Consider the following 121896-nt stretch of genomic DNA (forward strand, 5'->3'; position numbering starts at 1 on the left):
TTGAGCTCTAAATCATACACAATATGAGTGTAGCACATTGCACATGCTGAAAACATTGATTTATAGCTCTCCCCTGCGGTTTTCATGTAGTTTAGGTACAAATCTGTCTTTTATAAATATTTCACTCTCATCTGAATGCAATCCCCTCTCTCCGCTATATCACTTCTTCCAAAACTCTGTATGTCTTAAGATGGTAATCCTTCAAAGCATAGTTCTGAAGCTTCTGCTTCAGTTGTGTGAGCAGGGTGGGTTTGAAGCTGTTCCCTAAAAGTGGAAAAGGAAAAAAAAGGAGACGAAGATTTTGAAAATAAGAGAAAACATATTGTATTTCCACGTCGAGCAACTGGTTTTACAGAGAAGTGTTTCTGTGTTTTAGAGAGCATATGTTCCATGAAAGACGCTGCTAAACCATATCAGTCTATTTCAGTGATCAGCTTGTTGCAGCAACCTATCACTTTTGATCCAAGAACATTAACAAAACACTTGTAATTTACCAGTTTAATGGGCCAAAAAATGCACGGTCTTTCATACATAAAGAAACAACTCATTCTCCACTCTATGGCATTGTCATAACTGTTGCTTTCACTACACTAACTCTTCCATTCTGATTGCACCCTAGGGGACTCATTACTGCCCTCTGGAGGACTCCTCTTCGTAGGACCTTGAGACACATCAGGGGGATCCTTGGAGGAGACGGTTGCCATACTTTCCTCTCAAGCCACACTTAGCCCCCTCTCAGACTCAGGGGCAGATGCTGAGCAGCCACTAGCCCCAGGGAATGTAGGTGCCTAAAGATGCAGGCTCAGCTGGCTACCAAACATAACATAGAAGCACCAATCTTAGGAATAAGGACTTTTCATGAGTAAAATTATGAACAAGGCTCTACTCACAAGTAGACCATTCTTCAGGTGACACTAATGTCCTTCAGTTATGCTCTGGATGGAGCTCTGAAGACTCAGGCCTAGGTACAAAATGCTGGAATGATGTACATGCATCAGCTCCCTGTTTTGTATTCCCTGATAACCTGATTCTTCCCAGGACCTTAGATAGGGTGACCATATGAAAAGGAGGGCAGGGTTTCTGTATCTTTAACAGTTGCATAGAAAAGGGAATTTCAGCAGGTGTTATCTGTATATATGGAGAACCTGGTGAAATTCCCTCTTCATCACAACAGTTAAAGGTGCAGGAGCTATATTAGAGTGATCAGATACAAAAGAAAGCAGTGCACCTCCAGCTTTAACTGTTGTGATGAAGAGGAAATTTCACCAGGTGCTGCATGCACATAAAGGACACCTGCAGAAATTCCCTTTTCTATGCAACTGTTAAAGAGCCCTGTCCTCCTTTTCATATGGTCACCCTAATGACAGGAAACACAGAGACTTGGGCTCTGACTACCTGAAAGCCAGAGGAAAAACACTTCTGCAAAATTCAGAGCACCATTTTATGTTCTCCTCAGAGACACTCTCTGCCCCGCCTCTCCTCCTCTCACTTTAAGCAGGAGATTTTAATAAATATATGATTCTGGATCTCTCCAGGACTTTGGAATAAATTAGATTGTCATACACATCTTTGATACTTTGCATAAGGAGAATGTCCAGAACTTATCCTGGTGAGTTATTTATACAATAAATAACAATGTTCAAACAAAGAAAAATAGATCATTGGCAAAAGGTGCAGAGTTCATCCCCACTCTGAAGTGTCCACTCACTCAGCTATGGATGGTTTGGATCAATTCGGGAGACAGGTGGGGGTGGATGAGAAGAGAAAAGAAATGTACACCAAATGAAAGGCCGGCCAATCCTCCTGAAAGGGAGAAGGCACACCTACTAATAGATCACTGGGAGCGTGAATTCCCGTCCAGTTTGTACAAAAGAGAGGTTGGAAGAGGCAATGATGAATGGGAGAATGCTGTCGCGGAATTTTAGCTGGTTCTTTTGCTGTGCCCATAGGTATAAGAAAATGGCCTATCATCCTTAGCTATAGTTCATAAAGTTCATGGCTTCCTGCTCCTTTAAACCTTGTTTTTAATGCTGCAATTGCTTTTGCTTTTAGAGTTAAGTTGATGCTGAAACTATGTGGCAACATAGGCGTTGTCCACCCCAGCAGTCAGAGGGTGGAGGATGCCTGCAAGGAAAGATAACCAAGAAAATAACAGATAAAGATGTTTTGCTGTTTTGCTGTAACTGTGATATCTTCTAGTCAGAGAAGCACTCATACTCTGTACATGCCTAAATGCTTAGCTTCTTATTGGTTGTTGCATTTTCAGAACTGTATTATGATTGGTGAGAAAGTTCTGCCATGGTATCTAAGGGGAACCGACTCTATAAATATGTTGACATTTCCTGAAATTATTGGGCAGTTTCCTCAGACTGCCACCTTGCAGCGCTGCTCGTAATAAACCTTCTAAGGAGAGAGAAATTGTGTCTTGAGAGTCTTTGACCACCACTCAGCGAACCACACAAGAACCTGTGGTTTCGGGTTCCACCACAATGCCTACAGCTTTGCACCTTGGATACCTCTTCTGGAGTACTGACTGGTTCTGACTGAAACGGAATGCTGAATAGTCAAGGTTAACCAAAGACAGGGAGGGGCATACAAGCAAAACGAGTTCATCAAAGTTCTTCAGATTCTACTTCAAAGTTTGTTCTGTCTCACGTCCTACCTTCCCCCCCCCCACATTTACATGTGTGCTTATCTTTGTGCCTGTTTCCCCAAATGCATGCATCTATTATGCACATTTCAGTTCAACATATGTGTTAATCTGGTGCTAAAAGGGTTAAATTATGCTGCAAGAAGAAGGCTACTTCAAGTGAGATATGGATGATCTGATCTGGAATGGGGTGGCTTGAGTGAGAGTTTTGGAGAGATTTACAAGAAGAACCCCTAAGAAGACCCCAGACTCATATCTGAAATAGCCCCAGAAGTATATTCCAGACTCCTGAGCCATGGACATGAAGACCTTGATTCTATGCTAATCAATGTTATACCAACAACTAAGACTTTAAAGACATGCAGGACTGTCTTTGAAGAAAGGGGGAAAAAAACCCACGATGGACATTTAAAAAAGCGGCTTCTCAGAGTACGGCCAAGGCCACAGTATGTTGTGAGAGTGTGTGAGTGTGCTGGCAGAAAGCGGAGCATGCTCAGATGGTGTCCACTAGGAGGGAAAGTTGTTTTGAAATCTTGTGGTAGCACCTGCTGATAAGAAATGTCCTCACTCGAAGTTGGGCATGAGAAGTGACAATACTGAGCAAACAGGACACCTGGAATATGACCTAACATGACCTAATGAGGAACACGAGCTCAAAGAAGATGTCTTATACGCCAATCAAGATAAGACACCCATATAGCAGCCATGTTGTCTAGGACCCCATGAGTATAGCACATGAAATATTGGGAAGGGGGAGACACTTAACTTCTGATTGGTGAATGGGTGGTCTAATCACTTATTCATGCCAATTATGATTGGAAGATGGTGGTCTCATCACTCATTGACCCCCACCTTTGAGCCAGAACAAGTGTATAAAAGCACAGGTAGTGGAGCTGTAACTTTAGAATTTTTTATTTTCTCTTCAACCTCACCTCGGATTGGAACTTGACGGAGCTGGGTAGTTATGAATCTCTTTACAATTTTAGAAGTTGGGACTCAGAGTATTTTCCTGAAAGTTGGGACTTAGATTACCATTAGCCTCTGAGACTTGGATTTAGTTTCTGAAGCTGGAACTTGGAGTTATTTCCAAGTCTTAGAAGTTCTCTGACTTTTACTTTTACTCTTTAGATGCCTAGAGAACTTTAGCATAACTTTTAGATTCAGATAGTAAGCTAAGAGAAAGCATAGAGAAGGTTGACTATTATGTTTTAGTATAGTTGAAAGAGTTTAGTTTAGCTTTAAACCGCAAATAGTAAACAGAAGCGGATAATGAGGAGAAGTCATAATAATGCTAGAAGCTCAAGCTGTTATCTTATTAGCTATATTTGTAATACCTGCTTTTGCAATTGCAATTCTTGTACTCAATCTGATATTTACATTTTACTCTCTTTTCTTGTAACCACAGAGAGAGAGATTGTATACTTATATAACCACCATGCCAATTTGTTTAATTCTGCAATTTTTACAATAAATATATTCTTATTTACAATCATGTCTGTGGTGATGCTTATCAGTTGGGATTAAATGTTTGTCTATTTGGATTAGTACTGGTTACTCACTGGGGTGTTTCGGACCCATTTGATGTAGGTCTTGAGGTTAAAAAGGACCAAATTTACAATATGCATTCTTCTCCCATTGATTAATGTGCATTTGCGCACATTTTTCAAAATGTGCATTTTTTTGTGAGCATTTTTCAAATGTATGCATGCTGTCAAATGCATTTGGTTTGCCCATGAATCACGTTGCAAGCCCAGAAACACAGACTGTGTTCAAGTTTGTGTTCTGTCTGGAAGGTGAACTTGGTAAATCCAGATCGAAAACAAACTGAAACCAATTTCTCATACATCCTAACCAATGGTCTCATTTTACTCTGCCAATTATCCATCCTATATTCCTCATTTCTCTTTGTAACCAAACATATTTTACAAATGGTCTTTGGATGGTTTCTAAGGACTTCAGATGTTTCTGTTGTACACACGCCTCTATTATGTACTTGAACTCAACAGTAGTGTTTGGGAAAACATAGGCCAATGTAGCGTTAACATGCACTTAAGAAAATGAATGCTAATTGATGTGGCTAATTAACAAAGAAGCTAGGAAATGTCACTGTAAAATAGAGGCTCTTTATTTTCAGACAATTGCTAGAGTGGGTGCTGGAGAGATCAAAATAGTGAGCTAGAGAAGCGCGTAGAGTCTACAGGCTGTCAAGGATGGTGCTATTGTGATTGCACAAGAGAAACTACTTTAAAACAATCTGAAATAACAGGAGTTTTCATTGGAATTGTTTCAAGCTCATTATGGGTCAGAAGAGAATAAATTAACATAGCTTTTCTTTTAAAATAATAAGTATTTTCTTTCCACAAAACCAACCAAACATTGCATTATCATGATGTGGGGAAAACCAATTCAGACTAGGGGTAGTATTCCACTGTGGCTGGGTTCAGGTGACATGATAACCAATGGTGGGTTAAATAGTCAACGATGGGTTGTGTCAGCCATCAAGACTTTTTCACACCACAGTCTGTTATTTCGCTGAAATAACCAACACAAATAATGCTGCACAGAGTTGATTATTTGAACAACCGTTGGTCATCATGCTGTGTGTTCATCACGCACAGTTGGTTATTTTTGGCAACTACGAAGTCCCCTGGCAAGAGTGACCAAGGTGGCTGCAGCTGCCATTGTAGTCTTGTCATGTGTGGACTACTCCCTTGATAATCAACCATGCAGTTGACTATTAACACACCTTTATTGTGTTGTCCAAACGCAGTCTTAGCCTGTGTACTCATGGGTGCAACTTGAAGGAGTTTTTCTTCAATCTTATTGAGCATGTGTAAAGAAAGTAATGGCAGTAGTGTGGCTCTGGCCTTTTATATACTGCTTTCATACCACTTTCATAGTGCTATATCCTGCTTGGTGTAGATTAGGCCATTGTATCATGGGTTAAAAACTTTGGAGTATAATCAACATAAGGCTGGGTGCAGGGGTGGAAGTATAAATGTATACCACTTGCTGCACTTGTTCCATCAGTATGTAATCCCCTCCCCAAACTTGATTGCTTCTCGAGGTGCTAGACCCCAATGAGGAGGTTTGACCAATATCCTGGATCTCATGCCTGAGGTAGGATGACCATATTTTGGAAACCAAAAAGGAGGACAACATGGCCTCCCCAAGGGGGTGTGCCTACCAACATGTCCAGTCCATGGCTAATGTTTACAGGGTAATAGTAGTTTATACTCTTTCTGAATGCTTGTTTGTTGTACTAGATTTTTCTGTACTTGTCAACTGCTTCATTTGTTCAGTGGTAGCAGTATGCCGAATCTGTGAGTATGAATATGAGAAAGGTGATGGGGAAAGAGTGCTAAATGTTAGGAAGGTAAGACTATGGTCATCCAATGAAGGATTTGCAGTCAGAAAAGATATTTGAGGGAAGGGGAGACGGTATCACACAGAGTACAACAAAAGTTTCAAAATACAGCAAAAGCTACAAAAGTAGGATTGAGTGAAGTTGATACATTGAATGTCTCACTTGTTCTTTATTCCAGTGATTTTAACATTAAGATGTTATGTAGAACAGGTTTGTCTTAATTGTGTGCTGTGAAATCAGACATGTGACGAAGGCCCTTAGGGGCTGGGCACCCGCACCCACTCACACATGTTCCTTGGGTGGGTGTCGTCTGAACCCCCTCTTAATATTCAGTTTGATAACACTACTGTTGTAGCAGTATTGAAGTGCACTGACAACTGTTGGGGCCCATTGACACATACCACTTCCATAGTGCTGTACCCTGCTTTCTGTGACTACCTTTTATACACCGCTTTCATACCAGTTTCATAGTGCAATATCCTGCTTGGTGTAGATTTATCTGTACAACACCCAGGGAACTTCAGTTATTGGGTGGTCTAAAAGTGCAAATGATGATGATGGAAAAATACTGAAACAACACCTTATTAATCCAAGCTATCAAATGCCAGATAAAAAAAAGCATGTATTTTAATTAAAAATACACTCGAACTATTCAAGTTCAAAATGTACAAAATAATTACAGCCTTTAGATGTATACATACAAAAATAGTTTGGATTCTCTTGCCAAAATGAAATCTGGTAGGCTTTCCATACCCACTGCTTCTAGAAGATTTTTGGGCATATGAAAAGCCTCCAATGGAAGGGAGGTAAATAATGGCACAGCCCATGAATGATGTGGCTCAAGAATGCTCTTCTGTGCATTGAATGTCCAGCACTGATTGCCAGATATCTAACACAGAATGTCAAATGCAAAATACAGTATAGCCCCTTTCAAACATAGGATATTACATACAAATGTTAACTACCAAAAGTTGGACCTCTAAAAATAACCCCCAAACGATTAGGAATCGGAACAGGTCAGCAGAGCGCCATTCTGCAAACTCTGCTGACTTTACCTGTTTGGGAAATGAGCATTTTGGTTCATTTCAGGTTATTTTTAGAAGCACAAAAGCCCTCTTGCACAAGCAGTCTGTGTTTGGATGGGGCGGGGGAGTCTAAAAAGTTTAAAAATTACCCAAAAAACAACGGACAAACTGATATGCTTCAACCTTGGCAAGCCTAAATCCCTACTTAAAAGCTATCATGTTGCTAAGTTTCATCTCTTTATTGTAAAAAATGACAGCGTATTTTAAAAATAATAATTTTAAAACCTCAATTTCCTTTAAAAAATCCTAAAACTCAGGGGATGAATCAATGTGCTTCAAACTTAGCAGAGATGAAGCCCTAGTGAAGCCCTATCATGGCACCAATTTTCATGTCTAACCATGTTTGAAAAACGTCCAAATCAATCTGAATCGATTCAGATCATGTGATTCGCTTTGGACTGATTCTGACCTGTTTCAATTTGATTCGGATCTGTTTCAAAACCCTCCAAATTACCCCAATTTGCCTTGGATTTGGGATTTGGAAGTAGGCTGGTATATGGGTAGGACTGCTGTACTTGCTTTATGGATATGCAGGTGGTGCCATTAGTGGAGGGACTGAGATGCTGCTGAGTAAAACTCTGCTGCCTCCTCAACATGTGAGGGTGTTTTTATGATTTTTTTTTTATTGAGACCCAGACTAACCTTGCTCCCAGAAGTAAGGTGTGTGCCAATGAAGGAGTGATCATTTCCATCTATGGGACACCAGTTATGCAACACCTTCCCCAAAGAACCTCACCTGGCCCTAGGGATGTATGCATTTTGCTAAATCCATTCCTTCCATGTTTCATAGATTTCCAGGCATCTGTCATTCTGCCATCCACTCGTTGACAAAATCGGATTTTTTTAAAAATCAGAATTTTGTTCTACTTGTGCAAATTTGCATTAGCATAATGCACATTACCACTAATGCAAATTAGCACAAATACACACTTACATCTGGCCCCAAGTGAAAAAGCAGTCCACAAGTCAACCGAATCCATGTGAGTCGGAAAAAGCTGATTTGTTGCAGATACGGCAGGTCAGAGTCATAGAAATCTCAACTCATTTGAATCCACTTTATTATCTTTCAGTTGTCAGCTTTTATTCTCTTACGCATTTTCGGGAGTTCATTGTACTTGATGCATTTTTATGAGTTCTTCATTTTTGGAAGCTTTCCACTCTGTTTACTATTTTCATGGCTTTACTGCTTTATTAATCTTAAATGTTTTATTCTGTATTTATATTATGGTGGTTTTGGATTTTAATTTGCATTGTAAACCACTCTAGGATCAATGTTTATGAAGGTTGGTATACAAATGTTGTAAATAAATTATATGCCCATGATGTATGCACAGACAGGACCACCCCGCCCCAGACTAACCCAGAGCATATCATTTTATCTATTTATTTTATGCCGCTTTCCCACAAAATTGTGCCCAAAGCTGGTCATAAGATCACAAATGAATAGCAGTAAATACAATTTACAACATAACAGCAATAAATATAACGATATTAAAAATACAGTAGAAGCAATTACAAATAGCCATAGTTGGCAAATAAATACATAATATAAATATCAATGCATACAATATCCAATAAAAGAGTACAAATGAACTGATCCAATCCACAACTGTGCAATAAACAGGAGAGAGAATAAAGTATAACACAGAACTATAAGCAACTCTTCTGACCCAGATAAATAAATTCCACATGGGGTCTCCACACTTAGCCCACAAATACTGGTTTGCAGCCACACCTCTCATTGGGACAGCTTTTCTCCCTCCCATTTCTCACTTGGGGAAATGAGTTCTTTTGGATGTGTGTGTGTGTGTGTGTGTAATCACATTCCCTTACTCTGCTTCTGCGACATGCTGAAATTGCACAAGGAAGAGAGCAGCAACCACGTGGCTCCTACAGCCTCAATGCAGTTGATGGGACAACGACCTCTAGTGGGCATTTTGTAGCACAACTTTGCCTGTGCACGGCAGGAAAAGCTGACAAAAATCGATATATCCCAGAAGAGATGGGTTTTCTGAGGTTTTATTTTTAGCACTAAACCTGGGAAATGGAGCAGGAGATGTAGAGGAAGCTGATGGAGGCATCTGAATGTTTGTGAACCGCCCAGAGAGCTCCAGCTATTGGGCGGTATAGAAATGTAATTAATTAATTAATTAATGACCTCCGAACATTGTTATGTGGCCATATGGGTGACCATATGAAAAGGAGGACAGGGCTCCTGTATCTTTAACAGTTGTATTGAAAAGGGAAATTCAGCAGGTGTCATTTGTATAAATGGAGAACCTGGTGCAATTTCCTTTTCATCACAACAGTTAAAGCTGCAGGTGCCCTGCCCTCTTTTAAATCTGGTCACTCTAGTATAGCTCCTGCAGCTTTAACTGTGGTGATGAAGAGGGAAATTTACCAGGTTCTCCATGTATACAAATGACACCTGCTGAAATGCCCTTTTCAATACAACTGTTAAAGATACAGGAGCCCTGTCCTCCTTTTCATATGGTCACCCTAAGTAACAAGCATGCTATAAAATGCTCATTTAAAGATACCCCAAAACTGCCAGTCCTCTTTCAAGCCCCACATACCCAAAAAGTTTCAGTGTTACTCAATCTCTCTCCACAAAGCAACCCTTCCAGTGCTGGTTTTCAGGCAGCAGGCTTTAACAGGTTCCAAGGTGGTGGATGGGGTGAGGCAGGTGTAGGGTGACCATATGGGAAGGAGGACAGGGCTACTATATCTTTAACAGTTGCATAGAAAAGGGGGCTTCAGCAGGTGCCATTTGTATGCCTGCAGCAGCTGGTGAAATTCCCTCTTCACAACAGTGAAAGCTGCAGGAGCTATACTAGTGTGACTAGATACAAAAGAGGGCAGGCAGGGCTCCTGCAGCTTTCACTGTTGTGATGAAGAGGGGATTTTCTACAAAACTGTTAAAGATACAGTCCTCCTTTCCATATGGTCACCCAAGGCAGGTGGAAACGCTCAAACCCATGATGGCAGTCCCTCTAACATCAAGGGGTGTATGTATGGACCTCCTTCACAACCATTCTTCTTTCCTCATTCTCCGACTCCCTGCTTTCTCTTGCAATCGCCCCCTGGACCTCTGATCTCTCCATCTGCCCCAACTGTCAGTGCCATTGGCCAACCTGCCCTGACCTTCATAGGCAGGCATCTACATAAAGATAGCAGTGAACTGCCCAGAGAGCTCCGGCTATTGGGCAGTAAAGAAATGTAATAAATAAATAAATAAATAAATAAGCATTAGGACCTATGCCATACTGCAAGGCTGCAGGATTTGCAAATTGTGGGCCATGTTGGGTGGCCTGCCCATTGTGCATGACAACCCCTTGGCCTTTTCAGAACCAAAGTGGGTGACAATGACAAAATGTTGCAGTGTGGAGTCAGTGCTGGCTCCTGGGTTTGGAGGGGCCTTGGACAAGACACTCTCAAAGGGTCCCCTTCCCCAGTGAGACGAGCGTCTCACTCCCATTGTCACCAGCTACTACTGCTCCTCATCCTAACCATTGCTACCACTTGCTTGCTTGCCAGGCAGGGAGCCAGTGAGGTAGAACGAGGCAGGTGAACAAGTAGGTTGCCATGGTGAAGAGGAGCAACTCCAGGGGGCTCTTGTCAGTGGGCCCCTGATAGGTTGTGTGCCATGGCCTGTGTCCCACCGTGCTTACCTTTGAAGCTTGCTCTGTGTGGAGTGCTCTAGTCAGGGCTTCAGCCATCTAGTCATGCTCTCTTCCAAGATACTAAATTCCATTTCTGCCCCGTCCCCACCCCACCTAAATTTTCTATCCCCCGCTTAGCCACCAGTGAGCATTCTGCACCCATTGAACATGCTCTGTTCTCAACAGGCTGGTTTTCGTTCGCCCCCTTTAATTTCTATTCCTGAAGATTGTTTGTACGTCTGGAAATTCTGGGGTCCCCCTAAACCTGCTGATTCCTCTCTTGTGGCATTATGGCTCCCAAAAGGATCCACACTTGCAGAATGAGTTTGCTATTACCATATAGGGCACAGCTTGTCAAGTGAGCGCTCCTGGAATTTTAACTCCGTAGCATTTGTGTTTTATTTTTCTCCTTCATTTATTTTAAATTCCAAACAAGATTCTTACACTTGCTGGGGGGAAGGGGGAATTTAAGAAATCTCCTAGGGCTAACTCTTTATTTAATCCATCTCTGCTAATGGTGGTACGTTTACTTTGCAAGATCCCCTAGCTAAAGTGTATAGTTCAAATTGAAAAATAATGAGATCTAATCCCAGAGGGATTGCACTTTTTTGTTAGCAATTCATCTCTTATTTTCCCCACTGTTGTTATGTTTTCAACACCTAATACTCGTTCTAATCCAAAACTATTTTGAACTTAATGCAAATGTTTCAACATATGCATTTAAATGGTTTGCGTATAACACCAAGGGGGGGAAAAGGGAGGGGAGAATGGAAAAAAGAAAACAAAAGTTAAGGTTGGCATATGCACAGAAGCTATTTTTAGGAATAGGCAAAATGGAACTGCAGAAAATAAATTGACAGTTTTAAGGAAACAGATTGAAAATAAAATAAAATTAGTGGTAAGCACATAACCTCATCAGCCATGGCTCAGGCGATGGTGAATCCGGAGAAGTCATCAACAAAGAATAGTAACTACTCTACTGGCAACAACAATTATTTATTTATTTATTTATTTATTTATTTATTTATTTATTTATTTATTTTTACTGCATTTATATACCACCTCATAGCTGAAGCTCTCTGGGCGGTTTACAATGATTAAAACAGGAAGATTAAAAACAAATACACAAAATTTAAAACCATAAAAAGCATAAAAACAGATTAAATACAATGTCTATTTATTCTGGGTCAAGTAAAAACTCAACAAATGATGTTAAATGCCTGGGAGAAGAATCATAGAATAGCAGAGTTGGAAGGGGCCTACAAGGCCATCGAGTCCAACCCCCTGCTCAATGTAGGAATCCACCCTAAAGCATCCCTGACAGATGGTTGTCCAGCTGCCTCTTGAATGCCTCTAGTGTGGGAGTGTCCACAACCTCCCTAGGTAACTGATTCCATTGTGATACTGCTCTAACAGTCAGGAAGTTTTTCTGAAGAGAAAAGACTTGACCTGGTGACAAAAAGAGAATAACGTTGGTGCCAGGCGAGCCGTGTCGGGGAGATCATTCCATAATTGGGGGGCCACCACTGAAAAGGCCCTCTCCCTTGTTGCTCTAGAATACATGCAATGCATTTATACTGTTTAATCACAGTTATACCACCTTATAAGTTATAACTATGTGGTTCCTTTCTTTATCTTTTGTACAGATTGTGTTTTGGAAACCTTCTCCTTTGTGTTTTCATGCTCAGGAGAGGCAGAGTTACATTTTCCCACCCGAATCTCAGGGTCCCTCAGCTGCTATTTGCATACACCACCACCCCAAGAGGTACATAAATTGCAATTAACATCCTGTCTGGATTTGTCCTTAGGTTGTGTGGATTCAAGGTGCCCTCTTTGCCGCAGTTCCAGCCTGGATACAATCAGCTAACCCGAAAGCCTCAGCTCACTGTTCAAGCCAGAGGGCCAAACTCCATTTCAGAGAAGATCTGAGGAGCGGAGAGTGGGGGGAGGAAGCATTCCAGTGGTGAGCAGGGCTGACGGCAAAGGGGGCAGGCCCAAACCTACCCCAAATGCCAGCCTGTTTTAGCTCAGGGCTCTTCCTGCCCATAATTCAGCTGCTGTACAGGCATTTCAACCTTTCTGAATGGGGAAATTAGAGCACAAAACCTGGGAAATCAACAAACAATACATAGCTGAGGAAAAATGGGTGAGATCATGGGAAATGGGCTGGGTCTGGGCCAAGGGCCTAGAGCCACTCCCCTATGACGGAAGATTATAACCGCTGGGATTGTTTAGCTTGAAAAAAGGAGGCTGAGAGGAGACATGTTAAAAGTGTACAAAATTATGCATGGTGTAAAGAATGTGGATAGAGAGACCTTTTCCTTCCTTACTAGAACTTGGGGTTACCCTATGAAGCTAATTGGAGGGAGATTAAGGACAGATAAAAGGAAGGACTTCTTCACACAGCCCATAGTTGAGGTATGGAATTTGCTACCATATCATGTGGTTGTGGCCACCAACTTGGATGGGTTGGATAAATTCCTGGAGAAGATTGTCAATGGCTACTTATCCTGATGGCTATCTCCTACCTCCAGGATCAGAGGCAGTAAACCTACAGCAGTTGCTGGGGAACGTGGTGGGAGGGTGCTGTTGCACTCATGTCCTGTCTGAGGATTCCCAATCAACAGCTGGTTGGTCACTGTGTGAACAGAATGCTGGACTAGAAGGACACCTGGTCTGATCCAGCATGGGTCTTCTTATGTTCTTAAGGGGTGGCAGTCCCTTTCCCCAGGTCTGACCCCCCAGGTGGGCTAGGTTTGGCCCATGGGCCTGAGGTTCTGCATCCTTGTGGTAGATAAATGCTGATCAAGTAACAGTCCTGAAATCACCATTTACCATGAAGAGAGCAGAGGAGAGAAAAATCTTGGGGGCTGGGTGGGTTGGCTAAATGCACAGTAAACCAGAGTTATGTGGAAACAACTTGATTAAGCCTCTCTGGTCTTCATGGTTATAGAACATGCATTGAGGAAGGCCTCATAAGCTCCCCACACCCCCGAGCTGTGCTCTGTACTGAAACCAGCATATTGATTTAAGTTGTTTTCATAAAATCTCATTAGGCTCATTGAAGGCACTCACAACACCTTTGGGGAGTGCTTCATTACCATGTAAATAGAGATAGACCCTTTGGGCATCCAAAATTAGGAAATGCTGGAAGCAAAGCCATAGATATCTACAGAGAAAACCAGAGCAAGATTTATTGTGGTGCTCTTGGTTTTCCAATGCCGCTCTGCAGCCTTTGCATTCCACTTTGGTTTCCCAAAACTCTTTACCAACTTTACGCCTTGATGTGCCTCAGAATAAACTAGTGAGGCAGGTCTCTAATGTTTCATGCACATGGGGAAGGTTCTCAGGGGTCAATTTCCTCTGGAGGGCAGAACACTAGAGACTTATGGTGCTTTGTAAAATCTGTTCCTATACAAATACACAGGTTGAGCAGGGCTGAGCTAGGGTGACCATATGAAAAGGAGGACAGGGCTCCTGCATCTTTAACAGTTGTATTGAAAAGGAAATTTCAGCAGGTGTCATTTGTATATATGGGGAACCTGGTGAAATTTCCTCTTCATCACCACAGTTAAAGTTGCAGGTGCCCTGCCCTCTTTTAAATCTGGTCACTCTAGTATAGCTCCTGCACCTTTAACTAATGTGAAGAAGAGGGAATTTCACCAGGTTCTCCATATATACAAATGACACCTGCTGAAATTCCCTTTTCTATGCAACTGTTAAAGATACAGGAGCCCTGTCCTCCTTTTCATATGGTCACCCTAGGCTGAGCAAGTAAGTTACATGCAGGCAATGCGAATACCAAACCAGTGTCCACCCTAAACAATGGCAGTCAGGGGTAGGGAACTATGGGCAGTATCCAATGTTAGCCCTACATTGAGTAGACTGTTGAACTGAATGGGACTTAAGTTAGTCACAATTAACTTGAGTTCCATGCATTTCAATGGGTCTACTCTACATAGGCCTAATATTAGATACTACCCTTCTTCTGCCCCCCTGGTGGCCAGATGTCATTGGGAGCAGGCCCCTCTCTCCCAAACCCCATGACATTATTTGGCTCCTTCCTCCATGTAGACTTTACACCATAGAGAGAGGCATGGATCAATCAATCCTTGGCCCCTTCTGCAGAAAGAAAGGGACTCCTTTTCCCTGCTTTTCTTTAGCATTGAGCATTTGATGGAACCTGGGAGAGAAGTTGTCTGGCCAGATGGAGATCCCCTGTTGGCCACATCTGTCCTGCAAGCAGGAGGTTCCTCATCCATGCCTTAAGCCTTTAAGGCTGCAATCCTGTACCCTATGGCACCCATGAGCACCTCCAACGTAGGGTGACCACCTGAAAAGGAGGACAGGGCTCCTGTATCTTTAACAGTTGCATAGAAAACGGAATTTCAGCAGGTGTTACTTGTATGCGTGCAGCACTTGGTGAAATTCCCTCTTCATCACAAGAGTTAAAGCTGCAGGATCTATTCTAGACTGACCAGGTACAAAAGAAGGCAGGGATCCTTCAGCTTTAACTATTGTGATACAGAGGGAATTTCACCAGTTTCTGCATGCATACAAATGACGCCGGCTGAAATTCCCTTTTCTATGCAACTGTTAAAGATACAGGAGCCCTGTCCTCCTTTTCATATGGTCACCCTAAATAATGCCATTAACCTTTATTGTGATAACATCATTATTCAGCACTGGAGACATCCCCTTTTTCTTGGCTTGTGTATTTGAGGCACTGTTTCATCCTCCTGCCAACCCACCCCTGGCTCTCCACACCCCAGTACCAGGGCACATACATATGTGAAGAAACGGAGCTGCTAAAAACTTTTCTTTTTCCTAAAGCTTTTAAAACTTGATGTTGTGCAGACTTTATACTGTTAGTTTTACCCTACCCTGTGCCTGCTTACCCTACCCTGTGCCTGTTTGCCTTCTCTTCCCCTCCTTATTGTTTTACTATGATTTTATTAGATTGTAAGCCTATGCGGCAGGGTCTTGCTATTTACTGTTTTACTCTGTACAGCACTATGTACATTGATGGTGCTATATAAATAAATAAATAAATAAATAAATAAATAATAATAATAACAATTCAGCCCATCAGCCCAGCTACCTCAGTATTTTCTGGACTGACCAGCAGTAGCTCAGGTAAAAGATCTTCTCCATCACCTGCGACCTGCTGCTTTTAACTGGAGGTGCCATGCATCAAACCTAGATCCTTCTGCATGCAAAGCAGGTACTCTACCCTTTCTCCAAACATCGTTGGACTCGATGGCCTTGTAGGCCCCTTCCAACTCTGCTATTCTATGATTCTATGAAATTGCCACCTACACCAGAAGCATGCTATCTTTTGTTTTAACTTTTGTAAACTGCCCAGAGAGCTTTGGCTATGGGGCAGTATACAAATGTAACAAATAAAATAAATAAATATATTTTGTGGAGTATGTGTAGCTGCCTGAACAAGTGTGGTGGACTATGTATCTATTTTTAGCAGACAGTTGATCTTCACTACATACTGCTCTACAAAACAGCCTTTTCATTAATGGACTTTGAACCAAGTCTCAAAAGACCACGAAGAAACAACAGTCCATTTTGTTATTAATTCAGCAGCCTTTGGGCCTGTTGTTTCATGAAGTAATGTTTGGTACATAGATGTGAATCCCGTGTCAGGAGTCTTTTATCAGCAGAGTCAACCTCCATCTGGCTGAAGCCATTTCTACACCTGCCTTTTTTCCTGGGATTATTTTGGGATCATCCCTGTGCATGCAAATGACACATAGGGGATCCTGGGAGTAGGCAGGGATGATTCCTCCATTTTCCTGGGATTATCATTAGGTGCAGAAAAGGCTTGAGTCTTCTTTATGATATCACCATGCAGATAATAAATAAAAAAAGGATCTTTATGGGGGTTTGGGGTTGCACTTTCTCTAACCCCAGATAGAATAAAGCAATCAGAAATGTGTAATGACTGACAGCCTAATGGTGTTCTGTCATCATTCAGATGAATGGCAAGGTGTGGCAGCAAACATCTTGTGGGAAAATCCACCTGACCTCTCATAGATCAAGAGCCACACTTCCATAAGCATGGAGAATGCATTATTTTCTAACTTAATCTAATAAGCTTACTCAGAGAGACAGAAAAAGAGAAAAGTATGGAGAGCCAGTGTAGTGTAGTGGCTAAAGTGTTGGGCTGGGAGCTGGGAGATCTGGGTTCTAGTCCCCGCTCAGCCATGGAAACCCACTGGGAGACTTTAGGCCAGTCACAGACTCTCATTCCAATCTACCTCACAGGGTTGTTGTTGTGAAGATAAAATGGAGAGGAGGAGGAGGACTATATATGCCACCTTGGGTTCCTTGGAGGGAAAAGGGTGAGATACAAATGCAATCATCATCATCATCATCTATATGGACAGACACAATACAGCTACAAAAATAATTCACCAACAACTGGCCATCAAATTCAACCTTATCAAACAACCTACACCATACTATACATACTCACCCGAACCAATCTTGGAAAATGAAGATCATAAAATATACTGGGACAGAACAATTCATACTGACAAAACAATACCTTGGAACCGACCAGACATAACGGTCATAGACAAAAAAGAAAAACACACATACCTCATCGACATAGCAATACCAAATGACAAAAATGTTGTTGAAAAGGAAGAGGAAAATATACACCACTGGCCATGGAAGTCAAAGAACTATGGCAACAGGAAGAGGTCACAATTATTCCGTTAGTCACATCAGTCACTGGCATCACATCAAAAACTGCAGAAAACCTTCAGAAACTGGACCTACCAAAATACATCCACATCAACATCAAGAAAGCAGTCATACTTAAAATATACTCAATTGTCAGGAAATTCCTGAATCTGTAAAAGACAGCATGACTTGGCAATGACCTTTATGTCTGTCCTAAAAAACTGCCATGAGAGAGAAAGAGATTATTATTATTATTATTATTATTATTATTATTATTAATAATAATAATAATAATAATAATGTATGTTAATAACAAAGTCTCTCCTTCAAAGTATTTTGTCACTTATGCTGTAATGCTACCAATTATGTTACTGAAAAGGGATCCAATGGATCAACCAGATCATCACTTTTCCAACAGTATATTTGACCTATAACCTAGACAAGAAGTATCTTCAGCATGGAGGGGGAATGGAAAAGAATATCCTGAAGGATATTCTGACTGACTGGAACACTCCACACTGTAATACTCCATGCTGCAACATTTTGTTACAGCTCCCACTTGTAGTAAATAATACAAACTAATGACAGAATTCAGCCTGGATTCAGTATTTCAAAATAACATTAATCATATATTAGTTATAGTGGAAACTGATTCTGATGTTATTAGAGATCTTAGGCTATCAAGCGGTTATAGAAGTAGCATAAATAAATAAATAAATAAATAATTGGCATTAAAAGTGTTTCTGTTTTAAAAACTATGCGGTGGAACTGGAGCAGTGCAGCATAGATACAAATGTTGGGGGTCCTGTACATCCCTGTAGAGGAAACAAGATTGGCTCCCCCTTTGTTAGTACTTCAGTGATAGCCCTAATCCAACACTGGCGTTTTAACAATGGTACAAATTTAATGGCAAAGTCTAGGTAACTAACTACAGCCATTTCCTCCTAGTCCTATTCAAGTTAACAGTGTGATGAAATTGACTAGGCTGAGTCCAAGCAGTTTCTGGTCTAATCAATTTCACTCTGGAGGGGAACTTGAATAGAAAAGCTCTTGAATGATGTGCTGAGATTAAGTCACAGCCCTGCGCTTTCTTTTAAAAGCACCTGACATGCTGCTGATACAGCACAAGAAAAGTTGCAAAACTTCAGAGAGGCACAACAGAAGTTGATACTTGCCTTGGAGATAGTCCAGGAGAGTAAAACTGTACACATTCCAGCAGTACTAATGCTGACAGTGCTAGTTGGGAAAATCAGGTTTAACGCCCAGTCATCATGATTTGTGGCTTGAGTTCTGGTAAAAACTGGGATCTGCAGCCATTTGGGCCTCAACGTGACACAAAGATGTTTGTATCTTCTGCTACCAAACATATTTTTAAACCCTGATGCCAGTGCCAAAAGAAGAAAGTAAAACTATCTGCCGCAATGCCATTATAAAAGGAATGGCACTATGGCACACATAGTAAAAGGTAGAAAAGCAAAAAGGTACAAATTAGTGCAGGGATTGGACAGAGCACGGGAGCATTGACAAGATCACAAGACAGTATAAACTAAATATAAATAATCTTCTGGATAGGAGTGATGAAAGCAGAGTAACTGCCTGGCAGACCAAAGGTCTAGCTAGTGAAGCATCTTGTGGCCCACAGTGGCCAATCAGACACTTTCAGGAAGCTGGCAAGCAAGGCATGAAGGCAATAGGCCTTTCCTGTTTGCCACACAGCAACTCAGTGATATACTGCCTCTGAACCTGGAGGTTCCATAAAGCCATCATGGCTGCTAGTAGCCACTGATAGCTTTATTGTCCATGAATTTGTTGAATCCCCTTTCAATGCTGTCAAAGGTAGTGGCCATTGTCATATTTTGTGGCAGCAAATTCTATAGTAACTATAAGCTTTTGTACATGAAGCTTTTTTGTGTGCTTGTGATTGCTCATTCACAGTAGTTTGTGGGTTCTTTACATGATGTTGTCATCCTCCCATGCCTCTTTCATGCTTAGCAATGATTATTGCAATTTTTTTTTCCCTCACCAGGAAAATCTGGTATTATTTAGAAATAGTGGAACAAAAGTCTCATGTAATTGCACAATTCCGCTAGACCACAGCTCCATCTAGTGGTTGTACACACCCCGAAAAGACACACATTGTGTCCCATCTCTCTGCTAGGGCAAACACTTAAGAAAGTATTGTTGTACTATTTGGACACAAATTCCTGCCTTCACAGTGCCACCTCAAGCAGGTAGCTTCACCCTTCAGCCCTTGCATTTCTCTGTGTGTGATCCAGATCAGGAGCATGAAATGGGGAAAGTTGTTCTTTTCCTTGCAATAAAAGCATATATGATGCATATATCAGAGGTCACAAACTGGCACCCTGCAGATGTGTTTGACTACAACTCCCATCATCTCCAGCTGGGGATGTACAGATTTTGTTGAATCCATTCTGTCTATGTTTCAGGGATTATCAGGCATTTTTTCCATCATCTGCACAATGATGGAATGTGGTTTTTTGGTCCGACGTTATTATTATTATTTATTTATTTATTTATTTATATAGCGCCATCAATGTACATGGTGCTGTACAGAGTAAAACAATAAAATAGCAAAACCCTGCCGCATAGGCTTACATTTTAATAAAATCATAATAAAACAATAGGAAGGGGAAGAGAATGCACCAAACAGGCACAGGGTAGAGTAAAACTAACAGTATAAAAGTCAGAACAAAATCAAGTTTTAAAAGCTTTAGGAAAAAGAAAAGTTTTTAGCTGAGCTTTAAAAGCTGCGATTGAACTTGTAGTTCTCAAATGTTCTGGAAGAGCGTTCCAGGCGTAAGGGGCAGCAGAAGAAAATGGATGAAGCCGAGCAAGGGAAGTAGAGACCCTTGGGCAGGTGAGAAACACGGCATTAGAGGACTTGCACAAGCACGCATTACCAGAAGTGTGTACTGGCATTAATATACATTAGTACAAATAAGCATTAATGCTCATGCAAATTTGCACAAATCCCCCACCCCCAAAAGTTAAAAAAGGGTGTGTGTGTGTGAGAGAGAGGGGGGGGGGGAAGCCCAGAACTCCTATCAACTCTAGCTAAGGATGCACAGATTTTGTTAAATTGCACTATTTCTGTTTAACAGATTGTCAAGCATCTTTCTTTCTGTCCTCTCTTCATTGATGGAAATTAATTTTGGGGTGGGGGGATGTACAAGAATTTTGTTCCAGTTGTGCAAGTATGCATGAGCATAAGTGTAAATGAGCATTGATGCTCATGCAAATTTGCATAAATACCCCCCAAAGTTAACACAAAACAAAACAAAGAACAGCCCACAATCCACATGACTGAAAAAAAAAGCTGGCCCACAGCATCTGCAGGTTGGATTCATAGAAATCTGAACTCATTTGAATCTGTTGCATATTTCTCTGAGATTCCTGTCCCCAGCCAATATATGTCCCTGCTCCCCCAAGGCAAATGGCAGCTTCAGGGAGGCTAGATTTTCACTGAGAAAATGTCAGAGAGAGAAGGGGTTAAACTCTCTTTGACCAATTTGGATCAAAGTCCATTCTGGCTAGTTTTTGTTTTTAAAAGTCCAAAACAATAGAATTGAAGCCACACATTTTTCACCTTGTCTAATCTGGCTCTCAGACTACAATGCAAAGCGTACTTACATAAGGGTGAGCAGAACTGGAATCAATTTGGAGGATTTTATAATTGGGATTAAGTAATTGCTTTGGTTGCCTTCTTCATGGCTTTCTTCCACTTGTTCACTTCATAAACGTATCCTATTTTTTTAAAAAAAAATCTGGAGTGAGCTGAATGTTGCATTCCTATTTGAAGTATTGCTATCAAATTAGAGTTAAATGTGAAAGAGACAGAGGGGTGAAAAACAACCCTCCAGGTTCCCATCCTACACATCCTTTTGGTGACTGTGTAAATACGACACCTTCATGTTCAACAGGACACTTCAGAGATAAAAATACTTTTTTGGTTCCTTTTAGCTGTGCTGAGCAACACAGCTAAAACTGTGAGGTGGGTGGGTGGGGATTCAGTCTCTTGTTTAGTAACACCAAAGCAAGAACTGAATTTGCTTTTCAAACACACACGCCAAACAGCTATGAAGATCAGCAAGACCTGGTGTCTCTCTCCCCCTCCCCTCCCCCCGCCATATGGATACTTTGCAAGGCTCTACAGCAGCCTTTTACTGTATTGGACTACAATTCCCAGCATGCTGGCTGGCGGGGTGCTGGAAGCTGTAGTCCAACACCTCAGAAAGACACTAGGTTGGTGACAGCTGATTTATAGTGTCTCCTCCAGAAGTAGATAGTGGATATGTTGACAATGGTCTATAGATTATTATGAAGAGGTAAAGGCTATAATGGAGATTACTGGGTTTTCTCTCATAAATAGTAGGGGTGTGCGTGGACCCCCGCTCCACCCCGCGGGCTGATCTGAAAATTTCGGGTCAGCCCGCTCCGCTCCGCGCCGCCCATACTTCGCTCCTCTTCGGGCTCAATTGAAGACGCCAACAGACCCGCGGACGGAGGCAGGTAAGGGCCCCCTCCCCCTTGGTCCCTTACCGGGCTCTGCCACCGTCGCCGCATGGGCGGCGATGGCGGCAGGGCCTGGTAACCCCCCCCACCCTCCTCTCCCTTACCTGCCTCCGTCCACGGTCTGTCGGCATCTTCAATTGAGCCCGCGGTTCAACCAGGAAGTCTGGGCCGCAAGCGGGGGGGGGGGGGTTACCGGGCCCTGCCGCTGTCGCTGCATGGGCGACAGTGACAGCGGCAGGGCCCGGTAAACCCCACTTACCTTTCCGGCGGAACTCCAGATCGAGGCGAAGGATCCGCCTTCACCTCAATCCTCTTCGCCACGCTCTGCCGGCCCCCCAATCCTCTTCGCTTCCGCCTTAAGGGCAGGTGAAGCCCCCCGCTCCACTTCTAATTCGCCGGTCCGATTAGAAGTGGAGCACATCCCTAATAAATAGAGCCGGGCATGAATGGCTTCTTAAAATTCTCCATCCTATTTGTTGCTGGAGAAATTGGGAGGACAATTTCACCAATTTCTCCAAGGGGAGGAGAAATTCTCCAACAGTTTCTCACAGGTAGGGCCCATCATTAGCAGCAGTTGTAGCACAGCTTACTTCTCCTTTCATAAGGGTTTTGCAGGGTGGAGAAGGGAGGATGATCATTGGAGGGGCAAAAATGGAAAACGTGTGTGTGTGTGTGTGAGAGAGAGAGAGAGAGAGAAAGAGAGAGAGAGAGAGAGAATGCAAGAACATCTCTACATTAAGAAAAACCCCACTTCCTTTCTGGGCTTTCCTCTTCCGGAGTCTTTTTGGGTTTACGCTGGGCTCCTTTAGACAGCGACCATGTGATTTGGAATTATTATTATTATTATTATTATTATTATTATTATTATTATTATTTATTTATTTATTTATTTATTTATATAGCACCATCAATGTACATGGTGCTGTACAGATTACACAGTAAATAGCAAGACCCTGCCGCATAGGCTTACAATCTAATAAAGTTGTAGTAAACAGTAAGGAGGGAAAGAGAATGCAAACAGGCACAGGGAAGTGTAAACAGGCACCGGGTAGGGTGAGGCTAACAGTATAGAGTCAGAACAAACTCAATATTTAAAAGCTATAGGGAAAAGAAAAGTTTTTAGCTGAGTTTTAAAAGCTGTGATTGAACTTGTAGTTCTCAAATGTTCTGGAAGAGCGTTCCAGGCGTAAGGGGCAGCAGAAGAAAAAGGACGAAGCCGAGTAAGGGAAGTGGAGGTCCTTGGGCAGGCGAGAAGCATGGCATCAGAGGAGCGAAGAGCACGAGCGGGGCAATAGTGTGAGATGAGAGAGGAGAGATAGGCAGGAGCTAGACCGTGAAAAGCTTTGAAGGTCAGCAGGAGAAGTTTATATTGGATTCTGGAGTGAATTGGAAGCCAATGAAGAGATTTCAGAAGTGGAGTGACATGGTCAGAGTGGCGGGCCAAGAAGATGATCTTAGAGGCAGAGTGGTGGACAGAGACCAGCGGACTGAATTGAAAACTTCCCTTCTTGGCAATACTCTATATGTTTAATAAAACATTGCCATCTAGTGGCTGAATTATAGCACAATGCCAGCACTTCACACTGCCAATATGGCACCATTAGTTGTTATTACAGCTTATCTCCGATCTTTTTGAAAGCGGGATAAAAGGGGGAAAGCACAAGAGACATCCTGGAAGTTGACAATGTTGCGTAAAGGACCAGCAAACTTTCATGATTGACCAATCATGGGCATGCAATAAATTGCTCGTGTAGAGAAGCTCAGAGACAGAGATAATCATGAAAGAAGGCATGACTGACTTTCACCCTAAACAATACTGCAATATTTTGTTGCCCAACCACTTGTGCAGGTTATTTTGGAAATTAGTCCCACAATATACTAAGACTGAACGTTGAGGATTGCAACCACACAGTCAATCTTAGACATTTCTACTCAGCCCTCCCCCACCTCTGCTAAGGGCGGATATGGAAGTGGCTGCTCCGACCTCTCTTTCTTGTTCACCTTTTTTGGGCAGGTATGCAAAGTGCTAACTTATCCCCAAAATGGGCTCAGCACCTTGGACAGGTCCTTTAGAGATCTGACTGAAATCCAGAGTGGATTCACAGCCCTATTGACATCAGAACCACCTGCCTCCACTGGGCATGGTGGTGGGAATTTGGCCCAACTAGCCCAACCTTCCACAAGGAGAATGAGCAGGCAGGTGTGGAAGCCTGGGCCAGCCCTACCATTAGGCAGAATGACCAGTTGCCCCAAGGAGCAGGTGCTGGGAGGTGGCAGCAAGGTGTTGAAGGAGCGACCTGTGTGCCATGCAACCTGCCCTGCCCACCCCCAGGCAATTAGTTCCATTGCTGTACTGCTCTAACAGTCAGGAAGTCTTTCCTGATGTCCAGCCGGAATCTGGCTTCCTGTAACTTGAGCCCATTGTTCCATGTCCTGCACTCTGGGAGGATTGAGAAGAGATCCTGGCTCTCCTCTGTGTGACAACCTTTCAAGTATCTGAAGAGTGCTATCATATCTCCCCCACAATCGTCTCTTCTCCAGGCTAAACATGCCCAATTCTTTCAGGCTCTCCTCATAGGGCTTTGTTTCCAGACCTCTGATCAACCTCCTTGCCCTTGTCTAAACACACTCCAGCTTGTCTGCATCCTTCTTGAAGTGTGGTACCCAGAACTGGATGCAATACTCCAGATGATGCCTAACCAGTCCTAAATAAATAAATAAATAAATAAATAAATAATAATAATGCTCCCCCTGCCCTGAACCATGCCACCCACAGGGATTATGGGGTGGGAGGACACAAAAGGAAGCAGATTTGCTCATTTTTTGCTTTTCTTGGCAGGAAACATCCTAACTGTTTTGGGGTGATGTAGTGGAAAGTAGGGGTATGCACGGACCCCCCACTCCGCTTCACTTTAAGATCCGCCATTTTCGGATCGGCCCGCTCCGCCCCGCCCTAACTCCGCCTGTGCCCACTCCGCTCCGCTCGGAGCTCCGGATCCGGATCGGAGCTCCGGTCCCCCCCCATAGGGGGGGGTTACCGGGCCCTGCCGCCATCGCCGCCCATGCGGCGACGGCGGCAGAGCCCGGTAAGGAGGAGGGGGGCCTTACCTGCCTCCGTCCGTGGTCCGTCGCCGTCTTCAATTGAGCCCGTGGTTCCACCAGGAAGTCTGGGCCGCAAGTGCGGCCCAGACTTCCTGCTGGAACCACGGGCTCAATTGGAGACGCTGACGGACCGCGGACGGAGGCAGGTAAGGGAGAGGAGGGCGGGGGGGTTACCAGGCCCTGCCGCCATCGCCGCCCATGCGGCGACGGCGGCAGAGCCCGGTAAGGGACCAAGGGGGAGGGGGGCCTTACCTGCCTCCGTCCGCGGTCCGTCACCGTCTTCAATTGAGCCCGTGGTTCCACCAGGAAGTCTGGGCCGCAAGTGCGGCCCAGACTTCCTGCTGGAACCACGGGCTCAATTGGAGATGCTGATGGACCACGGACGGAGGCAGGTAAGGGAGAGGAGGGCGGGGGGCGTTACCGGGCCCTGCTGCCGTCGCCGCATGGGCGACAGCGACAGCAGCAGGGCCCGGTAAACCCCACTTACCTTTCCGGCAGAGCTCCGGATCGAGGCGAAGGATCCGCCTTCACCTCGATCCTCTTCGCCACGCTCCGCCGGCCCCCCAATCCTCTTCGCCTCCGCCTTAAGGGCAGGCGAAGCCCCCCGCTCCGCTACTGCTTCTCCGGTCCGATTAGAAGCGGAGCACATCCCTAGTGGAAAGAATTGGGCTGGGCCATCCAGAGGGAGCCAACTTCTTGGAAGAATAGTTGGCATATTTGCCTGCTTACTCACTATCTTTCATTGGACACTGTAGAACAGGGGTCCCCAAGCTTTTTGGACCTGCGTGCATTTTGGGGGATTTGAGAAACTGCTGTGGGCACTGCCACAAAATGGCTCTTGCAGAAGATGTGGCTAATTGCATAATGGCTTCCATGGGGGGGGGGCTGGCTCAACAAAAGTGAACAAAAGAAGGGGAGGGGGAGAAATAGCAAGACTACAGGTTGAGGGGGAGGGGGAAATAGGAAGGCAAAGGGATAAAGGGGTGAGAAAGAGCAAGGCTAGAGGCTAGAGAAAAAGATGGTTGCCCTAACATTTTTACAAGGTTTTGATTTTAATTTTGTTATTTTCAAGGGGACAGGGAGTGAAGAGCTTTGTGGGTGCCATGTTGGGAATATAGTGAAAAAGTGTTATCTTAAACCAAAATCAATCCGAAAAACAACAGGGTTTAAGGAAACTAATATAATAGGGTGACCATATGAAAAGGAGGACAGGGCTCCTGTATATTTATTTATTTATTTATTTATTTATTTATTTATTTATTTATTATGTTTATATACTGAAGCTCTCTGGGCGGTTTACAAAAGTTGCATAGAAAAGGGCATTTCAGCAGGTGTCATTTGTATATATGGAGAACATGGTGAAATTCCCTCTTCATCACAACAGTTAAAGTGCAGGAGCTATACTAGAGTGACCAGATTTAAAAGAGGGGCAGGGCACCTGCAGCTTTAACTGGTGAGAGGAAGAGGAAATTTCACCAGGTTCTCTATATATACAAATGACACCTGCTGAAATGCCTTTTTCAATACAACTGTTAAAGATACAGGAGCCCTGTCCTCATTTTTATGTGCTCACCCTAAATATAAGACAGTATATACTGTCATGTTGGGAAACCATGGCATAGAAGATTGGGCTAATTGAGCCCAATCCCCATCATCATGGAGGGAGAGAGCGCCCAGGTGAATAACTAAGAGGATGCTGCAGCAATACTGTGCTGCCCAGACAAAGGTGGTGAGTGAGGTGGCCAGTGGCGTCTGCTCACACTTTCCCTGCCTTCCCTGCCCTAGTGCTGTCCTGATGCAATGCAACTCCCATCATGGCTACCATGCTTGCCAGGAATGATAGGAGTTACGGTCCAACACATCTTGCAGAAAGCTGGACTCAATTCGCCCTGCCATCCTGTCCAGAGAAGGTGAGCAAGAAGGAAGAGATTGGAGGCATATGAAGAGTGCAGGGTGGGGTGGAGAACGGGTTCCAGAGGACCTCCTAGTTGTGTGTGTGTGGGGTACCCATGAGAGTCATCACACAAGTGAAAATGGCATTTCCTTACCATTTATTGGTAAGGAAAGGGAGCTTCCTCTCCCACGTGTTTGTCCCTCATTACTTCCTCTTTTGAAAGAGGAAGTAAACAACCTGGGCGCGGCCCATTCATTGGGCTGTCTTGATCCCGCTGCTTCTCCTGCACACAGCAGGGGATAGTGGTAACCTCCATCTCAAAAAATAAGTCGAACTTAGTGGGGTGTTTTTTGTGGCACGAAAATGGCTAGAATGGGCGGGAGGCGTGCAGGAGGCACACAACCTCGTGAGAGGGACCCGCGAAAATCCAAGTGGGCCCAGTAGCGAGCAGCGCGCAATGAAACGCTCATCTGACGGAGCTCCATATGTCTCCCATGCTTTCTTCTCCAGACTTTGCTGAAGAACAAGAGGAAGGATGAGGTATTGGTTAATATTGAATGTTAGTCCTACATAGAGTAGGCCCATTGAAATGAATGGGGCTTGCGTTAGTCCTGACTAACTTAGACTTTCCGTCATTTCAGTGGGTCTGTTCTACTTAGGTCTAACAGGGATGCTCCCCCACTGCTCTTGAGCGTTTACTGTTTGATCCTCTCTCCTCCCTCCCGAATAAAAGTGGCAGGGCTGCGCAGCCCTTTCCCCAACGCGCGTTTTAACGTCCTGCGGCACGGCTAAGGGGGACCAAAAGGGTCGTCATGGCTTTGAAACGCGGCGAGGTGCGTGTGGGGAGGAGACTGCTGCCTGTATGCGCCACATCAGCTCCTCCGGCTAAACGGGAGCCGGAGCCAGCTTGGAGCGTTCGGCATACTGATTCGAATTAGCATGTGCTTACGCCATCAGCCAGTGGGTGTGGCGCAGCGCGGCGCGTAAACTCTCTCTAGCAAAGCGAGGGCTGGAGAGGAGCAAACAGACAGCGATTCAAGGATCCAGGAAAAGAGGAGGAGGAGGAGGAGGAGGAAGCCGCTGCTGCTGCTACCACCACCTCCAGCTGAGACGAAAGAGCAGCAGCAGTATTATTATTTTTCTTCCTCTTTCCAGCAGCAAGCATGGCTTCATCGCAAGGCAAGACTGAGCTGAAATTCGCAGACTGGATGGCAACTTTGCCGGAAAGCATCCACAACGTGCCCGTGTCAAACCTGGCGATCCCAGGTAGGAGACTAAAAACCCTGAAACCAGGGTCTTGTTATTGGGGACGATGGTCTGTTTCCCCCTTTTCTTTAAGGATTGGGATCGTCAAGGAGAAGGGACGTTTTTCCTGTTTTGATGAGCTCTCTCGCATATCCCCTCCTCACCTCTCAGCCTTTCTTTTCATCCATGGGAAGGTGACATTGCTTGGAGATCTCTCTGGTCGCATCACCTGCTAGGTGGGGGGTTCTCCTTCTGGGGGTTGGCTTGTGTGTGTGATGGGGAAATTTGGCGAGGATGGCACGTGCCCCCTATATATGACACTATACGATTTGTGTGTCTAGATAAGTCCTTGTCTTCTTCCTCTGTCTGTATGGACAGGAGAGATTAAGTCTGACTCGAATTTGGTGGCTTTCGATCATCACCTATCCAGGGTCCTTAATATTCTCCTCCAGTCTTCTTCAGAGCACAGGAGAGAGGAAAGTTCAGGCTTGTAAAATCATTTCTCTACCTTCTTTTCCTCCCTCCCTCCTTCCATCCACCCTAAAACCGGCTGCCACCTTTTGGATCTGTTAAAAAAAAACCTACATAAGGAAGAGAATCGACGGCACCTTGACATGCATCCCATACAATGATGATCTGTGCAGTGAATCTTTCTGGCTCTGTTCACACATGCACACATTTGATTCTCCATATCTGTTTACCATATCTTGAGGACTGGCAGCCGAGAGGGCCAAATTAGACATTTGGCACCCCTAAACATTTTTGTGTTAAAATTGGACACCCGCCCCCACCCACCCTGCCGGCACGTATACCCACCTTCTCTCTGTCCGCACCTGCTTTCTATGGGATTGGGGCCATTTTGTGTTTAAACCTTCAGGCGTGTCTCAGTTTGGCCCTGAACATGTGAAGCGCTGGAAAGCATCACCTTTCAGGTGAGGGGAGGTGAAATCAAAACTCTGCCTTGGCTTGGGTGTATTCTCGTAGGATCCATTCACATGTTGCAGTGATTGAGAGATGGCTGTGCTTGGGTGAACCGGCCTCTGTAGGGAGGAATGTGTGTGTTTGTATAAGAAACAAGAGGCAGGGAACAAACCATTCCAATGGGAGAGAGCTCCATGCCACGTTGTTGTTATTTATTTATTTATATAGCACCATCAGTGTACATGGTACTGTACATGTTCTAAGAGGATTATATGGAGCAGGTAGAGGAAGTTTGCTGGAGTTGATCCTCTTGACCAGTCTTCCCTAACCTGGTGTCCTGCAGAGGCTTTGGACTTCAATTCCTATCAGCCCCAACCAGCTTGGCCAATGGTCAGGAACGTTGGGAGCTGTAGACCAAAACATCAGTTGGGGTGTTGAGGAGAAAACTTCTCCTGACACTGCATAGTTGATTGCTTTCTTCTATGAAGGAAGACACTCTCCTATCATTCAACATCCACCCAAGAACCATTGCCACAGTGTAGCTTTTTGAAAATGCCCCCCTTGACCCCTGTGCCAAGCTGATGTGATGGAGAGAAGGGTCAGGATTGAAATGGAGGAGATTTGGAGGGTCTAATGCTTTCTCAATCATGTATTTCATACGGGGAATCAGTTGTCTCAGACTTCACTTAACCTCACAGCCAGGGTGAAGAACCTGGTGCCATCCAGATTTTGTAGGACTATAACGCCCATTATCCTTGGCCATTGACCACTGTAGCTGAGCCTGATTGTAACTGGTGTCCAGCAATGCCAGGTGGGCCACAGGTTCCCAATCGTTGCCTCACAGGGTTGTTGTGAGGATAAATAGCATAAACCTCTGATGTCCTTGGCAGATGGGGTGGAATGCAGGTGTTGCCATTACTATGTTATACATATGCCCACCCCAAATAAAGCTAAAGAATAAGTGTATTTACCTTGAAAAACAAAATATTCATTTAGGGTTATTCATCCTAATGATTAAGCCCCCTCCCCCACTTTTGTTAACCAGTTTCATTATCCTTATTTCTCCTCTACCAATACTGTCCTCGTACGTGCCGTTTCTATTACCTTGTGCTATTTCTGTGAATACCTGGATGATTTTAGAATACGACTGCCTTCCGTTCTCCAGACTGGTTGGGCTACAACTCCCACACATCACAGGGATGATGGGAGTTGTAGCTGACACACCCGGAGAGCCCCTGACTGGGGAAAGTTGGCATAGGAGATAAAGCAAATGAGCATTCGGACCGGTGTTAGATTTTCCGTTTGTATTACAAATGGATCAAAGCAAGAAACGCTTTACATCTCAGTTGTCAAGATGCCCTACGTGCAAAATGTACGTGCTGCCAAACCAAAATGCCAAACGCATGATAGTCTCTGTAGTATTGGGGAAAGAAATGAGTGTGCAAAGTATCTCTGTGTGTGTGCATTTATGTTTATTTGTCTGTGAAATAAGGGACACCATTGTGCTCTGGCTGACCTGGAACAAAGGACATGACCTTAAAATGTGGGGTTTGCAGAATAAACTATGTCTGCTCATTTTGGTGATATCAATTAAGCTAGAATATGAGAAAGATCCTATGTAGACAACCAAGGGTGGTTCAAAATTCACAAGAGCTAGAGAGTTGGGATGCTTGATTTTTGTGGAAACCAAGATAATGTTAATATTTGTCTGCCTCCGAACCAGTAGTGTTCAGAGTAAGGTGTCAGCAGGAGGCAGAGAAAAGGTAAAATCAGGTGGCTTCTTGGGGGGTGGGGGGAGGGATATATTCCAATAGGCACTCTGAATAACTATCTGGTTTGAAAAGAACTTGCCTGCAATAACATTTCAGAGTGGGGTGGAAAAAGGGGAGGGAAGTCTTTTGTATCCTGCAGTACAAAAGGATGGATTCTCAGCTAATTGCTAATTGAAATCTAATACATGCTAATTGAAATCTAATGCATGCAAATAGGTTAATTGCTCTGACATAGCAAGGGGATGGCTTGCTGATTGGAGTTGTTTATCTGGCTAGTTAAATTTAAAAACAAAAACACAGTTATTGCTATCTCTCCCCCCCCCCCCCCCGCTCCCCCCAATGCTTTTTAAGTACCTACTTTAAGCCCTGAACTAATCAGTTAGGGAAGTGGGATGGGATGCCTGCAGCTAGAAAAGCTTTCATGTGCACGGAGCCATTGAAAGATGGAAGTCGCTGTCACCATGAAGGGGCCAAGTTTATGGACAGCTGAACTGCACTGGCAATAACAGAGGATGGATACCTGCAGGTGGATAGCATAGGGTGACCATATGGAAAGGAGGACAGGGCTTCTGTATTTTTAACAGTTGTATTGAAAAGGGAATTTCAGCAGGTGTCATTTGTATGCATGCAGCACCTGGTGAAACTCCCTCTTCGTCACAACAGTTAAAGCTGCAGGTGCCCTGTCCTCTTTTGTATCTGGTCAAGAGGGCAGGGCTCCTGCAGCTTTAACTGTTGTGACGAAGAGGGAATTTCACCAGGTGCTGCATGCATACAAATGACACCTGGTGAAATTCCCTTTTCAATACAACTGTTAAGGATACTGGAGCCCTTATCCTTCTTTCCATGTGGTCACCCTAGATAGCATTTCTTCTGGCTGTTGAACAGACCCAAGACATTTCATAGCTTAGTGGAAAAGCCCATGAAAAATGAGGTCCGTGTTCAATTCCCAGCATTTCCAGCTAGGGCTGAGAAAGATTCCTCCATCAAACCCAGTGGTGCAGCTAGGTAATTTAAGACCCTGGACTCAATACATATATATTATTGCTTCCGTTGTGAAGAACACAACACTCCTGTTCTCTTCACACAGACTCAGCTCCCCCATCTGGGGTGGCCAAGCAGGGTGGGTGCCCTTGACATTGGGCTGAGGCGGGTGCCAAGCTCGGCTGAGGATGGCACCAATATCACACCTGCATCAGGACCCATTAACCTTCCATGATCACAGTTGGCACTATTTATCCTATGGCTGGCTTTGACCTTCACCATTCCATGCTTTACAACTATGTCTGTATTCCTAATACATTAGAGCAACAATCTCTCTCCCTCTCCCCCCCATTAAAAACAAGAAATCCTCTGAGCACGTGCAGTTTTAAATTTTAAACTCATTGAAGTCATAGGGCCATCATGATTGCAGGAATATCGTGGGAGTTTGCTTCTGCTGCCCTGTTTACTTGGGAATGAGCGCTGTTTTGTTGTAGAAAGGGATAGTATATTTCAAAAGGGTTTTTTTTTTAATAAACAAAGAATAAAATGAGCATCTGGAACATCTGTGTACATGCCTGGCTGGCTCCCTTCAAACAATAATGTTTTTTTAAAAATAAGGAAGGAAGGATTCCTGCATTGAGCAGGGGTTTGGACTCGGTGGCCTTTTAGGCCCCTTCCAACTCTACTATTCTATGATTCTATGATGTTGCGGTGACCAGCGTCAGCCCTGCGGTGCTCATGTGTTGATGTTGCCATTCTCTGGGTGGTCATTTGGGGACTTCCTGAGCGGTGGGGTCCTGGACTTTGGTCCAGCCTTAGCTGAAGCGGCTGCCACTTAGTTTCTAGTGAGCATCATGAACCAATGGTATAAGGTTCCTAAAGAAACATCCCCAAAGAAATGTGCCATCTAACATATTATCCATCTCAAAGGCTCTCCCTTCCTTTCAGAAACAAGGGCTTTGCAGGTCAGTAGGTACACGGTTTAGAATGGCTTTGGGCGTGCAAGTGAAAGAAGTAAAATAAAATAAATCCAGCCTATCTGTATTTCTTAGAAAACTACTGGGCCTCCCTTCCTGTGTGGGGAACGCAGCTATTTATCTGGAAGGGGGTATTAGATAAGTTGAATGCAAGGCATGGATCGAGGCCTTTAAATGGTGGCTACGGCTACACTTCCTTGCAGCTCCTGGTAGCTATCTCTTTTTACTGCTCTCAGATTCCTATGTCACTCGTTGGATGAGAGAGATGGAGAAGAAGCTACATAGGCTGGGTTTCTCTGTGGAAGTTGTGGGCAACTATGAGCTCCAGAAGGCCCAATCTCTTGTTGTTCAAAGACTAATAGATCTAGATCTACAGCATTTAAGAACAGCTGCTAACAAATCTTGCTCTCCACTGCTCTACAATAATTTTAATAGCTATGGGCTCACTGCAGCTTCATATCTGTATGCTTTAACCATTCCCAAGTATAGGAGAGCATTTACCCTTGCTCGCTTTAATGTGTTGCCATCAGCATTACTAGAAGGATGATTTAGGCCATAGCTAGACCTAAGGTTTATCCCTGGATTGCCCAGGGGTCAAACCTGTTCATCTAGGTGACACACAGGGGATCCAGTGCTCAGGCAGGGGCGAACCCTGGATGATCCCAGGATAAACCTTAGGTCTAGCTGTGGCCCTAGTAAGATCCCGGTTAATGAACGGATATGTCCCTGTGGTTCTGGAGCAATAGAATCTGTTGAACATGTCATTTTGCATTGTAACATGTATGAGGAATGCAGAAAAAAGTTAATCTTTCCTTTATTAACAGCCTTTTCTGGATGTAGCCCCACAACGTTGGTATTAATCTGTTTAAGGGATATGTCCTCCCATATTACTGAAAGGGTCTCTAAGTTTCTCATGACCTCAATGCAAATTAGAAAAATAACGCTGCAATCCTTCTGAGAGAAGTAACTCACTAAGCTGTATTTTGCTTTTATGTCACTTTTTATCTATCCTTTGCATGTTTTGGTGTTGATTTTGCTGGTCTGTGTCCGTAATAAATAACAATTTGAAATAAATCCAGCCGATTGCTGACTCGTGCTTCTGCATTGTAATGAGAGAGGCACGTCCTGCACTGGAAGGACTTTCTCCTCATTTCCTGTCACGGGTCATTTTGACAACCTTTGCGTAGGATGTCCCAGCGGGCTCCACAGAGGCATCGGAGTTGGAAGAGAGGGGTTGTGCAAACGGAGAGCTTTCTCATGCGGTCTCTGTAAATGGCAATGCTTTTATGGCAGGGGGGTCCTCTTGTCAGTCTTGGGACACCAGCGCATGTCCATGATGGAGCCAGCTCTGGATGGATCCCTTTCTTCCAAAGCCTTCCCTTGGGGTAGGGGGTGCAGAGCCTCTTTCAGCTGAGGGCCGAATTCCATTTGGGAAGAGCCCTCTTGCGCGTGGGGTGTATTCCACTGCTGGGGAGCCAAAAGCAAAGGGGCAGCGTCCAAAATACCAAAAACACCAGCATATTTTAGCTTAAAACTCTTACTGCCAGTATCTAAGCTTTAGGAAAGGCATTTCAACCTTATTAAAACTGTACCGAAGTCAGGAAACCACCAAATGATCAATAGTTGGGGGGAGGGGGAGGGTGTGTGGCCTTCTAGAGAATTCCAAAGGCCACATTTGGCACCCCCAAGGCTGAGGTTTTGCACCCCTGCTTTAGGGCTTATTCCTAAACACAACTCTGCATTGACCTTGGCCATATTGATTATGCATTCCAATTCTCTTTCTTAGAAAGAGATAGCAAAAGAACCATCTTGTGGCGTTGCTGTTGTAAGGGGCTGAGGATGCCCAAGTGGTCAAGCTTTCGAAACTGCTGTCATTAACACAGGAGGGAGAGAATTGAAAACAGGCTGAGCGTATGGAAAGGAGGACAGGGCTGCTATATCTTTAACAATTGCAATGAAAGGGGGAATTTCAGCACGTGTCATTTATACGCATGCAGCACCTGGTGAAATTCCTTCTTCATCGCAACAGTTAAAGCTGCAGGAGTCATACTAGAGTGATCAAATACAAAAGAGGGCAGGGCTCCTGCAGCTTTAGTTCTTGTGACAAAGAGGGAATTTCACCAGGCGCTGCATGCATACAAATAACAGCTCTGGCTATTGGGCGGTATAGAAATGTAATAAATAAATAAATAAATAAAACAACACCTGCTGAAATTCCCTTTCCTGTACAACGGTTAAAGATACAGGAACCCTGTCCTCCTTTCCATATAGTCACCCTAACTGAAAAATGAATCAAGGTTCATCAGATTAAGACTGCAATTGTAGGCACACTTACCCGGGAGTAAGCCCCATTGAACTTAGTAGGGTTTATGTCTGAGTAAACGTGTACTGCAAGCAGATCTAAATGCCTTGTTTTGTTAAGCATGGCCAAACACACTAACGGTGTCATTCTGATATTGCAGATTGGCTTGACTTAAATCCTCTGAGTTTCAACACACCTAGACAGGAGAGTAAAACATACCCAGGGTATGTCTTAGTTGAGTAAACTTAGCAATGCTGACTCAGTTAGTGACTTAGGGCACAATCCTCTGTATGTTTAGACAGAAGGGTCTTACACTAGGGTCCCAATCCAGATGGGGACCGCTGTACCTACTCTCGAGTAAGAATGAAAAAAAGATGTGGCTGCTAGGCACAGATTTAAAATAATGCCTGCCTGACCCCTGAATTGTTTTGACTTTTTCCCAGGATGGTAATCCACCCTGTGAAGTTTGCAAATGTTTTGCCATGAATGGCCACAGATGGTGATAGTGGCTTCAGCCCTTATTTTCAAGCCTATCTCTGGAAATCAATTCCTCTTCTTAAACCCACTGGCATTTTTTTTTATCACTTGTTCTTATCTTCATTAAAGTATTATTGCATCTGCCCGGCGGCAGAATTTAAATTTGTTTTTCCAGCTGGAAGAATGTCAGTCTCACCGTTGACGTAGCCAGAATTGAATTGAGGACTTGAACTTTATCTGCATCTGCTGTTACAATGGGAGAAAATATTCACGGGATAAGTTATCTTCAGTTTCCTAATGGATTTGTCTTGACTGATTCAATATTGAAGATGTTCTAGGGGTAATAAAATACAAATGGTTCCTGATAATTCACTGTGGTTGTGTATATCGTTTGTTCTTTGTGCTTGGAATCAAATAGACATATATGGCTTGTGTTAGACTTGGGCTTCGGGGGTGGGGATATGATTAAAGAAGTGCTGAATCTTCTAATTAGCCAGTCCATCCTACAAATCCAACCAGTTTATAATTCCCATATGTGTAATGAACCTTGATTCAGATGCCCCCAAATGGTAATATGTTTGGAATCAGAAATGAGATTCATTCCTGGAGGAGAAGGCTATCAATGGCTACTAGCCTCCAGTATCTGAGGCAGTAAGCATGTGTGCACCAGTTGCTGGGGAACATGGGTGGGAGGGTGCTGTTGCACCATGGGCTCCTTCATTGGTCAACAGCTGATGGGCCACTGTGTGAACTGACTGCTGGACTAGATGGACCCTCGGTCTATCCAGCATGGCTCTTCTTATGTTCTTATTAATATGTTGACTTTCCTTGTCTGTTTCTGTGTGTTCTGTGGGGTGGGCATGACTAAGGAGTTGAAGTCTGGTGGAATCAACCATCTTTGCACGTATAAGTCAGAGGCTGCTTACCTCTTTAGTTACTCTCTGTCTGTCCAGAATCTCTTTCAGCCTGACGGGCAAATTGCATTTTGGAGAGGCTCTTGAGGCTTGCATTCCTATGGTGGATAGGGCCCAAAGGCAAAATGGGCAGGGCCCGAATCACAGGAATACCAGCCTATTGTAGCTTAACAGTCTTACTGCCAGTAACTGAGCCTTAGGAGACACATTTCAACCTTTTAGGATGGGGGGAAATGGCGCAAAAGCTGGGAACGCCCCCTCCCCCAACGATCAATGTTGGGAGAAAGGGGAGGAACCTATGAAAGAGGTGTGGCCATTTGGGGAACTCTGGGTGGCCCGATTGGGAGCCCAGGTGGTCCAGATTTGGCCCCTGATCTAGTCAGTTTGTAAAGAACACATGTGTGACAACAGTCCAACAGAACGGTGTGTTGTGATGCATGGCTGTCTGATGCTAGCCCCCTTCAGAAGTACTTTTCCAGATAGCACATAGTTAAACTATGGAACTTACTACCAGAAGATGAAATGCTGGTTACCAATTTGGATGGCTTTAAAAGGGGATTAGACAAATTCATGGAGGAGAAGGATATCTATGGCTACTAGTTCTGATGGCTACATGCTACCTCCAGTATTAGAGGCAGTATGACTGTGTACACCAGTTGCTGGGGAACATGGGTGGGAGGGTGCTAACGTATTCATGTCCTGCTTGTGGGTTTCCCATGGGCATCTGGTTGGCCACTGGGGGAACAGAATGCTAGACTAGATGGACCCTTGGCTTGATCCAACATGGCTCTTATTATACTCTCTGTGTGTCCTTAAAACATGTGTGGAATGGGTAGAAGAGCTTGGTCATGTGTGTGTATGTGTGTGGGGGGGCATAGGTATTTGGCTGAATGCACATAGCTTCAACCAGTAGACCTAGAACTCATGGAATAAAGTGGCGGAGCTGGCTGGGACTTTGACAGGTGAGGCCTCCATACACAGCCATGCTCTCCCCCTCTCCATGCCTTTTTAGTACACACAGAGGTGAACTTCTGAAAGGGGCTGTGGAGGGGCAGAAAAGTAATGGCCGCATTTTGAACGTGCCACATTCCCAAAGTACAGCTGGAGAATGTGCACCCACAAGCGTTTGAGCAAGTGTCGTGCTGAGAATTTCTCTCACACTTCTCCCCCACCCCCAATTCAATTTGATGGAAAACAAATTGCTTTTGAAAAGAAATTCAGGGGTAAAGAAAATTGCCAATAAATTGTCTTGGGTTGAATTTAGGTTTTAACTGCTTGCCTTATTTAGGAGGTGGCACAAGTGTCCTGTTTTTCATTGTACACTCATCTCTCCACTAGCCTGTACCCTCCTCAGCTTCCCACCATTCTATTAAAGTCCAGGGAAGATATTATGAGGTAATTCCTCCCATAAGGCTTTTTTCAATTCAGGAAGCTCAGGCCACCTGGGACACTTCAAAGCAATGGAGAGATGTGTTACAGTAAGAACACACACACACAGTGTCCTCGGCCACAATTATTGGATAACATCACCAATATTAATGATAACGCTCACTGAGAAAGAAGCAGAAAAACAGAAGCCTCTTTCATGGGGAAAGAAAACTTCCAGGAAATTGGAGGACAGATTTTGGCTCAGCATTAGCGCCATCTCTTCCCTGGAGCCAGACACAATGTTGTCCCCTGGATTGCAGTGGATGCAAAATGGGGGACTGGCCGGCCAACACACAGGGCTGGTGCCAGACTATTTTGCGCCCTAGGCAGGTGAGCGGCTTCCAGTCGGGCGCAACATTCCAAAGCTGCCCCCCGCCCCAGCATCCTGGCTTCGAAGCCAGCACCCGGCCGGAAGCCGCTCCTGACTTTGAAGCCAGGACGCTGGGGTTGGGGGGCGGGGGGTGGCTTCAGAATGGTGTGCCTGGAATCTGCTCTCCCAGAGCCGCTGTGGGAGGATGGCTTCCGGGCGAGACGTTGGGCGCCCCCTTACTTTGGCATTCTAGGCCACCTCCTGAGCTGCCTCTATGGCAGCGCCGGCCCTGCCAACACAGTTAACACTGTAGCCACTTAATGGTGAGCCCTACCTATGAGAAAGAGTTGGAGAACTTTTCCTCCCCCTGGAGAAATTTGGCGAAATTTCCCCACAATTTCTCTGCCCACAAATAGAGTGAGAAATTTCAAGTGGCCATTTGTGCTCAGCTTGACTAGTTTGAGCATGACCCGAAAGCTTGGAATATGGGAGACCTTTCTTCCTTGTTCACGTTCAGCTGTGCTTGTAGATCGCACCCAATTCTGAATTGCTGCAGGATCAACTTGTCGATCACTAGTTACAATTCTGGGTGCACTTATTTGGGGAGTGAGCCTGATTGAATTTAATGTGGCTTGCAGCAGAATCCTATTCAAGACTACTCTGAGGTAAGCCCCATCAACTTCAGTGAGACTTACTCCTAGGTAAGTGTGCGTAGGATGTCAGCCATAGTCCTGATACGTATACATGCAGTGGAATGAGATGGTGGAATCAGGAGGTGGTGTAGTGGCTAAAGTTTTGGACTGGGAATTAGATCTGGGTTCTAGTCCCCACTCAGCCATGGAAACCCGCTGGGTGACTTTGGGCCCAACCCACTCTCAGCCCAACCCACCTCACAGGGTTGTTGTTGTGAGGATAAAATGAGCGGAGGAGGTTGATTATTTACACCACTTTGGGTTCCTTGGAGGAAAAAAGGCAAGATATTAATAATAATAATAATAATAATAATAATAATAATAATAATAATAATAGAGCACCATTTCAGGATGCTGTTGGGAGATCCCCTTTTTGAATGCACAAGTAAATATTCTCAGCAAATAAAAATAAAAAATCCAATGAACTAGCACATCAGGGAAAAAAGATCTATTTTAGTCCTCTCCCTGCTGTGCTAGATTTCTGCTGGCAGGGATTCTTTAAAGTATTTGAAAATGTGCTTCTCCCTCCACTTCACTTATAATCCAAAATTATATAGGCCGGTCTACCTGTGTAGGATTCTGTCACTTCGTTAGCAGGTTATTCTACTGCGTGTGTAAATCGGCCCTTACTTCCAAGTAAACAAGAGTAGTATTGGGCTGCTAGGTTGAAACCATATGCAGGATTTAAGTCCCAGAATATATGCATTGGGTTGAGCTCTGCATTGGATCTGGATTCCTGTGTGAATGAAATAAGAACAGGGTCAGGGAGTGGAGCTTTGCTAAGGAGTTGCAGTTTTCCCATAAGGGTTCTGAGTGAGGCCTTGTAGCCCTGGGATCTCCAATGTGCTGCCTGTGGGCATAAATGTGCCTGTAGACACCTCGCTTGGCGCCGGCCAGGCTCCCTGATCTTCCTTATGATTTTTAAAAATTAACAAATAGTTAATTTTAACTGGGAAGCTGGCATGCTGAAAAGCAAAGTTCTGCCACCCGGCACCATCTTTATTTGGGTTCGAACGTCTGGTTTTGTGTTTTGGAGATCAGAACCGCCTTATGTTTTTGGGCAGGTCACTTTTTCTTTTAGTCTCACTGGTTTGCAGTCTGGAGAAAACGTGTTTTGTGACTGGGTGTGCCCACTGGGACAGCCATTTTGTGAGAGTGCTCACAACACACTCAAAATTCCAGATGTGCCCACCGACTCCAAAAAGTGGAGGGACTCCTGTTGTAGCCAATCATGCAGGAATTGTGCACCATACTGTTGGCATCCTTGAGTCATTTCCATTCATTAAATTTATGTGGTACCTTCCTTCCAAGGAGCTTATGGTAGACTACATTGCTCTCTTCCCTCCTCACATGCAAAAACACACCTTTTATCTTTACAACAATCTTGCAAGGGAGGTTAGGCTGAGAGAGAGTGACTGGCCCAAAATAACCCAGAGTGCTTCGTGGCTGAGTGGGGATTTGAATCTGGCTCTTCCCAGTCGTAGTCTGACATTTTAGCCACAACACTGAACTGTTTCTAAATTCAAATTTTACAGTGGGTGGGGGAAATCAAATCATTCTGTTTTCAGTTTTTTTTTTTAACCATGATTATTCCAATAAATGATTTGAGCTCATTTCTTACCAAAGTCACCTGACACCACCCTACGTCCATTCCTTCTGCACGCGTTATCCGTTAATGGATCCATTTCAGTGTTGTCCAGTACCTTAATTATCCACTCAGTTGATGCAGATTTCAAGTGCTGAGCAAGAGCAGAGCAGCTCTGCAGCTACTGTGAGTTTTTGCAATCACAATAATTTGATTGCCCTTGATAATCCTCTTCCGGAGAGTTCACTATTAAAGTTAATAAATCAACTGTCAGCCTGACACCCGTCATTTGAATCTGCCATCTGGATCCAATAAGGCTGGAGATGATGACATCTCTACCAAAGGTAAATCTAGTGCAAGGATAAGTCGCTTGCCAAGGGCAGAGCCAAGCTGTCCTTCGTGGGGGCTAGAAGTTGGTAGTAGAAAAGGGGGAAGCAGGTGGGCTGATAGGTAAGGGGGCAGATCCCAGGGCTGGCCCAACACATTTTGTTGCCTGAGACAAAAGACAAGATGGCACCTCCTTCTATTCCAGGTACAGAAACCAAGTGGACTTGGACCTTACTTTAACACTGACAACAGGATAGAGTCCTCCATCACACCTGAGGGAAGCAGCCTAGTTTAAGGGATACATGACAGGCTGTGAGGCGAACACAGCTTTGTTCTCCTAAGAGAACAGAATAGCTAGGGGACTACCACTGCTGCCTCCTAGCATCTGCTGCCTGAGGTGGTTGCCTCACTCTACCTAACGATAGGGCCAGCCCTGGCAGATCCTGAAATAGGTTGAAGAGGAGAGATACAGGAATATGTAGAAGACAGCTGCTAGCTATTGCCCAGGTAAAAATAATACCCTATGGCAGCTTTCCCAATGGATGCCTTGCAAATGTTTTAGTTTATAACTCCCATCAGGCCCAGACAGCATGGCCAATGGTCAGGGGTTATGGATGTTGTCATCCAAAATATCTGGAGGATAGGGAGGCAAAGATTGCCTCTGCTGCTCTTCCCTCTTTCCTGCCGGCTTCAGTTTGGCAGGGCAGGGCATAGGAATTTCAGAAGCCCATAGGACTGCACCCTTCATAGAATCATAGAATAGCAGAGTTGGAAGGGGCCTATAAGGCCATCGAGTCCAACCCCCTGCTCAATGCAGGAATCCACCTTAAAGCATCCCTGACAGATGGTTGTCCAGCTGCCTTAATATCCTAAAACCTGTAAGAGGTTCACAATACATATATAATGTAGATATTCTGTATTGCAACTTCTGTTATTTGTTGGCTCATTCTCCTGTATATTAATATATAATAGAATATTTTTCTTCATATAGGTCCTAGCATATGACAGGAGTGTTCTCTCTCTCTCTCTCTCTTTCTCTCGACATTTTAATTCTACCCTTTCTTTTGGCATCTTCAAATTGCTGGTGTATATTACCTCTTAGGCTGACATTTCATAGGCTTATATTTGGCCAAGATAAAAAAGTTTTAAGAACATCTGTTTAGCCATTTGGGGGGCTATTGAAGCATGTATAAATTATGCTATTCAGTTGTTTAAATATTGCTGAAATACTTCTTCCTATTTTAGTGTGGGCATGCCCTGTATGTTTGCTGTTGCTATGTTCGCTTTTTATAAACTGCCTAGTTAAATATTTTCATGCATTTTGTTTCATTAAAACAGACAATTCTTACTCCTCTATAGCAGACAATTACTTGTTCCACATCATGCACATTCTGCAGTTCATTCAAAAGCAATCAAATATAAAACAAGGATGATGAGCTGAAGATGCTATTGAAGGTATATCCCTACACAGACAATCTGGACACTCACTTTTTTTGATCTCCCACAAGGAACCTGGCATATCCTGCCCTGGCTGGGCTCTGAGTCCCCAGGGAAGTGAGTTATGGTTGTGGTGCCTTATGGCTGGGCAATGTAGCAGCAGATGTGGTAGAATCACAGTAATCAAGGCAGGTTTTGATAATAAAGCAAAAGATAGCTTGAATGAGAGTAAATCCTTGGCCAACAAGGTTTGGGCATGTCTGGACTAAGGCTAGAAGCAGTCAGAACAGTTCAGGACCTTGGACAGAACATTGCTTGCAGGCTTCTCACCTATAGCAAGGGGAGCTGTTGTTTCAGCAAGGTGTAAAGGCCCTCTGAAAGCTTATAAAGGCTGGCAAGCCTGGTACTGTTGTTGGCTTTGCCCCCTAGGACCTTAGAAGGCAAATGCTTTATTTAGCAATCTTTGGCTCTTGTGATGAGGGGCAGATGGTGGGTTGCTCTGAGTGAGAGTCCTCTGAATCTGATGAGTCAGATAAAGCTGTATCTTTTGGTCTGGAAAGACTTAGTAAAGGGGATGGAGATGCCCCATCTGGGTTGTCCTTTGAGCTGGAGGTGAGTTGAAGCCACTGAACATGACAAAACTAATCAATGCATTGCATATAAGAGCAATTAAAGTAGGATAGTTTCTGGTATCAATTCATATCTGAATGCCACTTTCCTGGTCAGTTCACTGAGCCATTTTTTTCCATTCTAAAGTTACTTTTTTGGTAATTGCCTCCCAGAGGGAGATCACATGGAACAAATTTGCAGGAAGGATCTGATATGTGTTAGGATATTAAGTGCTAAAAAGAGTTCGGGAAGTTTCTGTGGTGTGTGGTAGTCCAGTCCCACACCCCAGTCCCAACTTGATTTTTCCATCAAGAGATGGTTGTGGAGTCTTCCCATAATGGAAAGAATTGCCTTTGTGTTTGAATGGAGACACATGCTGGTTATTTCAGAGAGGTGGTAGTATGGGAAATATGCTTTGCTGTCTTAGGTGGTATACACAGTGTTGTATACTTAGTATACATGTCTCTTACTGTTATCTCAGGGCAAATAGCTTTTGCAGGTCTAAGTTCTGTTTGAGTAGATGTGATGTTGGACAAAGGAAATATTGCTGTACCCCATGTGTTCATCATGCTGTACCACCCTGTGCTCTTTTAAAAACGATGGTCTCTCTCTTCAGTTTTGGTCAGAGTACTTCATGGGAGCTCTTCTCTGACTGTAATGGCAGTTTGCTTTTTGTAATTTTAACCTTGGTGGCTTAACCTTGGATGATTAATTACTCTTCTCACATTTACAACTCAGCCTGCCAACACCTTTGCCTGTTGGCTGCATAGCATTTATTTTTAAACTTTCCTAAAAAATGTAGGTCTGGCAACCTCATCTGCGCTCTTTGCCAATGGTGGAAAGCCTGATCCTTTCCCTAGAACAAGGACTTAATGCGGGAGTAGAACTTCAGCCTGTGTGTGGGGAGGAATCAGGCCCTTGGGCATTCATCAAATGTCTACCTCCTTCCCCAGCATTCCCCTGACCATGGATTATTTAGTGGTTTCCTGGCTTTTGTGCAGTTTTCCCCCCTCCATTGCAAAAGGTTGAAATGCCTTTCTGAAGGCTTAATTATTGGCAGTAAGAGCTGTAAGCTGGAATACGCTGGCCTTTTTGGCCCTACCCACCACTAGAATTCAGCCCCCCAAGAACTCCTCTGAAATGGAAAGAGGTTCAACACTCCTGCTTTCGTGGTATGGGCAGCCTGCTCTGTTCCCAATGTCTTCTTTCAATTGCTTGTTTGTTTCAGGCATTTAAACCCCACCTTTCCATAGGGATGCTTGAGGATTTTGATCCATGAATATTTCAGTGTGACCTGACCTCATCCCCACTTCTAGTGGTTAGGTTGGAACACAGCCCTCCATCGGGTTTTGCACTTATCCTGATCTCGCAACACAATTCTCAACTCAGAAAACACATCGATAATAGGTGGAGAAGTGAGCATTTTGAGAGAGAAAAGTTTAGAAGTGTGTATTTAATTACAGGGGCTGCCCCTACCACGAAGCAGGAGGAGGGGGGTACAGCGGGTGGCAGAATATGGGAAGAGCGGCGTTCTCCCCCTCCAAAGGGTATTCCACTGCTTGGCCAGCAGACTGCACGGCCTGCCAGCAGGACCAAGGAGTGGCCGCTTGCTTGCCTGCATCCCGCTTGGCTAGCCAACCCAGGTGGCTCCACCAGCCATCTGTCCAACTGGACAGCTACCTGTCTGTCTTACTTTTCTTGGTGCATGTAAATGTGCTCACTTCACCAGTGCACTGCCTGCAAGGTGTTTCCACCTTCAGGAGCCACGCTCTGCCTATGTGAGGTTGGGCAAAGTATTACGAGAGGTCCCGGAACTTCCCAAACTTGTGCAGGCACCACGCAGCTCCTGAAGGTGGAAACATTTTACGGGCAATGCACTGGTGAGGTGCGTGCACCTATGTGCACCAAGAATGGTAAGCCGGTGGGCAGGCAGATCTGGTGGGAGGGGCAGTGGCGGCAGCGGGTCCCCACTTCAGGTGGCAGCCTGCCTTTGACTGGGCCTGTCAATTACGTGTTTAAATGTAAGTGTGTGTGTGTGTGTGTGTTTGAAATTAAAAATTAAAAGTTCAGATTAATGTGGAAACAGGACAGAACAGAGTCATGAGGGAACACATTTTAAAAATGGCATCGTTTAGAAATAGACAGATTTGTCCATTTCTGCCTTTTTATCATTTGATGCGGAGTCTGCTTTACATAAAACTAGAGATAGGGAAGCTCTTTCGATGCTCATGTCAGATTGCCTTGATTAATGAGCTGTTTCTAGAAAATCGGATAGAATTTGGCTTTTTTTCAAAATAAAAATAAAAATTGAGCCAATCTAATATTCAGAAAATAAGCCTTTCACAGAATCATATCATGTTAGTGTTGGAATGGAGCTCGGAGGTCATTTAGTCCAAATCCCTGCAATGCAGGTGCAACTCCAGCATCCTTGCTGGCTAGGGGATTATGGGAATTCTAGTCCAACGTCAGATTGGGGAAGGCTGTCTTATAGTTTAAGTTCTACCTGGATCATAAACAACCCTATTTTTGCAGCATGCCTGTCCATGGTGTGGTTTGTTCTCTGTGCCTTTTGGAAAGCTTCCAGTTGCAAAGGTTTTAACATTAAATGGGAAGCAAATGAGGTAGAGAGAGATATAAGAACAATTCCAGATGGCAAAGAAATACTTTCGCCTCCACAGAACCTGACAATGGCAGTGTAATTTTATTGAGGAGAGCAGATTAAGTTTCGTTCCCCCCCCCCGATGAAAATAAAACACAGATGAAGAAACAGAACATGTATTTCTTCTAAACGTGCCACTGTTCGGAGCCAGCATATGTTGTTAAATGCCTGGGAGAAGAGAAAAGTCTTGACCTGGCACCGAAAAGATAACAATGTTGGTGCTAGGTGAGCCTCATTGGGGAGATCATTCCATAACTGGGGGGCCACCACTGAAAAGGCCCTCTCCCTTGTTGCTGTCCTCCGAGCTTCCCTCGGAGTAGGCACTCGGAGGAGGACCTTAGATGTTGAGCGCAGTGTACGGGTAGGTTCATGTCGGGAGAGGCGTTCTGTCAGGTCCTAAGCCATGTAAGGCTTTATAGGTTAAAACCAGCACTTTAAACTGGAATTGGACAGGATGCCTATTCAAACAAAGGGCTCCTTCAAATAGTGGGTGGTTCTCCAGCAGCCCTTCAGAGAGAGGTCTGTACTCTGTGAAAGAGGTCACTTGAATGACACCTCCCATCATTCCTGACCATTGGCCATGCTGGCTGGGGCTAATGGGAGTTTGAGTCCAATAACCTCTGGAGGGCCACAGTTTAGTAATCATAACTTGGCCAGAATCCAGATTAAACTTTATTAGCGAAGTAACGTTGCTTGAGTTTTGTTTGAAACGTATTTATTGAGGATACCCCATCCCACCTTTCTTCTCAAAGCACTGTACATGGATCATCATCATCATCATTTATTTCTTAGCCGCCTCTCCACTTGGATCAAGGCGGGGAACAACAGTGAATATAAACATATAAAACTGGTTAAAAATATAGTATCCATCCTTAAAACACCCTAAAAACATTCTAAAATTTCTCTGGCTAGGCCTGCCGGAATAGATCAGTGTTAACTGCTTTTTTAAATGCTAAAAGACTGACAGTTGTGATCTCCCTTCCCTCCTCTGGCCAGGTGCAAAGCTGCTGTGTCGTGTGCCTTTAAGACCATCACTCCGGCGTTAACCGTTTCCACCTCGTTCGTAAAGGCTGCTTAATCTCCCTTCCACCTAACCTTCAATTCCACCTACCTTGGGCACTCTGGAAAGAGTGGCATACTTTTCACCGTGTCCGTATCAGACTAAGCTGCACTCGATATGTGGCACTTTTGAACAGGGCCCTGCAGATTAACGGGCTGTTGCTAGGGAGGCAAAAGCCTATTGAGGTTTATTGGATTACAAAATTTGCTCTTCAAACTGAGACAGGGAGGAAGTGGAGCTATTCCAACCATTGAAATAATTCCTGTAATGTGATTTTCCGAAACACGGGGTAGCTAGAATAAGAAACCGGTTTTGTGGTTCAAAATTGCTGGGCTGCAATTATCTGAACATGGAATCTTGATGGAAACCAAGGCCTTGTATTGTGTCTATGACTAGCAATATGGCTTTTATATGAACAAGAGATTTGAGTAATTTGGTGGTTGTATATTCCCAGCACGAGTACAAAAAGGTTACAAACCAGGGTGAAATATAGGCAAAAGCTGGGGATAAATGCAAATTAAGGGTATACTTACTGGAGTTAGGAGGGACAGATTTAAGGCAAACCATACATTGGCTGATATCCAACTTCCTTCGTATGTTTAGGCACTATAATGACACGGGAAAACATGGAACAGTCAGTGAATACTTATCACACCCAACTTAATAAATGAATACAGCCAACTTCAAATTATAGTTTTTGCCTGAGTTTTCCATTTGACATTTCTTAGTCAACATGATTGTTTCCAAGCTGTAAGCCACCTTGTGAAGACTGTGGTTTTGAAAGGCAGCTAAGAAATTGATTAAACAAATAAACATACAAGCAAAGACAAGAATGGAGAGAATGAGCATTGGAGGAAGTTTCCAATAGGTTAACGTCTATTTTATTAAATATTTCTCCATGTTTTTTTAAGGGTGAATTTTTCATAACTCAGTAGGATACACAGCTGTCATAACTGGTCCTGTTACATTTTCAGAGGAATTTCTTTCTTTCTAAAATTTATGCCCTGCATCTTCGGCGTCAATCTGCACACTCAGGATGACTTAAAAGCAATCGGATAAATCCCTTGCTTTAGTCGTAATAAAACTTCTGTGCTTTGACTGAATTCAGATAATCTCTCCAAAGGGTGAAAGCACCCTAAAATGGAATGCGTAAATGAGAAGGAACATAATAAACACTTCCCAAATCAGATTGCTACAATTAAAAGCATCTTGCCAGAAAGGCACATTCTGGGACATATGAATACAGGAACCTGCCTTATATTGAGAACGTTAAGAAAAAAAATCTGCATCCTTACCAGGCTTTTTCCCCCTCTCGGGTCTTTCTGCATTCACTGCAGGCTTCTTTAGATGGCAACCAATGGTGAGCAAGTGATTTTGAATTGAAAACCTCCCCTCTGGAAAATGCTATTCTACTAAATGAAACAGTGCTATCTAGAGGCAGAATTAATCCCATGATAACTTAAATACTGCACTATCTCTGTTTTAAAAAAGTGAGATTACTGGGGGGAAAGTGCAGGAAACGTCCTGGAGGTTGACAACGTCATTTAAAGGACCCGCAAACTTCTATGAGTGGCCAATCATGAGCATGCAATAAATCACTCATGTAGAGAAGCAGTGAGTCAGACTGTTGGTTCCTTTAGCCCATTATTGTCAACACTGACTGGCAGCACCTCTCCAGGGTTTCAGGCAGGACTTTTTCCTGTCCTACCTGGAGATGCCAAGGATTGAACCTGGCACTGTCTGCATGCAGAGCATGTACTATACCACTGAGCTACTGCTGAGTTGTGATTTTCCTGGTACTAGCACTTCTCCAGTATTGATCAGACCCTTACCCTGTCAGGGAGCAGTAGCAGAAACTGATTTTGAACTGGTCACAAGTTTGGCAGTTGTTGCTAGAACATAGAGCTGCCCACAGGCAGCTGGTCGGCCACTTTGTGAACAGAATGCTGACTAGATGGACCCTTGGTCTGATCCAGCACGGCTCTTCCTATGCTGTTAACTAAAAAGGAGGGAAAGGAGGTGAAACTCAATTGGGGGCCTAATACAGATAATTGCTCAGTGTATGTCAACAAAGGCGGCTGTAAATATCAGTAGACAAAAAGTAAAATGAACAGTGCCACGATTCAACTTAATAAATAACTTGAAATGTTCAGAGCACAAAATGGATAAAACCAGAACCTAATAATATGCAGTACTAATAATATGATACCAATGTCAAGATGACATCTGGAATACTTTTTTTTTTTTTTTTTAGCACTATGAGCAGCAGATGTTACCAAACAGCTTTCCACATTAGGGACTACATCTCTCTCTCTCTCTCTCTCTCTCTCTCTCTCTCTCTCTCTCTCTCTCTCACACACACACACACACACACACACACACACACACGGAATGTTGCTTAAAAACGTGATAGTTTTTGGACTAAAATCTCTGTCCTGCTGGCTCTGCCTCCAGTATTGCTGCACCACACTGACCGTGCTCCCAATGTCTACACTTCGAACATCTAAAAAGGGGTGCTTATATACCAGGGATGCACAACCTTTTTAGCCATGAGGGCCACATGTGATGCTGGCTTGGGGCTTGGGGGCTGCATGCGCCTGCACCTTGTGCATGTGTACATAAACACACCCACACACATACTTCAGGAATTCTGATACTGGTTGCCCTTTCCACCCCCTCCCTCAGTAATGCTGATATAGGCTCTTTGTATCCCAGTGGCAGAAATAGAATGATATGTATGAATTTATTTATTTATTTATTTATTTATTTATTACATTTTTATACCGCCCAATAGCCGAAGCTCTCTGGGCGGTTCACAAAAATTAAAACCATCATAAAACAACCAACAAGTTAAAAATACAAATACAAAATACAATATAAAAAGCACAACCAGGATAAAACCACGCAGCAAAATTGATATAAGGTTAAAATACAGAGTTAAAACAGTATAATTTAAATTTAAGTTAAAATTAAGTGTTAAAATACTGAGTGAATAAAAAGGTCTTCAGCTGGCGACGAAAGGAGTACAGTGTAGGCGCCAGGCGGACCTCTCTGGGAAGATCCTGTTGGGAGGGGGAAGAGAAAAGACTAGCCCCATTGGAGAGGGCATAGTTGGGCCAGTAGCCATTGGGACTGGGGGGGGCTGCCCCCCAGTTTTCTCTGCCCCCCCCCCCCCAATAAACTGATCATCTCAAGCCATGCAGAAACAAAGCCCTATGAAGAGAAACTGAAACAACTGGGCATGTTTAGCCTGGAAAAGAGACGTGATAGCACTCTTCAAATACTTAAAAGGTTGTCACACAGAGGAGGGCCAGGACCTCTTCTCGATCCTCCCAGAGTGCAGGACACAGAATAACGGGCTCAAGTTACAGGAAGCCAGATTCTGGCTGGACATCAGGAAAAACTTCCTGACAGTTAGAGCAGTACGACAATGGAACCAGTTACCTAGGGAGGTCGTGGGCTCTCCCACACTGGAGGCATTCAAGAGGCAGCTGGACAAGCATCTGTCAGGGATGCTTTATGGTGGATTCCTGCATTGAGCAGGGGTTTGGACTCAATGGCCTTCTAGGCCCCTTCCAACTTAACTATCCTATGATTCTATGTGATACACAACTATAACCTATTTGTTTACTCACTGAACTGATCATGGGGCTCTCTTCATGGCTCCAGGTTGGTGCTGCCTCCCTCCTCAACCGCGCCCTTTCCCTCTCCTGGGGCGCCGCCGAGTAATCTCCATGCCGAGGAGGGAGCTGCTTAGCACAGGACCTCAGTCCTTTGCTTGACCAGGGGGGAATCCGCACGTCGTTCTCAGGGCGCTTCTAAGCGACCCCAGTGCGGCTCCAAAGCGATCGTGTAACTTACCTGGAGAAGAGCCGAGGAAGAGACGTCCTTGCCGCTGCCACCGCCGCCGCCGCCACCACCCAACTCCCTCCTCGCTGGCCGGCAAGGAGAGCTCGGCGGAAGAAGGCAGAGTGGAGAGTGGAAGAAGCTCTCCACCCCGCCTTCTTCCCCTGAGCTCTCCGAGCCAGCTGGCAAGGAGGGAGTTGGGTGATGGCGGTGGCAGCGGCAAGGACGTCTCTTCCTCGGCTCTTCTCCAGGTAAGTTACACGATCGCTTTGGGGGCACATTGGGGTCGCTTAGAAGCGCCCTGAGAACGACGTGCGGATTCCCCCCAAGTCGTTTGCTGGTGGGATTGGCAGAACACTTTCTGTTGCCAGCTGCTAGCTATGCTAAAATTCTAGATATCTCCATTGTGTTCTGTGAGCATCATTCGCATTCTATCCAGGAGAAATAATATATTTTAAAGACTTCCAAAGAGTACCCTGAATCTAGACACTATGTCTGAGTGTAGGTATCACAAGTTTATAGTTACATCTAGTGCCACTGATCTGTGCTAAGGCTGCATCAATGCATATTTGTCAGACACAGCTAGAAATCTGTTTGAGAGTTATTGAGTTGGAGGACTTAAGGAGCAATGAAAGACTTCGGGCTGAGGTCATGGGGATCAGCTCTTACTGGCATTGGTTATTCATTGATACAGGCTTCGGGATCAGGGAGAAATGCATTTATTTCACATTGCAATGCCAACTTATCAGAATTCTTGACTTCCTGATCAGCACTGAAATCTGCAGTGATGAAATCTGTACATTTCTGAAGTTTGTGATGAAGTGTGCAAAAATAACCCTTCAAAAACGCATGCATTTTTTAAAGGAGTGCATAAAAATGTGTATGTTTGAACAAGAAATATGTACAAAAATACTTTATTCATCAGAAAATCACTTGAAAAGATACGTTTAAAAAGGTGCATGCAAAAATACATACCTTTGAAAAAGATTTTTACAAAAATATGTACATATATCCATGCAGACTAGAATATACGGTTCGCAATCTGGTGCGGAATCAGGACAGAATGAAGTTAGCATTGGGAAAATGAGAACGTGGGCAAAATTGAGCTTGAGAGATTCACGTACCCCTACTCAAGCAGGAGTCATTGCCTTCGTTAGTCATGATGGCAGTGTGGCAGCTACATGCCACTGAATACCGGCTGCCAGGAAGCAATAGATGGAGAGGGTTATTACCTCTCCTGCTTATGGGCTGGCTGATCCTTCCAGGTAGTAGGATGCCAGCATGGTGGCTGGTGGCTCGGTGGACTTATGAATCCATTCTGGGTTTCAGTCAGAACCAGCCAGAACTCCAAAGTGTTATCCAAAGTGCTGAAGCTAATTTCGGGATATGGTTCAGCACTGTGGATACCTCCTTTAGAGTTTTGGCTGGTTCTGACTGAAACCCAGAGAATAGATTCACAGCCCCACCAAAATTGGAGGCATGAGCCTCCACTGGATGATAGACTAGACTAGGCTTCTAGGATCTACTTTGTTTTTTATTGGAACACCAAGATCTGCCAGCCAGACCCTGGTTCAAAAGACAAACACACCTCAAATTAAAGAATTCTGGGGCCATAACTAGACCTAAGGTTTATCCCAGGATCATCCCGGGTTCGTCCCTGCCTGAGCACTGGATGCCCTGTGTGGCACTTAGATGAACAGGTTTGACCCCAGGACAATCCTGGGATAAACCTTTGGTCTAGCTACGGCCTGAGTCCAGATATTTGAGTACCAGAGCTGAATGGCTCTTAATTGGAACTCTGCTCACATACTGGGACTTTCTCCTCCTCTCCTTTCCCTGCAGCCTCTGCACCTCCCATCCCAAATCCATTTTGAAGTGTCTCCCAACCCTCCAGAGCAGATTTTGTGTGGGGGACTGCAGGGAGGAATCATCTCTTCTCATGTTTGGTCTGATCTAGTCAAGCTGTCTTTATGTTCTCGGCTAACAGAGACCATTTTAAGTGGGGACATCCAGGCTCTTCCGTGTGCAATGCACACGCTTGATCGCTGGGCTGCGGCCCACCCAGTAGACTGTCACAAAACAAGCCAGCTCTTCTTGAATCCTGGCTCCGGTCTGCAAGCCGCCAATCTCTAATTTCAGACTTCTCGGTGAGTAAAATTCTGCAAGAAGAAAAAACAAAGAAAGAAATCTTAAAGAAATGGTTCTTTTGGGTCTGCTCTTTTCAAACCCTTTTAAAGCTGGAATTCCCCATCTGTAATTTTCTTTTTAGTTCGAGGCCATTGTTTCGCTCTGAGTGACAATAACGATGCTTTGTGCCATAATGTAGAAAACAGAGGTTCGGTGGGGGTGCTGCTGTGGTTTAAACAGCAATTAATGCAATAATTTCTTGGCTTCAGGAGGATTCCTTTTCATGCCTTAATTTGCACAGATCCTTGAAAAGTGTGCATTAATCTGCCGTTGCTTAGCAGGGCGTCATTACTTTATGGGATCACATTACTTCCCCCACCCCTTCTTTTAGCGGTTTTGTATGGTAATTTTTTCGCCTTTTGTGGGAAATGTAAAGGGGGAAAAAACCCCACCCAAGCCATTACCGCTGTACTGGCTTTTCTGTTCTTGCTATTCAAGCTGCCTACACAGACATGCTGGCTTTAATATACTCCCCATGCCTTGCAGATCTTAAAACACATTATTTTCAATGGAAATTTTATATATATATATATATATATATATATATATATATATATGAGGATGGCGTGCTTGGTAGGGCTCTCTGATTTCTGTTATGTGACGCTCCATGAGTGCAAAAATCTAGCTTTATAAGAAGAGCATGTTAGAGCTTCATGTGGCAAAGTGAAAATTGGTTTCTTAATGCAAAAACAAAAACAAAACTCAGGATGGCTGGTTTAAATTTTTTTTGTATGTAAGGACATCTTTTGAAGGCTAGGTTGTTTGAGCAGGCCAATTCTGAATCAGCTGCGTTGGCTTTTCATATAGCAACAAGAGATAGGGCCTTTTTTGTGGTGGACCCCCAATTGTGGAACAATTTCCCTGACGAGTCCCGCCTGGCGCTGACATTGTCATCTTTTCGGTGCCAGGTCAAGACTTTTCTCTTCTCCCAGGCATTTAGCAATATGTAACTAGCCTGGGTTTGTTTTTGTATGCTTTTGTGGTTCTAAATTGTATGTTTTTGTGATTTTAATTTTTTGTATTTTGTTTTTAAGTGTTTTTATTCTATGTAAACCGCTCAGAGAGCCTCAGCTATGGGGTAGTATAATACTACTACTACTACTAATAATAATAATAATTTGATTGTAATGCACTAAGGAATTTTGCTTTGATAAAGCCCTTGAAAGTGATTGGCTGAGCTGCTGTATGTCACAGAGGGTCTCTGACTAAGATTGGTAGAATCCAAGGGCAGTCCAGGCAGAAGAGAGGGTGCAGAAGGGCATAGGGAATGAGCATGCTGGGGTTTAAGAAGGTGGTGGGGTCAAGAGAGTAGGCACACAAGGGGTTGCCTTATACCTCGTGTACTTCTAGATGGTAGCATCTGCACTGATGGACAGTGGCGCGCCAGGGTTCCAGGCAGGATACTTTCCCAGCTCAGCCTGAAGATGCTACGGATTGAACCAGGGATCTTTTGCATGCAAAGCACATACCAGTGAGCTGCAACCCTTCCCCATTAGCATTGGATCGAAGATCTGCCTGGTCCCACGAGACCAGCAGACTCCCCCGCCGGATCCGCCCAGCACTACGAAAGGCCCACGGTCAACTGTTCTCAAGCCTTCAAGCGTAGGCAGGCGGGGGTCCGCCATGACCTGCGCCTTTTCTCCTTTTCCCCAGCTGCGTTAACGGAGGCTGCCGCTGGAGTGAGATCACGTGGCGGAAGAGCCGTGGTGACCTCACTTCAAAGGGAAAAGTCAGGATACGTCCCCGACTTTTTCATAGCGCAGCTTCAGAGAAAAAGCCCCGCAGCTGCATAACTGATTCAGCACCACTGCACAGCCACTGTGGGGCAAAGAAGACATTTAGACAGCCCCCAGGAGTGGGGCTGCACTACTGACCACCCCACCCCCCAGACATCGACATGTTGGCATAGCCTTTCCCTGTGCAATTGGTCAATGCCAATGTGTGGTCATCTGGGGGTGGGGAAGGCCAAAATTATGCCCTATGCCAGGTGGGAGACCAACAGCATGTCTCCATTCCCAGTCCGCTCCATGAGATTCCTGCAGAAAGGGAGCTCTAGACTAAGAAATGACTCACATCCACTCATCTCTGTCCTTTTGCTATGAGTCACCTGAATAAACTTGCCAGGTTTATTTGTACCATCTCAAATCTCTGTCTGTGTGCTTATCGTAGTGGGTGACCTCCCGTAAGGGGAGAAATAAGAAGCCCAGAAAGAGAGAATACACCAGCCGAACCCTGGAAAGGTTGACTGCCTGCCAGTGACTACCTGACAAGCTTAACGAATGTGTGACCATCATCCCAGGGATGTTCATTTTTCCTTCTGAGCGTGCCGTACCATTAGCATGAATAGCAAATAGGGTATTAAAAGTGTTTGCACACACATTAGTTTCAGCTTGATTAACACAGAGTAGATGAATTGTTCATTTTTCTTCATTAAGTCATTTTGTAAACATTCAGAGAGATAGAAATAGAGAGAGAGAAAGCACACTAAATGCAATTTGGCTTCTGGAAGCAGGGAGATGTTCTTGGATGCTGGGAACAATATTTCTCCCTCCCTGAGGATTGGTGAGGTATGTGAAGAAGAAATGCTGCACTTCACACTCCCAGCTGTTTCTACAAATGACTATTTGTGCCCCTCAATCTGATGCTGATTCAGTTGTGTGAAGTGGCCTCCTGCCCCCAGCGTGATCCATGAAGGGGATTTACAATTTGGCTTGATGGTTGGTGGAGTACTGACCCCTGTTAGAGATAGGCATTGGCTCCGTTCAAACAACATGTTAATCAATGCAGTGTGAAAACGCCACTCAACAGTTGAGTTTTTTGGGGGTACTTCCCACACAACATGTTCTAACTTCACCATTGTGTGACTGTAGGCTACTGTGGAGTGGAATAAAATCCATCATGATGTTTGATTGACAGTTCCTCTACCCTCTGTACTCCCCTGGCCCTCCCGATGGTATCCCATCAGACATTGCTGCAAAAAAGGAATCCCGGCAGCTCTTCTTGAGGGGCATTTGCTTCTTGGAGACCAATGAATTTTCCTAGGCTAAGGCCACCCTGGACTTCATTTTGGTTTGTACTCCGGCGCCCAACTCAATCTGCAATGAAACGGGTCAGTTTGTGGATTTTATGGGAATTTAGGACATTGTGTGTGTGTAAGGTTCTGCAATTTGTGCACATTTCTGAGCAATTTGCACAAATTACAGCTGAAGTTGCGCAAATTACAGCCACATTTGCACAAATTATGACCCTATATTTCCATAATTTGCACAAATTTGGCTGCGATTTGGGCAACTTGCTCAGAAATTTGCACAAATTGCAGAACACCGCCCCCCCAATATTGTGTGAAAATTTCCTGGTGTTTGGGAACAGCCTGCAGCTCAGCTTGCAGACACAAAGAGAGTCATGAAAGTCCATCGAACCAAAAATGAACTGGAACTTCTAGTGATGAACATCCTTAGCTATTTTAATTAAAATAAAAACATGCTAAAATTTCAACTTCTCTACCACTGGAACTCCAGGTCATATAACCATTGCTTAATCCTTCTGCAAGACAGTTGGATTAGAAAAGTGTCTTTAGCAGTGCAAACCTGTTAGGATGGCTGAATCACCGGTGATTTGCATGATAGTTGCATATGCTAATTTATATGTATAGAAGCAAATGTAGAAATAATTACTATAATTTAAATAGAAATACTGTCTATCTCACCATAGTGTGGAAGTTTGTGACCAGGTGACCTGTGAGCCTACCTGTTCAGCCTGTTGTCCAGGTGTTAACTCATGATGAGCAGCAGTTCTTAGGATCCATTATCTTTAAGCTGGAACTGCACAGGACACCCCTTCAAATAGAGGACAGTCCTCTGTCAACCCTTCAAACAGAAGACTGACCTCTGTATAAGAGGACACCTGGCCACTCTACATCTATTCAGAAATAAGCCCTGTTCAGTTCCATGGGACTTATTCCCAGGTAAGTGTGTATAGGATTACAGGCTAAATGCAAGTTTGATTGGCTCTGTTTAGATGACCTATTCAGGGTGAACGAACACATGGGGAGGTGTGGTGTGGAGTAGAGCCCTTGACTTGTGCACCATCAGCTGAAAGACTACTGATAAAAGCTACTTTATTAATCACAGTTATATGCACATAGACACCATACAACTGTTCAACTGAACACACATTGGGGCCCCTGTCCATGCATTCACTCACCCTGGATAGGTCATCTGAGAACATAAGAGGTGCCATGCTGGATCAGACCAAGGGTCCATCTAGTCCAGCACTCTGTTCACACAGTGGCCAACCAGCCATCAGCCAGGGATGATGGTGCAATAGCACCCTCCCACCCATGTTCCCCAGCAACTGGTGCACACAGGCTTACTGCCTCGAATACTGGAGATAGCACACAACCATCAGGGCTAGTAGCCATTGATAGCCTTTGCCTCCAGGAATTTATCCAACTCCCTTTTAAAGCCATCCAAATTGAGTGGACAGCCATTGTGAACAGCTACCAAGAACAACTCTTTATAGACCCCACCTGTCCTCATTTGACTCCCTGTAATATTTCCTATCTAGAACATGCATGAGCCTTCTTAGCTTGCAAAGAATAAAATAAAAAATGTTTCATCAAAAACTGATAGCTCCTCTTCCTTTCTGAACTCTAAAGATGGAAATATTGGAACAAGCTTGTTTGGAAAAGATACCAAGCAGCTGTTAGGTCAAACTAACCCACTTTCCTGCTGTGGAATCTTACAAAGATGGTAAGTTAAAAGAGGCTTGAGAGTCCAGTGCTGTGCCTTTAACCACGAATCCCAGAAAACGAATGCATGCAGTAAAGATGTCCCATTGCGGTAGAGACAACTTATTTAAAACTACCTGGAAACCTTTACACTTATTTTGAGCAACTGTCTGAAAAATTTACCTTAACACAGTTCTTCCTTCCTTTCTTTTTTAAACTTTGGGGGTATTAAAATATGCGTACACTGAAGAGCATCCTAGAGAATGTGATGTTGGAATCACATAACTGACTCAACACATCTCCTCTGATCTGGGCAAACTCTGCATGTCCAAGATACTGGGGAATTTAAATGAACCCAGCATTTTCAAAATTAACGGAACACTGTTAATGCAAAGCGACAAAGGTGTCCTTCCATTCATGAAAAGTGTCCTGCCATTCATGTAGTTCCACTACCAACCAAACCCTCCATAGTTACCTACTTTAACCACGCATCCTCTGCAGCGCGAATGGGCTCCTGGCAGCAACTACATTGAAAAAAGTGAAAATATTTTTTTTATATATAAATTTTTATTTTTCTACAATACTTAAACATACACATTTACATTCTCACACAAACAAAAAACAACCTACTACAAAATGTTGAAATGTTGAATACATAATATCTTATCTAAATAACATAATCAAGATTAACATACAAGTGCACCCTAATATGCAATCACTTCCAACAATGCTCTAGCCGCCGCAGACTTTCTCTACAGTCGTGCGGCCGCTTTTATTTTCACTTTTTCAGCAGAAACATATGATGGGTTTGGCAGTGATCTGATGGGAGATGAAGTGATGTAGTTTCATAGTTTCATAGAATCATAGAGTTGGAAGGGGCTTAACAAGGCCATTGAGTCCAACCCCCTGCTCAATGCAGGAATCAATGTACATGGGGTTCCCTGGTAGTCACTCTTCCAGAAACTGACCAGGCCTAGACCTGCTTAGCTTCATCAAGTTTGCAGCATCCCATGCCATCACACTATGAGCTGGCCCTAAGAGTCAAACGAGGCAAAAAGCAGCATTGAGGGCCATGATGTGTTTTCCTGTTGAAAATCACCCTTATGAAGCTGCTATTTTCCCCAACTAGAAAAAATGTATGAACACAGCCCTTTCTGCCCAACTCTGTCTTCTAACTAGGACAAATATTAGTTTTAGAGTGGGCATTGTTCAGGAGGAAAACGACATGGAGGAAGAGTTGAACCCTCCTTCCCCTGTACTGTGGCCCTGATCCACACTGTGGTGGGGCCAGCATTGCTGAAGTTTGTTAAAGAAAAAGGTGTCAGGCGTTGCAGGTATGAAACACCAATATTGTTTCTGGTTTGGCCCTTAGAACAGGCATAGGGAACTTGTAGCCCTCCAGATGTTTTGGCCTACAACTCCCATCAACCATATCCATTGGCTATGCTGTCTGGTGCTGATGGGAATTGTAGTTGAAAACATCTGGTGGGCCACAAGTTGCCCACCGCTGCCTCAGAAGGCTGCCGCCGAACTGCGAAAAGTAAAGAAAATCTGGTTCAAAGAGTAAATGGATTCAAAATCTATGCACGTTTAATGCTGTCCAAACTAATGGTGCATGTTCACATCTCCCAAACAGCAGACATTTATTCCAGCAGTAAAAGCAGCTCACCTCTATTTTGTTCACACCCCAGTTGCCTGGATGCGACTTTTGCCTTTCATTTATTCACTGCACAGCGCACAGGCAATGCGATGATTCCAAATTAATGGGTTTTGTTTCCCTACTTTAATTAGATAAAAGTGTCTTTTCTTTCAACCGCCCCTACCCTGGTTTTCTCTTACATTTCCTGCACTCCTTTATTTATCAACCTGATTGAAGACAGAGGCAGAAGACACTGCAGGTGTCTGCTGAAATATCGTGAGTTTGTTTATATTTGTTTTGCATTTTTCTTTGTCGAGAGGCCAATAAGTGAAGCAATTAGACAGTCCTTTCCTCTTTGCCCCCCTTCATTTTTTACACACCGTGGCATTTTCTATATATACCATCCAAAGCATATGGCTCTGAAGATTTCTCCCCAAATCAGAAAGTTTTACAAACAAATCAGATATCAGCTCTGTTCTAAGAGACTGTGTTACGAATCGGAAAACCTCTGGTTTGAATTTTCTCCCTGCCATGCTCAGTAGGTAGCCTCAATCATCCTTGATATACCTCTTACTTCAGCCATGTACACAAGGGGCACGACTCTCTGGTCTAGATCAGACAATAATCTAAACCTTCTTATTTGCCCACCTGTGAGGGCGATTAGGTGGGTGTCCATACGGGACAGGGCCTTCACTGTGGTGGCTGCAAAGCTCTGGAACAAACTCCCATTGGAGGTCCACCATGCACCATCCTTGCAGGCTTTCAAGAAGGCCTTAAAAACATTTTATTTTACCATGGCCTTCCCACGATGAGTATTGTTATTGCTGCTATTGTTGTTTTATTGTTTTAATTGCTGTTTTATTGCTTTTAAAATTGTATGTATTTTATTGTAAGCCACCTTCGAGGGCTTCTGCCCTGAAAGGCAGCCAAGAAAAGTTTTAAATAAACAAACAAACCATGATTTAGACCAGTGGTCTTCAACTGGTCCAGACCCAAGACCCACCTTGGACTCCCAACCAACAATCATCTAAAATGAGCCTCTCATTCAATCCCTTCCTATGTGATATGTGAATATAATATATATTTATTGCCCTGTCTTTTAGTCGTTGGATTTCAGAGATGCTTACATAAAAAGAAAAAGAAGAAAAAACCCATCAATGCTTATTTTAAAACAGCATGTCAGCACAGTCTCAGATTAAAACAGAACAGCCTCCTCATCCATGGGAAATACTGAGAGAATTATGTCAAGCAGTCTGAGCAAATAGGAAAAAGTGCTACATCAACACTTGTTACTATCGAAAATGCAGTTTAAAAAAAGAAAGTGAGATTTTTTAAAACACACACACACACTGACATACATTTTAATGCAAAATCGTGGTTCAGAATATTTATTTCAAATTGCAGGGGAAAGATGCACAGGATATTCTTGACAGAGTAGTATCAAGGGAAGTTTTTCTTCTTAGGGAAAACGTGTGTTAATTGCTTGGGGTTCATAGTCTTCTGGCATTTGTGCATGAAAACAAGGCAGTATTGTGTATCAGCATCTTGGAGCCTAAAAAGTTACTTTAACAGTAAGCCTCAAGGACGTATGGGAGGAGCAAGTGAGGGAGGACCGCACAGTGTACTTTTTTGGGCAACAAAATAGCTGTGTTCAGAAATCATGGCAAACCATAGTTTAGCGTCGTTAAGCATTCGGGTTCACATGCTCCTCCTCCCCTCTTTTCATGCACAGTTGTTCTCACTTCTGATTTTGATTAATCACAGTTTAGAGTGTCACCTGAACCCTAAATTGGTTCTTTTTAATTATGGCTAGTTAAAACAAGACAGTTTATTTGCTTGAAGTTTGCTCAGATTGACCACATAGATCAGGTTAACCACAGTTTATTGAGTCCGGATGACATAGGCAAACTGTGGTTGATCTCAGCTAGAAGTGAAAGCTTCTGGCCCCTCCTTGTGGACAGGTTGGAGGAGGCAGGAGCACACAAGCCAGAGGCTTGCGTTGGCACATTCTTGGCATACTAAACTGTGGTTGCACAGCATCTTGTGTTTAAGTACAGCAACCCCCAACCTCAGAGATAGTGATGTCCAGAATGACTGAACTGGCCCCTATTGTTCTCTGAATTCTTTCTGCCTAATTTCTCTGTTACAGAGAGACAGGCCTGTTTCACTATTGTAAACAGCTGCCAGTGAACGCATTTAAGACTTTAGAAAGAGCCCCAGATGGCATCACTGACGACATTATTTGATCGAATAATAGCGAAGGGGAAAGGGAGAGGACACTGAAGTGTGTTGCTGGTCATTGTTCTTTCATCTGTCTCTCTTTTGATGACAGTGTTCCTCCCCTCCTCCCAATGTCCAATCTAATATGTGCAGTTTGATGCCGAAACATTGTCATTGGAAAGGGCTTCACAGGACTATTGCAGAAAGGATCAAATACAGCCTATACGTTCTTTGGGTGGGCTCAGATACAGTACCTGATTGCTTATCACTGGGTTTTTCAACAGTAGTGACAGCATAGAGTGGCCAGGTGTCCTCTTTTAAGGAGGACCATCCTCTGTTTGAAGGTGTCCTCTATTTGAAGGACTATCCTGTCTAATTCCATTTTAGAGATAAAGAACCATAGGAAATGTTTCCATCCACAATTAGCACCTGGGCAGCAGGTTGGACAGGAGGCTCTTCTTCTTCTTCTTCTTCTTCTTCTTCTTCTTCTTCTTCTTCTTCTTCTTCTTCTTCTTATTTTATTTTATTTTATTTTATTTTATTTTATTTTATTTTACATTTATGTACCACCCCATAGCCAAAGCTCTTGGGCGTTTTACAAAGATTAAAAGCACTGAACATTTAAAAACCAATATACAATTAAAACTATAAAAAGCATAAAAACACAGGGGGCACATAGGCAAACAACAATAATATTTTAATATATACATATAAATTAGCATATGCAAGTATTATGCAAATCACTGTCCTTTTGTGGGGCAGTGATATCTTTCTTCTTTCCCCCCTCCAAACTCTCCCTCTGGGCTCAGTTTGCGGTGGGGTTTTCCTGAAAGATTTGAACAACAGTTGGATTTATTTTATTCCATTTCCAGATTTGGAAACCATGTCACACACTGCTGATCATCAGAACTGCAAGGCTACCAAATGCCACCCCCATAAGCTCTGACCATTGCCTCCCACTGCCCTCTTCACTACAATAATAACAGCACTAAAGGAGAAGATCGGGAGGGGTCAAAGGCTTCTCCCTTCTTCCTGCTGTCTCTCTAGAGCCTGTAATTTTTGCCTCCCAGGCACTGATTTCTGGGACACAAATGTTCCAGGTGCCAGAAAGAAGGAAGGTGAACAGAGGGAGACGTCCAAAGCCACCAGCTGTCTTTCTCCACTGATATTGTTCTTACATAAATATTTAAAAATAATTACTATAATTTAAATATAAGTACAATACATCTGACCATACTGTGGAAGACTGTGAGCAGGTGACCTATGTGCCTGCTGAGTGAGATATTGTCCAGGTGCTAACCATTGATGGTCAGCAGCAAGGCCAAGACATATGCCCTCCCTTTTTATGCTAGTCTATCTTTAAACAGACTTAAGACTGGGCAATTGTTCAGGAGGAGAATGTCCTCTGATAACCCTTTAAATAGAGAACTGTTCTCTGTAAAGTGGGACACATGGCCACTGTAGGGCAAGCATTCAGGAATAGCCTTTCCCCAGCCGTTCCAATGCTTCTGCCCACTACTGCGTACTTGTTTGCTCATTCATTCTCTGACATCATCCTCCTTCTTCTAATACTGTCAGGCTTCAGCAGGTGTGGAGTCAAACCAAGGAAAATCTAATTCCAGAGGAGCAATCAAGGGTTACCAGTTATCAATATAGAGCCCTTTACCATCTTTCCAATGGTTGTCTATCAACCATCTTGCCGCTATCAAGAGATGAGTTATTAATTCCTTACTTAGCAGGTTACTATCTCATCCTATATATAAGATTAGCAAGGCTAGGTGTGAAGATGGGTGAACTCATTGTCTAGTTATTGAACTAATCTCTTGGAACACCGACGTCCAAAAAATATTTACCTTAGGGCAAATAATCCTCTTCTAAGAGGCTATGATGCCTGCAAATTTAATCCATTTGTGACAAATAGGAAAATAGCCATTTAAATAAATAAATAAATCCCATTTTGAGGCTATAAATTCTCAGATTTGGGATCCAGGTTGAAGTGGATGACCTCCGAACCAGTCCAAGCAGAATTGGGTCACTTTCCAAATTGCCGCATCAGGGTCCCAGTCAAATCTTGTGGTCGGTGCATACAATATAATTTATATTTATTATTTATTTATTGCATTTCTGTCCTGCCTTTTTCCTCCAAGGAACCCAAGGCGGCTTACATAAACCTCCTCCTCTCCATTTTATCCTCCCAACAACAACCCTGTGAGAGTCTGTGACTGGCCCAAAGTCACCCAGTGGGCTTCCATGGCCGAGTGGGGAATAGAACCTGGATCTCCCGACTCCCAGTCTGACACTTTAGCCACTACACCACACATATTTATCTATATATCCATCATCATCATCATCATTATCTTTTTTCCTCTTGTAAGTTTTGTTTTATGCTGGTATCCATTGTTTTTAGAATGCTTGCTGCTGATGCTGTTTTTATTGTGTTTTTACTGGTTGTTTGGTTTTTGTCACTGTGTCGTTTTTTGTTATATGTTTTATTGGAAGGTCTCTAACCCTGAAAGGCGACCAAGACATGTTTTAAATAAATAAATATTCATATGCATAATTACACAACTCTTCTGCTATGTTTCCTAACTGCAGCTGATGCAAAGAGCTTATGTAAACCATATCATAATAGAACATTGCATTTAGATAATTACGGTAATCATATACACTAAGGACAGGAGCCATGGCGCGAACAGGTTTATGTTTATTTGGGTTTTGGTACTGGGGAAGAGAAGTGCCAAAAAGTTGGAAGTGCTGAAAAAATGGAAATGCAAAAAGTTAACCAAGAGACAGCAAGTCAAATTCTGCAGACAAAATAAATGAAATGAATCCATACGGTATATGTGCACATTTTGGCATAATTATCGCTTTATTCTGAATCTGCTATTGTCATTTGGGCGGAACTCCCTTACATTTTTTACATTTTCTCTTTCACCGAGGCTTGTTCTTACAAAGCCCAGCTCCATTTTCTTGACATTTGCTCACGCCGTTGCTAATGATACAAGTAGACGTGGTGAGATTAAACACCGGTCTGTTCTTTGTCTTAGAGCTAATTTTTACATTCAGCATAGTCGAAGTATGTAACCTTTTGCTGGACTGTACCATTTTAGGCTGTAAGTGGGTGCTGCATATTGGAACGTTCCACCTGAGGCTGGGGGAGGGGGGGAAATAAGCTCACTGCATGCAGAATTTTTTAATTTATTTTATTTATTTAAGGATTTTTATGCCACCATTCAGCCAAAAAAGGCTCTCATGGCGGCTTACAAAAGTATTTCTTGACAGTCCCTGCCCACAGGCTTACAATCTAAAAGACATGACACAAAAGGAAAGGGGATTGGGAGGGAGGAGGAGGAGGGGGAAAAGGAAAGCAAATTCAGGCACTACAATCTTAGTTGGAAAGTTCAGCAGTTACAGGTGACAGCAGGAGGGAGGGGGTCTCTGAGCTGGAGCTGGACCCAGGCACGGTGGAGAGGTGCCTGGCTGCTGCTTCCTCCCTCACTGGTGGCCTCTCCAGAGACAGTAGGTAGCAGGAGGGAGGGGGCTCTCAGCTGGAGCTGAACCCAGGCACGGTGGAGAGGTGCCTGGCTGCTGCTTCCTCCCTCACTGGTGGCCTCTGCAGAGACAGTTGGTAGCAGGAGGGAGGGGGCTCTCAGCTGGAGCTGGACCCAGGCACGGTGGAGAGGTGCCTGGCTGCTGCTTCCTCCCTCACTGGTGGCCTCTCCAGAGACAGTAGGTAGCAGGAGGGAGGGGGCTCTCAGCTGGAGCTGGACCCAGGCACGGTGGAGAGGTGCCTGGCTGCTGCTTCCTCCCTCACTGGTGGCCTCTGCAGAGACAGTTGGTAGCAGGAGGGAGGGGGCTCTCAGCTGGAGCTGGACCCAGGCACGGTGGAGAGGTGCCTGGCTGCTGCTTCCTCCCTCACTGGTGGCCTCTCCAGAGACAGTAGGTAGCAGGAGGGAGGGGGCTCTCAGCTGGAGCTGGACCCAGGCACGGTGGAGAGGTGCCTGGCTGCTGCTTCCTCCCTCTCTGGTGGCCTCTGCAGAGACAGTTGGTAGCAGGAGGGAGGGGGCTCTCAGCTGGAGCTGGACCCAGGCATGGTGGAGAGGTGCCTGGCTGCTGCTTCCTCCCTCACTGGTGGCCTCTTCACAAAATAAGCATGTCATGTGAGATATTCAGCCTAGTTTTCTCCAGTCCATGATTCTTCTATGTACAGAACAGCAGGTGTGTGTGTACATGTGCTTGCGCATGTGTGTGTACAGCATTCAAACATGTAACCCCTAAGTCTACAAGAATGCTCCAGTCCAGGAAAAACTGAATGTATAAAGAAGGGTGGCCGAGTGTCCTCTTTTACAGAGGACAGTCCTCTTTTTGAAGGGCTGTCCTGTCCAATTTCAGTTGAAGGATAACGAACCTTATGAACTGTAGCCCATCCACAGTTAGCACCTGGGCAAAAGGCTGAACATTCAGACACACAGTGCATGCAAATTTTATGTAATCACTATCGTCTTTTGTCCTCTTTTTTTAGTGACGCATTTCCTCTTTTTTGGAGATCCATAACTGGCCAGCTTAGTCCTTACTTATAACAGAGGAGTCTCAAACAGCTGTGTGTGTGCAGGCACATGCGTTTGTCTTTCACAAGTCTTGCTGTGACAATTTAAGAACTCCCTGATCTAAACATGGTTGCTATGAAATCAACTTATTTTAACAGCTACAAATTTTGTGGATATTGTTCTATTCAGCTCTAGACAATGCACATTGCACTTTGTGTATAGTTGGGTCTTTGGAAATATTGAAAAGAAAGTATCAAAACAATTTTGCTTTGCTTCTTTAAAGCTGCAAACCTGCAATCTTTTGTTAATAATGATTATAGAGGGATATAAACAATGAACAAAGTGGTTCTCATTCTCTCTCTCTCTCTCTCTCTCTCTCTCTCTCTCTCTCTCTCTCTCTCTCTTAACTATAAAATGGGTTTTGAAAGGGCGGGGGGAGAAATCCCAGCACAATCATAAAGAATTAAAATGTGCACAAAGTCTCTCTCAATCTCCTTCGCTTTTGGCAATGAACCATTTTGCACATTGTGTTACTGGTATGCTTTAATTGGCCCTAATTCATACTTTATAATAACTGTCTAGAAAAATTCTGATGCATTTGTTGGGAGGGAGCATTATGTCCTGATCAACATGTATATTTATTTGTTAGCGTGCAGAAGCTGCAAATGCACCAGAGTGGGTGCAAAGGGACAAATGATTGACAGCCCAGGGCCCCCAATCTCCACCCCCTCCCACCTCCTGATCATATATCTCCTGATCAGGCCCAGGGCTCAACTGTGCCATATAATTGCTTCGAAAGAAGGAAGGAACTTGTGTCTGAATGGTGCAGAAAAACTTTTTAAAGCAGGGTTCCCCTGTTGGCACCACCACAAAATGGTTCCCACAGATGTGGCTAGTCACATAATAGGTGCTATTTGGGGGGGGGGGGGGGGCGCTGGCTAGTCAAAAGTGAGCTAAAGTGGCAGGGGAGGGAAATAGTGAGGGTACAGGCTGGACAGGAGAGAAACAGCAAGGCAAAGAGGTAGGGGAGAGAAATACCAAAGCTGGAGGCTGGGAGGGAGGGGGAAGCAGCAAAGAAAAGAGGTAGGGGAAGAACAAGGCTAGAGGCTACGAGAGGGAGGAACGGTGAACTTAAAGTGGTGGTGGGAAATGGAGGCAAGAGGAAATAGCAAAGTGGAGGGGAGAGGAAGAGCAAGGCTCGAGGCTAGAAAGGGAGTGAAAAAAGACTAGCGTCACGTTTTCCAAGGTTTTTCTTTCAACAATTGTTTTGAAGGAGGCAGAGAGGGGACAGCTCTGTGGGCAGTGTTGGAGGTCCACGTGGACGCTACATTGGGGCCCTGTGTTTGGCCCAAGAGGGAGTGGGGTGGCATTTGGCTTCACTTCAGGCAGCAATATATCTTGGGCCAACAAACCCATTGATCCAAAGCCCTGCCCCCATTTATTATGATGAGCCCGGCTCCGTTTTTTAGGCTCATAGTTTTTTTAAGTTGTTTTAGTGGTTTTAAATGTAAGTGTATATTGTATGTTTTTGTCTTGTTTAATTTTTGTATATTGTTTTTAGGTGTTTTTTATCTTATGTAAACTGCCCAGAGAGCTTCAACTATGGGGCAGTATACAAATGCTAATAATAATAATAATAATAATAATAATAATAATAATAATAATAATATAGTCCTTGGGTGTTTTTTCTTACACAACCAGAAACACAGGCCAAGGGCTCTGCCACACCATCTTCTAGTACAATGAAGAAATGGAAATATTGCCAGATCCCTCCTCTTATTGCTACTTCCGCCTGCTCTAAGACAGAGGTGGGCAAGAGGATGATCAGGGGTCTGGAAGCAAAGCCCTATGAGGAGAGCCTGAAAGAACTGGGCATGTTTGGCCTGGAGAAGAGAAGACTGAGGGGAGACATGATAGCACTCTTCAAATACTTGAAAGGTTGTCACACAGAGGAGGGCCAGGATCTCTTCTCGATCGTCCCAGAGTGCAGGACACGGAATAACGGGCTCAAATGACAGGAAGCCAGATTCCGGCTGGACATCACGAAAAACTTCCTGACTGTTAGAGTAGTACGACAATGGAATCAGTTACCTAGGGAGGTTGTGGGCTCTCCCACACTAGAGTCATTCAAGAGGCAGCTGGAAAGCCACCTGTCAGGGATGCTTTAAGGTGGATTCCTGCATTGAGCAGGGGGTTGGACTCAATGGCCTTATAGGCCCCTTCCAACTCTACTATTCTTGATTCTGTGAAGGTCAGTCTCTGATTGCTCACTTGGGCCAGATCTACACCAAGCAGTATACGATACTTTGAAAACATTTTGAAAACTGTTTATGGTGTATGTCCTGGGCTCCACCAGTGGTCACTACTGTTATAAACCACTTTAAAGCAGTCGTGTAGATCCTGCCTTGCTCTCTCTTGTTGCATCGATCTACCTGCTTGTTCTTCTTGTCTGTTTGGGTGATGCAGCAGGACGTATTGGGCTTAGACGGGCCATCCAGAGGGAGAGTAGGAGCAAAGGAGGTGATGGCCCGCTGTCGTCCTCTCTGTCTCTCTCAGCGGATGGTGCAAGGGAGAGGGAGCAAGCAAGCAGGGGGTTGGACTCAATGGCCTTATAGGCCCCTTCCAACTCTACTGTTCTGTGATTCTAAGGTGCAGCTAGGGGTGGGCGAACTCACCCATGCCAGGCTTGGGGGGTGCTGCTCAGCCCATCACTGCTGTTACCTGCACCCACTTGCTGGGCCACGCGAGCATTCATGCCTTTACTGTTGCATCAATGGGACCTTTAAGGCCACCATTGGCATAGGGGGAGGGGGAATGTGCAGTTTATGGAGGCTCCCAAAAATGTGTACTTCCCCCATTATGTCAATGACAGCTGCCACTGACGCAGGAAGGGGGAAGCATGCCATTTCAGGGCTCAGGCAGGCAGCTGCTGAGGGCTTGCTGGAGCCTTGCGTGGGCTCAGGGGGGTCTGTGCATGCAAGAGGAGCGTCCAACTGGGTGTGGGAGGCCGGACGTGGGTGTGGTGGTGGTCTGCCCGGCTCTTGGACCCAAGCAACCGTAGCCAAGTTGCCACATTTGACCTTTGGCCTAATTTTATGCAGCCCTCACCCTCATTTCAAAAGGCCTCTGCAAGCAGTCAGTTCAGGCTAATAGAAAGAAGGATCTGTTCCTCCCCAGAAGCTTGGTGAATGGGGAGGAAAAAGGGGAGAGAGAGAGAGAGAGAGAAAGAAGGGGTGGCAGAGAGAGAAAAGTGGGTGGCAGAAATAGGGAAAGAAACTGTTTTACTCTGTACAGCACTATGTACATTGATGGTGCTATATAAATAAATAATAATAATAATATAATAGAAAGAGAGAGAGAAGGAGGGAAGGTGGTGGCAGGAAAAGAGAGGGTGGAAAGAGAGAATGGTTGAGAGAGTGAGAAAAGTGGGTGCCAGAAAAAAAAGAAAGAAAAAGTGGGTGGCAGAAAGGGAGGACAGAGAGAGAGAGAGAGGGAGAGGGAGGAGGGTGGCAGAGTGAGAAAATGGGTGGCAGAAACAGAGAGAGAGAGAGAGAATGTCCCAGAAAGAGAGAGAAAAGGGTTGTAGAGAAAGAGAGAGAAGGGGGGGGGTCAGTTCCAGCCATCACCAGCATGCAGCCGCTCACAGGTTATCCTCAAGGCATGGCAGCTCTTGATATGAAAGGGTACCCCCAAAGAAAGGGCCTGGAGGGGAAGAGGAAGAAGCAGCAGTAGGGTGAGGGAGTGCAGCTGAGAAGAAAGTTAAGGGAAGGCAGTGGTGCGGTGAAAGGAAACAGGCAGAGCGATCAGCCCTCAGCCAGAGAGGAAAATGCACCATCACAACAGAAGCCGGCAACAACAGACCAATGGAACCGACTGAAGGAACTGGAACCAGCAACACTGGTGCTGTTTGCATGACACAACAGCCCACCATAGGTTATTTAACCCACGGGGAGGCTTCAGGGCAAATATGAACACAACTCTGACTTTAAACCACACTTCACAACACAACACAGTGTTTGGCTTCAGAGAACATGCTCGTTGTGGGTTATTTAACCCACAATGAGCCACAACGCCCACAGGTGCCATTTTCTTCATGCGACCTTCATTTGGGAGTTATCGTATTGTGGGAACTCATGTGTGGGCTATGCAAGACTTAACAACCCTTGCATAACCCTACAACAGGTTAACCCTCACATAACCCATGCCTGCCAGGTTTGCACGACACAACAAACTTGAGTGGAGGTTGAATATTCAAAATAGCACTGCGTTGTGTTGTGAAGCGTGGTTTAAAGTCAGAGCTGTGTTCATATTTGCTTTATTCAGTTCTTCTTGTTATTTCATTAATATTATTGTTTACCAGAAATCCTAAATATAAGTAAATACTGTTAAATATTTAGCAGTTTTGTCTTTGGGGTGATTGCAATCTGCCCCTCCTCATCCTAATTATAGTAAATTAGATAAATTCTTGTCCCTATTTATGTCTTTTGGGACTGCCTTCTTAGTGTGAGTTGCTAGAGCTGTTTTCATTATCCTTCAGAATTTATCTCATTCTCAGTGGCTCCCTAGAACATAAATCTCTGAGTGGACCATGGATGCATCTTGGCTATGGTGCAACTACTCATATTATAAACACATGTGCGTTGACATTAAAGCACCATGCTGAGCACAGCTTGATATTTCACCTGCTACAGTTGCTGAGGTATATTCTGAAGTGTTGAGAACACATTGTGGGCAATTACATTTTTCACGGATACCTTTAGGCAAAAGAACAAACTCCGCTTGGTTAGCTTTTAAAGCTGCAGGGGACAGGTTATGGCAGAGTGAGCCAATTCCGCATATCACAGCCACCAGAGTGAAGTCGCCTGTGATGCATAACACTACAGTGGTGTCCAACAGTAGCTGAAGGCAGCAGTGCAATGGTAAATATTGAAATGCAGGATCTCACCATGACAAGTCCCCATAGCCATGCCCCCAAGGAAAGTCCAACATTGCATGCAGTGGTGTTGATCCATATCAGCTCACCAGTTCTAGCAATTCTGTCTCTACCAAGAGAAGGTCTTTTGTAAAGTTTCTGTGTCTATCCATCCAGGACCAACCAACCAACCCCCAGTACTTCACATTACAACAGGAAACAATATATTGTTGCTGAGGAAATTCATCTCACTCCTCCTCTCCCACCAGCTGTTGTGAGGATTGTAACATAGGTAGCCTACACCACTAAGGTGAAACAATAACTGGTTTATTTCTTCATATGATTCTTAGTTTGGGCATCCATCTTGTAATCACACACCCAAAAGAACAGGCCTGGAGCATGTTCAGTTCCAATTTTTCTAAAAGAAACACATTTGCTTTTTTTACCATGAGGTGGCAACAATTTAAAACATATACTACACTCCTTCCCCTTTAGTTTATACTGTCAACATATAGGAAATAAGTACAAACGGAAAATTAAAACTCAAGAGAAAAAAATAACAAATTAACAAAATATTATACAAAAGTCTCTGTAAACTTTTAATTAAGCTAAACAGATTTTATTTTCCTCTGTGAACTATGTAAATAGGGAACCAACTTGTTTGTTTCTATAATAAAAAAATGAGGTCATCAGAAGTTGAGCCAATGGAAAGGAAGAAAGTGAGACCCTGGGTAATTAGGGGCTCTTTACTCTCCCAACACTTCCTGTTGCATTCTGGGGTCATTACAGGAAAAATAATGATGATGGCCATTATTTTGGAGAACTCGGAAGTGAAGCCAGGCCAAATTTGCTTCAGGCAAGATACCCCACCAAACACATTCCTATGATAGATATGTCCTCCCAGTCCATATGCTGCTTCCTTTCCCAACCTAGATGTACAAAAACAGTTCCAAAACCTGGGAATAACGATCAAAACAAATGATGAGTCCTAGCATTGGGAAAAAGGCGGGATATAATATTTATTTATTTATTTATTTATTTATTTATTTATTTATTGCATTTATATACTGCCCCATAGCTGAAGCTCTCTGGGTGGTTTTTGCAACAACAACAACAATAATAAGTCAATTCATGCAAATGTATCCGATTTGCATGCTTAACGCCAGTCAAAGGATCAGGGGAAAAGGATTTCATGCTTTTGACTTTGGAATATTTATTTATTACATTTCTTATCCATCCAAGAACTAATGTTCTCTGGGTAGATTTCAAACAGTTAAAAGGCTAAATGTGATAGAACAGTTAAAATATAAACGACAACAGTAATATTTAAAAGGTTAAAATACAATGCAATGCAAAACAACAAACAGCACAAGAACCGATATTACACCAGTAACATGTATAGGGTGACTGTATTTGGGAAATCAAAAAAAGAGGACCCTGAATGGGGGTGACAGGAAAGCGTGCTTTCTGGGGTTTCCAGAAGTACGTCATTCCCCATCCCTGTCATGCTAAAACCATTGTTAAAGGATAAAGTGTGTCATCCCTAGACATTATAGAAAATTACAGAAAATCCCCCCTGACACCCGGGATAGAGCAAAAAGGCAGGACAAATCTGGGGAAATCCTGACAGTTGGTCACCCTAAAGATGTAACTATGGTACAGACTGGAATTATTTAACAGTCTGAATAGAACCTACTACACAAGTGGTGGGTGAAAGTAACATACAAATTCTGTAGGAAGTCTAAAAGTATACATCTAAGTCCACCTCGCATTGAGGAAGGGCTGTACAGATCATACTGAAGGAAAATTACAGGAGAAAAAATCAGCCAGAGATCCAGAAGGCCTTCTTTGGTGATGAGATCCAGTAATTGGCATGAAGGCCATTTTAGCTCATCAATTGTGTCATCACAAGCACTGTACTTCAGCGATTCTTTTCCTCCCCACTGCAAAATCTATTAAGCATCGTTATTTTTACAGATAACACAAATCAAGTAAGAGACAGCTCAGGGAAAAGAGGACATTCATTGATTTCTGCTCCTTTTTGCTAGAAAGCATTACACTCATTCACTTAATGCTGTGCTACTACCACATTGGCAGGACCATATAGAATTTTCATCATTTTATTTAACAGAAGACACTGTCCTTCCCAGGTACTTTGTCAATAGGAGCATCGAGATTGTTTCAAAGAAGAAGGATAATGGGGAAGCAGCAGCGTTAAGGATGTGCTGTCTCACATGCTCAGCAGAGCAGATCTGCCGGGAATCGCCTGAGCTTGGCTCCGCTCTTTGAGGGAACTTGAGAGAGGGGGAAAATGCAAGCATGGGTGATTTCCCATAGAGGAGTGGTACTGCTGATAACATTTTCCACTTGGACAAGTGGATCATGTTTGTGTGAGAAAATAGTTCCTGGATGGTATAGCTCCTATTACAAGAGCTCCATGCTTTAGTCCATGTAATTGATAGATTAATCAACTAAAGTTTTAGTTGATTAATTGGTTTAGTTGATTAATCAATTAGAACTAAAGTTTCAGTTGATTAATCAGTGGGGCTGCAAATTAAGTGGACATATTTATTTTTTTGAGGCTCTTTTGCTTCAGGTGTGTTGCATACCTTATGTCAGGGTCTGGTAGTGCTCATCAGTAGTGTAATGGAGCCAGGGCTCACAGGACTCAGCATCAGCAGGATGATGATGATGGTGATGATGATGATGATGATTCGGAGGGATGCTGATATCATCTGCCACCTCCTTAGAGTTCACTATTCCCTCTGAACTTAGTTGAATTTTCCCAGCAACCATGTATTGTTTCCTGATGTAATGCAAAATATTTTGTGGTAGCTTGGTCTTGAATGGACAATTAAGCTTTACAAAAGATCAACTCCTACAACTGGTTTGTTGATATGGATCAACTTAGCTGCCTGAATGTTTGAACTGTCACTGGGGACATGGCTATGGGGACTGTGTCATGATGAGCACTTGCCCTTCAAAATTTACCTCTGCTAGTAAGGATAGATATTTTTGGGGTGGGGGGAGGCTATCAGTCCAGCAGGGCATAGGGTTCTAAACAGACTAAAAGCAGTAACCAAAAAGCCGAAAGGCTCAAAGAAATGGGTAATGTAGTTCAACCTTGTCAGGAGGTCAAGAAGGTCAAGTTGAAGATAAGAAGGTTTAGAAGCAAGTCAAGTATGGGAACAGAGTCCCCCTCCTCCACTGACTACCACAGGCTCGGAAGGTGGAAACAAGAGAGAGGGCCTTCTCAGTGGTGGCCCGCTGACTATGGAATGAACCCTAATGAGGCCCGGCTAGCACTAACACTACATCTTTTTGGCACCAGATAAAGACCGTCCTCTACTCTCAGGCATTTAATTGTATATGATGAAGCATCTATGTCTGCTGTTTTAGAACAGGTCTATTAGGAAAAACATTGTTTATTTAAATTGTTTTTAGTAGGGATGTTGTGGGCACCTGATCAGTCCAGGAGTCCGATGGACGCCCCACGTCCAACCCCTTGGACACAGTTGGATGCTTGCGGCGCATTTGCAGATCCACACCTGGTAGCCTTCCACCCCATCCAGAGCTTCCATTGTGTGTGTTGCTATTTACACAGCAGGAGGTGGGGGAATTATGTAATTTCGGGTGCCTTTATTGTTACACTGGTCAGGTCCTTGCCAAGCTGCCAAAGAAGCTCATGTGACTTGTGAGCACAGGCAAATAGCAGCAGCAGCTGCAGCGGCGGGTGTCCGACAAGTTGGACCTGAGTGAGTTCGCCCATCCCTAATTTTCAACTGTCTACATTGTTTTAATTTTTCTATGTTAAAATTTTTAGATTATGTTTTATTATTTATGGACTTTGTATTTTTATGAATTGTAAACCACCCAGAGAACTTTGGCTATGGGGCATTATAGAAATGAAATGAGAAGGAGAAGGAGAAGGAGAAGACAGTGAGTCAAGTGGCTCAGATTGAAAACTAAGGTCTGGGGTTTTAGAAGGTGTGATAGAGCTTGATTGGTCCTTTGAGTCATCTGACAGCTTGCTATGTTGAGTGGCAGGGCTTGCATTGCAGCCTAGAGGATCACAGTTCAGTCTACAAGGTTTTGGCAGCAAACTAATGATGCGGCTAAGTGAAGAATCTCCTGTCACTCAGTTGCACTGGATGATTCTGAATTCTAGTTTTATGAGTGGTGGTGAAAAAAAACCTCTCTGTCTATTGACAGCCACATCTAGCTTTCTTGATGTGTCCCTATCTCTTAACATACGTGGTCATTGTGCAACATGCCAAAGCTTCTAAAGGCTGCAATTGCACATAGCCATAAATAATAATTTATGGTTATATGCATGAGCAGGAACAAACCCAAGTGAAGTGCAGGGCTCTTCCTACTATGTGACCAGGCTTCAGTTTTGCTTTAGCACAGTGATTACGGGAAAGGATAGGGACAGGAAAAGGTTGCATAACCTCTTGTAATGCCTCCTGAAACGCCAGGCGTGCTGGATTAGGCCCCATGCCTGAGGTCCCCCATCCCTGTTTTAGTAGATCCCTGTCATTATGTGCAAACCAGGAACTGTGGTTTAAAATTAACTCTCGTTTTCTAAACTAACCACAAAAACAATTCATGGCTTGATGTTGGTTTGTTTGGCAATTGACTAGAGTTTTTTTTAACAACAAACCAGGATGTGGCTGAAGTAAACTAAATTCTAGTTTATTCCTCCTCCTAGCTGTGCAGGAAAAGGTCCAATGCTTCTCATAGGCACATTTCTGCTCATATTATGGTTTACCACTATGTCCCCACTCATCCATTATCAGCTTTTGTGCTAAAGACTGTGCTAGTGCCAAAACAGACATTGGCCCCATTCAGAAGACACCTTAAACCATGGCTTTAACCATGGTAGTTAAGCCAGAAAACTGGGCCATGTTTAGAAGACGCGTTAAACCATGGCTTTAACTAGGGGTGTGCACGGATCCCCCGCTCCGCTTCTCTTCCAGATCCACGATTTGTGGATCAGCCTGCTTCGCTCCACCCCCGCTCCGCCTATGTCCACTCCGCTCCGCTGCGGAGCTCCGGATCCGGATCGGAGCTCCGTTTCCTCCCCCCATAGGCTTGCATTAAGCTAAAAAAGTATACAACTTTTTTTCGGTTAAAGTTAGAAACCTCAAGTTTGGCACCATGACACCTCATGGATGTATACACACGCATGCCAAGACTCAAGGCAATCCCATCATCCCCTGATTTTTGGGGAATTTATGAAAACCGGGCACCCCATTCACACCCCTTTCGATAGCTCCGTCAATTTGCATGTTAAAAACCTCAAACTCGCACCATGATAGCTTATCCAGGGATACACACGCACGGCAAGACTCAAGGCAGTCCCATCATCCACTGATTTTTGGGGAATTTATGAAAATCGGGCACCCCATTTGCAGACATGGACTGTTCTCTGACATTTGGACAGATTAAAAAAAGGGAAGTGGGCACACTCACAGATGCCATCTAGACCCACAATCATGCCAAGGTACAAGGCAATCCCATCATCCCCTGATTTTTGGCAGAGCTTAAACCTGCAGACAGCTCAATGGGGCCATTTCAAAGGAAATCCCAACATGCCATGAATTGGGGAGTAGAGAGATCAACCTAAATATGAATCTTCTTCCACACTTGAAAAATGGATTTGGAATTTCCAAAAGTCTAATTGAACGCAGGAAGGACTTCCCCCCTGAGTCAAAGCCAGACACAAACCATCCCTGCGAGGCGGGCAGGGGAGGAGGGAGGGAAGGCAGGCAGGCAGCAGACGTTTCTGGGAGCATAAGGAAGTGAGCCAAGGATAAGCCAGTAATGCATATAAAATGGAATAAATAAATAAATAAATAAATAAACAAAGGAGGGGTGGAATTAAAAGCAGCAGTGTTGCTGAATAAACAACAAGAAGAACTTTTTAAAAAAGGCTATATCTGTCTTTTACCAGTAAGGGGTGGTGGTGGACGTGCCCAAAGGGGGAAGCATCAGCCATTTGACTGGTCCTGTCTAGGTATCAGTCTTTTAAGAAGCAAACGCTCACTTCAACTCATGATAGGCATTGCTCCACTGAGTTACTCTTTTGGAGGGCTCTGATGGTCTTCCAAGTACAGGAGAGTGAGGGCACGTCCACATGCCCTAGGGGAGCTCATCCCCTTGCACCACATGTATTCAGTTGTTCCCCAAAGTTAGGGTGGGTAGCACTGCTGTGTGTTTCCTATCTGTTAGTATGATTTCAGGTTGTGTTTGTGCATTTGGTGGAGCTACTGTTTTAAAAAAACACTGGGAAAACTCCGTTCAGAGTAGAAAGAGAAGTTTCCCAGAATCCCAAGTTACCCGTTTTGCCTATCCCCTCCTCCAACTTTGGGATCATGTGATCATGACCAGGAGTTGATTCTGCCCTTCAGCAATCGAAAAGGTAATCTTTTTCCCGCCTTTACCCTACTTTAAAAAAAATTCTAGCAAGCGAACCGCACCACGCAGAGAGCTGAGAGTAGGCTCAAAATGACCCCCAGCCATGACTCTCTAAGCACAAAAAGTTTCAGAAAGATAGCTTCAAAAACAATACAGTTATCCCCTTTTCTTTTCTGCAATGAAATCCTATTGGCGAAATGTTTCAAAATGGCGATCAGATCGGTCCACGGAGAAAGGATTGCTCCGAAAATGGGCGCTTCTCTTCGCCTTGCTTCTAGGGGTCCGCGGTCCGCTTCTACTCCGCCTCTGGGCAAGGCGGAGCAGGCCAATTTGCTTCTGATTCTCCGGTTCTAATCGGAGCGGAGCACATGCCTAGCTTTAACCATGGTAGTTAAGCCAGAAAGCTGGGCCATGTTCAGAAGACACATTAAATCATGGCTTTAACCTTTGTCACCATGGTTAAAGCTGTGGTTTAAGTGTCTTCTGAACACGGCCCGGCTTTCTGGCTTAACCACTGTGGTTAAAGCCGTGGTTTAAGGTGTCTTCTGAATGGAGCCATTATTTTAAATCCATTTCTAGCAGCTACACATTTATTTCCTTTTTTACTGTAGAGTAGGTGAAAGGGTTCCGATCCAGACTAGGACCCTAGCATGGGGATTAGGGAGGGTTTAACCATTTCTCTCCTATGGGCCCAATTCAGTTCAGACCCCCTGCACCTACTCTAGAGTAAAAATGAGGAAAGTGTAGCTGCTAGAAATGGACTTAAAGCAATGCCTGTTTTGACTCTTTCAGGCTTGCACTGTTATCTCTATTCTTTATCTAGAAGTTTCAGATTGATTTGTCCTAGAAGGGTTTCTTCTTTAAAATAATAATAACAACAACAGCTTCCTTTCTGTACATGAAGAATGAGTCTTTGAAACCCGCACAGGCCAGCATTGCCAACTCTGAGCAGATTAATTGCCTGGCAATAGTTCTCTGCACTCTCTTATATTTGACTTGGGAGAAAGAATTAGAATTAGATTAGATATAAACCATTGATTGATTTATAGTTTGATGATACAATGCAAACATGTTATGCTGGGTAAATAGCTTTATTTATATATGCTTTCAATTGACTGATGGCTTATTCTGTGAAATGGGACTTGTGTCACAAGGAGGTCTCAACTTACTGATCATTTGAAAGATATGGGAGATGCAAAAAGAAGGCAGGAAATGGAGACATGTGTGCAAATAGCATCGTCCATCATCAAAAGCAACAGCATTGTGTATTTCAAAATGTGAAAGCTGTGAAGTATGGGGTGTGTTCTGCTGATCCAAAGAACAAGAAAGCCTCGTGGGCTGGCATGAGTGGGGCACTTGCAGGGATATCTCCACATCATAGGGTTCAATACCCTATTTTCCCCCAGAGGCCACAGGGTTGCAATTTCCATGGCAGTGTCTTTAATGTTCACAGTACCACCAATGGCAAGCAGGTAGGGATGTACAGATTTTGTAAAATCCATTCCTTCGACTTCTATCTTGAGCCATAACTATCTGGCTCCTTAACCTCTTAGTTACTGGTCCCCTTTCTCCAATAACTAGCTGTCTTTCTTTCGGGGATCCTTTCTCCAGACTCACTTCTGTTCATGGCAAGAAGCACACTGAACACCCCCCAATGGAAGTTTCATGTGAGAATATGTCATCTAACCCAAGGGCTCAGAATCTCAGGCCTGGGGGTCAAATCTGGACCTCCAAAGGTCCCAATCCAGCCCTCTGGGTTTCCCTCTTCCTTGGGCCGACCCTCTTTTCCCTCAACCACTGATTGCGAAGAAGGGCAAGGATGGCTACAGTCTGGCTGCTGGGACTTGTGGTCCCTTGCTGCGATGGTTTTGCTGAGAACCAGTGAGCAACAGCACCTAGGTTGTTATCAGCCTGCCGATGAGGCACCGGCGGACTTGTCAAGGCCAATGCTAATTGGCAAGGCTGCAAGTGAACTGCCTTCAGCTGTGGGGAAATCTGGTCTGGTGGGAAAGTGCTCTCTCTCAAGGGAGGGGGGAGAGTTCAGGGGAAAGGGAAGGGATTGGCCGTTGAGTTGATAGGCAATTACCTTGCTTTGTTTGGCTAATTAAGCTTAGAGGATAGTTCCTAGATTTCACACTCTCTATTTACTGAATAAAGTTTTGTGGATTGCGCGATAGACCTCCTTATTGTCTCACATCTCAGTGGGAGTGCTTGGAATCACGACAAACAGCAGCCCACATAAGTTCCTACTACTTGTGGTTTTATACTCCTGTGCTGGTCAAAGATGGGGGCCCCAATGAGTAATGAGAAAACCATCTTCTAGTCAAAATGGGTGGGGGTGGGGTTAGACAACCTTCTCACCAATCAGAAGTAAGGTGTCTTCTCTATCTTCAACAATCTCATGTGTTTGGGGAACATCTCTGGCGCTATTACTAATGGTTTACTTTGAAGTCTGCATCTGGGCATGTTATCTTGATTGATGTATTTCTCCCTTGTACATCTTCTTTGAACTCACGGTCACCTTCGATCATGTTGTCGCTTGTGCTCAGTACTAAGACTTGCCCCACCCAAGTAGCGTCGAGTGAGGACATTCTTTTATCAACATGTGTACCCCACGAGATGTTGAAACAGTAATATTCCTCCTCCTAGTGGGCGTCTGAGCATGCCCAGTTCTTCTGCTCATTTCTCTCATATGCTCTCCTGGCACACCGTGGCCTTGAACAAGCTCTGTGTGGAGCCATTTGTAAAGACAGCTGCAGGTTTTTTCCCTTTCTTCAAAGCCAGTCCTGCCAAGTCTCATTTAGAATCTTAGTTAGTGAGATAACATCAATTAGCATAAAGCCAAAACTTCAGTGTCTGGGAATATATGTCGTGTGTGTGTGTGTCTTGTTACTCTTGTAGGTCTCTGCAAAACCTTCATTTAGATCATTCAACCATTCCAGATCAATTTAGCTGTCTTCAGTTGAAGTAGCCTCTTCAGTCTTTTGTTGGCAAAATTATCAAACCCTTTTAATACCAGATTAACAATATGAAATTCTAATTTTGAGTTCTGGGTCCTGCAATTCACCTGATTTCTTTCAGTTAAAGTGCTGGCTCTTCAGCCTGCACGGGCCATAAAACACATGCTTTTGATTAGACAAGGATTTTCTACCCAAAGTCTCTCTCAGGGGAGCTCTGATACCTGAGATCCTTTTGTTCAGGAGTGGAAAACTATTTTTTAGCTTGAAGGCCACGTTCACTTAAGCCTGAACTTACAGGGGGCTGCATGGTGGGCTGGCCAAAGCCAAAAGTAGACAGGGACTAATTAGAATAATTATTTAATTTATCCTGTTCTCATCTTGCCTTTCTCCCCTCTCTCTCCACTCTACCCCTTCTCTTATCCTATCTCCCCTACTCTTCCCTTTTCTCTCTTTCGACTCTCTTTCTCTGTCTCTCCTTCTCTGCTGTTTCTCTCCCTCTCCTGTTTCTTTCTTGCCATGTCATCACTTCTTTCTCTCCTCCTTTTCTTTCTCCCTTTTCCACATCTCTTTCCCTCTCCCCTTCTCTCCCCCTTCTCTTTCTTGCCTTGATTTTCCCTCTCCCCCTTTCCCTCTCTTACTTTCCCTCCCCTTCTCTTTCCCTCCCTTTCTCCCCACAATTTCTCTCCCCATATCTTTCCTCTTCTCTCCCCTTTTCTCACCACTTCTCTCTCTCCCACCCCTTCTCTCACCTCTCTTGTTTTTCTTTCTTTCTCTTACTTTTTCTCCCCTTTTCTCTTCCCTTCTCTTTCCCCCTTCTCTTTCCCTTTCTCTCTCCTCTCTCCCCTTCTCTTTCTTGTCTTGTTTTTCTCTACCGCTTTTCTCTCTCTTACTCTTTCTCCCCTTCTCTCTCTTCCCCTTTCTCACTCTCCCTATTTCTCCCCCCCACACACACAATTTTCTTCCCCTGCCCCTTCTCCCTCCCTCTCTCTCTCTCATTTAGTCACAGACCTGGGGCATTGACCATGCTACGCACTGCCTCTGTCATTGAGCTATGGCCCCTCCAGAGCTCTCTCTCTATACACACACACACATCCTTTACTTGGCTCTTATGGGTTATTTTTCAATGTGAAGATTAGATGGAGGCACAAAAATGAGAACAAACCATATAATAAATGGCTTCCCTGTGCCTCATATTCCATTACAATGTGTGTGTCCTGGTGAGACCAGTGGGATGCGATGGCATCTGACATTAAACAAAGCCATCCTTTCGAAGCCTTTAGAAGCAGTACTTAGTTTCAGAATGTCTGTCCTATGATCGCAGCTACCAGCCCCTCAATAAACAAAAAAGGCAGGTCCATCAGTGGGTGGTTTGATGAGGCCCAAGACGATGGGGTTAGGGACAATTTATTTTTTCACTGATACTTCCGTAAATCTTTGCAGAAATAAAGTTTTGAAAGTGAAGTAAATATATTTTCTAGAAACCCTTCCCTCCCATGTTTTTCTGACTGTCTCAGGTTCACACAGGGCAATATCCAACTTTTTGTGAACAGACTCCTTCTTGAACAACTGAACTTTCCCGTATTCTCCTCTTCTGCAGCCCCCATGTGTCTCCAATATCTTCTCAGAAGAGTACCCCAACCCTCTGGAGCAGTTTGGGGATGATCAGGGGGCTGCAGTGGGTGGAAAACCAACTCCCCTGGCATATGCCATTCCATCAGTGGATGGACACAATGGGATGTTGCCCAGCGAAGTTCATGGTTGAACAGGAAAGGGAACCAAGAGATGGGCAACATGATACCCTTCAGATGTGTTGGACTACAAATCCCAATGCTGTCTGATGATGGGAATAGTAGTCCGACACATCTGGAGGGCACCAGATTGGAGAACACTACTACTACAGACATTTCTTCTAACAGGAGGTCATTTTTCAATGAAGAAGGAACACCAGAAACCACCACCCAAAATTAATAGAAGGCAGAATTCTCATGTGAATCAACAGACCTGGGTTTTCTAAACATAATGGTTGTGTGGGAGTAAGACAATCTCAGATCAGCAGATAATTAAGCAAAAGAATAGCCAAGTCTGCCAGATTACTTTCCTTACAGGCACAATCATGTTTAAATCCATACATAGATATGGTTGCCTTTGTAACAAGCTCAAAATGCTTGTCTTCCTACACAAATTTCACCAGCATTTGAAGCTGTCATTGAAATCCTTCCTACCAATATTGGTAGGAACTATTTCAATGACAGCTTCAAATGCTGGTGAAAGTTGTTAAGAAGACCAAAGGCTGTGATTACTGCTGACTTTTCATAACATGTCTGAACTGACTCCAATGGCACTTGATTTTGGATGGCAAGCCACCATGTAGTGCTTCAATTGCATTACATGATAAACATTCATATGGGAATTAGCCCTCAGAAACCATCTCAGGGTAGAATAAAATAGAGTTCTGCCCTCCTGTGCATGACCCCAGCAACTAGCATTTTGCCTCTGATACTAGAGGTAGTACATATATAGTAATCATGACTAGACATTGATAGCCTTCTCCTCCATGAATTTGTCTAATCCTTTCTAAAGCCATCCAAGTTTGTGGCCATCACTACATCTTGTGGAACATTCCTCTAGCACCGGATGACAGCACACCCAATGCTCCACAGACCATATATGTGTTACAAATCTAATGGATCTATTAATCTTTGTTCCATCCATCCATCCATCCCCACAGAAATAGTACAGCTCCCCCTCACCTGGAAAGGTTGTTAGACTCATGCACCATAGCACTGCCTATAATGCTCTAGTTCTCATCCTGTGAGACCAACATGGCAACCATTCCTTTTTTCTTCTGTCTACCTGAAATTGTGTACTAGTATCTCCACAATGCCAGCACAATGTCACATTTGCTGATGCTTCACTGGCACATGGTTGTACTCTAAACTGAGTATGTATTCGGTGCTGCAGATGGTAGGACTAATCCCTTTCCCTTACAATTTAAAAAGGTGTTGGATGTATATACATTTTTCAATGTGAAATGACATTATTAGAATGTAAGCCTATGTGGCAGGGTGTTGCTGTTTTATTCTTTTACTATGTACAGCACCATGTACATTGATGGTGCTGTATAAATTAATTAAATAATAATCATAATCATCTCTGGATTGACATCAATTGGAGTTATTCCTCACTGACACAGAGTTAGATCTGCCTCCTGTGTTTCCTGCAAGACTAATGGCACAAATAAGACCTACTCAAACTCATCAAGGGCTTATGGAATGAAAACCAAGCCGTTGTTAATGCTGCGACATATGAGTGCCAGAAGCAGGACTCGGAGGGAACTTGGCGCAGACAGAGTTTGGCAACAGCCTGTTGTAGACGAGTCAGTACAATCATTTTCTCCTCTTCACAACCCCCACTGCTAAGAATATGCTTTGACCTCCAAACAATAAAATACAGTGAAACCAAAGCTATCTCCCTTATTGACTTAGCAAGGTGCAAATGAATACTGGATTGGATCCAGATTTATGTTGGATCAACTGCACTGACGGAAGTGGGCTTTCTCTCCTCTTCCCCATGGCAGCTTCTCCAACCCCCAGGAAATGCTACACAGAGAGACAGGAGATTTTGCTGCATGGGGTATATGTGATGGGGGACCCCCAAAATCAAAGGGCTGTGAATGGACCCCTTTCTCTCACAGAACATAGATCCTGGATCCATCTCACTGGGGCTGTTCACATGATACAACAGCCCACCATGGGTTAAATAACTGCAGGGCATGCAGGGGCATGTGTAGCTGCCATTTTGAATATGCAACCCCTGCTTGAGGGTTGCTGTGCCCTAGCGTAACCCATAGATTGTTTTAGGACACTATGGCTTATCATGGGTTAAATAACCCACAGTGAGCCACGCCGTGTCATCCAAGCCTAGTCACTGCCTACCAGCATCTTACATGACGCAAATTAAACACCAGTTTAACTCAAAGAAAAGAAACATGTAAGTTCAATAAAAGCACCTTCTAAAAAGAAATTATTCGGTGATTTGCTAGTTACAGCTACCCTATTTCCCTTTATTAATTGCTACTAATGACATGTTTTTTTTATGCTAAAAGAACTGATGCTAAAATAGTGAGAGGGGAAGTAAGTGAATTGTATTGCCCTCCAGTGAACTTCCATGAGAAATTTAGGCAGTCTTGCTGTATCACTGTTTATGAACCTTGCATTTGTTTTTAGAAAACAAAACCTTTCATTTCTTTATTATCTCTAGGGTCTCATGATTCATTTAGCTTCTACATTGACGAGGCCTCTCCAGTTGGACCTGAGCAACCAGAAACTGTCCAGAATTTTGTCTCTGTGTTTGGAACTGTGGCTAAAAAGCTGATGAGAAAATGGCTGGCAACACAGACAATGAATTTCACAAGCCAACTTGGAGCAGGCATTCGTTATTTTGATCTAAGAATCTCCACAAAGCCCAGAGACCCTGACAACGAACTCTACTTTGCTCATGGTTTATTCAGTGCCAAAGTCAATGAGGGCCTCCAGGAGATCAGTGCCTTTCTTGGTGACCACCATAAGGAAGTGGTCTTGTTGGACTTCAATCACTTTTATGGGATGCAGAAATGCCACCATGAAAAACTGGTCCAAATGCTCAAAGACACTTTTGGGAATAAAATGTGCCCTGCCATATTTGCCCATGAAGTCTGTCTCCAATACCTGTGGGAGAAGGATTATCAAGTTTTGGTCTTTTACCACAGTCCAGTGGCTTTGGAAGTCCCATTTCTATGGCCAGGACAGATGATGCCGGCCCCGTGGGCAAACACAACAGATCCAGAAAAACTGATCCAGTTTCTCCAGGCATCAATCATCGAGAGAAGGAAGAAGGGCTCTTTTTTTATATCTCAGGTGGTGCTGACCCCAAAGGCTAGTACTGTGGTCAAGGGAGTCACTAGTGGTCTCAGAGAAACAATCACAGAAAGGTGAGTACCTATATATTGAGATATGTCCAGACAGATGTCAGAATCTCTGAAAACTCTGTAAACCATGGGTGGGCAGAAGGTAGACCATCAGATGTCAACTCCCACATTCCTGCCCATTGGCCATGCTAGCTGTGGCTTCTGGGAGTCCAAATCCAAAACATCTGCAGATCTACCTTCTGCCCGTCCCTGCTGTGAACTCCTGTAAGAAGAGGTGAAGAACTCTTTCTTATTGGGCTTTTCTTCACTGTTTCCATCTATGGCCAAAATACAGTAATAAAGTTGAAACAAAGGAACAAACAAAAACAAAAGTTATTTTTACTTTGGCAGGGGTTTAAGAAATTAGATAATGAATGTTTTGGGTGCAATTTTCTTCTTTTGTTCCTTATTGGCGACATTTATATTTATTAACTGCAAGAGTTAGGTTCAGATGTGGATTATTGTAGTAGTATCCTACATGCAGTAAAGTGCAGCTCCAGGTCTCAGAATCACATAGGGCTCATCTACACCAAGCAGGATATTGCACTATGAAAGCAGTATGAAAGTGGTATACAAAAGGCAGGAGCCACACTACTGCTTTATAGTGGTATTGAGATGCACTGACAACTGTTGGGGCCCATGTACTGCTTTCATGCTGCTTTTGTAGTGTTATATCCTGCTTGGTGTAGACGTGTCATGGGCCCCAACTATTATCAGTGCACTTCAGTACCACTATAAAGCAGTAGTGTGGCTCCTGCCTTTTATAAACCGCTTTCATACCGCTTTCATAGTGCAATATCCTGCTTGGTGTAGATGAGCCCATATACTCACCACTGCCTGTAGGAAGTAATAGATTGGTTCCTGATTTAGCCATACTTAGTATAGACCCATTGAAATCAATGGGACTGAAGTAAGTCATGACTAACTTCATTCCCATTGATTTCAAGGGATCCCCTTTAAGGTTGCCTAAAACTGGATCCTGGCCAATGCGTGGCCTCAGCATAATCATGTAGAGATATTTGCACAATTTGCCCAGTTTCTGTGATCCTTTGAGAAAACGAGGAAAGTTCAGTGGAAATTCAACACCTGAGAATGTCCATGCTCTCATTTACACCAGATTACTGTTAATTCGTATGCACAGCGTTGGACGTAGGAAGCTGCCTTATACTGAGTCAGATCAATGGTCCATCTAGCCCAGTGTTGTTTACACTGACTGGCAGCGGCTCTCCAGGGTTCCAGGCAGGAATTTTTCCAGTCCTATCTAGAGATGATGGGGATCAAACCTGGGACCTTCTGCATGCAAAGCTTCTGCCGCTGAACCCCAGCTCAAGTTATGTTTAATCTTGAGACTTGACTTCATGACCCAACTTGTATAAAATATAGAACTATGATCATCTACATCTAGGGCATTTGTCCATCTCCTGTGATGAGTAAATACCAGTTTTGAGCAATTCAATGTAACATGGATATCAGGCAGGAAGCAAAATTGTGCATTCTTAGCGTGTTCAGGTGTGAGTCCTAGGAAGAAACTGGGTCGAAGAAGGCTAGTACAGACTAAAGCAAGACTAACTGTAGTAAAGAACTCTCTGTTCCTGAGGAGCTGAAGAAGATCCCTTTCCACACAGGAATGTTTAAAGGAGCTGCAACAGATCACGTATTCTAGTTGAAGGTTTCATATCGCCTCAAAAATGTTTATTTTCAAATGGAGCCTAATCACATATTTAGTTGCGAGTCATAATAAAATGATGAGAGATAAAGGGAGAGTCTACACCAGTAACTTATATTGGTTTCATTTTACTCCAACTGTAATGGCTTTCACCCAAAGAATCCTGGGAAATGTGGTTTGGTGAGGATGCTGAGACTTCTCTGTTAGAAGCTTCCTAGCCTTTTTGACAGAACTACAGTTCCCTTTCCGCCCCCAAGGAGAGGTAATGACTATTACCCTTAATGTTTTTTGTGTCTGAGGCAGAGAACAAGATGGTCCCCACTCATTCCACATACAAAAACAGTGCTTTGGAAGTTGAGTCTTACCTCAACATTGGTGTGTCCTCCATTGAACTTGAAAGCAGTGAGATAGCTAGCCTAGGGGGTGCAGGGCGAGCTATAGGGCACAAAGAGTGACGTCCTCTAACACTTTGCCACCACCGCAGCATGAGCTGTCTGAGGTGGCCACCTCACACAGTCTAGTGCTAGGGCTGGCCCTGAATGTACATGCATGGGTAGATCCACCACATCTTTCTTTTTTGCCAGATATCTTCCTTTTTCAAAGGGTTTTGTTGTTTAAAAACCCTTTTTTCATTTTAGCATAGGAATAATGAATATTTTTGTGGGAGGGGGGGAAAATCTCCTTATTGGGATATTTTGAAGCTGATTGTTCAAATAGTGCCCAACTCATCTGTACATCTTTTACTAGGAGAATATGGGGCTCTTCATGACTAGCCACTCATGGAAGTTTGTGGTTGTTTTGACAATGATGCCAACCTCCTGCACGTCTACCATGCCTTCCCTGGTTATTTTGTTCTAAACAAACAAACAACACCTGGATATTCTGATTCTGCCCCGATTCTTCTGAAATACCATGGGATTTCCTACTGTGTGCAGCCGAGATTGTGCTACAAAATACCCACTAGAGGGTGCTATCGCATTCAAGGCTGTGTGAACCAAGAGGAGAGGAAGTTTTCAGTTACAGACCACATGATCAGGAATTCAAACCATGTGGTTGCTCATCTCCACCCATGTAATGCAGCCCATTACAATTGCATAAGAGAAGCAGGAAGCAAAGCCCCTGTAAGGCAACACAATTTCCCCTTAATCTAAAGAAGCACTGTGTGTGTGTGTATGCACACACATACTTCTAGTAGTACATAGGTTCCTGCAGGAATTAATTTTTCTTCCCTTTAGTGATTAGTTTGCTTCCCATGCCCCCTTGCAATATTATTAGAAGAAAATAGAACAAGATCAAAGATCAGATACATCTGAGCTTGGAGTACATCTGAGCCTTTAAGGCTTTTGGTGTATCACTTATTTGTATCTTTTCTGTCAGGAATTTGATCCTATTGTTACTGTATGTATTTCAAACCCTAATGAATAATTATGCAAGGATTATTTGAAGACCTTGACTTGCTAAGCAGTAACTGATATATCAGGTTTCTGTCCCAAGCCCAAAATGTGAGACCTGCAGATATAGTTAAAAATACTGTTTAGCCTCTTCTCTTCTCTTCTCTTCTCTTCTCTTCTCTTCTCTTCTCTTCTCTTCTTTTCTCTTCTCTATTTTCTCTTTTTTGGGGGGTTGAATTAAGAAATATTGGTTGCTAGGAATGGTGCATGATGGGTAAGTCTCATTGGTTAATCCTAACTTCCAAGACAATGGTTTGGATCAAGATCTACTCATACTCATACTTAGAACAGACCCATTGGTCAAGGGGACTTAAGTTACTTATGCCTAATTTAAATCCCATTGATTTAATTGGGCCTACTCTTAAGTGTGGGTAGATCTGGATTCAGCCCATTAGGATTATAGATAATGGGTCAGATTTTGTAATCAGAGGAATAAAAACCAAACAGTAGGTTCCATAAAAGTGTAACAACACATACATTCACACACACACACACACACACACAGAGGGGACAAAAGAACACATGAGTTTCTGAACAGAGGATAGAGTGCACTGTCCCCTTCCAAATGGGCATCTGTCAAGGATGCTATTGCTGCCCTTGCACTGAGGAGGAGGGGGACTAGATGATCTCCAAGGTCTCATCGGACCTAAAATTCCATGATTTTAATTCTGTACTTCTTGTACCTCCTGATTCATACTCCTCCAATCAAAAGTTAATTTAAAACCCCTCGACCTAGAACTAGTCCATTTATCCCAAGCAGTCTTGAAATATGGGGTCCTCATCTGACTAATAAAGAGAAGGGGCCTCTTCAGAATCCATCTTCTAAAGATGGTTGGAATTGGAACATTCTGGAAGCCAGGAATTGGTGGGATCTGGGATGGGGATTGGCCATCCCCAGGGCAAGGAACTTGCATAGCTAGAGCTACCCCTTCCTTCCTATAATTCAGTCTTCAGATGCAGAAAAAAAATAGGGTGAAGGACATTCACAAGGGTAGGTGGCTGCCACCATTTTAGGAATATTTCCTCTTCTCTGCCACACACACGGAGGAGGGTATTCCTCTTTTTATTTTATTTTGTTTTATTTTCTTAGTGTTTTTTTAGAGAAAGAAATGCCTGTTCTAAGATAGCACCTGCTGTGACACATACACAGACTATTTAAAAACAAAAGAAGTATGGCCTTTTGCCCCCTCCCTTCTAATCAATAGTTTATGCATATGCAAATCTGTACAGATTTACAATGTCATTGCACACATGTCCGCTCAGAAATATGTCCATTGAGATCATTGGGCTTTATCCCAGGCGAGCGGTTATAGGATTGCAAATAATGAATTCATTGATTAAGCATTCCTAAGATGAATCCACTTCAGTGTCATTAAGTAGGTGATTGTCCTAACGGGTCTTCTATCTGGTTTGAAACCTTTTCTAGCTGCCAAATATACATGTTTAGACGAGAACCCTCCAAATGCGAATTAGGCATGAGAACAGAAATCTATGCGGCCGGTCATAAGGTCTTTGCAGAGAGTTCTGTCCGCTGATAAGGTACGACAGTGTGTGCCCACAACAAAGGAGCGTGTGCTGATGCCATGTGCTGACGCCGTGCGCTGACGCACAAGCAAAGTCCCACCTGCCATAAAGCTGTATCTCTAATACAGATGGGTATTACAAGGTGAATTTGTCTGTCCTGCTCTGGATGAAAAATGGCTTTGCTTTTCCTCCTCCCAACTTCTACACCACCCCAATACACAGATACACACAAGTAGCAGAGCAACTATACAATGCAGGAGCATTGTGTAATCAAGATGAGAATAAAGTGAGTCTCCAGGTCTTTCCTAAAACACAGCTCAATAGCCAAAACACTGTGTCTGTTTTAGGCTGATAATGTTCATTTAAAAGCTCTGCCATGGATACCGGAGGCGGCTAGTCCCTGCGGTCTAATAATTTGAAGGGAGGACATATAATAATGTCTGTTCCCATGCATAGGGAGGAGGAGAAGATTCCTACAAGCTCTTTTTCTAAATTCAAATATGCAACCGAGCTTAACACTGTATGCCGCAGCAGTTGGAAAGGGTGGATGAATGGCAAGGCTCAGCCAGACGCCTGCATGTTATTTTGTCTTTCTAGACTTTCTTAAAAAATGTGCAGAACTCACAATCTGTTTTCAGCCTTCACGTGTTCTGCTGTACAGAGATTACATGCCAAGTTCGCTTCTTTGACTAGCAGACCACCCCTGCCAAATTAATCACGGTACTGCTGGGTTTTTGTTTTTGCTGTTCTTTTCTTTTCTTTATTTCTTTTGGATTTATGATTCAGCAGACAGGAAAATGGGTGCTTTTACTACAACTGTGTTGTCAGCACCAGATGCTGGGGGATAAACTATTGTAAGTGACATAAGAACATAAGAGTCATAGCAAATCAGACCAAAGTCTCCTCACTCCTGCTTAGAGAGCTTTTCTACATGAGGCATTTACTGTTTGCTTGTGATTCCTTACAGTTATTTATGCTTTCATTAGCCAATTTTGTGATCTTCCAGTTTTGCTTCTGTTGTTTCAGAGCACTTTCCCATTATTATAATTTTTAGAACAAGGAAAATGGGGTATTATTTCTGTTTTTACTTGTGTATTTGTGCTATTCCGCTATAGCACAGCTCCACCTAGAGGTTATGTAACAGAAAAACAGGAAAGGAAAAAGCTGTGTAGAGCTTGGATCTCAATTCTGTGACAAAACCAAAAGTAGATACAGTGATTAACAGCCTAGTGTATAAAAGCTCCTTGTAGTTTTTGCTATTAATAAAGTTTCTTTGAGTTAATCTTAATGCTGAAGATGGAGACATATGGGGATGGCATATGAGAAGCAAGAGGATGTTTTTCAAATGTTTAATATGAGTTATTAAAGTGGGATTATTGGATGCATTTTGTCTCTAGTGCATATGAATGTAAATGAGCACACACAGTAATGCAAGCTTGCACAGATAGGCATTTTAGATGGTAGGGAGGTTTATTATGAACATAGGGTAAAACAATTATGTTTTTATAGTATAGAATAATTTACTTTATTATATTTATGCTTTGCCTCTCCTCCAGGAAATAAAGATCTCCCCATTTTTACACTCACAACAATCCTGTGAGGTAGTGAATGGCTCAGATCATCCACTGAGAAATGGGAGGCACTTGCTGGTCCTTCCTGGGCCAGCGCTGGCTGTGTACCTGCGTGTCCTGTTTGACAGTTGTGTCTGAATGAGACAATCTCTGTGTGTGCGTGTGTGTGTGTGTAAGAGAGAGAGAGATTGCTTTGATGTGTGTTTATGTTTTCTGCATCTGTCCGCTGCATGCTGCAAAAGGGGAAGCTTTTGTTTGTATTTCAGTGTTCTATTATTTTAGTCTTTTGTTTCCAGGAGAGCATGGAAAATGAACTCCACTAAAATATGTAGTGAGAATGTTTCCCCATTATCATAGTACATTGTTGACTGTATGTGTGTTTGTGTGTATATACAAATGTCATGTGTGAGTTCAGCATTGGGAGCAGAATGGGGAGGCTTAAGCTCTCTGGGCAGTTTACAAAGATTAAAACTTTGAACATTAAAAACCAATATTAAAAATCAATAGCCATCATAAGCAGCATTAAGACTATTGATAAATGTATCCTCCAGGAATTTGTATAAACCCATTTGAAAGCCATCTTGATTGGTGGTGGACACGGATAACAAGTCTCCCCAGCAGTCTCTGGGCCTTGACAAATAACCATTCTCACACATTACTGACTCTGGCCAGTAGATCACAATCTGGCCAGTAGATCAAAAACATTCACTTCCTTTGACCGATGTAAAACTTTCTCCAGTAACCTTTTCTAATTCGCCCAAATCTTGACTGCAGCACATGGGAAGCTGATCCAGATACAACCCAAATACATTTTAAGCCTTCTCAATTTATGAGAACAGAGTATCTCTCTACAGGCATCTGCTCCAATCCAGATTTTCTAACTTTTATCTACCTGGGCTTTGTCTTCAGAGGTTCTTAGATCTTTTTCTGCTTCAGTTGCTCCAATGTACAGTTATATTTTTAGAGATGGGAATAAGGATTAAGTAGCGTTAGTTCAAATGGAGCCAGAATGGTACAGTGGCTAAAAATGTTGCACGGCTGTAGGAAATGGGCGTAAATTCCAATATAAGTAGACCCACTGAAATGAAGAGCACTTAAATAAGCCATGACTAACTCAAGTCCCATCCATTGCAGTGGGTCTACTCTCTGAGATCTCTGCATGTCTCTCTGGATTTTTTTGAACAGGAGGGCTGTCAGAGTTTTGAAGATTTAAACCATATAAAAACATTATGGGGTTGCCATTATGCCGCCCAGACAGCTTCCATTTTAGTGCGGTCAAAAAGTGCAACCAATAAAGGCAGGTAGCCTGGCATACTACCACCTTGATCCTATTGCTCTTACTTGCCACGGGCCTCTAAACCTCTGCAGCCTTTCCCAGAACAAAAGAAATATTAGGCAAGGTGCTAGGGTGATGCCAGCACCAATGCATTGTTGTTATTATTATCATTATCATTATCATCATCATCATTATCATCTCTGGGCAGTTCACAACAATAACACACTACACATGTACAAAAGCTATCTCGGTGGAGCTGATCAGTAACACCGCCGGTCATAATGGTTGTCATTTTGTTATCAAATCAATAAAAAGCAGGCAAGCCGTTATCATAGGAAGTCTCACATTCTGCCTCATTGCATTTGCATCTCACGTACAGAAGCGCAGGTAAAATATCTCCAGAAATGGCCACTCACATCTCACGTTCTTCCCTGTGAAGAGTGAATGATAATAGCATCACGAGGCTCTGTGAAGCTAAACCCATTAATGTTTGCAAGGCACTTTTTGTGATTTTTCATTGCAGGAACCGATGCAGTTTTTCTTTTTCCAAATAGCAGCATAAAAGGCAGTAATTCCTTTATTGTTATTATTATTGGGGGTTTGGGTTACCCCCCTTCAATTAATTCAGCTAATTCAATTTTATTGCACTTTCCTTGTGTATAAATCCCTAATTTGGCCTGAAATGAGATTTCCCAGACAAAGAGATAAAAGTTGCATAAGAGGAGTTTGTAAGAGAGATACTTTTGCACACAAAAAAAGCAACGAAAGAAAGAGAAAAAGGTAGCTTTGTGCTTGGGAAGACACATCATGCTTGGACTGAAACAGACGCTTCAGCTGTCCTGATGAAGCTTTCTCCATTCTTTGTGATTTGAACTGGTAGAAGGACGAACAATGAAGACCTGGATGTCTGGATGGGCTTAAAGCAATCGAAGGATCATTCAACGGGCTTTGACCTTTGGCAAGTTTTTTAAATGGTAGAGCCGTCAGAGCGAGAGTTCTGGTAGCTAAGCAACTGTCATGTAGAATATATTATGGCTTGGTAAAGTGGCTTTAAGGAGTGAAGCAAAACTGATTGTTGATGAGCAGTTCGGAGCCTTGGAGAACTGCCAGGTTCATCCTTTTGTTTACGGAGCCTCATCAGAGACGAGTGTTTTGACTCCACAGCCTTGACAATTTCAGTAATGCAGAGTGTGAAGCATTAGCTATCCACGCACAACACACACACAAAACCAAAACACATACACTCCGGAAACCACCAATGAGTTCACAATGGCACCTTGAAGTGAGATTGGTGTGGCAGGACCCTTACTTTCAAAGGCTGCCTTTTGCTTCTATTTCAGAAAAAAAAAAAAAAGGCAGGCAGAGGTTAATTTCTGATAGGGCGGCAAGCAGGGCACTTGGTACCAGGACAAAGTTGCCTTAAAGCCAGGCTTTCCAACCAAGAATCCTCACCTTAAATCTCTGATGTCTTTGGGCTGGCTTTGGCCAGATCTAGACCAAGCAGGATATAACACTTTGAAAACGGTTTGAAAATGGTATATAGAATGTGTCATGGGTCCCAACAGTTGTCAATACCATTATAAACCATTATAAAGCGGTAGCGTAGATATTGCCTTTGCTTACTCAGTGATAGGGGAAAGACACATCCATCCACATTAGGGTGACTATATGAAAAGGAGGACAGGGCTCCTGTATCTTTAACAGTAAAGTGCAAAAGGGAATTTCAGCAGGTGTCAATTGAAGGGGGTGAAATTCCCTCTTCATCACAGCAGTTAAAGCTACACTAGCTATAGTAGAGTGGCCAGATACAAAAGAGGGCAGGGCTTCTGCAGCTTCAACTGTGTGGATGAAGAGAGAATTTCACCCTCTTTAATTGACACCTGCTGAAATTCCCTTTTCCACTTTACTGTTAAAGATACAGGAGCCCTGTCCTCCATTTCATATGGTCACCCTAATCCACATCCATTCTATATACCATTTTCTCACTGCCTTGATCGGGTTTATATATTGGCAGTTGGCCATATGACCAAGAGCTTGCACTCTCATTGGGAGAGGGCATGGGGTCAGCAGCAGAGCACAGGGTTGTTGGGTGTTTTTGTCCCCAGAATAGGATCCCAAGTTCACTCTCCGACATCTCCAGTCAAGAAGGATCACAAGCAGTCGGGCCTGGAAAGGCAGGCTTTTGATGGTCGGAGAAGACAATTGTGATCTACTGTAGATGGTTTGACTTGGCATACAATTTTTCACATCTGGTTAAATGGATCAGGTTGCAGGTGGTGGCAAAGACTTCTCTCTGCGACCCTGGAGAGTAGGGTTGCAAGGAGTCCACTTTCTTTCAGTTGCCTAGACCAGCCTTCTACAACCTGGTGTCCTCTAGATGTTTTGGAATTCACTTCCTGTCAGCCCCAGCCACCATAGCCATCAGCCAGGAAATCTGAGAGTTGTGACCCAAAAGAAGGCTGGCCTAGGCATGGGGTTTTGATTTGGGTGAAACCTGGCTGGTTGGAGAGGACTTCCGTGCCACCCTGATCCTCAAGGTAGCCCCTCCAGCCTCTGAAAATGTGGCTCAATGGTGACACAGTGGGGAGGCAGGATGCCCCCAAATTGCCCAGAAGCACCTTTTGTGAGTGGAGCCCTTTTGTCCACTGAAGCCAGATCCTGGTAGCTCACATTTGGGCGGGGTTGGGAATCCGTTCTAGGTTTCAGTCAGAACCAGGTAGAATGCTAAAAAAAAAGTTATCAAAGGTATTGAACCATAGGCCCAAATAGGTTTAGCACCTTAAATAGCTTTTGTAGAATTGTGGCTGGTTCTGACTGAAATCGAGAATGGATTCACAGCCCCACCAAAATCAGAGCCACTTGCCTCCGTTTTCTTGGATCCAACTAGTGATGCTGCCAAATTTCATAATCAGACATCTTATTAGTTGAAACCCATGTGTTCATAATCCTCACCTTTGTAGACAACTTGGATCACTGTCTTACATATTTGTTGTTAATTGTGAGCTTTGGAGCATGCAAAATATACATCTAAACTACAACATTTCTTCACATGTGCAGAGTTGGTTGCTTTTTAACCCTTTTCTTTTGGGAAGAAATACTGTGGTGTTACTTTAACATTTTAGGAAAAGGTTGGTATCTGAACTCTTTCCAAAACCCAACCATGTTCAACTAGATGGCTGCATAGGTTTTAGACACCTCCATATACCAATTCCTGCACCTCTCCTCCATGTACTAATCAGTGATGATGAGAAAACATTACGTAGAAAGGCCATGTGGAAACAAACAATCAGGAAGGGGTACATAATAGTGTGACACATTATGTCATGACACGTGACGTGATTCCAAACTACACCTCCCAAAATGTAGCTTGATATTGTGCATGCGCAAAAACTCATTTACACAGAATGAGATCTTGAATAATGGAGAACTCTCATCCGAGATTGTACAGATAAATTAATTACTTTCTGAGGAAATAACAAATTCATTTGGGGTATGTTCACCCATCACCACATAATTTTATTTGTGTGTGTGTGTATGGTAAGGGTGTATACTCACAGCTCTGCTTTTAACGAAAAGCAAAGGCAGATTAATTAAGCCAGTTCAGGGCATTTTATCATAGAGCTGATTTGAGTGGCACCATGGGATACTGGCAAAAGTGTACAACTTTTCATCACTTTGACAGGGCTACCATAGATAACAAGCCTGTAATGAGCCCGTGATTTAAGCTGGCTGATGAGCTCATGATTTAAGTTCTATCACACCTGAGAGGGTTAAAAAGTGGGCTCCCAGGTCATAAGGGTGTCTTGCTAAAGGGAGCATTGATAAATTCAGTATAGAATTCTTTTTTACATAAAAAAGATGTATATTTCAGGTGAGATGTTGGCTAGGGACACAGAATCTAGGAAGCTGCTTGTCCATGGAGTCCAGTATTGTCCAGAGTTTCCCCGTCATCTGCTACTTGAGGCTCTTTTAACTGGAGATTAACCAGCAAGCTTCTGTAAGAAAAGCATGTGTTGAACCACTGAGCTAGAGCCATTTAGCAGCCTTAAAAAACAACAGCAATCCAGTAGAGATTTGCTGGCCACAGGAAGCAGCCCTTGTAATTTTGTGTTGCAGAAGCTCTCAGTAGGGTTCCTCTGTTATTTAGCAGCAATAGAGAGGAATTCAGCAGTAGCTCCAGGTGCAGTTGAGAGCAGCTGTTATGACAGTGAGTTGCATGAGCCGAATGTGTCTAGCACAATGTGGGACCACCACCACTCTGCTCATTGTGGGATTGCATGGAGAGGGGAAGCCTGCTGCTTCTTGAGAGGACAAAATCAATTTGAGGGCCTTATGCAGGAGACCCACCACCTCCACAAGGCAGGACATCAGCACAGGATTGACAGAGTTTACTGGAAATGTTGCAATTGTGTGTGGTTGCAATTGGATGAGGAGGATATGAAGAAATCCAACTCAATTGGAGTTGACAAAGAGATCCAACCAGATTGGGGTTGACAAAGAGATCCAACTCGATTACAGTTGACAAAGAGACCCATCTCAATTGGGTTTGACAAAGAGATCCAACTCAATTTCGGGTTGACCCAAGGTTTTGGAACTATACAACAGGTTCCCAGCACAGGTCTACATAAGGAAAAGGTCTCATATTAGCAGGTGTGTCCTGCATATGTTTGAGCAGCCTTCAGAAATCTGGTTTCCTTCAAATGTCTTGGACTTCAAAACCCATCCCAGGTTCAAATCTCCTTTCAGTCATGACTTTTGCTGGGTGAGCTTGGGCAGTCACTCTCTCTCAGCCTAACCTACCTCACAGGTTTGTTGTGAGGATAAAGTGGGCTGGGGGGATATAAAACTGGAATATCATGTAATGAACCATAATATTGGAAAGTGACTTGCATCCAGCTGCCCCAACGATATTGGCAGGGAAGGAGCGGCGTTTTAAATCTGAGTTTGCTGGACTCTGGAGCCTCTACACCTGGGGTATAGGCACATCCCTAGTTAAAAGAACCTCAGATGTCCGAGAACCTGGAAAGCTGTATGGTAGACAATACTGAACTAGATAGATCCGTAGTCTTATCGTTCTATGTTCCTAGTTTCCAGTCTAGGCACAGAACAAACCCAGACCTGCGTAGGGTGCAATCCTATGCTTGTTTAGACAGAAAAAAGCCCTTCAACCCCCAGCATTCCCTAACCAGATACAAAAGAGGTCCTGCAGCTGTTGTGATGAAGAAGGCATTTCACCAGGCAATGCACGCAAAAAAAAAGAAAAAGAAAAAAAAGACACCTGATAAAATTCCCTTTTCTATACACTGTTACAGATACAGGAGCCCAGCCCTCCTTTCCATATGGTCACCCTACTTTTGAAGAAAGGACCTTGTCAGCTGTGGTGCCTTAGTGCCAAATTGGATGAATTTCAGGCATCATGTAAAAATGATTCTGTTTTTCTGAGTGTTAATGGCTTCTAATTGGCCTAATGTGTTGTTGTTTCAGCTGCTTTGCAGTATTAAATGGCTCTTGAGGATTCTGCTACTGTTGAAAATGAATGCGCACTTGTTGTATTTGTTTTGTTGTTTTGTTGGTAGCTTGTCTAGGGCACATGTGAGGTTATCGTGGTTCATACATGCACACTATTTCTCATCCTTCGTTTCTCAGTTGTGGGAACTAAACTCCACTGAACAGAATTACATTTACTTGAGCCCATATAAATGTTCTGTCTGTGACATTTTATCTGTGTCGGGTCATTCACACATGCATGTCAACTAGCAATGATAAACACAGTTGTGAGTATATCCCTAATATACACCCATCCAACCCCCTGAGATCTTCTGAATATCTTACTGGTCATTGCATGACCAATAAAATGTAGCTAGGTAACAGTGAATAAGAGGGTCTCCTCGGTAGTAGCACCTACCATCTGGAATACTCTCCCACTGTGGTAAGTTTCAAATGCCTCTTGAAAACATACTTGTTTGCACAGACCATAATGGATTTTGTTATTGCCCTGTTTTATTGTTTGTGAAGTTTTTAATTATTTATTATTTTATATTGTATTTATATGGTTTTCATATTGGTGTGTGTGTGTGTGTGTGTGTGTGTGTGTGTGTGTGTTAATGTGAGCTGCTTAGGGATATCTTTTTAAATATTACGTGTTTTAGATGTATTTTAAATAAGTACATGAATGAAAGGAAGGAAGGAAGGAAGGAAGAAAAGCACTGAGTCGACATGTCTGAGTTCCAGTTTGTGGTGGTAATTCCTTAACCAGTTCATGGATGTGATCATTGAAGGGAAGTGTTCAATTCTGTTGGCCACCCATGCACAGGTGTGTGTGGCCTAGCTAAGCGACATGAGATTCCTTACAGCTCACATCATGTCACAAATGCAGTTTGTTGATACTGAATTCCTACCATTGATTCCTGTGGCAGCTGTATAGCCACCAGAGATTTCCTCTCAAAGTCCTGACCAGACTCAACCTGTCTTTGCCTATGATATCTGACAAGAACATGGCTGGAGGTATTTCCGCTCCGGGCAATTACAATAGCCCTGTTCTGCCTTCCTGTGCACAGTATATGTTATCCCCTGAAATAAAACCACTATTGAAGACAAGAGTGTTTCCTCTGCAAGGGGGAGCCAGTAATGAACCGATATGTCCCTGCGCAGATATGTCCCTGTGGGGTTTGGATGCATTCCCCTGGATGGAATATTCAGTGAATAAGCAGGACTACAAGCCAAAGTGACATGGTTAACCATGCAACTGTGAAATGGGGCACTGATGTGAGAATTCAGGAAACCGAAACTAGCTAGCTCAGGGACCAATGTGTATGTGTCACTGAGCAATCAAGAGAGAGATAAAAGAAACAGCAGGGGGACAGATGAACAGAGAATGGGGAGCAAAGAGAGGTTAGGTTTCTATCCAGTGACACTGGCCCAGCAAAAACCTAGCAAGATGTTACAAAAAAAGCAGCAGCCAGGGGAGAGGAGGAATGGGGGAAGGCTAATTTGACGTTGAAGACATGAAGTCTGCATGGTCAGAGTCTTAAGATGAAATGTGGGAGGAGGGTTTGAAGACATTCAAATTACGCTCCACTAGGTGATGTGATGGTTTCAGGTTGTACTGATGGTTGATCCTTAGTTACATCCCGTTTGGATTACTGTACTGCGCTCTACATGGAGCTGCCTTTGAAGAGTGCTCGGAAACTTCAGCTGGTTCAAAGAGAGGCAGCCAGATTGTGGACCAGGGCTGGATACAGGGACCTACAACTCCCTTGTTACAACAGCTGAACTGGCTTCTGGTCTGTTTCCAGGCACAATTCAAAGTGCTGGGTATCACCTAAAGTCCTATACGGCTTGGGTCAAGGTTATCTGAAAGAACGTATTCTCCCATATGAGCCTGCCCGTGCTCTGAGATCTTCTGAGCCTTTCTCTCAGCCCCACCAATGTCACAGGCACTCCTGATAGGTACGCAGGAGAGGGCCTTCTCAGTGGCTGCTCCAAAGCTCTGGAACTCCCTTCCCAGAGAGGCCAGACTGGCTCTGAGCTGCTGATCTCTGTACTCCTGCTTGACTCTGCTCTTGAGACTGCATTTCTATTGGACTGCTATCTCTTCTTTTAACCTTGGCCACATCTCAGATCCTTTTCGTAGAACACTCAGTCTTGACTGGTAATCCTGTGCTCTTGACTCTTGGATATTTACTGCTTGACTATTGGACTTGTTCCTTAGTTTTCCCTAATGCTGAGCATGAACCAGCCACCGACCTTGGTATCAAAGTCCATAGTGTTTCACTCGTTCTTGTAGCCAGATGCCAAACCACATCAGCCCAATAAATGAACAGGAATTACCCTAATTGCTCGATGTAGTATCCTAGCACCTGCTGGTATTGGTTAGCTGGCAAGGAGGCTTTTGCTGGGATATTTCTATGATGTAGAGACTAATTCAAAGGATCCAATTAAAACAGTGGCTGAGACATCTTACAGTAGCCAAAGAATCCCTCAGTTGGGAGAAAAAAATTCCAGAGGAGGCCTGGCGGCAAGGGAGACGGATCTTCACAATGGCATGCCAGTGCAGACGGCTCTGCCAAGCGGCCTCCGGCGTCTCTTCCCCAGGCCTGTGGGAGTTTGAACAGAGGGTTTGTCTCATCACCAGAGAAGGTTGCGCGGCTCGTGGATGGGAATAGACAGCACAGAGTCAGACCCGCCTTGGTCTCCTGTGAGACTGCCTGACAGTAGCATAAGGTATGCCTTTGCAGCCAGCTGTCTAGGAAATTCAACAGACCTCAATGACTAGGCAGCTGGCCATGCTTGATTCAACCTTTGTTATGCTTTAAGGCTTTGTGCAGAAGCCAGCAATTTGCCCACACCGATGTTTCCAGGTCTGTAGCCACATGGGGGAAGGTCTGACAATGTGGACCCCTTAAGCGATCTCTCCCCGCATCCTCTGAATGCACACACACACACACACACACACACTCTCCATCCCTCTCTCCCTCTCTTCCTCTCTCTCTCTCTCTCTCTCTCTCTCACACACACACACACACACAGACACAACCACTTTTACTTATGGAGAAATAAGAGACCAACACATCTGGAGGGCCTCAGTTTGGGGAAGGCTGATTCAGAAGATGGATTACTATAGACATGACAGTTCTTTGCAGGTGGATTACAGGGCCAGACTCAGCTGCCATGGCCACTGCCGCCTGCTTTCCTGTCTCTCTGGGGGTGGCAATGAGGATTGGGTCCCTTTTGGTGGCTCCCTCTCCTTGGCACTGCCCAGCTACCAGTGGTACCTCATTCCCCCTGGCTATTGTGCAGAGGGAGAGGGCAGGTGGCAGCTGCTCCACTTTCACTCAGTGTTTGCCTCCTGGAGTCAGTGTGTGGTGGATGTCCTTAGTAAGGAGTAGCAACAGGCATGGCTACTGCCACTACCCGGAGGCAGCAAACACAGATGAGTAGGCAGCTGGAAGTGGCTGCTGATCCTTACCTCCTTGCTCACAGGGTGACCACTCATGAAAATGCCAAAACAGAGGAAATGCATCGCCAGTCACAATGATTTGTGTAACATTTGCATATGTTGGTTTAGATGTATAGATGCAAATTTAGAAACCTTTATTATAATTTAAATAGAAAAGCAATACATTTCAGTATACGGTGGAAGACTGTGACCAGGTGACCTGTGTGCCTACCTGTTCAAATGGGCTAACTTGTTGAAGGTGTGGTGCCCATCTGGAAGCACAAAGCCTCCCGTGCCTGAGTCTACACTCAAGGACCATGTGGGATGGTCAAGCTGCAGTTGCTGATGTGATACCTCATCGGCTCAGCTCTCGGGGATGACTTAGCTGGATAGGTGCCCTGCTGTCATAAAAACTTGGTCCCTGATCTACTGGACAGTAGGGGATCTGAGCCACGCAGCAATTGTGGCAGAGATGGGGCATTAACAATAAGAAAATATTAACAGGGCCAGCCCTAATATGAGGCAGAGTAAAAAAGTCACCTCAGGTCGCAGATGCGAGGTGGCAGCCAAATGTTGAAGGAGAGAGTTGTGTCCCACCTGGCTTGCTTTTCACCCCCTATTGCTGCCTTCAGGAGTGGTGGAGGACGCTGCTCCATTGGCAGTTCAAAGGCCAATCCATTGAATGGGAGGGTTGCCATTTTTCCTTCACCTCAGACAGCAGAATATCTCGGGGCAGCCCTGAATATCAAAGACCAAGCTTGTGCTAGCACTGTTTGAAAGCTGAATATTCTGTCGTAACCTTTCCAGTCTCTGAACTTCAATGCAGAAAGTTGTGGCACAAGATCGAAGCTGGGATGAAGGGTGGAATAAGGTGTTTCCATTTTCAAAATGATAAACCGAAGCAATTTTCAGCTTAAAGAGACTAGAGGGAAACCAGCCCTATCAATTCTTGAGAGTCAAGTTATGGCAAAGTTAATCACATTAACATTTAGTAGAGAAAAGAAAAGATGAATATTCACTCCTGGGCTGATGAAGTTTTGCTGTCTGAGTCATAATGTTCTGACATTGTGATAGAATGTTAATGATGGCAACATTCTAATGCAAGTACCTCCTGTTGTGGGGAACATCAGTTATTCCTAAGGAGCTTTTTCAAGTGAGGGGGGCAGGAAGAAAGGCAGGAAAGCAACAAGGCAGATACTCCGTTGGCTGAAAACATGATTGCTTAAAGGCAATGTGGCAGCTCTCCTTTTAGAGCAAGGGTGGACAACGTGGCCCTCCAGAGGTTTTGGCCTACAGTCCCATCAGTCCCAGATACACTTAGCCAAATGGTGAGGAATGATTGGGAGTTGCAGCCCAAAACATCTGAAGGAACACCGGTTGCCCACCCCTGTTTTAGTAGCCACGGCATTTCAAAGGTAAGCCTATGCGGCAGGGTCTTGCTATTTACTGTGTAATCTGTACAGCACCATGTATATTGATGGTGCTATATAAATAAATAATAATAAAATAATAATAATAAAGGAAGCCAACCAGATCTGCATGTCCAGGACTCATGTGTGAATCACAATGCCATTATCCTTTGATTTTGCAGTTGATCGGATTCTGCAATGCAGCTCTCAGTGCGGTGGACAAAAAGGCTTTTATTTTATTTTTAAAGGTAAATACATTTAGAAACATGCAGTTTGGCAGAACATATCTTGAACAATATGTATTTTGTGAGAAAATACAATGAAAAATATGTATCTAAATATGAATTTTTGTGCAGGGTTTTTGTTTGTTTTAAAAAATCTGCAGATTAATGTGGGAAAAGGACAAAACAGATTTATGAATGAACCCATGAAAAACTGACACAGACTGGAACTGAACCAATCCGCCCATCTCTAGTAGTAGCTGAGTGGAAGAGCACGTGGTTTTCATGCAAAAATGCCCTAGGTTGCATCCCTGCCTTCCGTAGGGGGGAAACTCCTGTGTGAAACTCTACGTGACCCCAGTCAGTGTAGAAAATGCTGAGCTATTTATTACACTTACATCCCACTTTTTTTCCTCCATAAAGAACCCAAGGTAGCATACATCCTCTCCATTTTTATCCTCACAACAACAACCCTGTAAGGTAGGTAGGGCTGAGAGTCTGTGACTGGCCCAAAGTCACCCAGTGGGTTTCCATGGCCGAGGGGACTAGAACCCGGCTCTCCTGACTCCCAGCCCAATATCACACTGGCTTTCCTAAAGTCAGCTAGAGAGACCAATGGTCTGAGTTGGTTTAAGACAGCTTTCAATAAGTGTGCAGGACTTGCATCTAGGGTAGGCATGGTCGGGCACCTCCCAAGAGCCTATATCCCAGCTAGGGGCCCACTGACAAGAACCCCCTGGATTTGCTCCTCCTCTTCACTATTGCAGCCTATTTGTCACCTGCCTTTTGCTCTGGTCCAATAACGTTGGCTAGGGTGACCATATTTTGGAAACCAAAAAGGAGGACAACATGGTCACCCCCAAGGGGGCGTGTCCAGTACCAAGGGGGCGTGCCCACCCGAACATAGCCATGGTCACATGTCTGATTTTACAGCACACGTTTAAGACAAATCTGTTCTACATAACACCTTAATGTTAAAATCACTGAAATAAAGAACAAGTGAGAGATTCAATGTATCTGAAATTAACTTCACTCACTCCTACTTTTGTAGGTTTTGCTGTACTTTGAAGCTTTTGCTCTAATCTGTGTGTTACATTCTCCCCTTCCCTCAAATATCTTTTCTGACTGTATCTTCACTCATTGCAAGCTGCTGTTGGTTGTTAACAGGGTTTACTACTGGCCCCAGATCTGTTTCAAATTTGGTATGGCTAAAGCTCTACCTAAAAGCTATCATGGTGCGAACTTTCAGCTCTTTATCTTTAAAAATGACAGTTTAAAAATAATAATTTTAAAACCTCATTTTTAAAAAAAATCCTAAAAAATCAATGGATGAATGGATCTATTTCAAATTTGGTGTGCCTAAAGCTCTACCTAAATCCTTTCATGGTGCAAAGTTTCATCTCTTTATCTTTAAAAATGACGATTTAAAAAAAATTAAAACCTCAATTTTTAAAAAATTCCTAAAAAATCAATGGATGAACGGATCTATTTCAAATTTGGTATGACTAAAGCCCTTCCTAAGAGCTACCATTGTGCCAAGTTTCACGTGTTTATCTTAAAAAATGACAGAGTTATAAGCATTTTTGTTAATTCCCATTAGTGCTGCTCTTTAAGAAAAAAACGGATTTCCCCTCCCCCTCCCGGATTTGCCACCAAAACCCTGGACAAATCCGGGCAAATCTGGTCATATGGTCACCCTAACGTTGGCGATGAAAAGGAAGCCACTGCCCAGTTGCTCACTGACTCTGCCTGCAAAGCAACCAAGTGGTAGCAATGACGAGAAAGAGGAGGACAATAGCAGTGAGAAGATAGACTCACTGGGAAAGGGGACCCATTGAGGGTGTCTTGCCCAAGGACCCTGAAAAACCTGGAGCCAGTCTGGATTCCCAGTTTGAAGGACTGACATTAAAATGGAAAAATGGCCGGACAGTGAACAGAACTGTCAAACCTTTTGCTTCCTCCACCTTTACCAGCAGCCTGGCATGCTGAAATGAAATGACACACAGGGATAAAGCAATTGGAGGATGTGGGGAGGAATTCGCCTTTTTACTTTCTGTGTAACGGGTTGCTGTTCAAGGAAGAAGAACAGAGCCAGATAGATGATGATGATGACGACGACGACGATGACAAATGTGAGTGTAGTCATGGTGACATTAAAGTAGGAAGGAGCCAAAGTGTTCCATACTTTGGTGGCTGTTTAGCAAATAAAGCAGGATGTAAATGTTAATAGTAAATAATAATTGTCAGAAAAAGAACAAGAACACAGAGCAGCACCCGCCGTTTCCTGACACGTAAGAGATGAACAACATTAAGAGTCTGCTGAAACTCCAGTCTCTGTGTGTGCATAATGTTGTGAAGCTCTCAGCAGCAGCAGATGTTACAACGAAGGCTTAGTTTATTATTACCTACATTAGTGCAGGGGAAATTCAGAATATACTGTATACCACTGGTATGCTTGGCCCATCTTTTGAAGAGCTCTTTTCATGCCTTCCTTCCTTTCTATGTATTTGCTGTTTGGTTTCCAGTTATTGCCAAAGGACTTGAGCAATAAATTGGTAAAGTACCTGTTTTGTTTTGATTTGGCTAGTTAGTTTATCATTTGAAGCATTTTCACCCCCTTCTTCAGCCAAAAAGGCTGCCAGAGAGGCTTACATACAATCATTACAAACACGGCAGTCCCTGCCTACAGGCTTACAATCTAAAAGACGCAAGAGAAAAGAGATGGAGAGGGGAAAGTGGGGAAGCAAACGCAGCTTCCCATTCTTAAAGCTGAATTGAAGTACTTATAGAGCCACCATCACAGTTAGGCAAGTTTGGGCGCCTGCTGAGGGCTCCCCAGCCAGCAAGGGCCCACTGACAAGAGAGCAAACTGGAGTTGGCTCTTCCTGTCCACCATTGAACCTGCTTGTTCACCTGCCTTGCTCTGCCTCACTGGCATCTACACAACAGTTGTGGTGAGGAGGAGGAGGAGGAGGAGGAGAAGGAGCAATAGCAGCGGGTGACAATGTGAGAAGGAGAAGGTTGATTCATGGAGGGAGCTGGTGGATGTGTGACTGAAGTTGCCAAAAGGGTGGTCAATGCTTTTAAGCCATACATTGGTTATTTCTCGGTTGGACTACTGCAACCTTCTTCTCACTGGCCTTCCTTCTTCTCACATCAGTCCGTTGGTTTCTGTTCACCACTCTGCTGCTAAGATCATCTTCTTGGCTCGCCGCTCTGACCATGTTACTCCACTTCTGAAATCTCTTCATTGGCTTCCAATTCACTTCAGAATCCAATATAAACTTCTCCTGTTGACCTACAAAGCTTTTCACTGTCTAGCTCCTTCCTATCTTTCCTCTCTCATCTCACACTATTCCCCCGCTCGTGCTCTTCGCTCCTCTGATGCCATGTTTCTCACCTGCCCAAGGTTCTCTACTTCCCTTGCTCGGCTCCGTCCATTTTCATCCGCTGCCCCTTACGCCTGGAACGCTCTTCCAGAACATTTGAGAACTGCAAGTTCAATCACAGCTTTTAAAGCTCAGCTAAAAACCTTCCTTTTTCCTAAAGCTTTTAACACTTGATCTTGCTCTGACTTTATACTGTTAGTTTTACCCTACCCTGTGCCTGTTTGGTGCATTCTCTTCCCCTCCTTATTGTTTTATTATGATTTTATTAGAATGTAAGCCTATGCGGCAGGGTCTTGCTATTTACTGTTTTACTCTGTACAGCACCATGTACATTGATGGTGCTATATAAATAAATAAATAATAATAATAATAATAATAATAAAAGCTGTAGAGATATGTGCCCTTGAATAAATTCCACCAGAGAACTTAAAGTAGGACTAACATCTAGGATAGGCATGAATGGCACCTGACAAGGGCCCAAAGCTCAGCCAGGTCCTACTGATAAGAGCCTTCTGGAGTTGCTCCTTCACTTCACTGTTTGTTCACCGGCCTTCACACTTATCCAGACAGAAGTGGTGGTGAGAAGGAGGCGCAATGGATGCCAGATGCCATTGCAAGTGGTACCAACGATGAGGAAACAGATGAGGAGTAAGAGTAGGTAGTGACAACAGTGGTCAGAAAGTCGACTCATTGAGGGAGGGGGCTCATTGAGAGTGTCTTGCCTGAGGCCCCTCAAAATCCTAGAGCCAGTACTGAGTACTTTTAATGACCTGCTGGAATAGAAACCCTTTAGGGAGCTCCACTGGAGATGATCTTTCAGCAGAGCTGATGAGATGGCCCTGCTTCCCATTTCTCTCTGCTGCCACCTGAGGAAATGGCTGTTTCCAGGGGATGGCAGTATCTGGGTTGTATAGCTCCGCTGCATTTCTAAGGAGCCAGCAACGGCAGTTCTATGACCTTACGAGCGTCAGACTCGCAGGAAACAAGTAGAAGTAACTCTAACAAATTTATGGATCTGTTGCCAAATTCAAGTTTCCTAAATTACCATTTGGCGGTCATAGGATTCATGGCCCTGAAGTGGTTATCTATAATTCAGCATCCTCTAATTGCTAGATAAAATAAAATAAAATATGGAAGCAGATTCAATCAGATGGCACAGTTTGACCTTTCAAATAGGGGTGTGCACGGACCCCCCGCTCCGCTTCACTTGCAGATCCGCCATTTTTCGGAGCGGGTCGCTCCGCCCCGCCCCCGCTCCGCCCACTTCCGCTCCGCTCCGCCCGGAGCTCCGGATCGGATCCGGAGCTCCGTTTTTGCCCCCCCATAGGCTTGCATTGAAAGCTAAAAAAGTAAACAACTTTTTTTCCGTTGAAGTTAGAAACCTCACGTTTGGCACCATGACACCTCATGGGCGTATACACACACACGCCAAGTTTCAAGGCAATCCCATCATCCCCTGATTTTTGGCGAATTTTTGAAAATCGGGCACCCCATTCACACCCCTTGGGATAGCTCCGTCAATTTGCATGTTACAAACCTCAAACTCGGCACCAGGGCAGCTTATCCATGTGTCCACATGCACGCCAAGTTGCAAGCAAATCCCATCATCCCCTGATTTTTGGCGCGGCTCTACCCTCTAACGCACCTCCCATAACCCTAATTCACACCCCTTTAGATAGCTCCGTCAATTTGCACGTTAGAAACCTCAAACTCAGCACCATGATAGCTTATCCACGTGTCCACATGCACGCCAAGTTTCAAGGCAATCCCATCATCCCCTGATTTTTGGGGAATTTATGAAAATCGGGCACCCCATTCACACCCCTTGGGATAGCTCCGTCAATTTGCATGTTAGAAACCTCAAACTCGGCACCAGGAGAGCTTATCCATGTGTCCACATGCACGCCAAGTTGCAAGCAAATCCCATCATCCCCTGATTTTTGGCATGGCTTAACTCACCCCAAATTGTCCCATTCTACAACTACGTCAATTTGCACGTTAGAAACCTCAAACTCAGCACCATGATAGCTTATCCACGTGTCCACATGCACGCCAAGTTTCAAGGCAATCCCATCATCCCCTGATTTTTGGGGAATTTATGAAAATCGGGCACCCCATTCACACCCCTTGGGATAGCTCCGTCAATTTGCATGTTAGAAACCTCAAACTCGGCACCAGGAGAGCTTATCCATGTGTCCACATGCACGCCAAGTTGCAAGCAAATCCCATCATCCCCTGATTTTTGGCGCGGCTTAAACTTTTTAACTCACCCCAAATCAAGTCCCATTCTACAACTACGTCAATTTGCACGTTAGAAACCTATCCTTTGGTCCCATGACAGCTTACCCATGTGTCCCCATGGACACCAAGTTTCAAGGCAATCCCATCATCCCCTGATGTTAGGGGAACTTTTGAAATTTGAACACTCCAGTATGTCAGGGATTTAAAGTTGCAATTGCAGACAGCTCAATGGGGCCAGTTCCAAGGCAATCCCAACATGCCACGAGATAACCCTAAATCTTCTGGCACATTTGAAAAAGGGATTATTGAATTTGATAAAGTCTAAGTGAGCGCAGGAAGGACTTCTCCCCTTAGTCAAAGCAAGACACATACACCATCGCTGCAAGGCGGGAAGGGGAGAATTATTATTATTATTATTATTTATTTATATAGCACCATCAATGGAAAGCAGGCAGGCAGCATGCATTGTAGTGCCGCAAGGATGGCTTGAGCACTAACGCATAGCAAACCAACCCATAAGTGGGCGCAAAGTGAGGCAAAGATGGCTGGTTGTTTCTTTCTAAGCCAGCAGTTACGCCTTGAGGGGCACAGAGGAGGACGATTGGGAGCAAACCAGGCACCAGGCGGGCAGAGAGGCAGGCAGAGTAGGCGAGGAGTCAGTCCTGGCAGATGCCCCACCACAGCAGCACCCCAGGGGAGGCGGGCAGGCAGGCAGGCAGGCTGCGGGCATTTCTGGGGGCACAAGGAAGTGATGGCTGGTTTCTAAGCCAGCATTGCAGTTAGTCACGCATTGCAAACGCAAACCATCCCAGCGAGTCGGTCACCGAGGAGGACAGGCTAGCAGAGGGGCAGGCAGAGTGACATGTCATAGATCTAGTATTGGGGAGGAGTCAGTCCCGGCAGATGCCCCAACACAGTAGCACCCTGGGTGGGCATTGGAAAACGCCATCTTGTGGGTCAATACTTCCCCCACCCCATGTCCTGCAGGGTTGCCTGCCTAACCCTTGTGGGGATGGGAGATGGAGAGCTTAGAGTGGCAGTGCCAGCAGCAGCCTTCGGCTTTCCCCTGGAACCAGTCGCCTTGCCCGCCTCTTTCCCCAGCAAGATCGCCTGGTGCTGCCTATGAAGATGCATCTTCATGCTGCTGGTTCCATAATGCCCTGTCGATGAACCCCTGCTTAGGCTGAGTTTGCAGTGGCGACAGACAGCAAAGCGGGGATCCGCTCCCAACTCAAAGTGGTCCCACACGATGCTTGTCTTTCGTTTCTGTGGTGACACCACCAATTGCCCGCCTGAGCTCTCTGGTGTTGCCACAGAAACAGGGGTGTGGGATGAGACTGGGGAGAGAGCCTCGGCCTGCTGCTGCTCCTCCTCAGCCCCCACATCCTGGAGGCCCACCGCCTCCTCCTCCTCCCCCCCCTCCACTGTGCTGAGGACCTCGTCTAGGTCCATCAGCGGGCTCGTGGGCTGAAAGGAGAATGAAGGAGTTGGGGATACTCCTCCTCCTCTAATGGCACTGCTGCCACGTGCCTCTTGCAAACGGGCACTTTTCCCATTCCCACCCTCAAAAAGAGAACGCCGGGCACAAGTTGCAGAAGAGAGTGGCTCTGCCTGCTGCTTGTCCTGCTTCTGTTTTGGAGCAGTCAGCCAAGGAGTTGCCCGTTTGAGTTTCACAGGAGGAGAGGAAGCCCTGCTGGCAGACTGAGCCTTGCTGCTTTCAGCACGCCTGCTTTCTCTTTTCATGATGACTAACAAAATATTAATACTACTAATACTATGTATAAGGTACTACTAAGAATATGTATAAGAAGAATATAATATGTTTAAATGTAGGGAAATGGGACAAGAACAATAAAATATACTACTACTAATATGTATGAGAATATACTACTAAGAATATCTACAAGAATATAATAATATGTTTTAGAATATTACTAATAAATGTAGGGAAATGGGACAAGAAATGGGACAACCACTACTATAAGAAGAACAAAATATGAATACTACTACTAATATGTATGAGAATGTATACTAATAGACTACTAAGACTATGTCAAAGAATATAATAATAATATGTTTAAGAATAGGGAAATGGTGTGCGTATGCTTTCCCCAAAATGCTCAATCTGTGGCTGCCTGTTGAACTTGACAAAAGCAGCCCACTCCGTCGAAGTTACACAGAGAAGAAAAAGAGAATCCAATTTTTTTGGTATATTTGGTATATAGAAGATAGAAGGAAACACAATCAGGATTTAAGAGAGGGGAGGGGGAAAAAGAACCAACCACTACTATAAGAAGAACAAAATATGAATACTAATATAATATGTATGAGAATATATACTAATGGACTATGTGAAAGAATATAATAAAATATGTTTAAGAATATAAATGTAGGGAAATGGGACAAAAAGTGTGTGTATGCTTTCAAAAGAAAGCTTTCACAAAAGCAGAACAGTCAGGCTTTAATACAGGGAAGGGGGGGGGCAACCAACCCAACCACACACTCCAAAATTCAAAAATAAAGTTTATATTAAATCAAAGTAAGGGGAAAACACAGGGCAAACTAAGCTACAAGTCAGAAAGAAGCAAACAAACACACACACGCGCCAAACTAAACCTATATTAAATTAATCTATCTCCAAAGCAGGAGCACTAGCTAAGTAAGTGTTCCCTCCACGAACGCCAACCCACAAAGAGACACAAAACAGAAAGTTCTCAGGGTGGGTCTGCCTTAGTCCCCCCTCCAACGCTGGGATTGGAGGAGGATGCTTTCTGAGGAGATGAATTCTCATCAGGATTGGGAGTTGAATGTGCCTGTCATCGCTTCCAAAAAAATAATAATAATAAAAAAAAAAAACCCAAACCCCGATTTTTAAAAAAATATTGCACGTGAACCACAGCACGCAGAAAGTTGAGAGTGGTCTCAAAATGACCCCCATCCACGACTCTCTGTGCACAAGAATTTTCAGAACGATAGCTTAAACCCCCCCCCAGTTATCCCCGATTCTTTCCCTCAATGCAATCCTATGGGCGAAAAGCCGAAACGCCGTTTGAGCCCTGCGGTTGACCCGATTTTTAAAAAAATATTGCACGTGAACCACAGCACGCAGAAAGTTGAGAGTGGTCTCAAAATGACCCCCATCCACGACTCTCTGTGCACAAGAATTTTCAGAACGATAGCTTAAACCCCCCCCCAGTTATCCCCGATTCTTTCCCTCAATGCAATCCTATGGGCGAAAAGCCGAAACGCAGTTTGAGCCCCGCGGTTGACCCGATTTTTAAAAAAATATTGCACGTGAACCACAGCACGCAGAGAGGTGAGAGTGGTCTCAAAATGACCCCCATCCACGACTCTCTGTGCACAAGAATTTCCAGAACGATAGCTTCAAAAACAACGTAGTTATGCGCGATTATTTGCCGCAATGCAATCCTATGGCGAAATGTTTTCAAGATGGCGACCGGAGCGCTCCGACTGAACTCGGAGCTCCGAAAAATGGTCGCTTCTCTTCGCCTTGCTTCTAGGGGGTCCGCGGTCCGCTCCTACTCCGCCTCTGGGTAAGGCGGAGCAGGCCAATCCGCTACTGCTTCTACGCTCCTAATCGGAGCGGAGCACATCCCTACTTTCAAACCTTTTTGGAACAGCAGATTCCTCCTTTTTCCCCTCTCTCTTTTTCTTTCCTTTTTACTAACTAGACCAGCTTCTGCTGTATTGAACTTTCTGCCTGCAAAGAGACCCCTAGAAAAGGGATGAGGAACATTTTTCACTTGAGATTCATATTCCTATGTAAATAACCTTCTCTCACTCTCTCTCTCTCTCTCTCTCTCTCTCTCTCTCTCTCTCTGTGTGTGTGTGTGTGTGTGTGTGTGTGTGCTGCCAGTGGTCCATGAGTCCAGATCCAAAAGTGGGGACCGTCAATGCCACACACTTCCCCATGCACACACTCTCGTACATGCACACACATTCTCATGCATAATGCACACATACACACAAAAATGACACACACACCCATGCTGCAATTAGGTTTGAAGAAGGTTTCTGATTGGTTCCGCTGGGAGACTTTTCTCAAGAAGCCTAATTCCCAGGTGGGGGCAATTTTTTAAGGGGGCTCACAGGTTGAGGGGGAGTGTTAACCCTCTTCACCCCAACTGTGCCCCCCATCACCCCCCTCTTTGTGCATTTCCTGTAGGCAGCTGTATGAACAGAATGCTGAACTAGATGGACCCTTGGTCTGATCCAAGACGGCTCTTCTTATGTTCTTAATTTGTCTTGGAGTGGGGGGAATTACCTTCACTGTTGCCATACACAAAATGTTGGGTGATAACACAGACATGATTTCAGTGGTGTGCTGATGAACATATGTAGTGTGACTAAAAACAAAACAAAACCTTTGTCCTTATACAAACCGCAAGAAATAGAATCAAACCTCTCTTACTTCAGCAATTTCGTGTTGGTATCTGTTCATTGAAATTCCTTTCAACGACGCTTTAGGAATGGCAATAGTTCACTGTCTGTATTCCCCCCCCCCCCCCCACAATCCCTCTGACAGCACAGTTTACATTCCACCCTGGGCATGTGTATATAAATCTGCCTATTTGAGGTTAAACAAGACTGATAAAGTGGGCATTGTCCATGAAAGCTTATGCCAACATAAATGTGTTAGTCTTTAAGGCTTGTTGTTTTTGTTTTTGCATGAATCAAGAGGTGCTTCCTTGATTTGCCAAGGGCTACCTGCAGGATTTTATACTGGGAAAGCGAAACACATTTGGCCAGGCTTATTATCTACTTTCATCTCCTCTCTCTCTCTCTTTTATAGGCAGCCATAAGGTGTTTGCTAATGTCAGGGTGTATAATGTAACTGTTCTAGGCTTCGGAAAGCATTCAGCTATGTGGGTAGCTGTTACACAGCAGGGTCTACATTTTCCATGACTAAAATGCTTAATGAGGCCAATTACAATGACTGAGGCATGCAGAGACTGAAAATTATAGGGAAGGGTAAGCGTGTTTTGTATGGCCACCTGAAACACACCACCTCACAACACATATCCACACACACACACACACACACGGAAAACACTGAATCTGGCTTATTCCCGTCATTGACATCAGTATAGAGGATATTTCCATTAACTGTGAAAAATGGTTCAGAGATTTTGTCATGGCCTGGATGTTGACTCATTATCTGTGGAAGGGCAAAGATGCTGTCCGTTTTCTGAACTTCATGAAGAGTCAGATAAAGAGTGCTTTTGGCAACCGCTGCAAGTGGGACTCTGTGGTACACATTTTCTGATGGTTTCTGCTGCCTCCATTTTGGGGGGCTGCTCTGTATGTTCCACATCAGAAGTAGTAATAATAGGCTTGTCAGTTGGCCAGTGGGGAATGGCCTGTGTAATTCTTGTGCCTTGATCTGGGGCTGGGTCCAGGTTTGAGGGTGTCCTCAGCAAAGAGCACACTGGTGGCCCCCGTTCTACCTCCAGCAGGCTTAAGAACATAAGAAGAGGTCTGCTGGGTCCATCTAGTCCAGCACTCTGTTCACACAGTGCCAAACAGCTGTCGACCAGGAAACCACAAGCAGGACATGGGAACAACAATACCTTCTTGCCCATGTTCCCCAGCAACTGGTGAGGATAGAGGCTTTCCTCGTCTATCTTCCTCCACCACAGCTGCAAGGAAGAGTCTGGAAGCTTTCACTTTCATTTTAGATAGTTTGCAGCTGGCATTAATCTTAACTATGGTAACTGGAAAACAAGCCAACTTCAAACCACAGTTTAGGAAGCTGCCTTCCCCCCACTAATCATAGTTAGGATAAACTTCAATTGAAAGTTCAGACAACGTTGTGGTAGATCAGGCAAATCTTTCATGTTTGCACGAGCTTACTCCTACTGCCCAGTTAAGAAATTCAATAATTAAATGCCTCCAAGAGAATTCTGGATTAAAGAATGGGATCTCAATTGCTAATGCACTCCAGCTTGGCCTCTTGGCATGAGAGTAATTAAAGTTGTATTATCTTTGAGGTTTCTCAGATGGGAGACAGAAGTGCCAGGCCATCAGTAATGGGTGATTGGATCGTTAGTAGTTTTTACTGATGAGAAAGGAATTCAAACAATAGCTGCCTGGTTTTGTAGTTGAGGTACCAGGAGGTGAGTGCCCATATTAGATTTATAGCAACATCTCCCTTGAAGAGGTGTAAAAACAACCATCAAAATAATTAGCTTGGTAATAAACCAGGTATGGCATCAATAATAGGAGGAAGTTTCCCAGATCATATATATATATAAGAGATGTGTTTTGAGAAGACATACAGATTGAAATCAGAGAAATAATTCTGGTGTCACAAACACTCCTGAAACATGTCATAGGATTCTGGAATGATTTTATATGTATGTGGATGCAAGTACTTATTTTGATAAGAAGTTTGAAGTTCAGCATTATTATTTGGACATGTTGATTTAATATAGAATATAGCCTTAGGAATGTGAACGTAAATTTGTGAAGTAAAAACTATCTAAACATATTAATAGCCTCAAAAGTCTAAATAAAAGAGGATTCTGAACACATGAAATTGGGAGTTCTCTCAAGGAGACGTTACCCTTATCTTTAAGAACCTGGTAAGCTTCATGCGGATGATCATTCAGAGTGATGTTGTTATTGCTGTACTTAAAAGACATAATTTAAGATAATGTTGAATGTATCAGATGTTTGAATCTATGCATGTATAAGCCTTGTATTTAGCACTGTTGTGCTAATATTTTTATAGTAAAAAACAAAAACAAAAGATCTTATCTGAGAGAGTAATTTCTGGAAATAGAAAGCTCTGTATGACCAATATCCAGAGTGAAGAGTTAGTCTCACTCAAAAATGGCAACTATTTTTGGGGAGAAATGCAATGATGTCAATTAAACAGGTAGCTCAGGGTTGCCCACATACTGGTACCATATTTTGAAAGAATCTCACACCTGGGACATATGTCACACATGATAAACCATGGTTAATCTAAAATAGAAGTGGAAGCTTCCAATCTCCTCATAGCCACACTGGAGGAGGAGAAGGGAGGGGGTGCATAAGCCCTGTGAGAGGTGAGACTTTTTTTCATAAGGCTAAACCATGGAGTTTGAACCCAGCCCAGCCCTCGTTTGCTTTCCACTCCATGGTTCTGCAGAGGATGGCATCATCTCTACTTTCTTCTGTACAAAGTGGTATAGATTCTAACTGGAACTTTTTATCTGAGAAACAGCATGTGAACACTAGAAAAGAGTCAAGATATAGGTGTCTTAATGTAGATAGGGTGACCATATGAGAAGCAAGACAGAGCTCCTGTATCTTTAACAGTTGCATTGAAAAGGGAATTCCAGCAGGTGGCATTTGTATGTGTGCAGCACCCCGTGAAATTCCCTCTTCATCACAACAGTGAAAGCTGCAGGAGCCCTGCCCTCTTTTGTATCTAGTCACATTATTATTATTACTATTATTATTATTATCCTGCCTTTTCCTCAGTACTATTTTAACTTTTGTAAATTACAAAAGTTAAAATAGAATTAAAGCTACAGTAAAATTAAAAACATGTTACAAAATTTAAAAACTGTAACAGGTTAAAAGGGGGGATCCAATACATTAACACAGGTCCAGTATAGTTCCAAAAGCCTGCTGAAACAAAAAGTTTTTGCCTGCCTCCGAAAGTGTAGTACAGAGGGATCCAGCCCAGCCTCCCTGGGAAAGGAGTTCCAGAGCCTTGGAGCAGCCACCAAGAAGGCCCTCTCCCGCGTACCCATCAGGCGTGCCTGGGGATGTTGGTGGGACTGAGAGAAAGGCCTCCCCAGAAGATCTCAGAGCATGGGTAGGCTCATATAGTATAGCTCCTTCAGCTTTAACCGTTGTGATGAAGAAAGAATTTCGCCAGGTGCTGCATGCATAAAAATAATACCTGAAATTCCCTTTTCTATACAACAGTTAAAGAGACAGGGCCCCTGTCCTCCTTTCCATATGGTCACCCTAGGTTTAAAGCAGGAGGTTATGCCCATTTCTAGAAGTGCCACTAGGTTTGAGGGCCACCAGAGTTCGTTGCTTTCCTACCTGCTGCCCTGACAGCTCTTTAAAACAACACCTGGGGGAGTGGCTCTAGGCCCTCACCCTGCCACCTGAAGACCCTCTTTTTGTCCCTGGGGTGCCTCCTCCTCCTCCTAGAAGTCTTGCATGTTAAAGGGAATATCTTTTACCCAACCCTGGTTTTGTTTCATAAAACGTGAACCTCCGACCCATGCTCCCCTGGTAGCGTCACTGCTCAATTCACTTGGTTGATACTGAGTTTTGCCAGCTAGGTGCAAAAGGAACTGTAGGCAAATCCAAAAGGCAGAGGAAGCAGTTGTTTGAAACAGATCCCCCCAGCTCAGGATACTAGGTCTTGCTTTCTCTGCTTTTCTTCATGGGTAATTCTTGTCCTTTTTCCTCTGCAGAGCTCTTCCTGCCATGATGCAGTGGGTCCGAACCCAGACACCAGGTGAAAGCGGTATCAACATTGTCACTGCGGACTTTGTAGAACTTGGCGACTTTATCAGCACAGTCATAAAACTGAACCACATCCTGGATGAAGGTGAAGCCGATACGACTTGATACTGTACTGTACCGTACCGTGTCCAATATGCTCCAGAATGGAACTTTTATTCCAGTTGTGTTAGGTTAGGTTGTAATCTTGTAATGGATTTTGCAAGCACATGCTGAATATTATCATTTATATTATTATTTGGGGCGTGTCAAAGGGTAGGCGAAAGAGGGACGTGCTTTTTCACTTGATCATTTCCTGACATTGATTATTTCGTGTCTCATGAAACCCAGCCAGGTTTTAGTACTTGAGTTTCCTTACTTGAGAAAGCCATTAATAAATATTCCGCCGGCAACCAAATGTGGTTTGGGCCATATGGATAATCATTCACTATGCTTCATTCATAACTGGCAGCCATATGTTGCCCTCTGTCTGTGAAATACATTCTCGTTGTAATTTTGCTACTGAAGAAAAATTCTATTACCCCATCAATATGCTCCATCAGCCACTAAGCTTCACATATTATGGTTGCACTAATTGGTGGCATGGTGTTTGTTCAACTAAGGTTGGGAGAGTGGGGGGGAATACGCCGTTAGCATTAAAGACCAGCCAAAATTTAGCAAAGCGTTGCAGTTCCAACGTTTAGTGTACTGATTTTCCAGAAATTGTCATCACTTTGAATATGTTGTTGTTGTTGTTGTTGTTGTTGTTGTTGTTGTTGTTTTAAAGATGCCCTCATTGTTCATCCAACTTTGTCCTCCTGTAAGTGGCAGAAGGTTTGCTATAGATTTCTGGGCAAAGTTCCATTATACATTTTTAGAGGTTGAATCCCACTTTAATATCTGAAATTATATGGCTTCTCAACAAGTCAACAGAAACTATTCCTTATATTCATTTGCCTCTTTTAGAGAACAACCCTATGCATGTTTAGACAGAAAAGATCCTACCGCTTCTAGCATTCTCTACTCATCCATTTTCTGTCTAAACATCCATAGGGTTGCTCCCTTCGTTAGTCAGAGTGACATCCTATAAACGGCTACTGAGAAGTAATTGCCATTGCATTCAGTGAAACTTACTCTCAGGAAAGTGGATATAGGATTACAGCTGTAGTTAGTCAGTTCTTTGATTGCAAAATGTATTAATAATCTTCCACCCAAAAAGATGCTCAAGATGATGTCCAAGTAATCAACTGAAAATTGTAATAACAACACCTTTGAAAAAATACAGAAAGCAGCAGCAAACACCATTTTAGAACTTGATAATTATGTAGTAATTAAAAATGAGTAAATGCACATAATAATAAAACTGCTAGTTTTATAATAACAATAAACTGCCAGTTTTATAATAATAAAACTGCCAATTTAAATATGTAAATTGGATTCAAACTTAGACATTGAAATCAGTGGGACAAGTTAGTCATGATTAGTCCCCTTGATTTCAATGGTTTGCTCTAAGTAATACTAAACCTTGATCTAAATCTTTTTTTCCCTTAAAAAAGAATGTTTACATCCCTAATACTGACTTTTGATAATATGGAAAAGTAGCATATATTTCTATTTAAGAGAGCTGTAAGCACAGAGACTAATGTTTATCTCAGCTCACCACCAATTGAAAAAATGCAAAAGGCACCACTTCAATGGTGGGGGAATACTTTCCTTTAAAGAGTGGAAGAGGTCAGTGTGCGGTTAATAACATTAATCTATAATAACCTTTCATTGTCTGAGTGAAATAATGCATGACGAAAAGCTATTCTCAAGCCACCATCGGCAGCACATTACAATGGAAGCTTCTCCCACTCACCTTGTTCTTAAGGGAATATCCCAAATGTGAAGAGGTGAGAAAGTTGATGATTTAAGGAAATAATAGCTCTCCTTCACCCACCCACCCGCCTCCATAAGCTGGATCTTACTCTGGCTTGGAATGTAGTGGTACCGTTGGAAAATGTGGAAGCCCAGAATAATTAGCTGGAATGATTTTAAGATCTCATCATTGGATGTAGATGAAGAGGCCAAATATATGATTTGGATTTCATGTTTTCTCCCTCAAAGCAACTTGACCAACAGCCTAGCTTAGTTCAAATCGGATCTTTTGTGACCATACCTCCTCCTCTTTTCGCTAGTTTCCCCCATCCGAATCTCACATCCGTGTTCCTCTTTGAACTCCCCCATGGCCTTGCTTTATCATGACTGGAAAATTGGCAAGTCACTTCATCTTCCCACTCTCCTGCCTCTCAGGTGATTCATCCCTCCACTTCCTGTATCGTGAGACTGAGATGCACTTCCTCCTTCCAACATTCCTCAGAGGGTCTCTTCTTGATCCCTCTTTCCCAAGTGACATGGATATTCCTCTTCTCTCCCTCTCCTTGTTATAGTTTAACACCTTAACATAGGATAGGAATCCTTCATCCAGCTCCATGGGTAGCTACCGTTGAGCTTAGTGGAGGGGAGGGGTTGCACTCATTTCCTGTTTGTGGGTTCCTGGTTGACAGCTGGTTGGCCACTGTGTGAACAGAGTGCTGGACTAGATGGACCCTGGACTAGCATGGCTCTTCTTATGTTCTTATAAATGTGCCCATTTGTTAATATGCAACCTTCCTATCAGTTAATGTCTGTGATCATCTCAGCAGCTACTAGGACATTAACCATCCTATCTTCTAATGTACCTTTGTTAAAAAGAGGACTAATGAGGTGAAGGACACACCTTTTTTTTAGGCTGTGCCTGCTACAGTATAGTCACCAGCAGTAGTCATAATCACCCATCTGCAGGCCAGATAACAAGCTGGTTGTACAACCATCTCGTTTACAACTGGTTTTCACTGCAAGTATGTTTGCTTGTGATTGTAGCACACTTACTAAGCATTACATTCAGTAAAATTAATAGAATCGGCTTCCATGTGATAGATCTATCCACCTTAAGGATTGCCTTTCAAATGACTTTTGAAAAGTATGATCATTCTCCTAGGAGGCATGCCCACATCTGACGATTCATGAGCGCTAAACACTGATATGCATTTATCTTGGAGAGAAGACAAATGCATTATAGAACTATTGCTTATTTGATGCCCTGGATAGATGTATTGTCATTCCTAAGAGTGCTGCATGTTACAAAAAACTTAAATAATGTCTCCTTCGAAGCAGGCTGCCCAGCGAGATAGATGATTGCTTATTTATTGGACACTAGTGACCTATGTCCTGCAATTAGGCTCGTTATTTAAATCAATAGGGAAAATTCAGCTGTCGTCTCTTGCAAACCTTCCATGCTACAGCACATAGTTCCACCAGTTCCTAGGTCCTGGGTGATATTTTTTCTCCACTGCACTCTTATGTTCTCTTGGCCCCTTGGCCCTGAGCCCTCCATCTCTCATCCCTTGCAATCCACCTCCTCCTGTTCTTAGTCCCTTTGTGAATCTTCCCCTACTACACCCCCCAGGCCAAGCCGACCTGCCACTTTCCCCAAAATTACTCCGCAGGTTGCCAGCATTCCATGACTAACAGGATTCCTTTCTCATCAGAAGTTAGAATGTTCAATAACATTCTGTGACATCATGGCAACTCTGTGAATGGCACATAGGAAAGCTCATAGGGACTGTTAGAGTGCACGCTGTGTATGCAGAAGGTCTTGGGTTCAATCTTTGGCATCTCTAAGAAGGATTAGGGAAGAATCCTGCCTGAAATCCTAGAGAGCTGCTGCCAGTTAATGTCAATACTGAACTACATGGTCCAATGGTCCAGTATAAGGCTGCTTCCTATGTTCCAAACTTCCATTTTTAGTATATAAGATACAGGCTTAATGGCTGCACTGCACTCATCATTGATAAATAAAGCTGACAGATTTTTTAGACTTTGGTTCTCAGAACTAGAGACAGAGGTCAGCTGGCAACATCACCGGAACAAAGAAATATGGATAATGCGATGAGTTCATCTCATGCCTGATCCCAGCCTTAGTCAAAGTTGAGTTTTGCTGGGTTCCAAATGGTGCATCAAACCCATTTGCAAGACCTGATTCTACATGGACCTCAGCAGTGTGCTGAATGCCATAAGTCCCAATATGATCATGTACATTGGCCCATTCTCCCCCATCTTACCCAATGGCATAGAATCATAGAAAAGTAGAGTTGGAAGGGGCCTGTAAGGCCATCAAGCCCAACCCCCTGCTCAGTGCAGGAATCCACCTTAAAGCATCCCTGACAGATGGCTGTCCAGCTGCATTTTGAATGCTTCTACTGTGAGAGAGGCCACAACCTCCCTAGGTTATTTATTTATTTATTTAAAACATTTATATCCCACCCTATATCATTAAGATCTCAGAGTGGCGTACAGATAAAAACATACAGTATAAAACAATAAATATACAGAGTTAAAAACAAATTAAACCTTGATCCAAGTTAAAACAATATATAATTTAAAAGCAATAAAAGCAGTTAAAACAACGTGCCAGTGAGTTTAACCATCAAAGGCTTTGTTTTAATTTTTGTGAACTGCCCAGAGAGCTTCGGCTATTGGGCGGTATAAAAATGTAATAAATAAATAAATAAATAAAAAGCCATGTTTTTACTTGGTGTCAAAATGAAATCAACGTTGG

At 43.8% G+C, this 121896-nt stretch overlaps 1 protein-coding gene across 1 annotated transcript; it reads left to right on the top strand.

The window, feature by feature from the left end:
- The first annotated feature begins 28148 nt into the window (after nt 1-28148).
- On the top strand, nt 28149-117542 carry PLCXD3 (phosphatidylinositol specific phospholipase C X domain containing 3). The gene is made up of 3 exons (XM_063128125.1): nt 28149-28261; nt 84412-85120; nt 117230-117542. Exons 1-3 carry the CDS (start codon nt 28159-28161, stop codon nt 117384-117386), a joined length of 969 nt encoding a protein of 322 aa, XP_062984195.1. The 5' UTR covers nt 28149-28158; the 3' UTR covers nt 117387-117542.
- The last annotated feature ends 4354 nt before the right edge of the window (nt 117543-121896 follow it).

This window comes from Elgaria multicarinata, chromosome 6, assembly GCF_023053635.1.
Source record: "Elgaria multicarinata webbii isolate HBS135686 ecotype San Diego chromosome 6, rElgMul1.1.pri, whole genome shotgun sequence".
NCBI classification, from domain to species: domain Eukaryota; kingdom Metazoa; phylum Chordata; class Lepidosauria; order Squamata; family Anguidae; genus Elgaria; species Elgaria multicarinata.

Coding starts and splice junctions, on each gene's coding strand:
- PLCXD3 (XM_063128125.1), top strand. CDS start 28,159: ATGGCTTCATCGCAAGGCAAGACTGAGCTGAAATTCGCAGACTGGATG. Junction 28,262..84,411: donor GTCAAACCTGGCGATCCCAG/GTAGGAGACTAA, acceptor TATTATCTCTAG/GGTCTCATGATTCATTTAGC. Junction 85,121..117,229: donor AGAGAAACAATCACAGAAAG/GTGAGTACCTAT, acceptor TTTCCTCTGCAG/AGCTCTTCCTGCCATGATGC.